The sequence below is a fragment of the Dipodomys spectabilis genome, unplaced genomic scaffold (assembly GCF_019054845.1).
Source record: "Dipodomys spectabilis isolate Male_0828 unplaced genomic scaffold, ASM1905484v1 ptg000054l, whole genome shotgun sequence".
NCBI lineage: Eukaryota > Metazoa > Chordata > Mammalia > Rodentia > Heteromyidae > Dipodomys > Dipodomys spectabilis.
The window spans coordinates 18,479,505-18,623,683 of NW_024870731.1; the positions used below are offsets into that span (position 1 = coordinate 18,479,505).

Below are 144,179 nucleotides of genomic sequence, written 5' to 3' on the forward strand. Positions count from 1 at the left end.
GTCCCTCCCCCACAGTATAACCCCTGCTTTCACTGTATTTGATGTCGGTATAATTTGTGGAGGAGATGGGGAAAAACATGTCATTTAAGGATACAGGTGGACCCGTTGCAACTATGAGAAGTACAAGTTGTCATGTCGAAAACGAACTTTACAACTTTGGTGGGGGGGGGATTGGGTGGAAAGGCGGGGGGTGGGGGAGGGAGGCTGGGAAGGGATGTGAAGGGTAAACAAAGGAGGAGGCTGCAATGCTTGATAAGAAATGTACTCATTATCTTGCCCATGTAATTGTAACCCCTCTGTACAGTATGTTCACAAAAAATAAAAACTAAAATTAAAAAAAAATGAAGAAACATGCAAAATAAGAAATAAAGAAAAATTACACATGCAAAAAAAAAAAAACCAAAACCTCGAAAAGCAACTTGCAGAGCATTGTGCACTATGTATCCTTCTATTTATAAAGACTTAGGACTACAAGTCAATGCATTAATTATTGTACGATACATCTCAAAAGAGATAATAGAATAATTTGTACATTTCTGATTGCAGGTGCCCTGAAGGAAGAGAGTACGAAGGTGAGTTCCATTTCATCAATGCGATTTTCTCACTCAATGAAACGAAGAGTGTTATTTCTGAGAGAGTACACCACTTGTGTCAGATTTTTCTTCAAGTTTTCTCATGCTTTAAGTAGATTTTTTTTAAAGTTAGAATGTTAACAAATAACATCAAACAGTTACCCAGGGAGGAAGGATCAACTGAAGATCCGGAGAACAATTTTTTTTTAATTGTCCAGTGCTATGATGAGTTCATCAGGCCTGCACTGCCGACCTGATCTCCAATAGCACAGTGGTGAATTCACCAAACATTTTAAGCATTACTCATTGCATGAATCCAAAGACAACAAAAAGAACTGAGTATGTTTGCTGCACAGAAAATGGAAAGAAGTTGAAGAAAGCCGCAAGATATGACAAAAGATGACCTGGCAACTCTCCACATTTACTATTTGCTAAATGTAATAATGATTTCCATGAGTTCAAGTAATTTATTGATGGATTCCAAGTTCTTTCGAATTCAAAGACAACCACCACTCCAAAGGCCATTATTCAATATGTCAAATTATCTTGCTTTAAACAACTTGTAATATAAAGCAATCACACATTAGGTTTAACTGAAATACACACACACATAATAATACTGTCTTTGAGGACAGTCAACAAACTCCAACATGTACCATCACTTTTGTAAGTAACTGTAAATAAAATGAATTAATGAGTAAAATAAAAGCATGAAACACATTTAGCCTTTGATCTTGCAATTGTGATTGATGTGGAAATAGACCATTTCTGTACAAATGCTACAGGAAGTGTCAGCATTGGAACTGAGAGATTTGGATGGAGAATACAGGGCCTGGGGGTATGGGGGAGGGGGCTCATCTTAAAGGAGGCACAGGTACTGTGGAGGCTCAGCCAGATGTCTCCATACAAGAATTGAGGTGAGTACTGTCCCTTTGTCCCACTTTTTAAAATGAGCTGAAAATATAGATTGTCATATTGCCTATTAATTTTTTTAGTTTGTTAAAAAAACTAGAAACAACTCAAGATGTGAGCTGCAGTATTACATCGCTATAGAAAGGATGAAGAAGCTCTTAAATATTGTTTTTGAAACAAGGCAGGGTGCAGCTGGCTGAGCCTAGTGGTATATACCTGTAAGCCCAGCACTCAGGAGGCTGAGGCAGGAGGATTGTGTATGAGGCCAGCCTGGACTACACAGTGAGACACTGTCTCAAAGAACAATACAACACAAAGTGGCAAGGTTGAAACCAACCTTGTGGTATAGTAGACTATGCATAGTAATGAAAAGAGATAGAAATGTGAGGGGGGGTGGTTTGCATATACTTTTAAAAAGGAAAATAAAATGGAAACTGGAATGAATAAGTATAGTTACTCATAAGGATAGGGGGTGGCGGAAGGCACCAGGAAAGGGATGGAAAACATGGATGGAAGCAGGACTTTTAAATTATATTATTTTTCCATTTTGTACTAGCATCAGCCATACAAGGGGGTTTCATTTTGACATGTCCATATCTATATTCAATGTACCTATATCAGACCCCTTGTTCACTCTCCACCCCTGCCTGCCAGTAGTGCACTGACCTTGATAGACAGTTTTGACATTGAAGTGTGAATGTTTCATGTAACAAAATCTAGTAAGTCATAAAGAGAAGAAAAGATCCTGAAACAAATGAGCCCCAAGAGATCTGTTGCATGGGCCAGGGCTCTGAGTGCTTTAAGCACGTCCACCTACTCAGTGGCCGGGCACTGAGGCGAAGCTCAGAGTTCTGCAGCCAGCTCTCTGCACAGGAAGGGCCTGCGAAGGAAATGCTCTTCATAATCAGTGCAAGCCCAGGCCAACTATCTTGTATTATCAGCTTGGTCCTTAACCATAAATACAGTAAACATTAAAAAAACAAACAAACCCAGTAACATAGAAGAGACCTAAGGTACACAATGAAATAGGATTCAGGAGAAAACAAGTATGACTGTAACAAAGAGACCTCCAGAAAAGCTTCAATTTGTCATCTCAGCAAACAGTAGATAATAGGACATCAAAGGGGACCATCCAAGTGAGAAACTCACCCACACAACAAACAAAAAGTGTGGGTGTGTATATAAAATTCTATGCATTATGTTAACATATAGTTTACTTCATATATTAATATGTATTTGATTATGCAATTTATACATAAACAGGAAATTAGATGGGAAAGAATGGCTTATGAAAATGTCACGGCATTTGAAAAACTAATCTCCCAAGTAAACAAGGAAATGTAAATTAAATCTAGGTATTTTTCACCCTCCAAGAATAGTAAAAATAGCGCTGCTATTTTGGTGATCTGATGCTGTGTAAACAAATTGTTCCAGAGCATGTGTTAAAACCATTTAAGAGGGAATGCTCATGGAGGAATTTCCAGCCATGATTCTGGCTGAGCAGCTGACCCTCATATCTTCATCTCGGGACACTATGGTATTGGAGGGTTTGGCCAGGGCTGGAGAAAAGCCCTGATTCCTCTCTACAAACCTGCTTGACTGGCATGGAGGCTAGCAGTCAAGACAGCCAAGGCTTTTAATAATCCAGCCTCAAAGGACCTCATGTTCTACTGGACCCAGAATCTAAGGAAGGGACAACTCAATGTCAGGAAAGGGGAGGTAGGCAATTACTGGCTGGCTACCACAATCAAATTTGATTTTGACAAGAATGGGAGGATATGACTATCTTCAAATATCACTGCAGGGTGTGCAGCCACCAAGAGTTAAAAAGGCATGCATTCCATGTGAAATGGGTTAAGGATGTTTATTGAAGTAGCACTTACAACAAGAAAGAAAGAGAGAAAGAAAGAGAAAGAGAGAGAAAGGAGAGAAAGGAGAGAAAGAGAGACAGAGAAAGAAAGAAAGAAAGAAAGAAAGAAAGAAAGGAAGAAAGAAAGAAAGAAAGAAAGAAAGAAAGAAAGAAAGAAAGAAAGAAAGAAAGAAAGGAGAAAGAAAGAAAGAAAAAAGAATGAAAACCCTAACCATCTGTAAATAAGGGTATGAAATACTGTGGAACTGCCTTAAAAATGTCACAGAGGAAATTGTGACAATGAAGTGATATGTGACAATGAAGAGGCTATTAACCCACTGACATAAACACAGAAGAGGTGTGTGTGCATCCTCACATATGAATTTGATAAGCCATCTCAGGAAGGACTTAGGTTAAATGTTGGGCTTGCTTCAGAAAGTGGCATAGAGGGCTGGGAAGGTGGTAGAGTGCTTGCCTTGCATGCATGAGGCCCTGGGTTCGATTCCTCAGCACCACATAAGCAAAAAAGAAAAAAAACGGAAGTGGGGCTGTGGCTCAAGTGGTAGAGCGCTAGCCTTGAGCTGAAAAGTTGAGGGACCACGTCCAGGCCCAGAGTTCAGGCCCCAAGACTGGACCAAAAAAAGAAAAAAAGAAAGTGGCATAGAGCAAGGGAGGTAGAAGCAACATTTTTACAAGATGGGCATGTGTGAAAATGGCCTTAACATTAAAAATGGGTAAACAAGAAGGTCTGAATGACAACTCAAGACATCCGCTTAAGAAGATGTGCTGTAATGGTTAGACTTTGGCATGTGTTTGGATTTTTCAGATGCTCTTTCTGGTATATTTAGCGACTTCTAGATGCTGCTGAAATTTTGTTATTCTCAGAGCAAGTCTTGATAGGCAGGCATTGAAGTAATTCCCACTTAGTCTCTTAGTTCATCATCTATTAAATTGGGTCAGATCACCATGATCAATGGAGACACTGAAAGTCATTGGCACTTACTACACTCTCCATTTGGCCACTAGTTTAGGCCCATTTTGAACTTCTTTATCAGAAAGAAAGAGCTTTTTTTTTTAAAGTTTTATTTCTATATTTGACTCAAGGTAACACTCTACTACGAGAGCCATAGCTCTATTTCCAGCTTTTTGGTGGTTAATTGGAGATCAGAGTCTCAGGGACTTTTCTGCCAGGGCTGACTTTGAATTGTAATCCTCAGATCTCAGCTTCCTGAGTAGATAGGATTATAGGTGTGAGCAACTGAGTACCTGGCAAAGTGCTACTTTGATCTAGAGAACATAACTAAATATATGCTAAGTGGAATAAACCAATCACAGTTCTACTGGGATGACTTTTTACTCTAAACTCATTCTTCAAAAAAATATATTGAGCCAGGCATCAATAACATGCCCGTAATCTTAGCTACTTAGAAGGCTGAGATCTGAGAATTGTGGTTTGAAGCCAGCCTGGGCAGGAAACTATGAGACTCATTATCTCCAATAAATTACTCAAAAAGCTGGAAGTGGTGCTATGGCTCAAGTGGTCGAGCACTTGTCTTGAGTAAAAAGAAACGCAAGGTCAGTGCCCAGGCCCAGAATTCAAGCCCCAGAACTGGCAAAAAAATAAAAATAAATTAAAAATTTAAGGAATGATAAGCTAGATACTGGGGGCCCTCATACATGTAACCCTAATTACTCAGGAGACTGAAATCTGAGGATTGTTGTTTGAGGCCAGCTTGGGCAGGAAAGTCTGAAAAACTTTTAGTTCTAACTTGCCAGGAAACCACAACCACCAGAGTAGAGCTGTGACTGAAGTGTCATGGCACCGATCTTAAGCCAAAAAGGTAAGGGACAGTGCTCAGGCCCTGAGTTCAAGACTCAGAACCAACACATACACACCCCCCACTCCCCACCCCCCCCCAAAAAAAGGATTTTAAGGAGTAAGTCTGGATTGTGGCATGATGACAAACTTCTATAAACTCAGCACCTCAGGAAGATAGGAGGCTGGCAGTCTGGGACAAGCCTGGGCAAAAGTATAAGACCCTTTATAAAAAACAATGCACAAAGGGTTGGGTGTACATGTCTTGTCAGATCAAGGCCTTGACTTCCAACCCTACTACTATCCAAAAGGGAATGTAGCTGGGTATGAGTGGCTCACACCTATAATCCTAGCTAATCTGGAGCTGATACCTGAGTGTCATGATTCAATGACAGCCCAGGCAGGAAAGTCTGTGAGTCTCTTAACTCCAATTAAGCACTGTAAAAGCTGGAAGTGGAGCTATGGTTCAAGTAGTAGCGTGTTAGCCCTGAGAAAACAAGTTCAGGGACAACACTCTGGCCCAGAGTGCAAGCCCCACGATGAGCACCAAAAACAAAACAAAACAAAACAAAAAACAGAATACAAAACCAAAAAACAAGCCTGGCCCCACTGGCTCACACCTGTCTACTACTCCTAGCTACTCAGGAGGCTGAGATCTGAAGATCATCATGGATTGAAGGCAGCCTGGGCAGGAAAGTCCTTGAGACTCTTATCTCCAATAAACTACTTAGAAAAATCCAGAAGTGGTGGTGTGGCTCAAGTGATAGAATGCTAGCCTAGAACCCAAAGAGGCTCGGGGCAGTAGAGTTCAAGCCCCAGGACTGGCAAAAAAAAAAAAAAAAAGGAATGTATGCATGCATGGAGTTATTAGTTTCTAAGAGTTTATTTTCTTGGCTTGGACTATAAAATACAAACACAACACTTACTACATAGTAGAGAAAAAATAGTACTGCCTTTTAAACTTCTATTGCAATATCTATAGATGTGAAATACCCTCTGAAATAGTAACCTCCTGTCTGATTCTATAGCTCTGTCACATAACAAAACAAGAACGTGACTTTTACCCACCTCACGATTCACTGAGTTCTCTGGACAAATCACTTACTTCCCTGGACTTGAGTTTTCCTTATGAAAGAGAAGTCTGGGCCAAATTATCTTTGACAATACTGCCTCATCATCAAAAATGGTGAAACATTCTTTCTTTAATCAGAGGCGCTTTTTTCCCCTGGAATATTGATCAAAGGATCAGATATATTTCTTGTTCACCCTGAGTATGTAACACATGACTTCAAAGCAAAACAAAAAACAAAACAAGGCAACAGGAAGTAGCCTGTCTGTGGAATTCACAACGTTGAGATATGACCTGGAACAAGGGTATAAATACTTCTTAAACAATGAGCATGGGTTATTAAATCAGTAAGATCCAGTTCCAGAACTGGTTATTATTATTATTATTTTGCAGTACTGGGGTTTGAGTTCAGGGCTTTGTACTTCTTAGGCAAGTACTCTGCCACTTGAGCCATGCCCTCAGTCTTTTTGTTCTTCAGATAGGTTCTTGCATTTTGCCTGAGCTAGCCTTCGACTCTAATCCTACTCATGTCTTTCTGAATGATTGGGTTTATAGGCACACCACCATGTCTAGCTGTTTTCTGAGATGGGGCCTGCCTAATTTTTAGTCCTGTGTGCCTTCAAATTGTGATCTTATTGACTTCCAACTCTTGAATTTCTGGGACTATAGGTAAGACTACACAAGAACCAGCCCAAGCTTTTTAGCAACCATTGTTTAGTTATTTTTAAGAAGACCCTGAATGATTATTATATGAAGTGTTTCCCACTGTTTAGTATATCCTATCCAGCCCTATTCTTCCTAAATCTTCAATTGTCTTAGCAGTTCATTTAGCTTCATAAACACTTTGTTAAGAGTTATCGCCTATATCTGTACTATTTCTGAACTATTTTGTATAGTCATATACCCACTGACAGGAATTGGATACTCTTAAGGTTAAAACTCTCAAGGAATACAATTAAGTAAGAGGGATGACGGTAGAGCGCAGTGGGAAATCACTTCCTTAGAATGTAGTAAGCCCTGGGTTAGCACCAAATGTGTCCAATCATCTTTGCTCCTTGCCAGAGCAACTCAAAGAAGATAGAACATTTGAAATTCAATCTTTCATTTACAGCCATAGTAAAAATTAGAGTGTATTTTTGAGATTAAATATATTTAGTTGAGTTCCAACAATCCTATTTCCATCTTTATGTAAAAGTGTTTGTATAACTAGGTTATCTAAAAGGGTTGACAGTTAGTCCACATGATTATAAAAATACTAGTGGTGCCAAAAAAAAAAAATACTACAAGACAGCTAAGTGTCAAGTTTCTTCAATTTTATTTATTACAAATCCCTATAATTAGGTCCCATGGTTTCCCTTATTTACAATAACTAGTGTACGTCTGAGACAAGCAGAAAAGGTCAGATAAGATGATATTAAGTGAAATGAATCCCAAGATAAGGACACGTGTTTTTTTCTTTCTTGCTATTGTTTCGAACGTATTTATAAGGTACTATGTGATTTTTTTGTTGCTTTGTATGCCCCTCCCCCATGGTATAACCCCTGTTTTCACTGTATTTGATGTTGGTATAATTTGGGTAGCGGAAGGGAAAAAACAAATTGTTCAAATAGTGATACAGGTGGATCCATTGCTACAATGAGATGTATAAGATGCTATGTCAAAAAACAAACTTTACAATTTAGAGGGTGGGGGAGTATAGTCATGGAGATGGGAGGGCAGGGATGGTAGGGGAAAAACAAAGAAGGCGGCAACAATGCTTGATAAGAAATGTACTCATTACCTTGCTTATGTAACTGTAACCCCTCTGTACAGTATTTTCACAATAAAAAAACTTATTTAAAAAAAACCCTCGGGGCTGGGAAGGTGACTCAGTGGTAGAGTGCTTGCCTTGCATTCATGAGGCCCTAGGTTCGATTTCTCAGCACCACATAAGCAGAAAAAGCCACAAGTGGTGCTGTGGCTCAAGTGGTAGAGTGCTAGCCTTGAGCTGAAGAGCTGAGGGACAGCACCCAAGCCCAGAGTTCAGGCCCCATGACTGGCCAAAAACAAAAACCAAAAACCCAACAACAAAAACCAAAAACCTATAATTGTCTGAGAGTTCCAGAAAACCTTCTATTCAAGACATTTATTTATTTTTGTCAGTTGTAGGGCCTGGGCACTGTCCCTCAGCTCTTTAGCTCAAGGCTAGTGCTCTACCACTTGAGCCACAGCACCACTTCTGGCTTTTTCTGCTTATATGGTGCTGAGGAATCGAACCCAGGGACTCATGCATGCAAGGCAAGCACTCTACCACTGAGCCACTTCCCAGCCCTATTCAAGGTATTTTTAATAACTTCAGATGCACAATACTTTTGGATTTTTTGGCTAGGTGTGGCGGCCTGTAATCCTCACTAGGGATATTAAGGCAGGAGGGCTTTGAGTTCAAGGCCAATTTGGGCAACATATTAATCTTGTCTCAAAAACAAAAGAAGAAAACAAAAAGGAAAAAGGGAAGGAAATGTAAGTCAATAGTTTGGCAGGAATTATTACTATTGTGCCAGTCCTGGGGTTTGAACGCAGAGCGTGGGTGCTGCCCCTGAGCATTTTTACTCTGCTACTTGAACCAGAGCTCCACGTCCAGCTTTTTGCTGGTTATTTGGAGTTAAGAGTCTCATGGACTTTTCTGCCCTGGCTGGCTTTGAATTGTGAACCTCGGATCTAGGCCTCTTGATTATAGGGATTACATTGATGAGGCTCTTGATTACAGGATTACAGGGGTGAGCCACTGGTGCCCAGTGGCAGCTGCAACTATTAAAAAGTAAGTAATATGGCTATTGTTTCAGGATCTTACTACATGATTTGCAACACCCACCATGATCTACTGAGTTGCAAAGGGTGAAAATTTCTGAACAGGCGCTTTCCTTATGGAAAAAGGTGTCTTCTTTACCATTGCTTCTCCACAGTTCCATCACACTCTCCACATATATGCCACCTAATAAATGCTCATTAAACTTAGCTGAAGGTAATTTGGAATGCTACCCCCCCCCAAAAACAAACCCAAAACAAAAAACTCTTGGTATTGTTGATAAAATACTGTATAACAGAGTGAACATAGTTTCAAAATCATAAATACTTTATTCAATGAGGTAGTTTACAACTTAAATGTAAACCATTTCAAGTGTTCACAACTATGGAACTTACAACATATCTTTGAATTTATGCTGTCAATATTAAATGTTTTCATAACTTTTGCTTATTCAGTGTTTGTCAATGCTTAGGACATATAACATAGGTTTGTATATAGCCAAAGTAAGCACTAAAAAGGTGTAAGGCAAAATAATTTTTATTTCTTTAATAACTATATATTTACAACCATAAAAATTTTCATGCATTATATAACTTATAAGATACTGCACTAAGCACATTTGTTAAAACTTAAAAATATTAAGAAAATCTAACTCAACTACTTATAAAGACATTAATGTCTGACCAGAAAATGTTAATTTACTATTAGCCCAAGATTTTACCATAATTATGAACAGCATAGTCATGAACACCATCATTTTCTTTAAAACTATTTGAATTAGAATCTCATATGGGGACAAGACACTTTACACTGAGTTGTAAGTGATATATGAAAGGGAGTTTTCAAGTCAAGATTCATTATGGTTCACAGTATAAAGATATATTTTAATGAGGGATACATGATGGATAGCTAGCAAAAGAAGTATGTGGGCACAGGGTGGTAAATTGCCAAATGAGCATGCACTAAATCCAGACAACTCGCATGATAAATCCTTGATTACTGCCTGCTTTTCTAGAATGGTCAGGTTGTCAGAGTTCAGTGAGCTTTATGATTATCTCCAAACCATTCTCTTCATGGTCATTTAAGCTCTGTCTAAACAGCTGCGTATGTTGCCAAGCAGCATCACCATCTCCTTTGCTTAACTCTGCTTCCAAAATAACTTCAGTGGCACCAGAAAAATCCTTATACAACTGAAGATTTTTATCTGTTGAAGAGAAAGAAAAAGTTACACATTGTTTGTGGCAATTTAAAAGCATGAATAGTTTGGGAACACATTTTTCTATAGGCTGATCTGTAAATTAAAATCACTCTTTTAAAAAACAAATGTATATTATTCTTGAAGGAGGGGATGCATCTTTTGAAATAAAGAATAGCCAGGTGCTGGTGGCTTTTCCCTGTAATCCAACTCAGGAGGCTGAGATACGAGAATTGTGGTTTGAAGCCAGCCTGGGCAGGAAAGCCTGTGAGTATTCAATTAACTAACAAAAAGCCAGAGGTGGAGCTGTGGCTCAAGTGGCACAGTGCTGGCCTTGAGCAAAAACAAAACAAAAAACAAAACCAAAACAACAACAACAAAAACACAACAACTCAGCCACAGAGCTCTGCTCTAGGACTGGCACAAAAAAAGTGATTTTTCTTTTTAAATTTGTGCTTCATCACAAAAAATATCAGTCTTTCTGACATAAGGTTAAATAGTTAATTATTTTAAAAATATTTTTGCCACATTTATTGAAGTTTTTATTATTTCATGAATGATAATAAAACAATGAAGCCCGTTAAAACTGTTTTAAGAAGTGGGGTTAAGAGAGAACGATAGGGGGAGTGAGTCTGACAGGAACACAATGCATCCATGTTTGGAAATGTAACAATGAAATTCCTCACATGCAACTCATGTATGCTAATAAAACAGAGACAAACAGACAGGTATTTTTTAACCAAAATAGTACGATTAACTCTCTGGAATGAAAATGTCAAGAGTTACATCTCAAGTAAGTACAAGCAGTCTTCAGAGTGTAAATAAATGCTTTAGGATTCTCTTGTCAAATGCTTACCGCCTGTCAGGTCTATGTGTGTACTATCAGATCTCAACTTCCACCTTACTGTTCCAGTCTCAAAGGTTTGACTACTTGCTCTGATGGAAATGCTATCTACTTTTAGGCCAACTGAGCCACACTCAAACTTCCAGGAAATGTAAGCAGAAGATGATCCTTCCTTTCGAGCCAAGTATACCTATAGAGTAGGGGGAAGAACAGTCAGAACAATTAAGTAGTGTAGAAAACCGAAAAGTCTGTCTACCTCGCGAGGTTACGAAAGAATACGTTTCCTCATTAACAAGATGATTACTAACATTGAACAGTTCTTTGGCAATTTTTCCTGGAGTATCTTTTTGTCTGGAATAAAGTTACTAAAATGCAAGTGCCCCATTAGTGCAGTTCTAACTTTCAGAATTCCATGCTAATCAAATTTTCATAAATTACAATCTTTTAAATTAAGAAATACAACTACTTAAAATGAGTGTTAAGAATCCTGCTGGAAATGAGGATCCTTTTATATCTACTTCTAAGTTTATTTCCAAAGTCTAGATTTTTATATAAACTTTTCTAGAGTGAGACAAGCCATATAGACTAAATGGAAAAGACTCCATGCTCAGCCACTGCTTTGTAAGAGGTTAAAAGGCAACATCTGTGTCCACCTCACCAGTGCAGTCCTGGTTCTTACCAGCCCTTTCCACTTTAAAAATACATGATTAGAAGGCACCTAAGTAAGTATTCTGGCTGTTTCCAGCTTGCCTCCTTCTCCCCCATGTGTTGACATGAAAGCTGACCACCACAGGCAAGTGTCAATCACTCAAACTCTGTCAATTCTATCTACCTCGTTATATATCCTAAAAATCTATGGATGCCTTTCAAGTATCTGGGCAAAGATCCCTTTCCTCATTTATGCTGTACTTACCCCTAGTTATGACTTTAAACATCTTACTGTAACTGCCTAACACTGCTAAATTCTAATTGCTTTGATCAGATTAACATTTTAAAATTCTACATCCTTCAAGATTATCTATCTGCCTGTGTAGGATGTCATTCAAGTACCTGGTACCTGCCTTAAGTCTCAATCACTGTTTTTCAAGGTCCTCTATAATTTCATCTCACCTCAAACTGCCAAAACTTTCTTATCTAAATGTAACTGTCTCATCTGGGTTATCTAACTTAACCCAAATCATAAGCTTTCTGCAGGGGGGGGGGGAGGGGGGGCATAGGTTCTGGATTCATAAAGAGGGCTTCAAGAAATATTATTAAAATTTGCATATGTGCATATTCCACATTCAAACCTTCAAGGAACATCTAACTTCACTCTTAGTTCTAGGGCACAACTTTGAAAGTACCATAAAACACACTTGCAATGAAAATACCAATATATTTTTCTATGTTCCAGTCTTTACTTAGTGAAAAGCTCAATAATTGGTATACTTGTTTTTCTTCCAAGTTAAATCTAAATAAATATTAAGTGTTCCTAACTTCCTATTTAACAGAGGTGGCTTTTTTTTTTTTTTTTTTTTGTCTGTCATGGGGCTTGAACTCGGCTTGGGCGCTGTCCTGGCGCTCTTCAGCTCAAGGCAAGTGCTCTACCACTTGAGCCACAGCACCACTTCCGGTTTTCTAGTGGTTTATTGGAGATAAGAGTCTCACAGACTTTCCTATCAGGGCTGGCTTTGAACTGTGATCCTCAGATCTCAGCCTCCTGAGTAGCTAGGATTATAGGAGGGAGCCACCAGCACCTGGCCCTACTGGCTTAAAAAAAAAATATTTTTATTGTAAAGGTGATGAACAGGGGGGTTCAGTTACACAAGTAAGATGAGAACATTTCTTTTTAAACACTGTTCCCTACTCCCTCATTTTCTTCCACTTACCCCTCCCTATTCCCCTCAAGTTGTATAGTTCATTTCCCACACAATGTCTAGTGAGTATCATTTTGCATTAGTTTATCCTTTGTCCTGCTGTTTCCTTTCCACAGATCAGATAAACTTATATACAAAAGGATACAGAAAACCAAAACAGAAAAAAAAATAGAAACTGCATACAGGACATAATAAGAACTTCTTTTTTCCCATTCTTGGAGTTCACTTTGATACGCATCATTATATATGGTCCTCTACACTTAGCAATTGGGCTATTGTGATCCCGTTAAGAATATCATAGACATATTCTAGTTATTACAAATGAGAAGCTATGCAACCTACTCTTCTTTGGGCCTGGCTTGCTCTGCTTAATATAAATTTTTCCAGGTCTTTCCATTTCCTTACAAATGGGGCAATGCCCTTCTTTCTGATGGAAGCATAGAACTCCACTGTGTATATATACCACATCTTCTTAGTCCATTCATCTACTGAGTGGCATCTGAGTTGGTTCTGTATCTTAGCTATGGTAAATAATGCTGCAATGAACATGCTGTGCTGGTAGCTTTAATATGGCCTTGTTTGTGGTGATTTGAGTAAATGCCCAGGAGTTGGATTGCTGGGTCATCTTTTGAGGAGCCTTCATACTGCTTTCCAGAGTAGCTGACAAGTTTATACTCCCACCAAAAGTGTAGTAGGGTTACCTTTTGGCCATATCCCTGACAGCATCTGTTATTAGATTTACAGATCAATGTCCATTCTAACTGGGATAAGGTGGAATCTCAATGTTGTTTTGATTTGCATTTCTTTTATGGCCACATTTCTTCATGTGTTTATTGGCCACTTATTTCCTCTTCAGAGATGCCTCTCCTTAAGTCTTTAGCCCAACTGTTAATGAGGTGGTTGTTCTCTTTGAGGATTTGATTTTGGGGGACTTTTTGAGCTCTAAGTATATTTTAGATAGGAGGCCCTAGTCTATTTATGGCTGTGAAGATCTTTTCCCAGTCTGTGGGCTTTCTATTTATCTTGTAAGCTATGTCCTTTGCCATGCAGAAGCTCTGTAGTTTAATGCAATTCTATTTATCCAAATTTTTTTGATTTGTTGTTTCTAAGTCTTTATTAAGAAAGTTTTGACCCGTGCCAAGGAGACTTCATATTTCTATTCTTTCCTGCAATATTTTCAGGGTATCTGCTTTTACCTAAAGGTCTTTGATCCATTTGGAGTTGATTCTGGTGCAGGATGATACGTAAGAATTGAACTTGTTTTCTACACATGTATAGCCAATTCTGCCAGCATCATTTGTTGATGTCTACTGGCTTTTAAAATTCATAAATTTAATGTGTGCATTTTTTCTTTTTGTTGTTGAACATGAGGCTTGAACTCTGGGCCTGGTTGCTGTCCATGAGCTTTTTTGCTCAAAGCTAGGGCTCTACAGAACCCTGTGGCTTGAGCTACAAAGATACTTCTGGTTTTCTAGAGATAAGTCTCATAGACTTAACCTGCACAGATTGGGTTTGAACTGTGATCTTCAGATCTCAGCCTCTTGAGTACCTAGGATTATAGGCATGAGCCACCAGCACCCAGTTATTGTGTGCATTTTTATATGCTTAATTTTCCAATCTGTAGGTCTATGTAGTGAGTGTTGCTCTTCTACCTTAGCAAGAAAATTAGTAAAATCAGAAATCATGGAGTAGGAAGGAAAAACTACCACCCCTATAATTGCTAATCTGCATCTTCCTCACCTGCCCGTGAGAATGAGATGAATGTGTTTATAACAAAAGTTCTAAACTATTTATAACATATACAGATAAAACCTGTCCTATGGGTTTTGGCTGCAACTATTCATTTCAACACTGAGAATATCTGCATTTGAGCTTCTTTATTTTACAGAGAATAGAGGTCTTTGAATAGAGTTTTTGATTACTACATGTCGGGTAACTAATTTCCTGGAGGTTTGGTTTTTAGTGCTTGTTTCAAGTGGTTCTTTAAATTTAAAGTGATTCTCTTAAAATTACTCTTCTGCTAAGATTCATTTTAATTAAGTTCACTACACAGAAGGCATCCTGCAGTCACTCATTTCTAGATACCAGGAGTGTGAGGGATTTTAATTCAATACTGGTAAAATGATATAGCTCATGAATATTATTCCTTTTGGTTATTTCATTTTATCACTGAAATTCAATATAAATCCATTTTCACTCCTACTGTATTTAGATTGTTCTATGCTTCAAGTCTGAGTTACTCCATTATTTGTCTTTGGAACTATCTCTCTGGAGTATCTGTTCTACCATGTCCTTCTGCCCCAAAAGGCCTGACAACTGTGTTTCTTTCATCTCCTATTACCCTTGTCTATATCTCCTCTACTGCTTACTCTTCCATTAAGATACTAGATGTTTCTAACTTCAGTGCTTTTGTACAAGCTATTTCTCATGCCTCCATTCCTTCTCCTTCCACAACTTGTCTTCAGCTGAGCTGAGGGAGCTCTCTTTCTCTTAGAAAAGCCATGATACTATTTCTTCTGCAAGGACTTCTGTCTCAGGAGGGCAGTGGCTCTTCCTATTTTCCTCCCTCTTTCTGCATCATATGCATATATCATATTGTTTGAAAGATAACACCACTGTGGGGCTGGGAAGGTGGCTCAGTGGTAGAGTGCTTGCTTTGCATACATGAGGCCCTGGGTTCGATTCCTCAGCACCACATAAGCAGAAAAAGCTGGAAGTGGAGCTATGGCTCAATTGGTAGAGTGCTAGTCTTGAGCTGAAGAGCTGAGGGACAGCGCCCAGGCCCAGAGTTCAGGCCCCATGACCGACAACAACAACAACAACAAAAAATGACTCCACTAATCTAATTTGGTCCACATGTATTTTTCTTATACTAATCATGAGCATTTTGAGGCTTGCCCCTCAATGCCAAGCACAATGTTGGATAATGTGTCTGCTGAATGGCTAAATTACTGACATAATGTCATGCATCAGAAAGTGCAAAAATGGCTCTAAGGGACAAAAGCAGCAATAAAACTGTTTGAAATCAAATGTGTCTAAGAGCATTTAGGGAATACTGTGGACAAAACAACAAGATACCTGTAATATTCTCCAAAGCCCTAGTGTGGCACAGAATTATGTTATATTCAATCATTTTTCACATCTTTACTAAAGATTATATTCTAATCCATAATCAGTTCAATAGTACTGATTATGTATTAGACACTATTAGATAGATAAAAGAGTAGAAAATGACAAAGAATGTTTCTGCTTGAGAAATGTTTTCACTCTAGAAGGGAGGAGAAAATCTATTCTTACATGCCTGTTAATATCTATGACAAAGGGGAGGAGCCTGGGGCAATAAAGAAAATGGACTCAGTTAGATAGGACTGGAGGGAGAACAGCTTAAGTTCAGTCTGAGGATAATGAGTCTAAGAAAAAGGAAATAGAGGAGAAATGCAGCAAACAAGGCAAGGCCAGAGAAGACAAGGTCCCTCTGCAGAGACTTAGAGATGCATTCACAGTAAGAAATGAGGTTTTGAAACCATTTCTCTAGCCACAGAATGGAGAGCCCCAGGCAGGGCAGATGCAAGGAGAAAAAGTCATGAACCACTTTAATTATGGTATTTTCACTAGCCACCCAAAATGCACAGGTCATCTGGACTTTGATTTTAGGTTCAAGTATCAATATATTTGCTGAACAATGTTAATAGTAAAATTTAATGCATCCATGTGACCCTGGGAAAATGACTCTGAAAATAATCTGTTTTAGGAATCCAAAATCAGGCTTGCCAGGAATGCATACCTGTAGTCTTAGCTACTAGAAAGCTGAGACTGAAGGACCGTGGTTCAAAACCAGCTAGGCAGGAAAGTCTGAGATAATCCATTTCCAAACAGCAAAAAGCCAGATTGGAGAGGTATGGCTCATGTGGTAGGGCACCAGCTTTAACTAAGAAAGCTGAGCAAGAGCCTGAGCCTCTGAGTTAAAGCTCTCAGTTCTAGCAGTAAAATTTAAAAAGAGAAATTTTCCGGGTGCCTGGCCTCCTGCCTGTAATCCTAGCTACTCAGTAGGTTGAGATCTGAAGATTATGGTTCAAAGCTAGCCAAAGCAGGAAAATTGGTGAGACTCGCCTCTAATTAACCACCAGAAACCAGAAGTGGAGCTGTGGCTCAAAGTGATAGAGCACTAGCCTTGAGTAAAAAAGCTCAGGAACAGTGCCCAGGCCCAGAGTTCAAGCTCATGATTGACAAAAAAAAAAAAAAAAAAGAAATGTGAGAATAGGTTGTATGTGAACTGTCATGACATAAGGTTGGAAGTCTACTATTCAACAGAGCTAAAGAATTCCTAACTGGGGTTACACTATAAAGAACAACTAGAAGTAGGATTTAAATGGAATAGACAAGCAATTGAAACAAATAATTATTACTTTTGCGTTATTATGTTCTATAAGTGCTAAATATTGTATCTAGAAACAGATACATTCAACTTAAAAAAATAGTATCCCTCATAAATGAGCATCAAGGCACAAGCTTTTTTCCAACAGTGGTGTGCTTTCTATTTAATGGCATTTGCATCTCATTTACATATTTAACTCCCGCTCATAAAACCCACCCTCTCTGGCAACAATGTTCTATTTAGAAATATCAAAATATACCATATACTTCATGTCTTTTTCCTGCTGCTTTCTTGCTTGGCGAACACCTACTCATCCTTCAGTGTCCAGCTCAAATGTTGCCTGCTTTGTGGAGGTTTGCCCAACTCCCACAGCCAAAGCAAATTCCTCCCACTTCAGTGTTTCCATAGCAATGTGGTGATATTGGTATTGCAGCATTGTGCCTGGCCACTAAGATGGCTGCTTATGTGGCTGTTACATGGTGAGGGCAGGAACGGCATCTTCTATCATTTTACCCAAGCAGCTGAGAAGAGTGCCTGCTATAATGGGCACGCAGTTCAGCGCCTGCTATAATAGGCACGCAGTTCAATGTCTGCTTATGGACAAATGACAAAGAAGAAATATACCACAGGGTAGCCCTCTTTCTCCCAATGTTACATAATCTGCAACACATCATTATTTTCTTTGCTACTACCGGTTAGGAAGAAATCTATGTATTTTCTTCAATTCAGCGAGTATAGACTAGTCACTGAGTAACTAGTATGTCTAATTCATTCTGCTTTCTTTTAGAGGAATTTTTAGGTTAAGGATAGTTTTCTAGATGTTCACCCTTGCTCATTAACTGCAGAATACAGAATCAACTACAGATATATGAACACTGAAATTTAAAATTTTATATTTATGCATTTCTGTAGCTAAATAAGAAAATTCTCAAGCTTACAATTTTAATACTCCTATAATAATTTTTGGTTTAACATAAGTTTTAAAAATTATTAGATTTAATTTAGATATTTATGTGCATAAGCAGAAATATCATGTTTAAATTACATCTAATACATGAATTTAATATATGAATTTAAATAAAAACAGACATTTTTATAGATTTTGTACTCTTTAATGCCTGTTGTAGTGGCAGTATACAGAAGATGCTTATAAACACAGCTATTAATTAACCGTGACTCACTTTTCTAATGTGTCGGATAGTCTTAAAAGTGAACAACCTCTCTTACTGCTGAACTTAGGAAGTTAATTAAAAAGCTCTCTATAAGTTAAGTAACTTCTATGAAAAGTGTCTATCATCAATACAGTGTTTAATATATCTAATCTATTATGCTCATGTGAAGAGCTTGAGTTTATTTATAGTATGTTTTTAAGGAGTAGGAAAGTTTAAAAGTAACAAGTCATCACTTGTTCTGATAATGTGAACATAATATGCAACTTGGTATTGGTAAAAGTGAACTACTATGGTATGGTCCTGGCTTCCATTTATTTATTTAGTTTTTTAGGGCAAAGAGGAGTTATTGCTGCTCACTCATGTCCTTATGAAATGAAACCTTTAGATGGCTAGCTTCCTAAACCTGGTGTATTGAGTCTATTATTCTCCCTAACAGACTGCATTTAGTAGGTTATCAATATGTAACTAGGAAGGAATTAAATAACAATCTATTTTATAGATTCATTGCAAAACAATCACATGGACTGGTTATTTGATGTCTGTTGCCATGAAAGAATTGAACTCAGGATCTATGATTACAACAGATGTTTCCTTGATATAAATGCAACATTTTCTGGTGTATTTGTGTGTGTGTGTGTGCGTGTGCGCTGGTATTGGGCCTGGATGCTGTTCCTTAGCTTTTTCACTTAGAGCTCTACAACTTGAGCCACAGTTCCACTTCTGGCTTTTTTGGTTAACTGAAATAGAGTTTCATAGACTTTTCTGCCTGAGCAGGGTTTGAACCTTGATCCTCAGATCTCAACCTCCAGTGTGAGCCACCAGTTCCTAGCTCTAGTGTAGTCTGCTTGTATGTTGGGATAGGATTTTGTTCATCAAGAATTGCTAAAATCAATTTGAATATATGCATTCACATTGTATACAACTAAAAAATGGAGCCAATTTATGTTTGTTTAAACAATGACAGACGTTTTAAACAGTTTCATGTTAAGTTACCATGTTCCAGTCTGTTTCAACTTTTCTGAATATGGATTCCATTTTCCACAGACCGTTCTCCCATCCAGAAATGGTTTGATTGTTATTTGAAACTCGAACATAATGATTTTTCACAATATTGTAGCAAAGGTGGAAATGTTTAGATATCTTCTCATTTTCAGAAGGAATGAACAGGGTTTCCTTTCTCTTAAAAAGAAAGAAGAGTTAGTTTTACAATATTATAAATAATACTAAAACAGAGGAACAGCTAGTTATAGTTGTAAAAGACAACTTCAATTTGAAAGAGAAAATATTGTGCTAATGGAACTCCAGATAATATTTTGTTTAAATGGCTCTAATGCCAATATAATTATGACAGGCATTAGTAGAGAAAAAGTATCAACACTGACTTAATTTTTGTGATTTTGTGATCCACCTTAATTTGTTCATTTTTCTTCATTTCCACTACTACCACATCCATTTACTTGCATTGTAACAGCCTCTCTTTTCAAAGTTGATTCTTAGCTTTCAACTCTTAACCTCTGGTATCCATACTCCACTTCTCCAGAGACATAGAAATCAAAGTCTAAAATCATAAACTAGGATATGTCTCTTTCTTGCTTAACTCACCTGACTTTATTACCAAAGGACACAGTTCCTAAATGACCTGGCCCCTGTCTATTTCCAGCTACATTTTACATCACTCTTCCTTTTTAGTTTTATGATTCTACTATATGACTCTTCCTTTGCTTCTTCAAAAAAAGTTCAGTTGCTTCTTGTCTCAAGGCTTTGGCCTGCTTTCTTGTCTAGAATGGTGTTCTTTCTAATATACATACACTTCATTCATTCTCAGCTCTTTAGGACTCAACCTAAAGCCTTTGCACCAGAGTGTACTTTCCTGAATACTCTGAGTAAGAGAATACCTTACAGCTTAGGCTTAAAACATATTTCTCTGTGTGAAAATTACTATGAAAGCTCTTATTTTATCTTGAAATTCCAGGCAATTTTTCTACTCTAGTCCAAAATAAATTCATGCTAGCTATTTATCATCTCTCTCAACTAAAACACCTCCAAACACTGCCAAAGCATCCCTGAAAGGCAAACTATCCTCTTCCAAGAACCACTCATCTGTGTCAACATCTTACTGTGTAGTATTTACTAACTGATCAGGGTTGAAGGCACTGCTTTTCTGTTAAGCTTTGGGTTATAGGTAACATAAAAACTTCAAATGTACAAGAATCAATGAACAAAGTAATCTGAACACAAGAAAAATTAATTTATATGTATCTTGATTGTCAGCATTTTAAAACAGTAGCACTAAATACATAAGAGAAGGCAACTATTTAGTAGAATGTGTGAATATTCCTGCTAAAAAGGTAAAAATGTTAATTTTAGAGATTCATTTTATAATTTCTGAATTAGTACAACTTACAATAAATGTATTAACACATCTCAATCACTCCCTCTCCTCTAGCTCCCTGCCTGCTTCCCCCTCCCAGATACCCCCACCCTCCGTTTTTTTGTGGTGTTGGATTAAATCCACGGTCTCTAGTCTTCCCATCACTTATTTTTTTAATCAATGATAATTCATAACATATAACACAAAACATAAGGAATTAATATCTAAAGGATTAGCTACCACTTTATAAAGGGTGACTAAGTATAAAGGGAAAAGAAATATAAAGACACTATGTAGGTTCCAGCTAGCCTGGAACTTTCTCTTAATCCTCCTCTGCTTTAGGTTCCCAAGTATGGCTGTAGAAGGGTAGGCAATTCCAGACCTACAAAAAATATTTTTAAACTAAGATGAAGACTAAACTACAATTTTTGCTGCTGGAGATAGTATCACCAAATTTTCCTTCTTTTCCCAAATGAGTGCAAGATTTAATTTCTACCTTTTAAAAAAGATTTACATTTTTCTATTTACTTTAAAAACATCAATTTCTAAAGGGGAAAACAATTTCTAAATTCATGGTACTAAGATGTTACCAGCAATTGAGAAATTTTAAACATTTTCAAAAGGGGAAAACAATCTGGGTATATGACCCAATTCATATTTTTAAAGTGTAATCAACTTACATGCCATGTAAAAAGAAGCACAACCACACATAAAAAGAAAATGAAGACCTAAATAATATCCATGCTTCAAATTGAACACAGCTGTGGACTAAATTAGATCCTTCCAACTGCTTCATTTTGATTTATACTTATAACTTATACTGCGCATCAGCAGTGATTGGAATTATTTGTTGAGTTTAGCTTTTATAATTCTATGGCTGAACCAACACTTCTTCCTGACTGCTAGAGATGATGGAATTAATTGAAAAAATATAAAACTTACTGGGGACAATTCAGTCTTTTTGAACATATTCCTTCAGTAGAGAAATGAGTTGCAACAATGGCAGACTTTAATTTGCTTAGAAATGTTTGATACCAATATAAGACGGGTTATTTCCAAGAATTTTTCATTATACACCTAAGTAGATATCTATAATGCACTCCACACTCCCTAGGGTAAGAGGTAGGATTGTATGACATAGCTCATTAGAGCCTAGCACAGTAGCTTTCACCTGCTCCCTAACTAAAGATGTGACTATAGAAATTACATTTCCAGTATTGTAAATAAATAACAACTTTCATCATTGAATCACTCAAATTCTCTATTATTCCCACACTTGATACATTTTTCATAGGGGGGAAATACAAAGTAAAGCAAAATTCTCTAATATACATTAAAATCTTGTCTGAAAGGCCAGAATGGGCACTTCCCCCAAAAAATGCCATCAGGAAGTTGAAAGAGGTCCTCATATTCATTAATCATTACACAAATGCAAGTTAAAATTGCAACAGCTCTGTGTACCATCAGAACTGCTAAAAATAAAACAAAAAACCAAACAATGCCAAGTATTGGTAGAAATGTGGAAAATCATCTTCTCCATAAACTAGCAGTTTATACTGCTAGTCAGAGTGTAAACTTGACACAACTACTCAGGACAACTGCTTGACACTGTCTACTAAGTCTAAATATACTGGTATTCTATTAAACCTAGAAATTCCAATTCTAGATATTTACTCAGCAGACATATGTAATATAATCAGCAGCAAAATTTTAAACAGCTCAAACCCAGAAATAATACAAATGCCCATCAATGTGAACTGTATAAACAATAATACATTCACACAATGGAATATTGCACAACAATAAGGACAAACATTATAACTATTGCAACATGTATGAGTCTCACTACTATAACATCATGTGAAAAAAGCAATACACAAAATACAAGCTATGTGGTTTCATGTATAAAAAACATAGAAACAGGCAAAACACTAAGATATGACATTAGATGCTTGGGCAATGGTTACTTTAGGGTAGGAGATAATGACTGGAAAGGAATTCATGTTTGTTTCTGGAGTCCTGGAGATGTATCTTATTCTGATTACTGACTCTATGGTTACTAAAAATTTAAAAATTCATTAGAAAACATGCTAACAAATCTGTGAAATTTCCCTTAAATTCTTATATAAAATATTTGCTGTGTGAGAAAGGGCAAATAGAAAATCCCACAAATGGTAGTTAAGGTATGTTCAAAAAGGAATTCTAATATACTGTTGGTTGTGAATGTGATCTTGTTCAAACACTCTGAAAAGCATTATGAAAGTTCTTCTAAAAAGCAAGCATAGAACTACCCTATAGTCAAGCAATCCCACCTACACAAACAAAATTACAGTAAAGCCACCAGCACAACCATGTTCACTGCAGCAAGATTCACCATAACCAAGATATGGAATCAGCTCAGATGCCCCTTGGAATGGATGAATGGATCAAGAAAATGTTGTTTATGGGCTGGGAAGGTGGCTCAGTGGTAGAGTACTTGCCTTGCATGCCTGAGGCCCTGAGTTCGATTCCTCAGCACCACATAAGCAAAAAGGAAAAAGCCAGAAGTGGCGCTGTGGCTCAAGTGGTAGAGCGCTAGCCTTGAGCTGAAGAGCTGGTGGATAGTGCCCAGACCCAGAGTTCAGGCCCCACGACCAGACCCCCCCCCCAAAAAAAAATGTTGTTTATATACAGAATGGAATTTTGCTCATCTTTTAGAATGATATTGCCATTCATAAGGAAATGGAAAGACTTGGAAAAAATGAAATTAAGTGAAGTAAGCCAGACCCAGAGAAACACTAGTTGCATAGTTTCTCTCACTTGTGGTAAATAGAGTGTACCAATAAATCTGTAAGTAAACACAATGGGTAATATGCAAATGGTTACAAATGAGTTACGAATGAAGGGGAGAAAGGGAAAGAATGCAGTCAGGATTCATTGTACGCCCCAAAATTAAAAAAAGGGAAGGGGTAGGTAAAAGAGAGTGAGAATGTTGAAGGGGTAACACTGATCAACATGCATTATATTCATAAATGCTTTTTAAATGGCACCTCCTTTGTAGAACTACTTAAAGATAAGAACATTTTTTTAAAAAAAGAATAAAAGTAAAGAAAATTACCCTACAAATAAAAAAATACTTTGCAAAGTCTTTTACATGACTATAGTATGTCAATCATTTACTGCTATATTCTTCCTGATGTTTGTATTTCTAAACAAGTACTCTGTAAAGTTAACTGAAAGGACATGGCCAATGTATTTTCTGTAAGCAATGAGAATAGCACAGGGAGGAATAAGAAAGTAAGAAAAATTACAATGGTAAAATAAATTAAATACCTCTAGACCCATTTCTCCTCGGGCCACTCTCCAAGCCACTGATCCAGATATTCTTCCACCCAGCTCTCCAGGCTTAGGGGTTTTGGGAGATATAAATTCAACAAGCTCTACAATTATCCTGTGGAGAAGTTCTTTTCTTCTATTTTCTGACAAAGATAGTTGTCTCTGCAGTTAGATAAAGATTAATGTACAAGTATATATGTAAGCAAAATACACTTAAAAGCATTTACATTTTAAGAGGTCTTGAAAGAAGTAAGCAAATTTACTTTTACAGCATTTAGAAAATAAAAAGAATAATTTTATACATTTTATGTTAAGAAATCATTTTACCTATTCTTAATGCTCCAAGCCCTAAATTTAAAATGCAAGTAGCATCTATACATACACACACATATACACTGCATCTTTTCTCCCCTTCAGATACTGGCCAATTAAGTGGTATGAGAAAGAAGGGCTGGAAACCCAACCATAAAATGGTAACTGAAGTATTGAAAAAAAAACAGCTAAATTTTAGCTGGGTACCTGTGGCTCATGACTTTAGTACTAGTTACTCAGAATATTAATGTTTAAAGTCAGTCTTGGCAGAAAAGTCCAAGAGACTCCCCAATAGCCAGCAAAAAGTCATACTGAAGGCTTGGCTTAGGTGGCAGAATAGCAGCTATGAGCAAGAAAGCTAGCAACAGCTCAGGTGCTCAGTTCAAGCCTGGTATTATTGGGGGAAAAATAACTAAATGAATAAGCAAACAAACTCCTATCAGGTTAAAGAGCAGAGGAGAAAATAAGTTGAAGTCTAGACTCTTCTAAGACAAGGGGTGATTCAGTGAGCCAGTGGTATCTCTGAAAGACTTTAAAGGTGTGTCAAGTACTATAAATATTGAATTTTTATTTCACTGAACTTAAGAAATGTGACATTTCATATTTAAAAAAGAAACATTATTTAAATGACAACTAGGAGCCAGGTGCTGGTAATCCTAGCTACTCAGGAGGCTGAGTTCTGAGGATCATGGTTCAAAGACAGCCCAGGCAGGCAAGTCCTATCTCCAATACATACTCAGAAAACCACAAGTGGCGCTGTGGCTCAAGTGGTAGAGTAGTAGCCTTGAGTTAAAGAGCTGAGGGACAGCCCAGAGTTCAAACCCCATGATTGACAAAAAAAAAAAAAAAAAAAAAGACAACTAGGTATTTCACACCTGCTTATTAATCCCATTAATAGTTTCTCGAAGTAAGTCTTCTTTAACTTCAGTTCTCCTAGAGATTACCTCTTCATGTTTACAAGAATACCGCCAAGTGACATCAACTACCTGAAACAGGTTACAGAATACAAAATTTAGTAAGACTATAACTATCAACCTTATATGATAAATATCTACAATATATGCAGTTCTTAAATGCAATTTTTAAAAGACTAGGCTTTTCTGGTTGTTGTTTTGTGTGTTTTCTTTTTTGTGTGCCAAGACTGGATATTGAACTCAGGGCCTCAGGCTCTTAGGTTTTTCTTATAGTTGGTACTTTACCACTTGAGGCATGCTTCTAGTTGGCATTTTTGCTGGTTATCTGAAGATGAAGTTTAGTGGACTTTCCTACACACTTGCTGGCTTTGAACTATGACCCTCAAAATTAGCCTCTTAAGTAGCCAGGATTGCAGGCAGGAGCCATTGTCCCCAGTAATAAAATTCTTTAAAATTTAATAACTAAGATAGACAATATAATTCAGTGATATAAGGCTTGTCTAGCATGTGGCTTCCATTTGTGGAACCACACAAACGTACACAAAATGAAACAAATCAGGTGTTGGTAGTGTATACCTATAATCCTACTATTTGGGAGCCTAAGATAGGAAGATGTAGAGTTTGAGTCTATTGCAGGCTATATAGTGAGACTCTCTCAAAAAAATTAGAAAAAAAGAGTCTTCTGAAAGAAATGAGTTTTTTCTCTCTCTCTCTTTTTTTTTTTTTTGGCCAGTCATGGGGCTTGAACTCTGGGCTTGGGCGCTGTCTCTCAGCTCTTCAGCTCAAGGCGAGTGCTCTACCACTTGAGCTACAGCGCCACTTCCGAAATGAGTTTTTTCTCATTTCTGAATAGACTTCCAAGAAGTACTCTAAAGATAAAAATGTGAGAATATTAGCAATCTGCTCTATCTAGAAATCTGATTCCATAAAATTAAATTCCATAGAAAAAGGACTTTTTCAATAAATAATGCTACAATAATTCATATTCATATGCTGAAATTGAATTTTCTACAAAATTAACTCAAAATGGACCACAGAATAAACATAAAACCAAAACCACAAAATTTCTGAAAGAAAACTGTTGTGATTGGGGCTAAGGAAAAATTCCTTAGGTCCAATATCAAAAGGCACAATCTATAAAGTAACAAATTGGATTTTAATGGGTTTTTAAAATACTCTTCAAGTCATTAACAACATGAAAAGTTGACAGGCTTACTCCTATAATCCTAGCTATTCAGTAGGCTGAGATCTGAGGATCATGGTTCAAAGTCAGACCAGGCAGACAAAATCTAAGATAGTCTCATTTCTAATTATCCAGCAAACCCCTCTCTCCCCCACAAAAAAAACAAACCAGAAACAGAGATGTGGCTAAAGTGGTAAAGTGCCAGTCTTGAGTGAAAAGCTAAGCAAGAGCTTGAAGCCCCAAGTTCAAGCCCCAGTATGGCACATGTGCACATGTACATTCATGTCCGTGCACACACTCACATACATACAAAGAATGTGAAAGGCTACAGATGGAAAAAAAAAATCTTTGCAAAGCATGTATCTGCTAATTGGCTTATGCAGGAATAGATAAAGAAATCTCAAAGCAATAGTAAAAAAATAATACACACCATGGGAAAAACCAAAGTCAAAGGAGATTATATGGATAACAAATAAGTACCAAAGAAATGATTGATATGATTTGTCACTAGGGAAATACGAGTGAAAAAAACATAATGATATCACTTTACATCTATTTAAAGGTCTAAATTAAAGTTAAACCATGCTAAATGTTAGCCAGGATGTGGAGAAGCTCACACTCTCAATTACTGCTGGTGACAATGTAAAATAGCACAGTCACTGGGAAAACAATTTAACAATTTCTTAAACATTTTGTTATATGTACACTTACCATATAATCCAGCCATTCCATTCCTAGGCATTAAGCAAAGAAAAGCAAGTATATGCCATATAAAGTCTTTGCACCAATGTCCGTAACAGTTTAAAATATTAAAAACTGAAAATCACTCAAATGTCTTTCAATAGGTAAAATGGGTAAGCATAGTGGAATACTGATGGTAGTCATGAGCTCATAGGTACATACCTATGGCAAGCCTACTAACCTCTGAACTGAAATTATGTGCCGCTTATTATATGGCAGTTATAACCTTATGACATTGCCAAGACAAGTTTCTATTTTATTTTCAGAAAATAATTTCTCTTACGCCCTACCTCGTCTTTAGAAAATGCTATGACATAAGAAAGCTTCTTGCCCCATCCTATTTCATAAAGGAGTGGTTTGTCACAGACATCTTCACATGCATCACAGTGCAGCCACCGCTGCTGAGAAGGAGAATAGACTTCTGTCCAAACATGGTCTACTCAAGTAAGATGAGAAGGAAAAAAAGGGAATAAAAGTTACATCTATAATACCAGAATGACTTCCAGTGACTATATACAAATCCCTAAGAATCACATAAAGTAATTTGTATCATTTAAATTTTAGTTAACAGAGTAAGCATTTTGTGGCATATACAACTCTAAAATACTTGTATTCATTTTTGTCTCTTTGTAATCCTTGAAAATGTAGGTAGATTGAGTCTTAGTTAAAAACAACGTGTAAACAGCAGCATAAAATATCAGGCTCAGTTTTCCAATGTGAAGGAATTAATGCTATTTCTGAAGCTGTAACATCTCTGTGGACCCTAAGCCCCAGAAACAGCAGGTCTAACAGGAATGTTCTATTAACTGAAGGTTTTATATGATTCTAACAAGACAAAGAAGTCACAAATAAAACCCTAACAAGGAAGATGACTTTTTAACATGTAGACATATATTATTTCTTTTTTCTTTCCTTTTTTTCCCCTTTTTTGGGGGGGGGGGAAGAGGGGAGAGTCCCTCACTATGTAGCTCAGGATGGCCTTGAACTCTTGAACCTCCTGTCTTAGCCTTACAAGCATTACAATTATAAGTCACCATGCCCTGGTATAAGTCATTCCTAAACAAAGACAATACAGATAGGGCTTTTTTTTTAAACTTTTGTATACTCTAACTTGTTCACTAAATTATAGTAATACCTCTAAAAATAAAGATATATATAGCACATTATTATATGTTCTTAACTATACAGAAACAACATTATTGCAAGTTCTAGGATAAATTATTAGTAAAATTACTAAGAGAATAGGGTAAAAAGAACTAGATACCGTGCTTGAATATATAATAAAAATCTTGCAGTTCCTTTAAAAAAGAACCTGTGAAGTTGGTATTACTGATATTTTATAGAAAGCAAATGGGAGACTGACAAGGTCAGAATGTAAGGGAAAATGATGGGCTTACAGACTGTAAACCCAAACAAAGTTTACAAAGCCGCCTTCTTCTCTGCTCATACTGCATTATATACCTGTATAATCCCAAACGTAGCGAGCCTCAAAACCTAAAGCTCGGCAGCACAGTGTAAAGCAATTGGCCCACTCGCCACATCGTCCACATCTTGTTTCCAAAAGTTTCTCAGGGTTGTTATATCTGTTTTAAAAAACAAAGATAATACTGACTCATTATCAAAATCAAGGTTTTTTTTTTTTTTTAAAGAACTTATATTACCTTTATGCTAAACTTCAATCATAATTCATGGCTATTTGTTGTGATGTACCCTTTTTGCCATCAATTTTACTAACTTAGATCATTTCCCTCCCTCCTCCTCTTGGTGAGATGGTCAAAGGATTATCAGTATTTTCTCAAAAACCAAGTTTTGATGTATTGATTCTTTGCATAGTTTTATTTTAGTTTCAATTTTATTAACTGCGGCCCTAATCTTAATTCTTTCTGTTTGCTAATTTTGAGTGTCTTGTTCTTGTTTCACTAGGAGCTAGTGGTGCATCATTAGGTTGATATCTTCCTTTTCTATGTTAGGCACTCATAGCTATAATTTTTTTTACTTAGTACTACCTTTGAAATATATGTTCTGAAGGTTCTAGTTGTAGGTTGTGCTTTCATTTTTACTAGATTCTAGGAACTTTTTGATTGTACCCTTATTTCTTCAATGACACACCAATCATTTAAAAGTCTTCATTTTCCACAGGTTTTATTGTTGTTGAGTTCTAGCTTTATCCTACTATGGCCTGATAGGATACAGAAAGTTATTTCAATTTGTTTATATTTACTAAGACTTGCTTGCTTTATGTTTTAAAATATGATCTCTTTTGAAGAAAGTTCTATGGGCTTTGAATGAGAAGAACGTCTATTATGGATCTGCTGGATGAAATGCTCTAGGTATCTATGAAGTCATTTGATTCATAGTATCATTTAGTTTTGAAGTTTCTTTGTGGATTTTTGGTTTGAACAATGAACTGTTGTAGGATCTATTAAAACTTGTCTATAATACTTAAATCATATTTCTTAATTCCTTATTTTTAAATATTCTGATGATAGAACCTAGACTATAACTAGACATCCTACTAGATAGAATCGTTGATAAAAGTAACTAAACAGTGGTACTGCCTTCAAGGTGTTTACAGTCCTTCAAAAAAGAATTAACACAAATAATTTTGCCAAATGGCAGAAAGTGATACAGGCTAGATGACAGGTTAGATTTAGTGATATGAGAGTAACTGAAAAAGGTGTATTTAAACTAGTCTTTGAAAAATAAAGATTGGAGAGGCAGATTCTCTAGGAAAGGTACTTAAGGCATTGATACTACTTTAAACACTGGTAAAATTAGTGCAATGTGTTTAAAACTACCCTATAAAGATGCTACCTTAGTTCATTTTAATTCAATATCCATTTGCAATGACCATTTTGATTATAATTTATTCTGAAATCAAATTTATTTAACTTGCCAGACAAGTTTAAATAAATTTTGAATTTCAAAAGAGAACTAAAGAAAGGCATAAATTTACAAAATTAATGCATAATAGCTGGGCACAGGTGGATGATGCTTGTAATCTTGGATACTCAAGAGATCGAGATCTGAGAATCAAAGTTCAAAGCCAGCCCAGGCACAAGAGTCCATGTGACTCTTATTTCTATTTAACTAGCAAAAAGTTGAAAGTATGGGGTTGAATTGTAGCTCAGGTGGCAGAGTAAACGGGAAAAAAAAGAGCAAGGGAGAATATGAGTTCAAGCCGTAGTACCTCTACTCAAAAAGCATAAATGACAGCATCCTATGCTTCTACTTTTTATAAATACTATAGGTGTCAATTAAATTGAAATCTATTAGACTAGAGGTTGTGTTTAGCATGCTCAACATTCTAGGCTGAACTTCTAGTACCAAACAAACCATTTAAAAAAATGAACCATATTAGCCTCTAATAAATAGTATCTAGGGTTGGAGGTATAGCTCATTAGCTACCATGCATAAAGCCAGGGGTTTTATGTCCAGCACCACAATAACAAACACAAAACCCCCAGGTATCTATATAGAGAGAACAGGTAACAGTAAAACAAGAAAAAGATAACATTTTATGTTAAGTATCTATGTTAGCCTGTGCCACTTCATTTTGCATTATCAGTTTAAATCCTGTTGCCTAGAAAAACTTTGAGAAGGACTTAATTACATGTATATCTTACCCATTTCAAGGTTAAAGAAACAGCTTTAACTAATTTTAGATAATTGGTGTATATTATATTCTGCTTGTCCTATATTCTGTATAACATAGGGATGGTTGTAAATCAAGGACAGAACTGAGTTCGTAAACCCAACAAACAACAAATTAGGGTTTTTAGAAACACTGTATTTCTTTGCTTCATAATATAACCAAATTTTCCTAAGTATTGCCAATTAAGCAAATCCACAGAGGCCTATAAAAAGTAAATTGAAATTGCCTTAGTTTAAAATACAGAGATATGCTAGGTGGTGAGAAAGTCTTAATTAAAACAAACTTTTTTAAATTAATAAAACTATCATAGCCACATTGCACTGTATTTTTATCTTCCATATTACTTGAGGATTACTTTAAATACAGGACTGTATTTACTATCAAAGTGACCAGCATTATTGCCATTATATACCAGTATTCATTACCATAAAATTAAAATCATATAGTTTAAAACATTTACAGAATTTAAAAATTCTATGATTTCACTTAAAATGTATATTCTAGAATAAGAGTTATTAAATGTCCTATAAAAGGATAGACAGTAAATATTTTAGGCTTTACAGATAATATGATCTGTCACCAAAATTTAACTCCATTGCTATAGACTGAAAACAGTCACAGATCCTCCTAAGTAAACAAATTAACATGGATGTGTTAGAATAAAACATTTACAAAACTAGAATGAAGCTGGTTTAAGCCTACCCAGTATAGGTTACATACTTCTGTTCTACAGAAACTGATTTCTAAGAATGAAAATGAAGAATCAGAATTACATTTAATAAAAATTAACTTCCAACCATTCCATTTAGAGATTGCTTTGATTCCTTTCCAGGAACCCACCTTGGAAAACGATTGCTGAACTGGCATGCATCACAGTAATGATCTTCTACATTGTTTGCACCCCACTTCAGCTCATCATCATTGGGCAATAATTTCTCTCTAGACCTAGTTTCTCCACCACATTTGCTGCATAAGACGTTATTTACCCAGTGAAAAAATTCCTCTTTAAACCAGTGTAGAAGCTCCAGCAAAAGGAAATCCTCATCACTGATATTAGAACCTGAGGAAGAGGGAACCAAGTGAGACTTAAAGCCAACCAAATCTAAAATTATCTACACATATTGTTTTCTCAAAGTAGGAGACTTAAAGCTAAACAAATCTAAAATTATCTACACATACTTTGTTCTCAAAGTAGGAACTGACATATTAAAACATGAGACACAAAAGGTTTCCCAAATAAGGGTCAAGAAAGAACCATTAGTAGATTGTGAATTAGTTGAAAAAATAACCCATGTATCAACTTGGGGGGGACCTACTTCCTGTAAGTGGAATATCTGTATAATTTATTTAAAATCACTTAAGAGCTTTATTTCCAGTCTACTATCTTGAAAAAATTCAAATTCTAAAATTCAAATTCTAAATTTGTACTACAAATTAAAAATGAAGTTCTTAAGAATCACAACTTAACCAAACAGAAAACAATTTTAAAACTTTTAAATGTATACAGAGAAAAAGCTGGCTGAAACACACACACACACACACACACACACACACACACACACACACACACACACACACGCACACATTATTACCAAAAAAGATGCCTTTAAGTAAAATAAAAATTCCCATGCTGCTGATATAATGCAGATAGCTCTGGTTATCTGGTCCATGAGTGAAAAAAAAATTAAGCACTCTAGTTCTTCAGCTCCAATCTTTTCTTGATTACTTGTTGCTGGAGTTTCACACTCATTTCTTCCTGTGGAGGATGACTAGAAGATTGGAAAGATGGTAAACTAACATTTAGTTAGGCTCAACTGGCTTAGCCACAATTGGCTTGGTCATCTTGTGGTTTAGCATTTGTTGGGTACTGGGTAGATAACTAAAGTTGCAGCAAAACAATTGCTGAGATAATCTGCTAAGTCTCATCTCTTTGACTTCCTTCATCATCTTTAGTGTCACCTTCTCCAGGCTGTCTTTGGCAAGGAGAGCCACAAAGATTGTGAACTATAGCCTTATACACACACCGTCTTACTGGTCCATCCTGTTCTGTACCCTTGCTGTCAGCACCTCCTTCACTTCTCCATGCACAAGAGGATTGAATTTGTCTGCAGTAGGACAAGAAGCTGTTGGACCTGGCTTTAATGATACAGCATATTCTAGAGTTGATGTTAGGCAGTTATAATTTAACTATATCTTTATATTTATGTATGCTTACATTTCTCAACTGAATGAAGTCAGGTATGCCGAAGTTTTGAAATTTTTTAAGTTTAAAAAATGTATTCCTGTATATTTATGCAGTATGATAAAATAATTATCTCATAAATATATGTATTTCATGTATCCATGAAATACCTTTGCTTGCTTACTTATTTTGTATCAGTCCTGGGACTTGAACTCAGAGCCTGGCACTATTTCTGAGTTTGTGTGCAAGGCTAGTGCTCCACTACTTGAGCCACAGCTCCACTTCTAGCTTTTTGGTGGTTAATTGGAGATAAGAGTTTCACGGACTTTCCTTCCCATAATGGCTTTGAATCATGATCCTCAGATCTCAGCCTCCTGAGTAGCTAGGATTATAGGTGTGAGCCACTGATGCCTAGCTTTGCTTATTTGATATTTCTAAGCCACAGGGTTAATCTGTACGAGATTTTTAAAATTGTCACATATCTCTCTAAAAACTTGCTTGTAAGTGGACATATCTAGTTCAAATTCATGTTACTCAAGAGTCAGTTGTACTTTATTCTTATATTTTCATTAGATATGTTTCAAATTCTAAACCTATAGTCAAGCACTGGTAGCTTGTGCATATAAATCCTTGCTACTCAGGAGGCTGGGACCTGAGGATCACGGTTTCATGGTAGCCTGGGCAAGAAAGTCTTTGAGAGTGTTATACTAATTAACCACCAGAAAACTGGAAGTGGCACTGTGACTCAAAGTGGTAGAGCATTAGGGACAGCAAGCTAGGACAGCACCCAGATCCTGAGTTCAAGCCCCATGACCTTTAAAAAAAAAAAAGTTAAGTATAACAACAAAGAATCAGGGAGACTGTAAAGGTCAGAAATATATTATGCTCCTAGATGTGGAAATAAGTATTTCAAAAACTGCTGTCTCAAAAAATTAATCTGGTTTCCAAAGTGGCTGAACAAGTTTACACTCCCACCAACAATGCACACATCCCCTCCAGCATCTGTTGTTACTAGATTTCTTGATTAAAGCCATTCTGACTGGGGTGACGTAGAATCTCAATGTTGTGTTGATTTGAAGACTCCACATAGAGCTCCCCCACAATGACCCAGCTATCCCACTTTTGGGCATTTACCCAAACAATCACAAACAAGGTCATACCAAAGCTACCAGCACAACCATGTTTATTGCAGCATTATTTACCATAGCGAAGATATGGAACCAACCCTGATGCCCCTCAGTAGATGAATGGCTCAAGAAAATGTGGTATATATATATACAATGGAATTCTATGCCTCCATCAGAAAGAATGACATTGCCCCATTTATTAGGAAATGGAAAGACTTGGAAAAAATTATATTAAGTGAAGTAAACAGGCCCAAAACAAAGGTTCCATGGTTTCCCTTGTTTGCAATAACTAGAACATGTCTGTGACAAGCAGAGAAGGTCAAAGGCTTGTACATATGACCGTATGAAATGATGTTAACTGAAATGTGCCCCAAGACAGGGACACAAGGATTTTTTTTCTTTCTTGCTATTGTTTTTAATGTACTTATAATGTGCTATGTGATTCTTTTGTTTTTTTTGTAAGTTTGTCCCCCACAGTACAAGCCTGTTTTCACTGTATTTGATTCTGGTGTTCTGTGTCTTGTATATAAATTTTTGTAATTTGGGGAGGGAAAGGGGTATAGTGGAATGCTTAAATGGGGATGCAGGTTGACTTATTGTGACGATGAGATATACAGGATACAATGTTGAAAATGAACTTTATAATGTCGGGGGTGGGGGGGTAGAGAAGAGTTGGGGAGGTTGGGAGGGAAGTGATGGTGGCAGTAACAATTCTTAATAGGAAAGGTACTCATCACCCTATTTATGTAACTGTAAACCATCTGTACAGTATCTTTACAATGAAAATACATATTAAAAAATTAATCTGAGGTGCTGGGAAGGTGACTCAGTGGTAGAGTGCTTGTCTTGCATGCATGAGGCCCTGGGTTCAATTCCTCAGCACCACATAGGCAGAAAAAACCAGAAGTGTCCCTGTGGCTCAAATGGTAGAGCGCTAGCCTTGAGCTGGAGAGCTCAGGGACAGCACCCAGGCCCAGAGTTCAGGCCCCACAACCAACAAAAAACAAAACAAAAACAAAACAAAAACAAAGATTTAATATAATTTTAATTAAAATTATAAGATCATTTTAAAGAAATCTTTTTTTTGAGTCTGAATTTTACCTAAAGATCACTCTTTCTTTTGGTAATGGCATGAGTGTCTTAATAAAAAGCCTGGTTTTTCTTAATACAATTTTAAATGGTTTTAAAGGGAAATCTGCTTTATGCATATTGAAAAACATGATCAAATTCATTAAAATATTTTGGTATAGAAGAATATACAGATCAATGAAACAAAAAGACAATCCTGAAAGATTTCTAAATGAGTATACAGTACTTAATAAAATGAACAAACAGCCGGGCGCTGGTGGCTCACGCCTGTAATCCTAGCTACTCAGGAGGCTGAGATCTGAGGATCACGGTTCAAAGCCAGCCCAGGCAGGAGAGACCGTGAGACTCCTATCTCCAATAAACCACCAGAAAACCGGAAGTGGCGCTGTAGCTCAAGTGGTAGAGCGCTCGCCTTGAGCTGAAGAGCTGAGGGACAGCGCCCAGGCCCAGAGTTCAAGTCCCACGACCGACAAAAAAAAAAAAAATAAAAAAAATAAAATGAACAAACAAAACTTGAAACAAAGGTAGCCATTTCAAAGTTGTTCTACAGGGGTGAACTAAACTACCTAATAAGACACAAGTACTACCTAGGTCTGATATATCTACTGTACTTTATTTTAAAAAGTCTGTAGAGTGGCTGGGAAGGTGGCTCAGTGGTAGAGCGCTTGCCTTGCATGCTCGAGGCCCTGGGTTCGATTCCTTAGCAGCACATAAGCAAAAAGAAAAAAGCAGGAAGTGGCGCTGTGGCTCAAGTGGTAGAGCGCTAGCTTTGAGCTGAAGAGCTGAGGGACAGCGCCCAGGCCCAGAGTTCAGGCCCCACTACAGGACCCCCCAAAAAAAAAAAAGTCTGTAGAATCCTACAAAAGTAGAAAAAATGTTTATGACTTTCTTAAAAACAAGACAAAACAATAAAGTTAATAAAAATTCTTAGCAAATAAAAGGTACCTAGAATACATGGAACTTCTAGAAATCGGAATATTAACCAAGTCGAAAAATCAATAAAGCCCATCAACAACTTTAATAATTTCACTAAGTAGAAACACTTCTTTTATGAATGGACCTATAGGATAATGTCAAGTCCTACTACGATATAAAAGTGTCACATCACCTTGACACTGTATATCTGTCCCAAAGTAGTCCTTATCTGTTGAGTACCTTCACTATAATGGCATTTACATCAGAAGAATGATACAAAATCTGTATGCACCCACACAGAACTATACAAATAATATGCATATACCATCTCAATTGAGACCTAAAAATATTTCCAAGATATATTGTAAATGAAAACTAAATACATATGAAATTATAGATTATATGTAAAATGGTACAGGCACCAATGGAAAAAGGATAGCAATTCCTCAAAAAAATTAGAAATAGAATTAGCATAAGATTTAGCAATTCCACTTCTGATATATAAATCTCAAATAATTAAAACCAGGATCTCAAAGGCATACCCATAGGCTAAGGTGTGACTGTAAGAGCTCTACTACTTAGAGCCATATCCTAGCCCCTTTTGTTTTTAATTATTTTTCTGATATGGTCTTGTGCTTTTGCCCTGAGGCCTGTGTGGGACTATAATCCTCCTATCTCTGTTTCCTTCACATAGATATGGACAAACATATCCAGTTTATTTTACTGAGACATGGTCTCACTAACTTTTTACCCAGGTTAGCTCTGAATTTCAGTCCTTCCAACCTTCGCCTCAGGAGTATTGCAGGAGTGTATTCCTATGCCTACCTATTGCATGATTCTCAATAGCTAAAACATGAAAGCAACCTAAGTGCCCATCAATAGATAATTACATAAGAAAAATATGGTTTAAATATATAACAATTGTTATTCTGCAATCTAGTATAATGTAAAGAAACCTAAGGAAATCACATTAAAAGTAAAACTTCATTTATATTTGCAGTAAGCAAAGTCAAACACAGAAAGAATGGTGAGTGCCAGGAGTTAGTAGAGGATGGTATAGAGAGTGGTTGTTGAGTGTACAGAGTTTCAGTTTTAGAAGACAAGGAACTGTAGAAATGGATAGCTTAAGAGCTAAGGAATGCAAAAAACTGTACATTTAAAATGAGTAGGATGGTAATTTTTCTGTTAGTTATATTTTATTACAACATACCATTTTTGTAAAAAGCCAAGCATCTGATATATTATACGTCATAAAAATCTATATATAAATGATTTACAGTATACACAGTAAAAGGCACTATTTTCGTATTTATTTACTAATGGTGCAGAGTTAGCAATAAATTATGGAAAGCCACTACCTTTATCTAACTTTCTGGCTCTGGATAGCTTTTCTTGCGATTTTCTTTTTAGTTCTTTGACTGGAATGCAAGTCAATGCTTTCTCCTGGAGAGCAGGATTTTCATAGAGAAGCACATGCTGAATGTTGGATTGTAGAACTTTCAGAATGGCTGAATCAGCAATAACCTAATAGAAAAAGGAACACCTGAAATTAGTTTTTTATTTTATGCTACAAAAATAACATGCAGTTAAAACCAAAAAGAAAACAGGGTTCCTAGATAAAGGGGAATATATGGATTTGATGAAATATAATTATCCCCCAAAGTTTCACGATATTAGTATTAGGAGAGAGCCACACCAGTGCCAAAGACAGATCTATTTTTCCCTCTGTATATATTATTGAAAATATATTTAAGCAGAGAATTATTGACCATAAACTTTGATCAATGCATCTTACTGCCTTTTCTACTTCAAATGTTGGTAACAGAGAATTTCACAGGAGATATAGTTTTAAGAAACAGGAATTTCAACAGCTCCTAAGAAAGGAATGATAGATACGAATTTAGTAAGGGAAAAAAATGAGACCAATGTGCTTTCCACAGAGGGAGATGAAAAAAATGTAAAAAGGTTTCTGAAATCATCCCAAAGGCAAATGGGCAACAGAATCCACACAGCAGAAAGGGACAGTGAAGTAAGTACTAGGGTCTCTGGAGGAGTAACTGCTAATCATCTTGCCTCCCTCCTTCCAGCAACAAAAAAGCCTGCTTTTGAACAATGATCCTGTGTGGTAAGAATCCCCAAAGAAACTATCAGCACCCAAGTCCAGAATTGGGGCCTTTCAAATATTCCACCAAGTAGCCTGTCTTGCCCTTCTTCAAGGTTGCTGGAAGCAAATGTAGTATTTCCCAAAAAGCTGACAGAGGGATCTATAAAAACACATTGCTGAGGAGATTCATTAGAATGAAAAATCAGAAAGAAGAATCTATGGCAGGAAAAGCAGTAAGATTAAAAGAATGTATCTTCAGAGATTCATAGTACAGAATGGGATTATGTCCTCAGAAACCTATTAGACGAAATACTTTTAATATATCTAACCTACTGACCATCACAGCTAGCAACACAGTTCTCTGTGGACTATCAGTTGTTTCCTCATGATGGCAAGGCTAACTGGGAGCTGTGCCTGGTGTCAATGTCCAGTGCCACCAGAGGGTCTTATACTGCCTAGCCTATGACAAGATCAAAATTAAAATTCTAAATACAACTTCTACCAGATGTATATTGAATTTCCTTTATATCAGCATAAAACTGAGACATATTTAAGTCAAATTATCATTAAGTTCTCTATTTTATGTTGGGGAACATCTGTATTGACTCAATTACAAATTGTGGAAACAAAAATTTCAATACTGAAGTAGAGAAGAAAGTATAAATAAAGTAAAATTCTTGAAATTCAGAAGGATAATGATGAGTAACATACAAATCAAACAGCCAAACTAAATGTAGAAGGGCAAAATACATTTTGATATAAAATTACACAGAAAGTAATCACTCCCAAATACTATCTAAAAGAATTATTAGGAAATTTTTTCCCAAATACACTTGTTTTCACCTTTAGTACCACACACATACACACCTTTAAAATAGTATAGTCTTTAGATAAAAAGGATAACCAGGGGCTGGGAAGGTGGCCCAGTGGTAGAATGCTTGTCTTGCATGGATGAGGCCCTGGGTTCAATTCCTCAGCACCACATAAGCAGAAAAAAAAGCCAGAAGTGGCACTGTGGCTCAAATGGTAGAGCACTAGCCTTGAGCTGAAGAGCTGAGGGACAACACCCAGGCCCAGAGTTTAGGCCCCATGACCGGCAAAACAAAAAACAAAAACCAGGAGTAGGACTGTAATTTAAGAGAGAAAATAACAGGTAAAACTTAAGTTTTACATTTTCTTTCTTCAGGTAATTAAATTTAAAAAATTGTGTACTAATACGGGAGCTTGATTTCAAGGCACTGCATTCTCACTCAGCTTTCTTAATAGCTTGCATTCTTCACTTGAGCTGTGCCTTCAGTTCAGATTTTTGCTGCTTAATTGGAGACAGGTGTCTTTTCTACTTGGGCTGGCTTTGAACCACAATCCTCCAGGTCTCAACATCTCAAGGAGCTAGAATTATGTGAGCCACTAGCATGAGACTAGGTGCTGTCCCTGAGCTCTTTGTTTAAGGGTAATGCTATATAACTTAAGCCACAGCTCCACTTCTAGCTTTTTCTTTTGGTTAGTTAATTGGAGATAAGTGTCTTATGGATTTTCCTGACTGGGCTAGCTTCAAATTGAGATCCTTAGATCTCAGCCTCCTGAGATTACAGCTAGGATTACAGATGTGAACCATCAGCACCTGGCAGGCTAGCCCTTTTTAAAACAGGGTATCACCATATAACTCATATTGGCCTAGTAGAAGGTCAGCCTGGCTTTGAAACTTGCAAACCTCCTGCATCTAACTTCCTGAGTGCTGGGATTAAGGCCTGTATTCACATGCCCTCCACAAAACTTAAGTCTTAGCTGGTAAGAAATAAACATAATTGGAAAACAAAAATATTTTTTCATATGTAATGTGACAAGGAAGAAATCAGAAGAGGTTACTGTCTTGTAAAATGTTGTTACAAAAATATAAGACTTTCAGGCCAATCATTAGAAAAACAAAGTATAATTTCCTAGTTAGCAGAGCAATTAAAAAAAAAAACCTGATCAACTAAAATAAAAGGAGAAGAAAAAACAAGCAAGAGAATCAGCAATACAAAATAAGGCTCAGAAACAAATTCAGACTTATTAGCAATTACAGTAAATGTGACTCTAGATGTACCTATTAAAGAGAGTAACAGTTTGGTTTTTACCAAATACGGTATGTCAGACACTGTTATTAAGCAATTGGAAAGATTATAATAAACAATCACTTTATGGTCCATAAGAAAAAACATTAGATGATAGAACCACCACAGTGATTCATCAAACATTTGTTTGTGTCAATGTATTAAGATATTGGAAAAATATTGGAGACCAAAACACACAAGGACATTACCCATACAAGGCAAACTAGTCTATGGGTATGTATAGACAGAACAAGGTTCATTAACTTAAATATTTACTGATTATTTATTTTCCAGATACTATAATGGTAATCTAAACAATTTATTCATAGGTATGCTAAGAATTGCAAAGCAAATATGAAGGACAAAATGAATCTTAACAGTTGGGGATCAGAATCATGAAAAAAATGATATTTGTGTTAAAAAGTGAAGAAAATGAAGCTAGCAATGAGGAAAGGGAAAAGGCACTCCTGTCTGAAGGAACGACAGGAAGGATGTTGGTAAATACAGGGAAAATGCTTAGTATATTTTGAAGGATCAGAAAAATCAGGGTATTCATCACATAGAGAACTCGAAGAAATGGAAAGGTAGAAGCTGAGGGTAAAACTGGTTTGATAAACAGCTAGATCTGGTAGAAAAAATGAGTGGATATAGAAAAGTCTTAGGAAGTGCAATCCATAACTCTGGATGATGAGTGACTGGCCTATGGAGTTGAAAACAATTAGGAATGATCCACAGTTTTTGTAATGAGCAACTAAGGTTACCACTTGAACCACTTACTGTGGAAAATGGTCCAGAAAATAAATCAACTGAACAGAATACTAATAAACAAACCAGAAAAAGTCCATTACAACAGAGACTGCAGACTGTAGTAAGAACAGCCATATGAAAGTGTTAATAAGGAAAATAAGTTGCTAGAGACTAACTGAACTTGTCTGAAAGTGAGTAAGGCAAGCCAGGAGAACTGTGCAAAACAGGATGGGGCAAAGCAATTAAGTTGTAATAATAGTTATAATTTATGATTATCAGTGGCTCCCTCACAGACTGAAGAAACAACACCGAGAAACAATACCATGAAGTAGAGGGGTTAATAATGGCATGTTCACTCCTGCCATTTACAGTAGTCATGTTACAAAGTTTAATAGTTTAGATGTGACTGATTAAGTGGATTTATACATTATGATGTAGTTTATAAACTAGATGAATCCTCCACAAAGAACTATGTGCACTGAGGCCAATAATGGTAATGTAAGCAATAAACAAGGAGAAAAATGGCAGAACTGGCACACTTTTTAGTATTGTAAAATAAAACCCCCAAAATGCTGAGATCTGAAAGTCTCCAACTTCAAAATTACCAAGATATACATTGATATCTACAATTTCCGTATAACAATAAATGACAGCATCTCAATACACTTTCTTTTTTTAAAATAAGTTTTTTATTGTGAAAATACTGTACAGAGGGGTCACAATCACATAAGCAAGGTAATGAGTGCCATTTCTTATCAAGCATTGTTGCCTCCTCCTTTGATTTTCCCCTACCATCCCTTCCCTTCCACCTCCACAATCAATACATTTTCGATAGTAAGTATTATTTCCTGTTCAATTTCTCCTTACATTATCTTATAATGTACACAATATATTACCACAACTAAACATTGTCTCATGAAAATATATTTAGAGTATATGCTCAACAATTTTTATTAATTATAAGTGTAGAGACCAATTAGAAAAACATGTAAGAAATAATGACACAATGATATGTATCGAGAAGAGGGATGTTTCTAAAACAGGAGAGTTTATAGGAATAGCTCTTAAAGATTAATCTGCTGGTTCTCAAGTTCAACCCTTTTCCATCCGATTTGGCCAGTCTGGGATCATGTTCAAAATTCAGTCAGTAGCACAAGTGAAACAACCATAAATAAAGACCAGCCTAAGTTATACACGTCACTGAGATGACCTCCCAGTAAGAAAGGAGATAAGAGACAGGGTGCTGTGCTTGTGTGATTCCACGGTGTACAAAGAAGCAGGCAGATAAGAACAGAAAGAGATCAAGCCTTTTTTAAGTGCATATTTCTCAGTTAGCACAGGAGATAAATGAATTCCACAGTTGAAAGAAGAAATCTGATGTAGTTTTGAAGAAATGTAGGGAGTTTAAAATGGAGAGTATATTCCTTTAGAAGAACTGATATGTAAACAAAAAAATTTGAAAAATTCTTATAAAAGTGAGAAGCTTAAGATGGTTACCATTCTCTTAAACAGATTTGTATTTACTGAATTAGTAAGAACTTATCTAGAATACTTTTATTTTCAGTTTAATCTTTTACAATCCAGAAATTATCTCATTCATTACCGTTTTAATGGCATTCAAATGATCTTGAACAATGAAGTTTGTTTTCTTGCCTTATTTCTTCACATATTCGCTGGCACAACTCTGAAAAAAACTAAGTCAAAAAATAGAAGGCTGCTGATTGCAAGGCAATTACAGCAGCTGGGTGACCATGTACTAAAGCTACACAAGGCAGCAGTTAATTGCTTGACAGAGGAAAAGTTATTTGGGGGTACAAATTGGAAGTTTAAAATGTGAAATCTGTTTTAGATCAAAAAGGCTTTTTCTTCACTAATCATACTTCCAATTATTTCTGTTGTGTGATATTTAAGACTCTTTAAGGAAAAAAAAAAATCACTCAAATCATGATATAATTGGTGGAAGCTGGATTAGCAATAGTAAAGGCTCCCAAAGCTACTAAACCTCTATTAATACTTCTCTGGCTTGTGGATATACAGCACACTTTTAAGCATGAAGATGCTATTTAGTACTAAATTTAAAATAGTAACTTAATTAACTTGTCATTTAATAAATTTACTTCCTCAAAAAACTATAAACTATTTGTTGCAAAAAAATTATGAGACACCACTGATATAAACAATATAAAATCACCCATAATCTCACCAACAGAAAGTATGATTAAAATGTTTTGCGTAGTTTTTTCAAAAGCTAAACTGTTTTTTAAAATTTTTATTAGTAATTTTTTTAATTGTGAAAATACAGTACAGAGGGGTTACAATTACATGAGCAAGGAAATGAGTACATTTCTTATCAAGCATTGTTGCTTCCTCCTTTGTTTCCCCTTACAATCCCATTCCTCCCCACCCACCCAAAGCTAAAATGTTTTGTGTATAACTTTAAAAAGTTTTGAAAAACACAAGAGGTACTGAGATTCAGGATTTATGCTTATTAGGCAGGTGCTCTACCAGATCGCTCATTTTTTGCATTAGTTATTTTTCAGATAGGGTCTCTTGTTTTTGCTTGGGGCCAACCTCAGGACCTTGATCCTTCTACCAATGCTTCCCAAATAGATGTGATTACAGGTGTGGTACCATGCCAAGATTATTGGTTGACATGGGGTCTTGTTAAACTTTCTGCCTAGCCTGTGCTTCAATGCTATTCTGATCTCCCAAGTAGCTGGGATTTTAGGAATATACAACTCTGCCTAAAACATTGAAATGTTACACATAGTAGACACAATTTATGCTGCTTAATTTAGCAATTCTCATTTTACCACTTTTATATACTCATTTTCCCTATTTATATGTTCTTAATGTCAAAACAGACCACATCTTTTTCTTTTTCTTTTCTTTATTTTTGCAAATCCTGGAGCTTGAATTCTGGGCCTGCACCCTGTCCCTGAGCTTCATTTTGCTCAATACCAGTTGAACCCAGTGCCACTTCTGGCTTTTTCAGAGTAGCTGATTGGAAATGAGTGTCTCATGACTTTTCTGCCAGAGGCTTTGAACTGTGATCCTCAGATCTCAGCTTCCACAGTAGCTAGGATTACAGGGGTGAACTATGAGTGCCTGGCTTAGACCATATTTTTTGTTTTTATGTTTTGAGGCAGGATCTTGCTATGTGGTCTATGCTGATCTGGAATTTTCTAAGTTGTTCAGGTTGGCCTTGAAATTTCAATCTTAGTGCCTCAGACTCCCAAGAGCTAGGATTATAGGAGTAGACCACCATACCTGGCTTTGCATCTATTCTGATATGAGGGTAAAGTATTAAGATATTATTGTAAGGGTAGTAGATTCATAAGAAATTGAACATTTAAATCTGATAATCAAATATTTTTTTTAATCTTATAAAGATTATACATAGATCCAAACTAAGAAGATGCTTCATTTTTTGACTTACAAGATAAAAATTAGCTTAAAAGCTAACTAACTCAGGGGATTATGGGTCAGAGGTTGAGTGTTTGCCTAGTAATTGAGGTCCTGATTTCAATTCCTAGAACCTTAAAAAAAAAAAAGGAAAAACTACCTCATTTTATTTTTTATGAACTCAATCATTTGAATGCAACAATCATAAATTGTAATTTCTTGAGACATACTATTAATATATACAATAGGCAATATCTAGAATGACTGAGTTCATGAAATCTTCTTTAAAAATTCTATATATAATAGTATATGAAATAAAGTCATACATTTAAATAGCTGTGCAAGAACAGCCAGTACCTATTTTAAGCAAATCATACCTTGGAATCATGTTTTCAACCTAGAAAAAATTACACAAAACTGGAAACACAGTGTTAGTATTCTGAGGAAACATATCACTGACAATTGTCCTTGCAATTTCAAATCTGTTTTTGAAAGGTAAAGGGTACAAGAATATGAGGAGTTATCAGGAAATAATGTTTACTAGAAATATTGAACAGGGGCTGGGAAGGTGGCTCAGTGGGAGAGCGCTTGCCTTGCATGCATGAGGCCCTGGGTTCGATTCCTCAGCACTACATATGCAAAAAGAAAAAAGCCAGAAGTGCTGCTGTGGCTCAAGTGGTAGAGTGCTAGCCTTGAGCTGAAAAGCTGAGGGACAGCGCCCAGGCCAGAGTTCAGGTCCCACAATCAGAACCCCCAAAAAAGAAAAAAGAAATATTGAACAGCATGTAAGGCCAACAAATTTAAAATTTTGAAGTGTGTTTTAGAAAATGCAAATTAAAAATCAAGATAGAATACCACTTAGCCACTAAAATGAAAATTATAAAAAAACAGCTGGTGAATATATTGAACAAGTAGAACATTCATATATTGCTAATTAAGTGTTAATCATACTAGGACATGATAAATTATGCAGAACTCTAAGCATTCATGCACAGTGATACCAAAGGAAGATACTCATAGAGGAGGAACACAAAGGGACAATCTTTGTGCCTCTAATCATATAGAATGAACTTCAGAAAATAGAAACAATAGGGTTTTTGTTGTTGTTGTTTCTGTTTTTTCTGGCGGTCGTGGGTGAGGCTAGAACTTGGCTTGGGCGCTGTCCCTCAGCTCTTCAGCTCAAGGTTAGAACTCTACCACTTGAGCCACAGCACCATCAATTCTGGTTTTTTAATGGTTCATTGGCAATAAGAGTCTCACAGACTTTCCTGCGTGGGCTAGCTTTGAACCGTGATCCTCAGAGCTCAGACTCCTGAGTAGCTAGGATTATGGGGGTGAGTCACTGATGCCCAGCTTGTTTTGTTTTTTTAAAGAGTGTAAAGTGGTGCAGCAAATTTGAAAAACATCTTAACAATTTGTTAGACTATTGAGCATAAACCTAACCACACTTTCAGTGATTCCAGTTCTCGAAATCTGCCCAAAAGAAACAAAGATGTCTTCACAAAGATATGTTTGTGAAGTCAGGCCCAGTGGCTCATATATGTAATCTGTGGATATCTAAAGTTCAAGGACAGCCCAGGCAAAACATTATCAAGACCCCCATATCTCAAGTAATAAGTTAGGTGTAGTTGTCTATGTCTGTCATTCCAGCTACTCAGGAGGTGCAAATAGAACAGTGTTGCAAGCAGACCCAGCCAAAAATGTAAAACCCTACAGGAAAAATAACTCAAGTAAAAGATAACCAAAGTCTCTCTAGTAGAGAGTGATAGAGGGGGTGGAGTTGATAGAGTATAAACACGCAGGGGCTGGGAAGGTGGCTCAGTGGTAGAGCGCTTGCTTTGCATGCATGAGGCCCTAGGTTCGATTCCTCAGCACCACATAAGCATAAAAAAGCCGGAAGTGGGACTGTGGCTCAAGTGGAAGGGTGCTAGCCTTGAGCTGAAGACCTGAGGGACGGTGCCCAGGCCCAGAGTTCATCCCCCACGACTGACAAAAAAAAAAAAAAAACATGCACAGAGGCTGTAACAATGAAATCATCCCCTGCATAACTAATATAAAAACACACATAAAAAAAAACTTAAAGGCACTGGGGAAATGGTTTTTAAAGTGGTACAGTATCAGTCTACCAAGAATGAGGCCCTGAATTCAAACTCCAGTATCACTAAAACCAAACAAAAACCAGAGATGTATGTTTTTTTATCTTTATTCGGTGTTGGTCATTGGGCTTGAACTCAGGGGCTGGGTGCTGTCCCTGAGCTCTTTTTGCTCAAGCCTAGCACTCTACCACTTTGAGCTACAGCTACAGTGGGTAAGTGGAGATGAGTCTCATGGATTTTGCTGCCTAGGCTGGTTCTGGACCGTGATCCTGAGGTATCAGCCTCCTGAGTAGCTAAGATTACAGGTACCTGGCTAGACATATATGTGAATATTCACAGCATCATTATTCATAGCTACCAGGGCAAAACCCTCCAATTGTCCACCAACTGATGGTCAGATAAGATGTGGTATATCCTTACCACGAACACTACATAGCAGTAAAAACAAAAACAAAAAACATATATCCCAAGATACAAATGAACATTACACAAGAAAAAGCAACCAGAAGCTAAAGACTACATATTACATTATTCCATGTATATAAACTGTCTGAAAAAGCAGCAAGAAAACCCTTACCAACAACCAAAACCTCCATTCTAGTACTTTTTTTTTCTTGTGGTTTTTTTTTAAAATTTTTTATTGTGAACATACTGTACAGAGGGGTTACAATTACATGGGCAAGATAATGAGTACATTTCTTATCAAGCATTGCAGCCTCCTCCTTTGTTTACCCTTCACATCCCTTCCCAGCCTCCCCCCCCCCCCCCCCCCCCCCCCCCCGCACCCAATCCTCCCCCGCCTCCCCACCAAAGTTGTAAAGTTCGTTTTCCATGACAACTTGTACTTCTCATTGCCGTTTTCCATGACAACTTGTACTTCTCATTGTTGCGACAGGTCCACCTGTATCCTTATTTAAACGACTGGTTTTCTAGTACTTTCTATCTTAAAGGAAAAGCTTAGTGGCAAACTTCACTGTCACTATTACAGTGACATAATTCAAAATTTAGGTGCTTTGGTTGCAACCAAAGAACTGAAATAGTTACAATGTTTGCCAAATTTTGTCTATTTATACTATTTTTAATCTCTCTTTTGCTCTCTGACTTTGGTCTATTATTAATTCTCAATTAGTTTGCCAATTCAAAATGGGCAAGGCAGGAGAAAAATAACTGTCAAGTTATAGAAGATAGGAATTATTGGTGATTAGAAACTTACATAACAAAAAGTACTTTTAAAAAATAGTGTGGTGGCTCAAGCTTATAATCCTAGTTACTTGAGAGCTGGAAATTGGGTTTGGGGGTATAAAGAGAAAGTGAGATTTGAGGCCAGTTGGAGCATAAAAGTTCGTGAGACTAAATCTCAACCAATGGCTAGGCTTGATGAATACCATCATCCCAGCTACAGAGAAAAAAAAAAATGGTTGGGTGTAGTGATACATGCTGGTCATTGTCAGTGACATAGGGAAACACAAATAGGATGATCAAAGCCCAGGGTGGCTCAGGAACAAAGCAAGATCTGGACTTAGAAATAATCAGTGCACAAAGGGGTTCTCCAGGTGGTAGAGAACTCCCCTAGTAGTAACACCAAAAAATCTTAATAAATATGTGTGCTCCAATAATGCACTGATAATAATAAAGGACTTATTCATTCATTTTTTCCCAACAGCTTTAAGGAACATAGTAAAAGATCCACATTTTATTTTTTGGTGAGGTGCTGAGGATTGAACCTAGGACTAAACAAGGACTCTATCATTGAACTACATTCTCAGTCTAGGAAAATGATACTAAACACTAGCCTTTTAATAGCATGCATATTTGAGAAAGTTTATTTTCTTCCAAAATGTAGAATTTTTTTTTTTGTCAATAAAATGATGTGTTTCATAGAGTGCAGACTGGTAAGAATGACTAGGCCTTAAAGACCCCGTGCTACAATTAAATGCAAATCTAAAAAGAAAGGAGCTTAAAGAAGATTGAAATAATGTGAATTCTATGACTTCACAGTCAAAGCAACAACACAATTCTATTCAGTTCAGGAAAGAGATATTTTACAAAATAAAGTATTTTCAAAGTGTTTTTGTACCTAAACTGTGATAGCACTGTGTAGTACTAAATATAAGTTAAAGAAAGAATTCAACTAAAGGCATCATGTGTGCTCAATTTGCTTGCTAGGCTGGGCTCTACCACTTCAGTCATGTTTTCAGGCCTGCCTTTTGCTTGTTATTTGTTGTATATGGCAACCAGTGAGCTTTATTTACTGCCTGAAATGGGATCAAATCACTATTCTTGGAGTTCAGCTTTCTGAGTAGCTAGAATTGCAGGTGTGAGTCACTGGTACTCAGAATTTTTTTTAAGTATCACACCATAATTATGTAAAAAGATAGTAACACTCTTCATCTTTTCTCCTGCTGGCAGAGACTACTTTCATCCTTTATTTTTAAAGGGGACGTCTGGGTGTTCCTGGCCTCTACAAAGGAATGTCTTCCACCATTTGATTATTAAGGAGAAGAGAGGAAAAGCTGTGGAGCTACCTAACTTGAGAAGATTAAGAGTGGATTCTAATATTCTGCTGTATGGAGGACAGTGACAAGGAGTTCTACCAAAATCAAAAGAGAACATGAGCCTAAACTGATACTGAGAAAGTAATTATAGAAGTATAACAAAAAAACTTTTCTACAGGGAAAATTTGGATAAAGACTTCTATCAGAAGGAATTTTTCTAAACAGTCTATTTCCTATTAAATGGAATAATTTAGGCTTACAAATAATGCTTATAAGACATTGAAAATCAAATTCCTTAAGAAGTATGTATAAGTGTATGCTAATATTTGCTTATTTGCTAGCATCCACTATCAGTATATTCATGGCTTTTTCTTTCCTTAAACTTAAAGAAGCTGATTTTAAGTGGATCTAAGATGCTGATAATGATTAGACTGCTGAAGTTAAAAATCCCATGGTAAGAAGTAGCAGGTAGAATTTACAAGTGTCAATGAAGTAGAGAAATCTACTAATTTGATTATTAATTTGTTTGGTTTAGGTCTATTTAAGTTAACGAGATATGCTAATTTATGTAACTGATTTAAGAACCAAACACCAGGTACATTTAAAAATATAAATAAAATAGCTATGTAAGGTGAATTGCCTATAACCTCAGCACTCAGGAGGCTGAGCTGGAAAAACACTTGAATACAGGAATTTGAGACCAGCTTAGGTAACACAGTAAAACCCTATTGCAAAAATAAAATATAAACAAACAAACAAGTAAATGACAACCATTATCCCAAAATTTGCTATAAAAAGTGCTAATGAAATTTGGAGAACAAACAATACCATTTAGGGACAATCCATAATGTACTCTAAAGCTCTTGCTTTTTTAACACCTGGACAGAATGAATGGTTTAATTCATACATTACCTTTGGAGCCGAGAGTGAATGTGATGATTGCCCTTGATGGTTCCCTGGATACTGGGATTCATTAAGATTTGAAGACTGTGTTGTAAGAACCTGGGTCCCAGAGGCATGTTGCTGAGATGATCCTACTTTAAAGCTCTTATCTGACCCATCCAATCTACTACTTCTCTCTATGGCAATCAGGTCACGGATTTTCTGCAGTTGCTCCACTGAAGCTTTTTTAGGAAAGATAAGATGTGTTTCTCCCTAAAATTTATTAAATCGAGAAGTTTTAAGATTTGCTTTAGACAATCATTCATACATATAAACATGAAATCAATACTATATGACATTTTAACAATTTTTCATGATTTTTTCAACAATTAAGAACACTTGTCTTGTTAGGATGAGATAACACTTAGCTTATTTAATATAAACTTAAAGGACCTTCAGAAAAATATTTGATCTTCTTGGAATAGAACATCTGAGTGGTAAAACACACATTCCTATCTTCTCTGCAATAGTATACTATTGTTCTCTGTGACATTCCTTATGAATGATAGTGGAGACATAGTGATAGAAAAGGACCAGGATCATATAAAGCCAGTAAGAAGTTATATAATGCACAGCAGAATAACTTTGGTTGACAAGTGAATATTCAAAAACTTGGTAGAGGACTTGCAATATTTTCAGCATAACTGAGGTGATAGTTATGCCAATTATCTTGATCTGATCATTGCATATTGTATGTTTGTACTGAAACTTTACACTATATCCTAACTACTATGTGTTAAACTAAACTATACATATTTAAAGTTATAGAACAATCTTTAAACTCAAGTCCTTAAAGACCTTGAGCACAAAAGCTTAGAGCCAGCACCCAGGCCCTAATTTCTTTTTTTTTTTTTTTTTTGGGTCCGGTCATGGGGCCTGAACTCTGGGCCTGGGCGCTGTCCCTGAGCTCTTCAGCTCAAGGCTAGCGCTCTACCACTTGAGCCACAGCGGCACTTCCGGCTTTTTTCTTTTTGCTTATGTGGTGCTGGGGAATCGAACCCAGGGCCTCAGGCATGCAAGGCAAGCGCTCTACCACTGAGCCACCTAATTTCAAGTCCCAAGACAAGCAGAAAAAAAAAAAAGCTGATGTGTACATCTGTAATCCCAGCTACTGGGGGATGTGGAGGCAGATGGAATCTAAGTTCAAGGCCTGAGAACAGTGAGACCCTATCTCAAGAACAAATTAAAGCAAAGGGTTAGAAACAGAGATCAAGGTGTAGAGGTTTTGCTTAGCAAGTATGAGATCCTGGATTGAATTTTTAATATTATATATTTTAAAAAGGATCATTTTAGTGTGCATGTATTTGTGTATGCTTGTGTGTGTTTTGTAAGTTCTAAGTTCTATGCATTTTGCAGTCAGTATTTCTCAAGTAATTTCCACAACCAACTTGAAAGGAAGGTGTATTAGATTTAGCCTTTTTTTTTAAACATGAAAACATAAAGGCTCAGAAAAGTTAAATAACCTATCTGATACTACAGAATGATAGCCAGAACTGGGATTCAAACCACATGAACTCAGGTGTGATGGCTACTTGGGAAGCAGAGACCAGTGGAATTGCATTTGAGGCCAATGAAGGCAAAAACTTAGGAAGACCCCATTCTCAACAAAAAGATAAGCATGGTCATACATATCTGCCATCCCAGCTACATGAGTAGTTTAAGTAGGAAGACGACCATCGACTACCACCCATGCAGAAAAGGTGAGACTCCCAACATCCTCACAAAAAATCCCCTCCCCCCCCCCCCAAAAAAAAAACTAAAGCAAGCTGGGCGCCAGTGGTTCATGCCTGTAATCTTAGCTACTCAGGAGGCTGAGATCTGGGACAGGGGTTCAAAGCCAGCCTGGGCAATAAAGTCTGTGAGACTCTTATCTCCAATTAACCACCCCAAAACTGGAAGGGGCACTGTGACTCAAGTGGTAGAGTGCTCTTCTTGAGCTAAGAGTCCAGGGACAGCGCCCAGACCTAGGGTTCAAGCCCTATGACCGACAAAAACAAAAAACCACAAAAAATTAAAGCAAAAAATATCAGGGGCATGGTTCAAGTGGCAGAGTACCTACCTAGCAAGGGCAATGCTAAGTTCAAACCCCAGTACCACCAAGACAAAAAAAAAAAAATTGTATGATCTCAATTATTTTGCTGTATTTGATGCCATCTTAGACCACAGACCAAAAACCACAAGGTTGTATAACAGTTTTAAGAAATGAACAAGTGAATTTACCATAGCTAAGATATGGAACCAACCCAGATGCCCCTCAGTAGATGAATGGATCAAGAAAATGTGGTGGAATATATATATATATATATATATATATATATGTATGTATGTCAGAAAAATCTTAACTCAAAGAAGCAAATAAATTTCTTTTGGGTAGTAGAATTCAGTTTCAACTCCATTAGTTTACTCAATTAGTAGAAATTGGAAGGATCATGGTTCAAGGCCAGCCCAAGCAGAAAGCTAATAAATCTGCATCTCAACAAATAAGCTGGGCATAGTGGCTCATGTAATCCCAGGGATATGTAGGATAATCAAGATCTAAGGCTCACCCTGCCAAACATTGACACCTACCCATAAAAATATAAAGTACTGTGTGCTGGTGGCTCACACCTGTAACCCTAGCCACTCAGTAGGCTAAAAGTAGGATTAAGGTTCACAGGTAGTCCTGGCCAAGAAAGTTCTTGAGACTTGTATCTCTAATTAAGCACCAAAAAGTCACAAATGGAGCTGTGGCTCAATTGTTAAGAGTGCTAGCCTTGAGGTAAAAACCTGAGGAGTAGCATTGGGTCACTAAAACATAAAATCTAATCTAAACCAAAAACAGTTGAGGCATGGGTTAAGTGTAGAATGCAAGAATAATGCCCCAAGTTTAATCCTCAAACAGAAAATTAAAAAGTTCAGATTTTCTGAAACTGTGAAAATTTGCAAATCCAATACTGCTCTAAGTCTGAGTGGTCTGTTAGGTGGTGCTAGTTTGATTTACCATCAACTTTGCCTGAGACTCAGGGGTTTTCTATAACATGAGAAATCAGAACAGTGGTAAATTCTGGAGTGATTCTGGGATAAACTTCCTACCTGGAAGTATTTGTGAAAAGAAAGACAAATATTAATTCCACTGAATCTGACATTTCAATGAGAAACTGACATTGTCTCCACTTGTCAGTTATTCATTTCCCTAACTGGAGTTTCAAAAATCTGCATTTCCTTGAACAAAATCAGCAATACTGTCATTTTTCTCCCTGCAGGTTTCAAATTCTCTCTGTTCAGATGCCTTGTATCATATATGATCTGATGACACCGTATCTTATATCCCCCAGCCTGATCTCTCCTTTTGAGTTGTGGACTCATTTAACCAATAATATCTCTACTTGAATAGTATTTAACAGGAAAGTAGTTGTAATTGCCCAAAACATAGGTAGTGGTTTCTTCCTTGAAACATATTACTGTCCAATATTTCTCCATCTAACTTGAAGGTACTCCTATCTACTTAGCTTCTCAATCTAAAACTTAATAAGATCCTGATTACTTCTTTCCCTTTATATTCCACCATTCAACTCATTAGTAAGAGCTGATGATTCCACTCATATATAGATATATTCCACTAATTAGTGGAATTATATAGACCTGGACCTATATAGTTCTCTCCTTCACTGCTACCATACTTTAGTTCCATGTTTCCTACTGCCTAACATCTGTGATGCATTAGCAGTCTTCTAAAAGTTAGCACTACCATCAAGAAACTTACAGAACCACTATCATCTCTTACTTAGACTACTACAATAAGGCATCTAATGGTATCTTGGTACCATTCCTTCCCCCAACTCCCAAATATCTAGAACATTTTCTTTACAATGCCAGAATAATCTTTGAAAATATTCTTAAAACTTTCTAATGCCTTTCTCTCTCACTTAGAATAGAGTCTAAGTCTTTACCATAGCCCTCAAAACCATGCAAGTCCTGGATTTTGTCTCTGGGTCAGAATCATTCCTAACAGAACTTCATTATCCACATCAATCTTCTGCATGAAAGGAGTGTCAGGTACTGGACTGTTTCTTGTCCCGAAGGTCACAGCTTAATCTTCACAGAGGCTTTCCTTGAGCTTTCACAGTTAGGCAGCTGCTTTTCACTGGACCTTTACTTTAGAATGTGAGCTCTAGCTGAGATGGGATTATAATTACCTAGTTCACTATCACATCTTCAGTTTTTTTAAATAGAATCTGGGTTGGGAAGCAGACAGTAAAGGGAAATCTATAGTAGCTAAACACAACTTTTCAAACAATGTCTACCACTGTTAATTTAGTACTTAAGGCTGCCACTGACAACTGTGCCTCCATAATCTTGTTCAATTTCTTCCAGTGCTCCATAAAACAGAACCAAGATTTTGCTCTGCTGCCCAGGCTGAAGTGTATTTCATAATCCTCCTGACCTCAGCTTCCCAAGTAGCTGAGACTGCAGGCATGTACCACCATGCCTAGCTAATTCATGACTTTAGTAACTACTTCCATTGTGTTATAAAAGTAAACACTGTCAAAAGATTCTAGAAGATGGAACCACCAACTTCTTGTGAAGTAAACACATTGCGACTCCTCTCCTGTCACAGAAGCAAACCATTTTTTGTGCCAACTCTACTTAGCTTTTCTGGGTTTACTTCAGATTCCTTCCATCTCTTACTGAACACACAGTCTATTATCAGTATTCATATATATCCGTAAATCAAGTTTTTGCTAAAAGACTGAAGAGACAAAGAATTAACCATTTATAAAGTGATCAATTAATAAAAATACAATCTTATTCAGAAAATTACCAACATTATAACTGCTTCATTTGTAAAGAGGGGACAAGAAACACGTATGCATACTTACCTCTTCAAAACCCATTTCAAATAAACATTCAACAGCTCCTCTGACAGGCAAGAGTCTAGTAGAAAAAGCTGTGTTTCCAATTCGGATTGATCTGTATTTTTCATCATTAGGGTTTCTGATAAAAAACAGAAGTTATATGTATCAATTTGTAGTTTTCAGAGGCATATCTCTTCATATTTTATATTGGCTATGTTTGTACATGTGAGTAGAGAAAAAGTGGAAACGGCCTGAAAAAAGTCCACTTTTGTGATTCTTACTTCAGTATACATTTGGTACAACCTAATTATCCACTTTCAAGCTAGTATTAATGCTTCCATAAGAAAAACAAATGTGACATACTAATTCTGTACTATTACAATTGGTACCTTTGAGTCTTTCAGGCTTCTAAAAGAAAAAAGTATCAATATAGCCTCCAAATAGGGCAGAAGATTTTGTGTGTTTTGTTCTGATAGCACTCTACCATCTACAATTGTGCCTGGCATGAATTTGGTTAATAAATATTCATGAAATGAATGACTTGCACATTTAGCTTCTCAAATAGAAGCTAAAAGCTTTACTTCAACAAACATGAACCTAGGTAAACCTTCAGTCACTTCACTTTCTTCTCCAGAGCAATTTGCTTTTACCCTAAGTTTTACTTCAGTTCAAAATATATCTTTGTTATGGAAAGTATGACAATGAAAGAAAAATACGAAATAATTAAGATTTTTAGCTGGGTACCAGTGGCTCATGCCTGTAATCCTAGCTATTCAGGAGGCTGAGATCTGAGGATAATGGTTCAAAGCCAGCCCAGGCAGTGAAGTTCATCTCTGCGTGCACTTGCGCGCACACACGCACACGGTCAGAAAAAATTTAGTAGGGCCATAAAACTCAAACCCATCAGTTTCTTGTTTTTTGCCCTTGGGAAGGTGCTGTACAAATATCTTAAGCTTTTGACTCATCTTAGACAACTAGTACCCTTGAATTCATCACTATTTTTCTTAATCCTGCAGTTAAGGACCTCACTTCAAGATTCATCTTGCTTTTTGCTTTTCTTCTTCAATTAACTTAATTTTTTTTACAGACTTTTGTCAAGTTTTTGTTGTAAAGCTTTGATTTTCCCCCTATCTGTTACCATTAACTATTCCTGTTAACTTGGAATAGTTTTACTTGTTAGCAATTACTTTGCATCTTTGAGACTTTTTAGGGGGATGTCTTTTAGATGTTATTGAAATGAGTGGGGTTTTAATCTACAGTTATTCTGAAGACTGTAATGGTTCTTCTCACCAGTTTGATGGGATTAAGAAATGCTTAGGAGCACACTTTGGGGAGTGGTGATGAAACTTTCAGTATGCTTCTTTTAGGCTCTTTTCCCCTTCCTTTTGTCATGTCAACTATATGTTTTCTCTTATTGTATCAACTGGTCCTATGTTATCAAACCTCTATTGTCTAAAGTGTTAAATGTCAGATCTCCCAGATAGCTCTTCATGTAAGTATGTAAGTACTTAAACATCATCTTCAAATTATTCTTAAGTTTTTATGATATAGCTGAGTTCCATACCTATCTTGCACCCAAACATATGTTTTTTAATGAAACTATTTTCTAGTCACACCTAGTGCACACCCAGTGCAGTTCATAATCAATAGCTATGTGCAGTTAGCAAAGAAAATTAGTGAAAGATCAAATCTATATTTAAGTGAATAAAAACCCATCCTTAAAAAAGTGAGTAATTCCAGTGAAACTACTACAGATGTTTGAGAAAGTATGTATTACTGAGGACAGCCTCATCTTTACCTCGAAGTAAGTGGCATCTCCGCATGCAAACGACTCCTTATTTCATTCTGTAATTTAACTAGACTGTGACTGTTAGATGAGGGATAGAATAAATATCATCCAAAGCAGAAATTTTAAACGTAATCAACTTTTTTCCCTTGAGATTAAGCATTTATCACTTTTTTTAAAAAACAGTCTGCTAATGAAATTCTCATTTTGGCACTACAAAATACTATGTCAGACTCTGAGGTAGGATCAAGACATATCAAGAAAATGTGCTTTAAAAAGTGCTTTACTTCTGATGTTTGATTTCTCAAAAGCAAAAGGACAGAATAACCTTGATTTTCTCTGTTCTGAAATAAGTTGAGGGCTGGGGGCGTGGCTCTAGCCATTTAGAATTTTTGAAGACCCCCTCCCTCAATAAAAACTCTGGTAAAATAAGTTACATCTGTAATATTGTGTATCTGGGAACAAACCAGGAAGGGACTTGGAGCTTTTTCTGTTATGAGGTTGGGAAGTCACTGGAGTTGGACATGGAAGAAAGGATAGTACTCCATACCCAATCCTGAAAGAGACGCCATTATTTGAAACAAACTAAAAAGGGTAGTTTTTCACATCAACCTGTTATGTGTTCCAAACTCCTAATTTCCTTTTTCGATTAAAAACAAACAAGTGTTTCAGATCACAAACATGGGCCATAAAGTCTGGAGCACAAATGGCGCGCATACCGAGATTCTTTCAAGCTTGGTAAACATTCATAAGGATGGTTATGACCAAAGGCCATTATTTGTATGTAAAGCTGTCCTTCGTTACAGCACTCTGGTCTCAGTTCTTTTGGTTTCACTGGACGGAGAGCAAAAATTAACCTTTTAAAAAGGCAGGCTTTCTTCTCCATTCTCCACAGCGGCTTTCCAGGTGGGAAGGCCCAGCCTTGAATTCCTCCAGAGTCCATCAGCATTATGAAGAGTTTCTAAGATCTCTCCGGGTCGAAAAGCAAGTTGAGGTGTCACAGAGGAGGAAGGTGATCTCCACACAGATCACAATTATGTAGCGCCAAACAGGCCACATGTTGGCATGCCTCAGAACACCTGGCCACCATCGCTGTCCTCGATTTAAAAACTGCCCTTCTAACTGTTTCTAAACTCCCAGGTACTTGAAATCGATAGCCTTGAAGCTTCGAATTTCTTTCCTGCCAATCTACCCACCCATTAGAAGAGCCAAGGAAGCCAGGGGCCTCACTGGGGGGGGAAAAGAGAGAGAGGGGGGTGGGGAGGGAGAGAGAGAGAGCGAGTCTAAGACCTTGAGGAGCAACTGGATGAGTTCCTTCCGCTTCCATTCCCTTTCCCTCTCCCACACAACCACGACCCTGGGACAGCCAGCTCATCACGGATCTAAAGTTGAAGTGGGAAATGAACCGTCACCCTCGCCTCCTGACTCCGTACTCGGTGCTCCGGGGAAGCGTTTCCTTTACTCACGGGAGAATCATTCGAACGACTTTACCTCTCCCCAAGGGTTGCCTACGGATAGCACCCGGCGGAAATCGCCGCTCTAAAGAACCAAAGGCCAGGCCGCGATCGTGGGCCAGGGGAGTTTCGAACACCCACCACCCACGGCTGTGCTAAGCTTTCGTATCAGGTTGTCCACCTAGGGGAGGCGAACGTGACAACCGGCGAAGACCGTCCGCTAAGCACGTCCAAGCGGAAGGGACGCGGTGAGGGGCGGGGGACGCGGTGAGGGGCGGGGGACGCGGTGAGGGGCGGGGGGCGCGGTGAGGGGCGGGGGACGCGGTGAGGGCGGGGGACGCGGTGAGGGGCGGGAGGGGTGAGGGGCGGGAGGAGTGAGGGGCGGGGGGCGCGGTGAGGGGCAGGGGGCGCGGTGAGGGGCGGGGGACGCGGTGAGGGGCGGGGGGCGCGGTGAGGGGCGGGGGGCGCGGTGAGGGGCGGGGGGCGCGGTGAGGGGCGGGGGACGCGGTGAGGGGCGGGGCCCGCCCCGCCACCCCCCACCCCCGGTGGCCGGGCACCGCCCTCCGGGGCCCGGTCAGAGCGGTGAACTTTCTCCACCCACGCGGGGTGGGCCCCACGATCCCCGGCGCCGCCCCGCCGGCCCGGCCGGGCCCCCCCCCCACCTCCCCGGACCACGGCCGTCCCGGAGCCGCGCCCGCCTGCCCGTCCGCACCTCAGGATGTTGTCGGCGTAGGTGAGCAGCAGCTTGGAGGCCTCCAGAAAGGTCTCCGGAGTGTTCTGGCAGAGCTCGGCCACGGCCGGGGACGCCGAACCCGACGCGCTACCCAGCGCGGCCGCCGCCATGCCTGAGCGCCCGCGGCCGTCACCGCCCCTCGCACGCCGTGGGCCGCACTGAGCAGGCGCCTCAGCGCGCCCGGGCCCCTGCAGCGACGCTCGGGCGGAGGGGCTGTGGGAACGCGAGGGTGGGAGGGGGGACGTGGCGGGACGGAGGGCGTGGCCAGACCGCGAGGGGCGTGGCCAGGCCGCGTGGGCCAGGGCTCCTCCTAGAGAGGCGGGACTGGGGTCTGGGCTGTGGATCCCGGTGGGCGGGCGACGTGGCAAGCCGGTGTTGGTGCTGGTGCTGGTTGCTGGTGCACGCGTGGTGGCATCACGGGTTCCCCGCCACTTTCCTTCCCCACAAATAAGCAGTGTTACAGCTTTTCCTTCATCACGTGGTCAAAAACAATAGCGTGGCCAAAGCCCTGCTCGGTTATTTTACCAGTCCCAGGAGCTGCGCTGGAGCGCCCTTTCAAGGTCCGATTACACTGTGGGCTGGTTAATGGTAGATCAAGTCTCTGGAATTTGTCTGCCTAGGCTGGTTTCAAACTTTAACCCTCAGATCTCCACCTCCTAAGTAGCTAGGGTTATAGAAACAAGCCGCACCAGCACCCAGCACTCTTACATCTTCTCCCTACCTCGTTATCTGTTTGCTTCCAACATCTCTGAACAAGTTCACCCAGTTACTAGCCATTTGCCAAATCTAAGTTTGTAGTATTTTGGACCAATTTGAAGAATATTGCGGAAATTGGAGTCATGGCTCAAGTGGAAGAGCCTCAGCTATGAGCAAAGTAGCCAAATGGGAATGAAGAGCAAAAGAACCTGAGTTCAAGCCTCAGTATGGGCACCAGAAAGAGAGAGGGAGAGGGAGGAGTAAGGGAGAGGGAGGGAGAAGGGAGAGAGAAAAAGGAAGGAAGCAAGGAATGAAAGAAGGGAAGGAGAAAGAAAAGAAGAATGTCATGTTCGTTTGGTAATGTGTTAATAGCTACTGAAACCAATCATTTTCAATAATTAAATGCCTAGTAGCATTTTTCTGACTTACATAACATTTTAATTCAGGGACCTTAGTCAGTGGCTACAGAAGTCAACTGTAGAAGATTAGATGTTTTAGATTCTATAAGAAAAAAAGTTTTGAGCACGATCTTTTTGGATACCAGTATTTAGAAGAGTATTAAGGAAACTTATGTAATGAGGGACTTTGTTTCACTGTTTTCTTACCCTCCCTTCTTCACTTGAGTCATGTTGAAGCTTTTGATTCTTCAGTTTCCTTTAGAAAACTTAGGAATATTAAGTTATTCTCGACCTCTCTATACTCATTGGTTCAACTATAGTATGATTTGCTCCTAAATCAGCAGTAGATTTTCTATTATTTCACTTGATTTTTTTTCCTTGTTCCAACATAATGGTATTTTCCCAGAATTCCCACTTCATTAAGTACATCTTTAATATTGAAACATGATGGCCCTATTCTTATAAAATAAGTTGCGCACTACATTTTTACCAGGATCTCTTAAGTCATTTAAAAAGAAAAAAGAAAATGTTAACCTCAATAATGACTAGAGCAAATAGAAAAAAAATATGGAAGCCATTTAGGGATTGGTGTGGTAATTCACTATTGTTTGATTAAATGATTAACAATATTGTGTCTGCTTTATGTAAAGTGGTCTGAAAGGACATGAGAGACTCTGAATCTGTAGGGAAAACAAAAATAATGATATTAACATATCCAGATAGTTCTTCCACTGGTAAATAGGTGTTGGTTTAAAAACAATCACTTGCTAAGAAACAGTCAAAACAGTGACTGTATACTAGCTGATGTAATGGCATAAAGGCATGCATGTGTTCATCCGTTCCATAATTCATTCTTTCATCAAATATTTATGAAGTGATTATGTCTAGGCACTATGAGTAGTGAAGGAGATAAGCATGCTCCTCCCTTTTGTGCAAGTCATGAATTTTTTAGAACAGCTATATCAGCCTCAACAGGAAACTTGTCAGCAAAGATTCTTAAGCTCCATCTTGAGAGGTGAGGCTCAGCAGTTTGTGTAGTAGGAAGCCCATTCAGGTGATTTCAATACACAGTCAAGTTTAAGAACTCCAGAAGGAGGAGTTTATGGAAGTGGGAGAATTTGACCAGAATCCTTCAACTGAGAGATTAAGAAGGTTAAGGAAAAGAGACACTTCTGTGAAAGAACCCAAAAACATTTAATCACAAACGATCCTAGCAAGGTTTCCTTCTCAACCTTTCCTGCCTCCTGCCTCCTGCCTCCTGGTCAGTGCCTTAGTTCAGGTCCTAATCATATTTTTCTCAGCCTTACTCTTCCCTGTGTCCATTCCCACACCTTTCCTATTTACCCTGTATACTACCAAAGTTGGGATCGTATCTAGAGCACTCATCTATCTGAGCATGTGTTTTCTATGGCTCCCTCACCCATCTATCTGAGCATGTGTTTTCTATGGCTCCCACGTCCACATTCTAAAGTCAAATGGTGTTAGGATCCAAGAAGGTAACTTAATTCTATGAAGTAGCTTGTTCAAGACAGAAGTAGGAAAGACTGATGAAAGCAATTAATTTATCAGGTCCTTTCCAGGGGAGTTTAGAGTCAGTAAAAGATTTTATTCTCCAAATTAGACCAGAACTGCTAGCATATATTATTTAGACTACAGGATCAAATCTAAAGGCCTTGGTATAACAGCCAAATCTTTCATGATCTTCCCCCAACCCCTACTCTTATGCTTTTACTTTTTTGTCCCATATCAAACTTGACATTGGCCATGTTGAAACTTTATGTTTCCAGGTCTCTTTTCTCTTCCTAATCCTGGATGTCCTTCCCCAGTTAGTTTACTAAATCAGGAGGTACAAGTTTCTAAAATGCAATTCAAGAGTCACTTCCTTGAAACCTTTCCTGACTTAAGAGTAAGGCCACACTGATTCCTTATCACCTTGGTGCTACAATGATATACTAATTTTTACTGTTTTTTCTTCAATAACATTTGTTTCAGTAGGCTATATATATATTAGTTTCCATGGCTATCTCCCTCTGTTACACTATGAACTTTTTTGGTACTCTACTTTTCAGCATGAAGTGGGAGAAACATGAATATTTGTTGAAAATACATGACAAATATAGAGATACGAAAAATTATAGTCCGTCAAGATACAGTGAGCCTGGTGTGCAGCTCGGTGTTAGAGTACTTGTCTCTTGTGTTTGAGAAGTGGTTTGGGTTTGATTCCAGCATCACATTAAAAAAAAAAAAGTGAGGTCAGTTTGCTGTGTAGAAAGTGTGTTTGATAGAAAATGGTAGCTATATTTGAATAGATAGTTTTGAATTCAATTACCAAAGATTTAAGGTAAACTTAAGTTTTAACAGGAGCTTATAATAAAATGGAACCAATTTAGTGATTTGGGTTCAAGAAAACCCCATGGCACTGTAGCAAGCACTAAGGTATTAACTAATGTAAATTATTAGAATATCATAAAATCTATGATACTTTCAAACTGGATGTAAGATCAGAGGTAGAAATAAAAATGATGTTTTTTTTAACCTTTTCTACCAGATGTTATCATTTTTTGTAATATTGGAAAAAATACATTTGTAATATTAGAAAAAAACACATGAAAACTTTCATGAGTTCAGTTTCAAAGAAAATTTTAGAAGCCTTTATAACATATTGTACAGCAATAAAAAAAAAAAAGAGGAGATCTTAGGTACTTTTCAGCCATCACAATTTATTATATAACTATATGTCTTTAATTCTTAATGGAACTCTATTTTCCCTGAATAAGGTTCATGGATCAATGATGACTCAAGGTCAAACTGGGCTTTCCCAAACTGTTTTAGACAAACTAAATTTCCAAACTCATTTAAATCCTGGATCAACTAGAAAAAAGCTAAAGGAAAATATTTGTACTTAGAAATAATGGTTTTAAAAGGTATTACCTAGAAAGAAAAATGAAGGGTATAGGAACCTTCTAGTCATATTCATGTTTCATTATATGATCAGTCCTTTAACTAAAGACTGAAACTCACACTGAAGATAGCTGAACAGCGAATAGTCTACAAATACCACCTTGCTTATTACTTTCTGCCTTTAAAATTTATATTTTCCCCTGACATATCCACAGCCAGCTCTGAGCAACTATCATGAATAAATTCATGTCTTTGGAAACAGTTGTCTCCATTTTCTTGTTTCCATTCCTGTCAAACAGTGGGTATGGTCTTTTGAGCACGACCCTACCTGAGGTAAACAAATGAGTAAAACACTTTATTACAAAGTGATTATAGTATTAAAATGTTAAGAAAAGATAAGGGAGAAGAATCACAATCGCATATCTTTGCAGATTTTTAAAATAATTCGTATGTGTTACCTTGTAACTTTTATCTCCTCACTAGCACTCCACGTACTTGCGTACTAATTTTCACCTACAAAAAATATTTTTTAAAGTCTTAAAAAAATAATTGAAATGATTGCATGGTATTTGGAAAACACCAAAACATTACACAACCAACTTCCTGAGGATTGGTACTTGGGTTAGTTCTGCTTTTCTCCCTACCATAAATAAACTTTGCGGCTACAAGTCATTTCCCTTCGGGGTTTCAGAATACTATGGAGCCCTTCTTTGACAAAGTAAGAACAGGTGGGCATTGTCCTGCCCAAAGAAGAAAACCAATGCTCTTTGGGGTGGGCCAAGACTGTGTCACCGCCTTGCGTGCAGGTGCTAGTGTTTGCGAGCTACTGCGGGGGGGGGGGGGGTCTTGCTAAGGGTCCCTGCGTCATCGGTCCATCTGACCTTGAACAAGGTCAAGCCGCGCTGAAGACAACAGGCTGAAGGGCGCTCGGACGCGAGGTGTGCGTTCCTGACGTGTGCGTGCGTGCGGGGGCGGGGGCGTGCTTGTGCGCATGTGCACGCTGCGTCTGCCTGGAGGGCTCTGGTCGCGCAGAGGCGCTGTCTCGGTTACAGGTACCAGCCGGGCCGAGCTCCCCTGCTTCCATCGCTCCAGCCCCAGATCGGGTTGTCTGAGGCCCAGAATCAATCCTTGTGGTCTGCCCTTGTTTCTTGTTAGTTTCATCTGCCCTAGTTCCTTGGTGTGTGAGTGTGAGGCGGCGTGGGGAAAGGCCGCATTCCCCGCCCCTGTCGGCCTGCTGTGCGGTGGTTTCCCCGCCTGCTCCTTTTCCGGATTACCCCTTAGGAGAGGTGGAGTAGCTCCTTTTCTCCCCTGAAAGCTTCAGTTTCAGATTCACAGGTCTCCAGACCCTAGGTTTCTTAGTCCTGGATGACCTTTCTAAAAGGTTGTTGATCTTTGGTATGAAATAGAAAGTCCACCCGCTCCACCTCTGTAACGTGTTTGCTGTGTCATCCACACTAGAAATACCATTTAGAGTAAATCCCCTGAAACCCTGGGGGGGGGGGGGGGAGGAGGGAATATTCCCTGCTGGCTATATCAGGTTTTGGGGTACCTGGCTAGTTTTAATTACACAATTCTTGTTTAAAGAAATAGTTATCAGCTCACCTTGACTTTGAATGTCTGAGGGCAGTTACAATCTTGAAAATGGATTGATTATTAAGGCCCAATGGTTTGATAAGATATAATTTAAGATTATCTCATATATTTATATGTTTGTGTCTCTGTCTCTCTCTCCTTTGCATTTTTGTTCCTTTGTTTGTCCTGGGGATTGAACTCTGCACTCTTCATTCAGCTCAAGGCAAGCGCTCTACCGCTTGAACCAATGTGCCAATTCTGGTTTTCTGGTGGTTAATTGGATATAAGAATCTCATGGACTTTCCTGCCTCAGGCTGGCTTCAAACCGCAGCCCCTCAGATCTCAGCCTCCTGAGTAGCTAGGATTACAGGCATAAACCACTGGTTCCTGGCATATTATTTTCTCTGAGCTCATTAACAGCTCACATTAGTCATCTCCCCAAAGGAACCACCTCGTTTGGTCTTATACCCTTATGCTATTTAAACAATATTTCCTGTCTGTTGTCTGTTACAGGAATATGTTTCTGGCTATCTGAATCTCAACCATGTTGTCAAACTGCTTACAGAATCTCCTAAATATTACAAGCACGCATCTATTTTCAAGATCATGCCAAGGAATAATAAGACATAAAAGGTTTCTTGGAACGGTGCAAACATCCAAAATCCGGAGGCGAGTTGTCATTACAGGCATTGGCTTAGTGACTCCCCTTGGTGTGGGAACTCAGTTAGTGTGGGATGCTCTTCTCCGTGGAGAAAGTGGAATTGGTTCACTGCTTGGTGAAGAGTATAAGAGTATCCCTTGTAGTGTTGCTGCTTGTGTGCCAAGAGGTCTTGATGAAGGTCAGTTCAATGAACAAAATTTTGTGTCCAAATCAGATATCAAGTCCATGTCTTCTCCCACCATCATGGCCATTGGGGCAGCAGAGTTAGCCCTGAAAGACTCCGGCTGGCATCCTCAATCAGAAGTGGATCAAGTGGCTACTGGTGTTGCAATTGGCATGGGCATGGTTCCTCTTGAAATTGTTTCCGAAATTGCTTTTATGTTTGAGACAAAAGGTTATAATAAAGTCAGTCCATTCTTTGTCCCTAAGATTCTGATCAATATGGCAGCAGGTCAGGTCAGCATTCGATATAAACTCAAGGGCCCCAATCATGCAGTATCCACAGCCTGTACTACAGGCGCTCATGCTGTGGGAGATTCTTACAGATTTATAGCCTATGGGGATGCTGATGTGATGGTGGCAGGAGGTACAGATTCTTGCATTAGTCCTCTGTCTCTTGCGGGGTTTTCCAGGGCCCGGGCTCTGAGCACAAACTCAGACCCTAAGTTGGCTTGTCGACCATTTCATCCGAAGAGAGATGGTTTTGTAATGGGAGAAGGTGCTGCTGTGTTGGTGCTGGAAGAACATGAACATGCTGTTCAAAGGAAGGCTCGGATCTATGCAGAAGTTCTGGGCTATGGACTTTCAGGTGATGCTGGTCATATAACTGCCCCTGATCCTGAAGGAGACGGTGCCTTAAGGTAAAGAATATTTGTTTCTTTCAAAATGGTTTTTCCTACATGATATTAGAGTCTCAGATTATTAAAGAAAACTGTAATAATTGGTTTAGGGATATAATACATGGTTTTTTTGTTTTAGACTACACAAAATTTTATTTTTAAACTTTTTGCTTGAAATGTTTGAGAACAATTGACTTATGATACTAGAGTTTGAACTCAGGGCCTTGAGGCTTGCTAAGCAAAGCAGACACTCTGCCACTTGAGCTACTCTCCCAGCTAAGACTCTATATTTCTAACAAGTTGGTAGGTGATGGTGATGGTGCTTGGCTAAAGACTACATCTTGAATAGCACATTAATTATTGTTTTAGAAAAAATAACTAATGAGCTAAATTTTTTTAAAAAACTCCTTGATAATTTAGTATGCTAGTTAATAGCTTAGCTTTCTTAGATCAAATTATGTTTTACCCAGATTGATCAGCCAGGAATTAACAAATTTTTCTGTAAAGTGACAAATAGTATTGTTTTGGGCTTTGTGCTTATAGGATTACTCAACCATGCCATTGTAGTGTGAAGGCGGCCATGGACAACAGTAGGAAATGAGTGAGTGCAGATGTGTTCCAGGAAAAGTACTATATTCATAAAAGCAGGCATTTGAACAGAACCATAATACTTTCTGAATTAGTGAGCACTTGCTGGGCTAGTCATGTCAATCATAGTAACAAGTTATATGCAGAAATAGATACGTTTAGGGGATACCTTTTTAAGAAAATACTCTTTTATTATCTTTAAATAATTGTACAAAGGAGTTGTCAATCAACAAAGCGGTTTATGAATACAGTACATCTGGATCAATGTAGGGGTGGCCTCTTAACACACTTCATAATCTGAGCTATCTATCCAAAGAAAAGGAACTAAAGAAAAGATGTTGACATCTACATTTCTCAAGGTTCTTCCAAAGACTTTTTAAAAATTAGATTGGTTTCGTATTTGGCTTTATAATTCTGTACTTAAAATGCTTGTAGCTTTAGAGAGGACTTTGAAAGGCTATTTAAAGCATTGATGCTACTTGGTTGTTGGAAAATGTACCAGGTAGTCCAGAGGGCTGGAGCATGGCTTGGTGGCAGAGTGCCTGTTGAACAGCTCAAGACCCTGAATTCAAACCCCAGTATTGAGAAAAGATTTGAATTTAAACATAAAAGAAAACAAAATTAAACCTTTCTCTATATTTCCATTCCTGCCCAAAAGAAATTCTTACAAGGAAAATTAGTCACATATTTTTCCCCCCAAGGAAAAATATCATTTCAGATGAATGGAATTACATTTGATTTGGAATTATATTCTCAATAGGTTAGTGTATTTAACCTGTGGTGATGAATCAACCAAGGTCCTGGGTAAGACATTTTCATGCAAATAGCGTTCTGCCTCCCATAAGATCCAAGATGGCATTCAACTAGTGTACCTGACTACTTTTGTTTCTTTTACATAAGCCATTCAGATAAGGGATCTCTTATAAAAAGTACAGGTAGTTCTGATAAATTTCTTTTCTTTCTAGATGCATGTCTGCTGCTATAAAAGATGCAGGTGTACAACCTGAAGAGATTTCCTATATCAACGCACATGCTACTTCCACCCCATTGGGAGATGCTGCTGAAAACCAAGCGATTAAGCGTCTCTTTAAAGACCATGCATATGCCCTTGCTGTTTCCTCAACGAAGGCAGCCACGGGACACCTGCTGGGAGCTGCAGGGGCAGTGGAGGCAGCTTTTACCACACTGGCTTGTTACCACCGAAGACTGCCACCTACTTTAAACCTGGACTGTACAGAACCAGAATTTGATCTCAATTATGTTCCACTAAAGGCTCAGGAATGGAAAACACAGAAAAGATGTATTGGGCTAACCAATTCCTTTGGTTTTGGTGGTACCAATGCCACACTTTGTATTGCTGGCATATAAAACAAGTCATTTTTAATTAAACATTGGCTTTTGAAATTCTATAAATGTAGAAGTGATATATACATGAATGCAGTTACATAACAATACCCAGATACCCTTTATTAGTGTTAGGATTTCTCAGTCTTGGCATAATTGGTATTTGGTGTAGCATAATTTTTGTTGGGGGAAATAATTTTTTTTTATTTTATTTTTTATGCTGGTTGTGGGGCTTGAATGCAGGGCCTGGGCACTGTCCCTTAGCTTTTCTTTCCTCAGGGCTAGCACTCTACTGTTTGGGCCACCAAAATGGAAAGCAAAAAGAACTGTCAGGTTGCGATTCTGTTTTGTATTCTAGCTTGTAATTGAAAGTAAATATTGGCCTTCCTTTCTCCCTGCTATGTGTACTTCATACTGGAGCATCAGATGATAGAGGATGGACCTAACAGCACTCTGGAAGCTGTTTAAGTAGGTCTCAATATTGTGATGTCTAGTCCCTCAAGCAGGTATCCATCTATATCTCTTTATCTGTATCTATCTTTGATCTCTCTAGTCAAATCCACATTTGAAGAAGAATGAGGGTTACTGGGAATGACTGTCACTTTTTTTTTTTTTTTTTTTGTCGGTTGGGGGGCTTGAATTCAGGGCCTGGGAGCTGTCCCTAAGCTCCTGCTCAAGGCTAGTGCTCTACCACTTGAGCTACAGCGCCACTTCCAGTTTTCTAGTGGTTTATTGGAGATAAAAGTCTCACAGACTTTCCTGCCCAGGCTGGTTTTGAACCACAATCCTCAGATCTCATCCTCCTGAGTAGCTAGGATTATAGGCGAGAGCCACCACCTTTTTTTTTTTAAATACCACTGACTGCATAGCAGGGAACACACCATAGGGACACTTGATTCCTTGAAGGAAATACAGGCAAAGGAAACAGCAAAAACTATAAGAAAAGATGGTCACATAGTTGCCTGGATGAAACAGGATGTTCTAACCTAAATTTCTTACAAAGTTGAAAATTGAGTGCTTTGTTTTGTTTTAATGTATCTTTTTGACAGTAGTAGGATTTGAACTCACAGCCTTCTTCTGTTACTTAGCAAATAAAAAAGTTCCTGTTTAAAAAAATGTTATGGGGACTGGGAAGGTGGCTCAGTGGTAGAGCTCTTGCCTTGCATGCCTGAGGCCCTGAGTTCGATTCCTTAGCACCACATAAGCAAAAAGAAAAAAGCCAGAAGTGGTGCTGTGGCTCAAGTGGTAGAGCACTAGCCTTGAGCTGAAGAGCTGAGGGACAGCACCCAGGCCCAGAGTTCAGGCCCCACGACCGGACCCCAAAAAAAACAAAACAAACAAACAAAAAAAACGTCATGGCTATAGCAGAAGCATACAACAAGGCTTTCCATTCAATTTTTAATTCTTCTTAAAACCATTCTTGGTTGATTGTTAACCTAATTACTACCAACACATTGCCTTATTTAATACAATAACATGAACTTTTTTTTAGAGGTACTGGGAATTGAACCAGGGCTTTGCACACAACAGGCAAGTACCATACTATTTCAGCCATGTCCTCCAGGCCAAAATGCACTCACACTAAGTGTATAGTCCAGTAACCTTTGATAAATATATAGACTTACGTATAACCATCACTTTGATCAAAGTAGAAACTTTTCATTTCTTAAAATTCCTTTGTGTACCTTTGCAGTCAATTCCCCAGCTCTAGACCATCATTGAAGAACTTCCTGATTGTGCAGATAGGATTTATTCTTTTCTAGAGTTTTATATAAGCGTAGGTAGATTTTGTGTATATACAGATTTTGTATAAATGTAGGTATATAGACTATATTCCTGTGTCTAGCTCCTTTCACAAGCTTAGCTGCTAAATCCAACAAATCATATGTGTTTTTGATTTTAACTTTATATATATTTTATCAACTTATATGGCTGTCATTGGGACTTACTAAAAGGAGAAAAGCTTTGTCAAGGTAAAAGAAAATAAGACTTTAACTTTTTTCTCTAAAATAAGCAGTTTGAAGCTTTGAACATCCACAGGGATGCTTGTAAGATTCCTTCTGTAGAGAGGAGAGGTTGAAAGGCTGCATTTCTCAGCTGGTTCAGGTCTCCTCTTTCTAGGTACATTGGCTAACCTCTTCGAGTTCCTTCCAACTGACATCTTGTTTTTTGATGTCTGTTTAAATATTATGCTAATACTCTCCATGTGAAATCCTTTGTCCACAGGATAGTTGAAAGCTCTGGCTCATGACCGGAATCTTTGCTTGCCAGGCTTAAATTGTCTACTTGAGATTAACAGCATAAATCCTCGTGTTTTATATAAGCTATTGTATCTTTTGTTTTTCTCCTTAAGAGTTTTAAGAATTATATTTTGGTTTAAAGCAAGAGGGAGATATTTGACTTTAAAAATGCATTCAGATAAAGAGGGAATTAGAATATTTTAATAACTAAACACAGGCATCATATTGCAGTTTAGAAAGATGAATGAATAATAATGTAGAATGCAAAGATCCAGGAGGTAATTCCCCAGACAAGGTATTACTGGAGGAGCATATTAAGTAGAAAAGAGCCACTGGTAAAAGAGAATGGAGAGAGAATCCTTCAAATCCACAAGCACTTTTCATCTATCAGATAACCTGCCTAGTAATTTTAGAATAGGCTCTGAAGCTGACTGTGTAGGTTGAGATATTTCACCTTTTCTAAGTTCTGAGATCTTTTAATTTATTATATAAACGCATATAAAACATACAGTACATCCTATATATAATACACACACACATATATTTACTTGAAGTGCTAGAGTTTGAACTCAGGGCTTTGTACTTGTTAAACAAGTGCTCTGCCACTTGAGCCTTGGCTTCCAGCCTTTTTGTTCTTTAGTTATTATTTTAAGATAAGGTCTGTGTCCAGCCTCATACTGACATCTTTCTAGGTTCTATCCCCAGCATGGCAAAAACAAAACAGACATAATCAGAACAACAAAACACAAAAACAGGATCAAAATGAGACTCACACATTAGAAAGTGTAGACCTGAGATTATCTAACAGACTGAAAATGCCCCTCTCACATAAATTGTCTGTTAAGAAAATAAGTCACTTTCCTGAAGAGTTTTTGGTATTTGCACTTTGCTGGTGCCAAGTATATGGTGTCATTGAACATGATCCTCCATCTTTGTGTTTCCTATATATTGGTAGAATTGGAGACTTGACTTAGTCAAATTTCACAAGAACACTTTCAAGGGTAGCATGTACTCCTGTCAGGCAGTACATAATGACTATCTTTATGTGAAAGATTTTTAAAAAATTAATTTTGACTCAGAATCACCAGTGAAGTTTTGCTCCTTGGAACAGTTGAAAGGCCTACCCACAATATTGTGAAATTATTCAAATATGTCTTTGATTACGTGACAGTTGCTAACAGATTGGCAGGACTTTAGAGAGGAGGAGTACAAAACTGACATATCCATTCTAACCACCTTAGATTATATCTGGAATCCATCCCCTTCATAAACTTCCAGACAACCATGTGACTATTCCCTTCCTTCCTTCAAGTTCTAGCTTGAATTGCTGTCTTGTCAACAACCCTGATCACTTTACTTAAATAGTCTATTTACCATCCCCTCCTCCATATTGCTGACTACTCTCACCACAATCCACTTTTTAGTTGTCCCCTCCTAACATACTTAAGTGTTTACTTATCTTTATTTTCTATTTGGCCTACTAGAAGATCTCTCTCTCTCCCTTTCTCTCTCTCTCTCTTTCTCTCTCTCTTCTCTCTTCTCCCTTCCCCCTCTCTCTTCCTTCCCTTCCCTTTTCCCTTTCCCCCTTCCTTTTTCCCTCCCCCCTCCCTCCCCTCCCCTGTTCTCCCCTTCCTTTCCCTTTCCTTTCCTTTTGCCAGTCCTGGAGTTTGAACTCAAGGCCTGAGCACTGACCCTGAGCTTTGTCGCTCAGGCTAGCACTATATTACTTAGCCACAGCTCCATATATATATATATAATAACATATATATATATATATGTTATTACCTTTAGGATGTCGTACAAAGGGGTTTCCATTCAACTTGTCAGTTTATAAGTACAATGCATTTTGATCACCATCTCCCATTTCATTATTCTCCATTTCTCCTAACCTAATCCTTCAATATTCCTAAGTCAGTTTCTTGATAAGCGGATTATTTGCTCACTAACCCACGTGCCTAAGTTTATGTGGCACAGATAAAGTTCAGTAACTGATAAATTGTTACATTTAGCCTAACAAAGAGAACACACACTTTCTATGAATGAAAGGTTCTCTGATATCTTTAGAGGAAGCAGGGAGGGCTATAGAGAAAGTCTGATTATAGAGAAAGATCTGATTCATGGTCCTCCATCTTACCTTGCATTGAACAGCTGCACCCAGCTGAACTGAGCTTGCTTCAGGTCACTCTAGTTTAGGTCAGGAGTATCTAAAGAACAAGGATTTTGTTGGTTTGCTTACTTTCTTGCCTATGAGACAGAGACAAGGCTTTCGATTTTTAAGGTTTCTTTACATTCTGACTCAGGGATGGGAGTGTGTCCTAAATGGTAGAGGGCTTACTGAGCAAGTATAAGGCTCATTTCAAACCACAATAGCACAAAAATAATAAATAATAAAAGCCTGGTTGCAGTGACTAATATTTGTAATCTTAGCTACTTGGGAAGCAGAGATTGAGAGGAACATGGTTTGATGCTATCTGGGGCAGAGTGAGACCAAATTTCCCAAATAAACTGGACATGGTGGTGGCTAGAAATATGTGATACTGGTAAAAAGCCTAATAGTAAAGCTCTACGTTTTGCTCTGATATTTTGTGAGCACTAAGATGCAGTATAAAAATAGAGATGCACAGTCAGGATCACAGCTTGAGACTGACCAGGAGGAAGAAATGTGAGATCCTATCTGAAAAATAACTATAGCAGAAAAAATAAGTTCGGGGGCGGGGGGTGTAAATAGCTCAAGTGGAAATGTATCTGCCTACCAAGCACAAGGCCTGAGTTCAAACCTCAGTACTTCCCCCCTCCCAATTCTGGCTCTTTTATTTCATCTCCAAGTTATTTAAGTTATCTGAATTGTATTTTTCTGATCTGTAAGGCATTAATTACATTTACATATGCACAAAGAACCATCCATACAAGGGTTGGGAATAAAAGTTTGTAAGTGCTTGGTATATCATAGTTGTTCAAGAAGTAGCAGTGTGCAGAAATCAGCAATAATTAGTACAAGTATCATGTCAGCTTTCCAACCATGATTTAGGAGGGCACAGTCTCATATCCCTATGACAGTTTTCTGTTGGGGGAAGAAAACTGGAAATGCCATATTTTTCTTAGTGCATTTCCTACTTCTGTTGTCCCTGGTCAGACATATTCAGAAGGAAATTGAGCCAGTTCCACTGAATATCGTTCCACTTCATAGAGTTAGTACAGATTTGTTACCATTTTGATCTGGTAAGGAATCAGTCAGTAGAAAATTAGAAACTTAATGAAGATTCTTATTAGCTGTTCTCCACAAATAATAAAGCTATAATGGATCTTAAGATGCCTGGCAAAGCAATTGTCATTTGAATTCTTATAAATATTATGTTGTGTTTATGTATTGTTTTGTATTTCCTAAATGTTTTCAATTTTTTCTTTTCTTTGCAGGGAGAGTCAAAGAGACCCAAATCAAAAAAACAAAATCTTAGAACTTGTTAAACTATCAATATTCATTTCACAGATAGAAAAATGTGAAATTGTATATCCTGTTATGCTAATAAAAATAACTCAGTTTTCACCTGATTGGCCACTATCAATACCTGCAACAAAAGCCTATTTACACACACACGCACACACACACACACATGCATGCATGCACGCGTACGCACACACACACACACACACACACATACACAGAGGTAGAAAAGATGCTATTGGATCAAAGCTTGTAAAGCTCAATGAGGACAAAAGAGTCTGTCTGACTTCATTCCAGAAGATTCATGTGTTGAATTAACTCTAATTAGATACTAATTTCATCTCTTCTCTGCTGGATTTCTGGCTTCAGAATCCCCATTATCTTCCATGCTTTAACCTACTCCTTTAATTCAGTTTATCAATCAACTTTTAATATGTAATATGAGTTCAGTTACATACAACTAGAGTCATTTGTTTCTGGCTTATTTTCCTTTGGAGTGGCTAGGCTGGTTCTGCTCCAAGCTGAAGAAGTGTCTTCTGTTTTTAATCATGGCAATGGCCTAGGGTCAAAGTTTCTAAATGAGGTTTGGAATCTTGAATTCATAGTGGTATAAAAGCTCATAGTTGTGTTATTTTTTTCCTCAACAACCTAAATGCAAGTGCAGAAAAGGTGATTCATAATTATGTTTTCTTTGGGAAGGTATTTCAGATACTTCATAAACATACTTAGGTACATCCAACTCACATATAATGTTGGAATTATCCATGGCTGGCCATGGTAGTGCATATTTATAATCCCAGCTATAGAGAAGGTGGATTTAGGGAGGACTAGGTGGATTTGGTTTGAGACTAGTCAGGGCAAAGAGTCAGGGAGAACCCCATGTAAGAAACAAACCATACATGGTGGAGCAACTGTGGTCCCAGCTACTTGAGAGACATAGGTAGAAGGATTGTGGTTGGCTGTGGGTAAAAAGCACAATACTCTATCTAAAAATGTAACAAAAGCGAAGAAGGATAGGGGCATGGTTCAAGAAAGAATCCCTGCCTAGCTGGTGTGAGGCCCTGAGTTCACAGGATTACAAAAGTAAATGAACGAATGAATGAATGAACAAATAAATAAACACGCCCAGGACAGAGTCTTTGAAGTTTTGTATTAGGAAACTCACTCTCATTTCTAGATGAAAGAGGTATTCATTTCATAGAATTGAATCTATTTCATAGACTTTTTGTTGGGAGTTTTGAACAAAAATTAAAGAACAGAAAGGTCTCTAGAACTACATTTTCTAATATGATAGACAAGTGTCTATTGGTCACAAGTGCTTGGTATGTGTCTAGTCTGAACAAAAAATAAGCTATAAATATAAAATGCACAAGAGATTTGTTTTTAGTAATAGTAAAAGAGAGTACAGTATTTCATACATCACTTAAAAGTAGTGGTTGTGGGGGCTGAGAAGGTGGCTCAGTGGTAGAGTGCATGCCTTGCATGCATGAGGCCCTGGGTTCAATTCCTTAGCACCACATAAGCAAAAAGAAAAAAGCCGGAAGTGGCACTGTGGCTCAAGTGGTAGAGTACTAGCCTTGAGCTGAAGAGCTGAGGGACAGCGCCTAGGCCCAGAGTTCAGGCCCCATGACCAGACACCCCCCCCCCCCCCAAAAAAAATAGTGGTTGTGTGTTGAAATGATAAGATTTAGGATATATTAATCTAAATAAGATACATTGTTAAGATATTTTTGTATTTTATTTTACATTCCAGAATATGGCTACTAGAGAATTCAAAATCACATCTGAGGATCACATAGTATTTAGATTGTGATACTCTAGATTTCTTTCTTTTTTGGATTGATCATTCTCAATTACTGTCTATTATATAAGTCCTTTTTTTTCTAGTGGTGTAGCTAATGCAACTCTTCCTTCTATAGGAATTCACATTGCAGCTGACTCATCATCCTTTTTTTTCCTTGCTACTGTTTGGATTAGCAATTGAGTCAAATTGTTGAATTAACCAGTGAGTATCTGTGAAAAATCATCTGAATTGGGAAGTTATCTTTGCATGAAAAAGCTTGACTCAAACAATGAAACTTTTTCCCCCCCTTCTAGGTATTAAGCTCTTTCCTTCTCATTGGAGATAAACTTCTCAGATTTACATAGTAAGCCAACTGAAGGATTCTGATTTGCCATACTTGGGTAACATGCACACTAGTGTATCAATCACTGGGTCCAGGAAGACAGGAATTTGATTGACTTAATTTAGGTTACATGCACACTCATAACTTGAGGAGTTTGTTAACAGAAATGGGAAAGAAAAGCCTATGTACTGAGTAGACTACAGGCTCTAGCCAGCAGGAAATCTTCAAGCCCAAGCCTCTGTATAAAGGAGCTGATTAAGTGGTGCTTCTGTTTGTTTGGTTTGCCCATCTGAAAAGCAAGTTCATGGATATAAATATGTAGAACAGAGAAGGTCAGATCATACTTAGGTTTTTCCTGAATCATTTTCTCTACTTAGCTAACACATTTGCATAGTGTCATTTGGCAAAGCCATAGAAGGTACTTAGCTGTAAAATGCTGAATAATTATATGCTCCCGTAAGGGACTGGGTCATTATCCATCGTAAGTTAGTGTGCAACTTGTAGAAAAAGAGTCTTTGTATTTATCCTGTAATTAGTCCATATTTGTTATACTCTAGAAAAATGTTGCTCTGCTTCCAACCTATTTTAAGGGGAATTAGATCCTTATTACTTAAAATCAGGCTATGCTATTGCTTGGATATACTAAATATATTTGAAGATACTAAATTGAGGAGTTTTGGTCAAGTTCTGCAAAAAATGTGAGACTATCTTTAAGTCCAACTTGTATTTAAATTAACTCCATAGAGGAAGGTCAGGATAGAAAAGCTGGAGAATCAGACATAATAATGTTTTTCTTAGATTGCATAGATAGTAAGTTGCTGAGCTAAGACTCTAGTCTAGGCCTTCTTTATCACATAAAACACTTAGCTATCTGTGACAGGAAAACTGGCTAAATAGTGCGTTAACAACCAATCATCACACATAAACAGAAGGCTTGAGACATATGGTGTGAGGTGAGTTCAACAAGAGAGACTAGGATGGGACATACTGCCTTGTACCTTTAGTCCTTGCTACCAGTAGGCAGAGACTGGGAAGATTGGAATTTGAGGCCACCCTTGGCAAGGTTAGATGGCAGTCTCATCAAAAAAAGCAAGATATGGTGGTACATGTAATCAGCTACTTGGAAAGCTCAAGTAGGAAGATCGAGGTACTAGGTTAGGTTCAAACTGAAATTCAAGACCCTATCGAAAAAGTAACAAAACAATAGAGGGGAGCAGAGATATGGCTCAAGTTGTAGAGTATCTGCCTCACAAATAGGAGCCCTGAGTTCAAACACTAGTAACACACACACACACACACACACACACACACACACAAACACACTACTTGGGCCAGATGTGCTGGTACATACTTAAAATCCCAGAACTCAGGAAGCAGGAGGGCAAGAGTACAGAGATAGCCTGGAATACGTAGTTAGACCCTATCTAAAAAAATATGTGAAACTAGTTTCTCCTTGATTCTTTTAACCATCCCCTAAGGTCACAAGATGGATTTAATGACTACACACTTCTTATCTTCTCATTCCAGAATACAAAGAAAGAAGTCTCTCCTCTCTTTCTGTACTGGCTTCCCTCATTCTTTATTGTCCAGAATTATTCCATTTTACTCTTAGTTTTAAGAAAAAAGAGGGAATAAATACCTGATACTGAGTTTCCATTATTGAAGGAAGTTTTGCTAAATATCTCTCAAGTGATAAATGGATAAATATGATGTGGCATCTAATGAAATATTATTCAGTCTTAAATAAGAATGAAGTACTGATACATTCTACAACCCAGGTACATTTTAAAAACATTATACTGACATGACAGTTACATAACTGTTGGGTTTGCTTTAAAATCAGGAACAGGTAAATCTTTAGGATCAGAAAACAGGTGTGGCTTCCGGGGATTTCCAGTGTTTTTCAGGTTTCCATTGGTTTTCCTTTGCAAAGAGGGGCTTTGGGAAGAGGGTAATGGAAAATGACTACTTAAGGGCTCCCTTTTCTCTATGTCTTTTAAAAAATATTTTTATTATCTTTAAGTAGTTGTACAAAGGAGTTGCTATTTAACAAAGCAGTTAATGAATACAATATATCTTGATCAATGTCACCCCTTTCAACATTCTAATCCATCCCTCCCCTACCCATCCCTTCCCTCACGCTTCTTAATTTTGTAGGATATACATTGGATTCTTGTCTCTTCTTCCCCTCATTTGTATACCCTTTTTCCCTTGACCCTACTCCACCCCACCCTTTTTGTCCACTGGGGAGCATTTGGGCTAATTCCATACCTTGTGATGGTGAGTAGTGGTGTAATAAACATGGTTGTGCTAGTGGCTTTAGTGGTATCTTGGTTTATAGTCCTTGGAGTAAATGCCCAGAACCTCCACACTGTTTTCCAGAGTGGTTGAACAAGTTTACATTCCTACCAAGAGTGTATTAGGGTACCCTTTTGGCCACATCCTCACTAGCATCTGTTATTGTTTGTTTTCTTGGTAATAGAATTGAGTTTTCAGAACTCTGTTTTCTGGTTATTAAACCTTTGTCAGATATACAGCTGGACAATATTTTCTCCCATCCTGTAGGATGTCTCTTCATTGTAGTGAATTGTTTCCTTCGCTGTGCAGAAACTTTTCCACTTGCCAACCTTGCTCTGAACTATTGAGGTTCTATTCAGGAAGTTACTGACTATGCCAAGATGTTCTAGTGTTTTCCGTAGTAGTTTTAAAGTTTTAGGCCTTTTGATTTACTTTGAATTGATATTACTATTGGGTGAAAGATAGGGATCTACTTTCATTCTTTTTCAAATGGATATCCAGTACCATTTATATTGAAGAGACTATCTTTCCTTCAATCTATGTTAAAGGATCTTTTGTCAAGAATCAGATGGAGTGGGAAAGGTGAAAGAGCAAAAGAAGGGCTAAAAATACCAAAGATGCATTGTATTCATAATCTGATTTATGAAATTGTAACCCTTCTTTAAAAGTAGCAATAGCTGGGTGCCAGTGGCTCACACCTGTAATCCTAGCTACTCAGGAGGCTTGTGGAGCACATGGGCAGCAAAGATGGCGCTGAGAGGGAATTGAGTGGGCAGAGCCGATTTGCTTTGTTCCGTGCTTAACCAGCCCTTGGAAGCTTAAGTGCATGATAGGGTGTGACCTTTACAGTGATTGGTTCCTCTTCTTCCCCTCCCATGCCACCTGCTCTTTTTTGCTTTAAAAAGGGCTTGCTCTGTGTAAATAAACGAGTTTTCCTGGAGGAAGAAGAAAAAGAAATCTAAAAAGGAATAAAAGAAGAAAAACCAGATGGGATTGGCATTGTAATGGGGGTTGTATTGAATCTGTAGATTGTTTACAGACGTGTAGCTATTTTTTAAAAATCTGGCAACTTCTTCAATTTCTTTCTTAATTATTATTTTTTAATTGGCTTTTTGTTATTTTAAAAGTGTTGCACAGAGGAATTATGGTTACATAAGTCAGGTAATGAGTACATTTCCTTTTGAACAGTGTCACCTCTTCCCTCATTTAATCAGTCTTTTTTTTACCTCCTGACCCCCCCCCCCCTTGTTTTTAATTATTTTATGGTTGACATTTCAGAGATTTCTCACCAACTTATTTAAGTTTTTAAAAATTTTTTTGGAGGTACTGGGGTTTGTGCTCAAAGTCTTGTGCTTGCTAGGCACATGTTCTACCACTTGATCCTTAAGTTTATTCCTAGGTATCTTCATTTTTTGAGGCTGTTGTGAATAGAGTTGTTTTCTAATGTCTTTCTTTAAAGACTGTTCATTGTTGACATATAAAAAATCTGCTGAGTTTTGCATCTTAATTTCATATTGTGCTACATTTTAAAAAGCATATTTCTTTTGTTATGCAAACACTTATTGAAATTGAAGTGGCATTAAATACATTGGCCAAATTGGATATTAGTTAATGTTTAAAAATAGAAATACAAATTAGAAAGCAATATTGAGATAAAAGGTCAAATGTTTCAGACGAAGATATGTAAGTCATAGGATTCAAATTCCCACAGATGAAGATATGTAAGTCATAGGATTCAAATTCCCACAGTTAGCTTAGGAAAATGACTTACAGGAACCTTACTGGTATCAATGGCTTTTCTAAGCAGAAGTAAAACCCAGAAACCAAATATCCTCATAAACCATGAAACCCAAAGTCCAGGTTTGACTTCATAACAGTGAAAAAATATTCTGTGCAAGAAAAGGAAAAAGGAGGAAAAAAATGACAAAGATAGCTAGAAAACTGGAAAGATCAATTTGAGCACTGTAACAAAGGTCAGCCTCTACAGTGTGTCAAAAGTACTTTGTCAGTGTTGACCCTCTACCACAGGAGAGGTAGAAATGAAATATACTACAGAAAATATACTATATACAAGTCTATGTAAGAGCAATATTCAGCACTGATGGGATGAGAGGAAGATGTCAATGTAAAAAGTAGCATCTGTGAAAAGTTTGTGTTGGTAAACTTTTCTTGGAGGTCGAACTAATAATACAGCATTGAAGGAAAGACATAAAGGTGGATGTAGCTCAGTAGATTGGATTTATTGAGCCAGATTCAGTGGAGGCAAGAACACAAGGCCTATACCGATCTTTGACAAAATGGCAGGGGCAAGTCAATAGAGAAAGCAAATCTCCAAGGGGAGAGGGTTAGACAATGAAATGTGGGGTGGGCATGGGGGCAGGGGAGGGGAGGAGAATTCAGTCAAGAATGCATTGCAAATATTACAGAATTGAGAAACCACTTAATGGAAGGGATGGGTCAAAGGCGAATGCAATTGGGTAGTTTGAAGAAGAGATTTATGGGAAATCCAAGGTCACCACCTCTGGCAGGGCGCCATGCTGTTTTACCTCCTGGTGGGATAGCAGAAGAGAAACTGGGCATGCGCAAGGTGAACACACCTGTTAATATGTGAGGGGAGGTCCCAAGCTTCCTTTCTAACAAGTAGTTTTGCAGCAGCTAACTTATTCTTGTAGGAACTCCATTCACTCCTTCATGAAGGCTCCACTTTCTGACTTCATTACCTCTCACTGGGCCTTTTCTTCCAACACTGTTGACAATAAAATTTCAACCTGGCTGGTATGTAGTCCAATAGTAAAATATATGCTGAGTTTGTATCAGGTCCTGGATTTAACCCCTAACAACCCCTTCCCCAAGTTTTTCAACATGAGTTTCAGAGGGAACAGATTATATTCAAATTATAACAGGTGTACAATAACCTTTTAAGAAAGAAATGAAGACAGGGCATTTTGAGGACAAAACAATTAGTACATTCAGACTTGGTGAAGCTAATTAAGTAATATGAGTCTGGATACGTATAATTTTCTCAACTGTGCATTTATTGTCTTTACATCAATTGTGGCAGAGCAGTTATCCAAGATTTTCATTTAATTCCCTGTGTTATTCTGTACTTTCTATAGAGCCTCTGGCAGCTGATGTGGTTTACTCTAAAGAAAGGCTTCTGGTCAATGTGAGTGCCAGGAACACAACAGCTCCTCCTTCTGCCATGAGACATGATTTGAATAGAAAGATTTTGCTCACAAAACAACGTAGTATAGCATAGTCGTGTAATCAAAGGGATAAAGCTATCAGAGATGCAATTTCATCACATGGAAAGCATTTGATGCATTATCTCACGGACTTGCCAAATGCAATCTTCCAATGAAAATCACCCCACCACAGCCCACCAGATGGAATTTTATGCAAGCACACAGAGATGTGTGCCAGGATAGTAAGAGGAGAAATTTCAAAGCACAGCTGCCAACTCTGCCTAAGACAGGGTTGAAAGAATCAGACAACAGACTTCTCGGTTTAGCCAATTAGGGAAATGGACTTGAAGAATGATTTGTACGAGGCACAATTTTGCATGAAAGCCCTGCTTTTGTAAATCCTAGCCCTGGGTCTAGACTGATTTGTAATTAAAATTTTTTTTCCTTTCCAGTTTTAATTTTATCTTATTTTCCTAACTCATGGAGAAACTATTTAAGCAATCTTAAGAACACAGAGCAAGGTCTTCATGAACTTAGTAAGACTTATGAAGATAAAATCGGCAGAAGCAATGGAACTTCAATTCACATGCTGTGGTAAGGTTTGTTCAGTCAATAACAATTCTCAAGAATTGATCCAATAAGCATTTTTATTAGTGTAAATTAATTGCCCAGAGAAGTTTATTTGCATAGTCACATGAAAGCATGCAATACACTTAGATCAAATCTATCTCCTCTATATACCCTCTACGTCTTTAGGATAGTATTGAACTTGGGGTCTTAACACTTGCTAAGCAGGTGCTTTATCACTTGACCCACATCTGTATTATTCCCCCTTGGCTTCCTTTTTTCCTATCTCTCTTTTTAAAGAGTTTTTAGTGGGTTTCATGGTGATATTTTCATGTAGATGTAGAGTTTAAAATGGCCACCCTTTGGTAATGGATGGACATGGAAATGGTGAAAAAAGCCAGGTTCAGAAGGTAAAGTTGCATGCGCTCTCTCATATGTGTAAACATACCAGAGAATGATGTACACATATACACATTTACGTTTGTGTAACAGAGGTGTGATTGTGGGAATGTCTGAGGAGATTAAAAGGGGAAGGAAAAGAGAATGCTAGAGGGTGAGCAATAATGAACTCTATCGTATCTGTGAATGAAGACAGTGAAACCCAACTGACTGAGAACTGTTTAACAATGAGATGCGGGGGTAGGAGGAAATGAAAGCAGGCTATTAAAACGTGGTAATGCATGTGTGAAATGCCATGCTGAAGTCCCTTTGGACAACTAACACTCACTTTAACAAAAATGAATATTAAGAAGGTGAAACTTTGGAATGGGAGGGAGGGAGGGCAAATGGGGAGGGTGAGGAGGAGAGAATATGGTCAAACTACTTCAAGAACCTATGTGAAAAGAAAACAATGAAGCTTGAGATTGGTTTGGGAAAGGAGGAGGAAGCATGAAGTAGAGTCATGGAGGGATGAGTCTCATCTACATACTGTGTGTGCATGCATGGACGTATCAAAATAAAACATCTGCATGCAACTAATGGATGCTACAATTTTTTAACCTCCAGTTTACCCTCTCATTCCCTTTGTACCCTCCTTTTTGGTTTTTCCCTCAAACAGGGCCCCTTTTTACAATTACAGTAAGCTTTAAAGCAAAGAGATACCATGAGTCACATTTTGTTTTCTGAATCCATGGAGCCAAATCAAATCCTCGATCATGATGATCATGAAACATTCCATTGGAATTGTGAACAACTGCCCTATTTCCAAAAGTGACCACGGGGCCTCTGTGTATCGAAATACAATATTGTTTATGACAGAAATGGAAACTAGATTCTAGATAAGGGGAGGAACTAAGGAGAAAACAACTTTGCTCAGAAATGAAGGCTGAAGGAGAGCAGGGGGCGGTGTGAGCTTCAGAGCTGGCAATTTTGGTGTATTGGAAATAATGTGAAAAACACATTCTCATGCATGTATTTCTAGATGTCTGCAGTCATGCTTAATGTATTTCTAGAGGTAGGACTCCTGGAATTCTACTGGATAAAATTGTCTGCATTCAAAGTTTTGCCCAATATTATCCAATTGTCTTTCAAGAATAGTTTCCTAGAGCACTTTTCTACCAACACTGTCTGATAATACTTTTCCTTTCCCTTCATATCTCTAGGAAAATTGAATGAAATCTGTCTTTTAAATTCCTTTCTCCATCTATCAGACTTATCTAAAAATAGAAGCCTTTTTGAATATTTCACCACCCTTTAACATGATTGTCTTTAAAAAAATTCATAAGGGCATTTATATATTATGTATATTGACCTTTTCCTGCTGACATTGCAAATAGTTCTTTCCACTTTCCCAGTTACCGTGTAAACTATTTTTTCTTTTGATGTACAGATATTTTCCATTTTTCTGTAGTCACACCTGTGGGTTTTTAAAAATGTTTCATGGTTTGTGTAAATGTTTTACTACTGGGTTTCATTAGTTATTTAGAAAAGCCTTTGACGACTGCCAGGTGCTTAGAAGTTAAATTCTCAATCATGTAGCTGCCATATGGAGCCTGTGGCTCCTGGTTTTGTTTCCAGTGTCTTCTGTTTCAGGTAAGCAGGTCTTGGCTGTGACTCTCTGGATACACCTGTCTCCAGATTTCAGGGTAGTTAGTTGCCTGTCTGCTCTGGTTCCTGATGAGTCCAAAGAAAGCCACTGATTTTCAATTTGTTCAGATCTTACTTTTTGTAAGATGGGAGTGATGACTTCCAACCTTTATATGTATCAAGCAGAAACCAGGAGACCTTTATTAGAAATTATTTTAGCTAGAGTGCTGAGCGGATTTATGTACATACAATGTGATGAGCAGGAATTCTGGCTGAGAAGCAGGTGTATGGGTTGCGCATCAAGTCAGTTTGTGCATGTAGTTTGAAAGGGTTTTTATAATACCACGGGATGATAGCAAATAAGTGAACAATATGCAGGTATGAATCAGATAAGAAATGGGAGCTGGAGATAAAAAGCGATTTTTTTCCTTTAAAAATATTTCTATGATGCTTAAAAAAGCTTAAGATTAGATGGCCTCACAGGTGAATTCTACCGAACTTTTCAACAAAAATCAATGCCAAATATTTTATGGTATTAAAAATAAGCCCAGAGAAAAGGAGAATACTTCCGACATAATTTTATGAGGCTAACATCTTCCTGAGATCTATCCCAATGAAGAGGTAGAGTCTAGTTTACCCTAGGAAGAGTAAAATTTAGGTCAATATCTCTGATGGATCTAGATACAAATATCCCAACAGAACACTCATAAACTCAATTCAACAGCACATTAAATAGGTAAACTGAGCAATGTGATATACCGTATTGATTAAATAAAGGATAGAACCCACATCACTGTTTCAGCAGGTGCACAAAAATATAAAATAGTAGTGGAAGTCTTAATCAGAGCAATTTAACAAGGAAAAGAAATAAAACACCTACAAATCAGAAAGGAATAAGTTAAATTGTCTGTTTGAAGATGACATATTTTAATAGATAGAAATCCCTAAAAACCCAGTCAACATATCACTGCAGCTGATAAAGTTCATAAAGTGACAAGAGACTAAAATTGTTTTTCTAAATACTAACCATGAGCTTTCCAAAAAAAATTAAGAGAAATAATCTTAGCTGGGTATGTTGGCTCATGTTTGTAATCATAGAAACTTGGGAGATGGAGATTATGAAGATGGCAATTGGAATTCAACATGGGTAAACATTCACAAGACTCTGTTTTGAGCAATAGAAGTTGGATGTTTGTAGCACTTTCCTGTTACCCTGGCTATAAATAGAATGAATATGGTCCATGTCATCTTGTACATGCATGTGAGATCCTATTTGAAAAAAATAAAAGTAAAAGGGGCTGTGGGCATGGCTCAAGTGATAGAGCACCTGCCTGTAGAATGCAAGGCCCTTAGTTACAAACTCAGGACCATCTAAAGGAAAAAAGGAAATAATGATAAACACCCTAGCATAGAAACACGATAGGACTAAGTTCAGCCAAAAGAGTGAAAGATTTGTACATTGAAAACTACAAAACACTGATGAAAAAAAGTGACAAAGACACAAAGAAAAGATTCCTTTGTTCATGGGCTGGAAAAATTAATGTTATTAAGATATCCACACTACTCAAAAAATAAACAAACAGATAATCTACATGTTCAGTATAATCTGCACTACAATTCCAAAGGCATGCTTCACAGAAGTAGAAAAAAAAATCTTAAAATTTGTATGGACTCCCATACAGCCTGAACAGCTAAGGAAACATTGAGCTAAGAGCAACAAAGTTGGAGGCAGCTCATTTTCTATTTCAAATTATATTACAAAGCTATAGTCATCAAAACAGAATACAGACCAATGATAGATGATAGAGAGTTCAGAAGTGTATGGACAATTAATCCTCACTAAATGCACAATGGAAGAAGGATAATCTCTTCAATAATGGTAGAAAAACTGAATTTCTACACACACACACACACACACACACACGCACACAAACGCACACACACGCACACAAACGCGCACGCACACACACACACACACACACACACACACACACGAATGAAATCGGAGCTTTATCTTGTACTGTACAACGAAACCAATTTAAAATGGATTTTAAACATAAGCCATAAAACTCTAAAACTTCTGGGAAAAATATTGGTCTTGAGAATGAGGTAAGAAAACTCAGGGATGACATCTAAAAGCTTCTATGACTAGTCATTGGTAACTTATGTCTAGATTCCTTGTTACTCAAGGGGCTTAACTCAGGATCATGGTTCGAAACCAGTCTAGGAAAAAGTTTGAGAAACTTTTATTTCCAATTAACTAGCAAAAAGCCAATAGTGGAGGTGTGCTCAAGTGGAATAGAACCAGCCTTGAGCAAAAATGCTAAGAGAGAATATCTAGTCTTAGTAAACACATACACACACAAATAAGACTAAATATGAAAAGCTTCTATGCAACGAAAACACCAAACTTCTCCCCATCCCCCCAACCCCCATAAAAACCCCAAATAGCTATCAAAGTAAAAAGACAACTTAGCAAGTAAGGAAAAGGTTTGCAAGCCATATGTCCTGTAGAGAGTTTAATCAAACAAATGTAAGAAATCTATACAAATAAATAGAAAATATAAATAAATAGCTTAATTTAAAAACTTGACAAAGGGAGCTGGGAAGGTGGTTCAGTGGTAGAGTGCTTGCCTTGCATGCATGAGGCCCTGGGTTCGATTTCTCAGCACCACATAAGCAGAAAAAGCCAGAAGTGGCTCAAGTGGTAGAGTTCTAGCCTTGAGCTGAAGAGCTGAGGGACAGTGCCCAGGCCCAGAGTTCAGGCCCCTGACTGGCAAAAAAAAAAAAAAAAAAAATTGACAAAGACCTGAATAGACATTTCCCAAACAAGATACATAAATGCCAAATAGATATAAGTAAAAGTTCTTAAGATTATCAATCAGCAGGGAAATGCCAATAAAAAATAGCTTCACATTTGTGAGAATGGTTATCTTAATTTATTTAAAAAACAGTTAATTTTGAGACAGCCTTGCTGTGTAGCTCAGGCTGTCCTTAAAAATCCCTGTCCTCCTGGCTCAGCTGCCAAGTGCTGGGATTACAGGTGTATGTCACCATATTTGTCTGGTAGGATGGTTATTATATAAAAAATAATCACAAGGGTTGGCAAGGAAACCTTTATACAACACTGGAAAGAATGTAAATTGGTATGTGCGTGATGAAAAAGCATGACAGGCACTTCAGAAAATTAAAAACAGAGTTTTTGCTAGGGGTTTTTCGAGGAAAATTAAATTACCATTTCAGGAGGAATTTCACTTTCCTTCTGGCAGCATTATCCACAAAAAATGAGAAATAAGCACACACCAAATGTTCACTGATTGATATGGAGTAGGGAAAGTATGTGATTCTTTCCCACAAACACAGTGAATAACAGAAGTAAGTTCTGACATTTGTGACCTGGTTAAACCTGTAGGATGTTATGACCAGGGAAATAAAGCACGCAGATAAAGACAAACACTACACAATTGAAAAAATGTTGAACTAGAAGAGAAGAGAGAGGAGTATGAAAATGTCTAGATGTTGGAACATTAGTAAATGTTTCACTTCCACAATGACTGAGTTCTGGAGCATCACCATTCAGCATGGTGACTTTAACTAATGTTAATGTTTTACAGATTTGAAGTTTGCTTACAGTAAATCTCAAGTGTTGTGTTCTTGTCACATCTACACAATGATTATATTAATTACCTAATTAATACATATTAATTACATTGACTGTAGTAATCATTTCACAATATATACATACATCAAACATCGTATCCTGTACCTTGAACACATAAAATTTTTGTCTATCATGCCTATATAAACTTGGTTAAAAAAAAAAAAAGGTAAAATAAATTTGATGACCACAAGATGGCGCTAAAACATTGATAGTCAGCCCAACTTTTCAATAACAGTTACAGACTTCCTCTTCCACACAACTATTCCTACCTTGATTTAGCTATTTTATTTTAAAAAACAAAGCCATTATACATAAATGATCTTTTTTATGTCTCCAACACAAAGGCTTGTTTTTAAGCATGTTTTTAAAGTCAAAAGGTAGGCCTGACTTTGTCCTCCTTATTTCAGATGTGTAAAATTGGAATTTCCCATATTCAGTGTGGCACACTCATAGTGTTGGGGAGGTCAGAGTTCTACTATTTACTTAGAAGAAGACCAGAAAAATCTCTACAAAGTAGCATCCCTATTCCTTTGGGATCAAAGCAATTTTCTATGGTGCTGTTGAACGATGAACCAAGTTTCGGTAAGAGATGTTTATGATAGCAGCAAATCCAGCTACATATATTTTATATACATACATACATGTGTATAAATGCATATATACATATATATTTCCATAAATTTTTATGCAAAGTCAAGGCTAGCTTTGGCTATATAGTACAACCCTGTATCAAAAACCCAAGGGCTGGGGATTTAGTGCAGTGGCAGAGCATCGTCCTAGCATGTTAACATGTGCAGGGACCTGAGTTCATTGTGCAGAACCAAAAAAACAACAAAAAAGAGAGAAAAGAAACAAACACATAAACTAACAAAACCCCTCAAAACTATGGCACCTATTTAGTAACAGAATATAATGCAGGGATCCATTTTGTGAAAAACTAGAATGTACAGTCACATCCACATGATACCAGTTCTGCATGAAAAATGCTTGAAGAATATACAGAAAAATGTTAATATTATTTCCTGAGGTGAGGGTATTTCATGTGACTTTTTCTTCTGTTATTGCCATTATGATCTGGACAAATAATGGACAAATTTGAAAGGTACCTAAGTCTCTTAGGGATCACATAGAATCATGGGAAAGATCAAAGGGGAAGATAAGTAATGATAAAAACTTGGTACATTGTGAAGCCATTTACAATACTGCCTTCAAAGTATCAGACCAGTCTGGTCATGGGAGGGATGCTTGTGTTCAGACTGAACAACTCAGAGATAAACAGATTTGGTTTCTTTTCTCTTTCTCATCATCTGAACTAGAAATTGGCAAACTATGGACTATGCCAAATCTTATTCATCACTTTTTTTGGCTCATAAATTAGGAATGCTTTTTACATTCTTAAGTGGTTCAAAGAAAAAAATCAAAAGCTATTACAATTATATGGAATTCTACTTTGAGTGTCTATCTGTAAAGTTTTACTGGGACATGCTAACACTTGGGTATTTACACTTTGTCCCTGGCTACTTTTGCTATAGCAGCAGATGGGAATAGTTGTAGAAACCATGTGGCTATCTGTCTCTTTGTCAAAAGAATTTGCTGGTTCTTGATCTAGGCCAACTTCAGTTCTCCAAAGATGATTCTATAGCCTTAGAAGAATTTTACTCCAGAAGTTTTTTTCAGTTGTTCTTAAGTGGTTAGAAATGCTACCTTTCTCTAATATTTTGGCTTTAATAAAGTAATTTCAAAACATTAGAAATGGGAATCCTTGCGTTGTTACAACACTGATCAGGGTTTGTTTCATTTATTTATTCAGTGGTACTAGGGTTTGAACTCAGAGCCTTCTGCTTGCTAGGTAAGCACTCTACTTCCTCAAACCGTGCCTGTACCCCAGCCAGGTTTCATTGTAATATTTGGTCATCTGGCCATGTATGTGCTAATGCTCATTGGGAGGGGTAGGAACTATTTTGGCATCAGGAGATGTTATTGTTGGCCCAACTGGGCCTTCTTTCTCTCTTCTATAATATCAGAAAGGACTTGATTGCTGAGTCTTCTTTCTACATGTGAGCAAGGACTTTTGTCATTTTAACACTTGGTGGTTCTTTATAGCCATTAGGAACTTCTCTCTTTTCCTTCTTTAATGATTTTCCTGTCTCTGAGGCAAGTAACAAGTTCAGGTCAGGAATCAAAACTTACAAATGTCCAGATGGGTAAAATAAATGAGAGAAACTATGTGCTATAGTCTGGATATGGTTTGAAATTTGGTCCCCAATGGGGAACCTTTAATGGGAGGTGGAGCCTAATGGAAGGTGCTTATGCTATTGCAGTACCACACTGACTCCATGGCTAGTTTCTGAGGGAGTAACTGGCCCCAGTCCCACTGGCTTCCTATCACGTGTTGACTTCTGCGCATGCTCCTACCCTTTTGATGCCATGCACCATAAGGCCTTTGTCAGAGGCCACGGAGCGACCTGTTCTTGAACATTTAGCTTTCCAAACTGGGTGGGATTACACTTTTTCTTTTTATAAAAAACATTTGGGCACGAGGGACATTCCAGATGTACGCTGTAGCATATCTTTTCTTTATGAAGTCTCCAGTCTCAAGTTGTGCATGTGTGTGTGTGTATTTGTGTGTCTGCAGCAAAGAACAGACTAACCCTCTGAGATAATGAACAGAGAGTGGCACGCAGGGCATTGTGTGCCAAGTCAGTGTCCCGCCCACAGGAGCACAGCTGTCATTCAGCCCCAGCTGGCTAGTAGATGTTACTAGATTAAAAAGAATATTTTCATGTATGTTAGAAAGCACGCTTTTTAAAAATGTGAAATCTTCTCATCTTTAAATGTAGGCAACTAGTTCAAAATTTAAAAAAAGGACAGTGTAGTCTTCCTTTGCTTCCAAATCTTGAATACAGAATAGGCCTGGGGATTTCTTGACCTGCCCTTCTCTCTCTCTCTCTTTCTTTTTTTTTTTTTCAGTACTTGGGCTTCAATTCAGGGTCTTGTGTTCTCTCTTGGGTTGCTTGCTTGACTGGTGCTCTACCATGTGGGCCATGTCTTCAGTCTGGCTTTTTTTGGCTAATTAATGGAAATTGAGTCTTAAAGATGTTTTCTTCGTGATGTGTTTGCAGCATCTGGATGCTTGTGAGTGGTTTCATTTGTTTTTTTTTTTTTTGTTTGTTTGTTTCCTTTGTGGTGCTGGGGATGAAATTCCAGGGCCTTGTGCATGTTAGACAAGTGAGCTGCGCCAGCTTGGTGAGTTATTTTATTGAGCTTGGAACAATGCCTATTTTTTTCTTTAAAATTCTGGTGCCCAGCCTGTGGATGGTGTGTAATGCTCCTTTAATAGATACATAAATCAATAAGTGGATAGAAAACCTAGCTAGGAAGAGGGAAATTGATAGGAAGATAAGTTAATCAAATGTTAAGACCATCAGTGATTTGCAATTTTGTGGATGCTTCTCTCTGCTGCAGAATCTGGATTTGCCTGGTCCCCAGACTTATTTTCCTCTTCTTTGTTTTATATATCAGTCTAACAGATTGACCACAAATAATGCCCCTCCCCAATAAAGAGTGGTTTAAGAAACCTTATGCCTAGGACTCTATGCCATAGCAAATTGATGAATATTCAACTTCTGAATTTTCTCTACCTTGGAGAGTAGTTAGTAATTTGAAGCTTACTGATGGTAAAGGAATAATTAGAAATGAGGCATTTATCTCTCAGCTCCTCTGAAATATTTAAATAATACACAGTATGTTTACACTGCTCCACGTTCCATGTATCTGGATTCCCTTCTTTCTGAATATAAGATATAGAAGGAAAAAATGTCAAAAATGACTTCTTGGAGAAATTATTATTATTATTTTTGTCAGTTGTGGGTATTGAACTCTGTCCCTGAATTCTTCAGCTCAAGGTGAGCACTTTACCACCTGAGCCACAGTGCTACTTCTGGTTTTCTGGTGGTTAATTGGAGATATGAGTCTCATGGACTTTCTTGTCCAGGCTGGCTTTGAACTGTCATCCCCAGATCTCAGACTCCTGAGTAGCTAGGATTATAGAGATGAGCCACCAGTGCCTGTCTCTTTTTACTTTTATGTGATAATACCTTGAAAGAAAGAAAAATCATGGACTTGGTTATGAAATGAAAAGGAATGGAGTGAAGAGATTTGAGCCAAGTGTTGGTCTAGGACTTCTTTTTCTCTCTTTCTTTCTCTCTCTCTTTCTTTTTTTCTCTCTCTCTCTCTTTCTCTCTTTTCTCTCTCTTTCTCTCCTTCCTTCCTTCTTCTTTCCTTCCTTTCTTTCTTTTTGTCCCAATGTGACTCCAACTAGGTACCTGATGCTTTTGCTCATTGGCTGGTATTCTACCAACTGAGCCACGCCTCCTACCCCAGGACTTTATTTCTTATTACTGGCTACTTTTGTGGATTTGATCAGGGAGACTGAGGTTAAAATGATAATAAACACTCTTGTTCATTCAATCAATAAATTAATAAATAATTATATCAGACAGCATGAGTACCAAGTGGAGAATTTAATCAGCTGGGGCTTATGTTCTGCTGCAAGTCTTGTTTCTCCCATGGTAAGTGGACAGAGTTAGGTAATCCAGGGCATCGTTGTTTCTGCATGAGTTCTCCTTCCTGCTCTCTCTTCTGGCATCACTCAAAAGGTTGTTTTAATGGTTCTGAAATGACTGCTTCTGTTCTAGTACTGTTCCTTCATTATAGAACTTCTGCCAACTACAGGGTCTCGCTCATGTGGGGCACTCAAATACTTAGTAAGTAGTGATTTCATGAAAAACAAAATCTAAAGTATTGGCCCACCATCATTAGATGATCTGAGCAACTTCATTTTGCATGACAGCAGGTTGTGTTCTCTGATGGTAGTCACTGAGTAGTAGACAATAATACGTTAGTTTTTAAACTCTATTTTTATATAGATTATCATCTGTAAAAAGATAAGGATTGAATATAATATTAACCAGGGTGGGGGAACATTGGCAAGGCCCAACTGAGCCTCAGTCAGTAGCTTTGGAACAACCATTGCCTGTTAGAGTTGTCTTATGTAAAGATGACACATCTGGAAGATGACACATCTGGGTGGCAGAACCCCCCCCCCCCCCCCCCCCCCCCCGCTCCATGGCTCCTCCAGGCTGCCTGGTGACTGTCTTCCCTGCACTTGGGCAAATCCTTGGTTAAATGTGATCTGGTTGGCTTGTCTCCATGTCTGTGGCAGCAGACATTTTACTTGCCACCATGTATAAACAAAAGGGCAAGATCCAAGAAATAGGCAGGAAGAAGACAGATGGAGAAGTAGAAGGATAATGGAAAGTTCAGCTCAAGGGAAGGAAATGACTTAGCTTGGGCTGCAAGAACAGAATGCTATTGGCTGGATGGCTTACGTCAGACACTTATTTCTCCCAATTCTGGAGATGGAGATGTTCAAACGCAAGGTGCCAGTACATTTGGTTCGGGCTGAGGGTTGTCTTGCTGGCTGGCAGACGGCCGTCTTCTTCCTGCATTGTGCAAGGTGGAGAGAAGCGTCTTCTTTTTCATGAGGAACAGTAAGTATTCACAGTCTTTCTTTGTTGAGATCCATCTCTTGCTGTGCTTCCTTTAGTCCTAGCTGGTGGTGTTTCTGGGTTCTTTTCCCACCCGTACACCTGGCTTCTGTGGAGATGACTGAGTAGGCCAGCGGTTCACACCTGCATCTGTCTTTTTATAAAATGGTTGCTCAGTCACACTCTTGTATTCATCTTCTGAACACTCTTCTTTTTTTTTTTTTGTGATAGAGTCAGGTTGAGAATTTTCCAACTTTTTAGGCATTGATAGAATTTTTTTTAAAAAAATTCTGTCTCAAAGTCATTTTTCTTTTCACATTTTACTATAAATAGTCAGGAGGAAATAAACCAGACTCTCAACACTTGGTTAAGAAAGATCCTGAGATAAATATCCAATTTCGTCACTTGTAAGTTCTATTTTCCATAAAGTGCTAGAACATGATCACAGTTCAACCCTACTCTTTGCCATTCTCTACCAAGGATCAACTTCTCACTCTTAAGAGTACATTCCAGGGCTGGGAAGTTGGCTCAGTGGTAGAGCGCTTGCCTTGCATGCCTGAGGCCCTGGGTTCGATTCCTCAGCACCAGATAAGCAAAAAGAAAAAAGCCAGAAGTGGTGCTGTGGCTCAAGAGGTAGAGTGCTAGCCTTGAGCTGAAGAGCTGAGAGACAGCACCCAGGCCCAGAGTTCAGGCCCCATGACTGGATCCCCCCCCCCCCCCCCCCCGCAAAAAAATAGAGTACATTCCACCGTTCCATCTGATCTTTTCCATGGTCTTTACAGCCTATGTTTCTACCATTGTTCTCTCTTTACTCTCATTTCTTTCTGAGCACTCATCAGCAGTAACTTACCAGTGATTTTGGTTTCTTTTCTAGGATTAACCTAAAAATGCTTCCAGCCACTACCCATGAACATGTTCCAAGGCTGCTACCCCATTTCTCTGTGCCAATTTTCACCTTTGTCACCTTGGGTTGCTATAACAAGATACCATAGACAAGGTGCACACACAACAGACATACATTTTTCACCCTCTGGAGACCAAGAAGTTCAAGGTCAAGATGGTGGCTGCTTCCACCCATTCTTAGTGTGGGCTCTCCCCGCTTGCTCACAGGTAGCCACCTGTCCCCCAATTCAGATGCTTCTCCCTGTACCCCACACACAGGTGGAGGAAGCTCTGGGGTTTCCTGCTCTACTTTAAATGTCATGCATTCCATGATAGTGTTTTGATCTTGTGACCTCATCTAAACCTAATCCCCTCCCACCACCCAACTCTTCATGCCATCATAATTGTGGTTTTGAACTTCAACATATATACCAACAATTCATTCAGTAAGAGACAATAGCAGCTGTCAAGGATGAAATTGAGTACTGACTTGGCCCATAGAAACATCACATCCATGATAAGGTCTGAACCAGATACAAAGCAGTACCTTGGCTAAGTAGCTGTTTAGTAGCAAGTACTATTTAAAACTGACTTGAGCAAGACGTTGGTGGCTCCTCGCTATGTAGGAGGCTGAAATCTGAGAATTGCAGTTCAAAACTAGCATGGACGGAAAAGTCTGTGACACTTTTCTTTTTGTTGGTCATGGCTTGAACTTGTTGCCTGGGCACTGTCCCTTAGCTTTTCTCCTCAAGGCGAGTGCTGTACCACTTAAGCCACAGCGCCGCTTCCGGTTTTCTGGTGGTTTATTGGAGATGAGTCTCACAGACTTTCCTGCCTTTCCTGGCTTTGAACAGCGATCCTAAGATCTCAGCCTCCTGAGTTGTTAGGATTATAGACGTGAACCACCTGCACCCTGCTCTGTGAGAGTCTTGTCTCCAGTTAACCAGCAAAAAAGTAGCAGTAGAGCTGTGGCTCATGTGCTAGAGGGCCAGTCTTGATAGCAAAAGCTCAAGGACAGTACTCAGGCCCCAAGTTCAAGCGTCAGTACCAGCATCCAACAACAACAACAACAACAGCAACAAAAATCCTCAAAAAACCCCCAAAACAACCACACCAAGAAAACACAAAACTCAACTAACTGGAGAAGCAGGGCGTGTAAGCGGGAGTTCTACAGTTAGCTGTTCACTCTGTGTAAGAGTAGTATGGCATTGGTGCACAGAGATCCCAAAAGAGCCGCCCCGTGTGGTGGTTAGAGGAAGGGGCACTTCTACTCTTCTAGTCTTCACCCATGTGTCATTGCTGTTCTGTTGCCTGCTCCTTAATCAAGCACAGATCTGAATCTGGCTGGAGGAGTGTTTGCTTTCAATAATGAGTTCTTAAATAACAACTCTTGAGAACTTCAGGGTACGATGCAAATGGGGAGTATTTTGGCTACTTTGGCATGAAGTAAGGAGAAATGTTTGGGAAGGTGACAGGAGTGGGAAGAGAGGGACCGTTCTTAAGTCTACGTCCATTCTTTTTTCTCTTGCATTTATGGAAAAACATATTTGTCTTTGCTAACCATGAGTCTGTAGTTCATTTGGCCTTGTTTCATTTGAACCCTTGAAGCAGTGCATTTCCTCTCACCAATCACAATCCTTCTTAGGGGACGACTACGTAAGTGCTCTCAGGGGTGTCTGTCCATGCTCAGGAAAGCAACACAGAGAGTCGCTTGTCATTGGCATCTCAACTCAATTAAAATTGCTAAACAAAGTAAGTTCTTTTGATGAGTGCCTAGACATTTCCCACAGCAATCCTCTGTTTTTAATGCAGTGTCTTTGTTTTGAATTTGTGCTTTTATCCTTCTATTGTATGCTTTATGCTGTTGTGATTATATTATTGCTTTTGAAGCTTTCCAAATACTGTCTCAATTATTTCATTAGGAACTCATCATCAAAAGCTAATTGTTCTTATTAGAAATGTCTTGGGTTTTGCTTTGGGAAGGAATATTTGAAAAGGCTCTGCTAATATGTGAAGATAATTCTTTACTTCCAGTCAAGAACGTGCTAGAAATACCACCTCTGACAAGATTAAACCTGCACATAGACTGGATAGGTAGAAATAATGTCTTTCTCCTAGACAAGCTTGTAGTTCAATGTTTTCTGATTATGAAAACATGCAACTTAATATAACATGTAACCCTGTATGTTATGTGTGCATGTTTGTAATTTGTGCATATCAAATTGTACAGATAAGTATAAATTCATACTCTATCATAGCAAACTTCCTTATGGCTACAAAGAATTTTTTTTTTTTTGCCTGTTCTGTGGCTTGAACTCAGGGCCTGGGCACTGTCTGAGCTCCTTTTGCTCAAGGCTAGCACTCTACCTCTTGAGCCACAGCACCACTTCTGTCCTTTTCTTTTTATGTGGTACTGAGGAATCAAACCCAGGGCTTCATGCATGATCGGCAAGCACTCTACCACTAAACCCCTTTCCCAGCCCCAAGTTACAAAAAATTTTAATACATGGATAGCTCAACTGAGATTATTCTGTTTTAAAGTAAAACTTATTGTTTATAGTTTCTGAAGTTTAACTTCATCCTAGAATATATCTTGAGAAGTACAAGCATTGGACTCAAGGGTAGACAAATGTTTGAACTTTTTTATTTTTGCCAGTCCCGGGACTTGAACTCAGGGCTTGGGCACTTGAGATCTACTACTTTGAGCACAGAGCCACTTCCAGTTTTTGACTGGTTAATCGCTATATGGTGGTTCACTTATTATGGCTTCACTGAATCGCAGGTTTTTAAAAAAGATAATCTGATTCTGCATGGTGGAGTTTTTGCTATATTGTGGGACTTTGTGGTATATAGGTATTTATATGACTTTAATTATTTTTGTTTAAGAGCATATGAAGTGCTTATAAGAGTGTGGGAAAGGTTAATAAGAGAGATGGGAAAGATTTATAGGAGAGTGGGAAGGGTTTATAAAGCCTTTATACACACACACATACACACATATACACACATATAATAAATATAACACTGCTATTTTGTGGATTTTCACCTCTTTCAGAGATCTCTGGAGTATAATATATAGGTGAAGCATCACTTTTAAGAGTCTCACAAGGACTTTCTTGTCCTGGTTGGCTTCGAATCACAATTTTCAGATCTCAGCCTCTTGAGTATCTAGGATTATAGGCATGAACCACTGGTGCCTGGCTTGAACTTTTTCATAACTATTAACTAATTACCCTGGGATATAGGTGGGCACTACCATTTCCTGCTTTCAAGTATACTTCTTTCATAACTTTTTGCCTGCCTGTCATTCTTTCTTTTCTTTCTTTCTTTCTTTCTTTCTTTCTTTCTTTCTTTCTTTCTTTCTTTCTTTCTTTCTTTCTTTCTTTCTTTCTTTCTTTCTTTCTTTCTTTCTTTCTTTCTTTCTTTCTTTCCCCTTCCTTCTTTCCTTCCTATCTTCCTTCCTTCCTTCCTTCTTTCCTTCCTTCCTTTCTGTTTCTTTCTTTCTTTGCATTAAAGTTTATTGGAGGAGAGCAAACTGTCAGAACTAATGGCAGAGAGATTACATAGGGAAAGGTGGGAAGGAGGTGTGACCACAGTGGATAAAGAAGTGATTTCAGAGCCTGGGGAACCTCTCACTGTCCAAAGAAGTTCTCCTTCTTTCTATTGACATCATTACCCTTTTCCTTTTTTCCCCCCTTTTTTAGTTTTTTTTTAATTTTAATTTTATTTTTTTGCCTGTCATGGGACTCAAACTCAGGGCCTGAGCACTGTCTCTGAGTTTCTTTGGCTCAAGGCTAGTGCTCTACCACTTGAGCCACAGCGCCACTTCAGGCTTTTTTCTGTTTATGTGGTACTGAGGAATTGAACCTGGGGCCTCATGCATGCTAGGCAAGCACTCTACCACTGAGCCACACTCCCAGACCTTTTTTTCATTGTGATAAACTTCATTTTATATGACCATATGCAAATAGCTATGGAGCCTTTGTGATCCTCTCCTAAGAATGGCTATCCTTTTCTTATTGTATGAGGTCTTTAGCTATTAAGAAAAGTTGTCAAACGCACAGTCTAAAACAATGTGTACCAGGAAGCTTATACTTGAGATGTATTGGAGGGTGATCCAGCAAAAAGGGGTAGAAAAATAAAGAGAAGAAGGGGAAGAGGATGCAGTCATAGTATTGAATGCATAGCCTTTGAAAGTAGGAACATTGAGGGAAGGAGGAGTAGGGTTGGGAGGGATGGGGAGACTGATGAAAGGGATGACATGGATCAAGATGCATTGCACTAACGGGCTGGGAAGGTGGCTCAGTGGTAGAGCACTTGCCTTGCATGCCTGAGGCTCTGGGTTCAATTCCTCAGTACCATATAAGCAAAAAGAAAAAAGCCGGAAGTGGTGCTGTGGCTCAAGTGGTAGAACGCTAGCCTTGAGCTGAAGAGCTGAGGGACAGCGCCCAGGCCCAGAGTTCAGGCCCCACGACTGGACCACCCCCCCAAAAAAAAAAGATGCATTGCACTCATAAACTGACATGTTGACCAGCAATCCCTTTGTGCAACTACTAAAAAGAAAATAAAATTAAAAAGAATAGTAATTGTCATATATATTATCTACATGACTTATAGTTTACCTGTTTTGCTGTTATTTGCCTGTATGTAGGTTTTTTTTTTTTTTTTGGTCAGTCCTGGCTCTTGAACTCTGGGCCTGGACGCTATCCCTCAGCTCTGCAGTTCAAGGTGAGCGCTCTACCACTTGAGCCACAGCACCAGTTCGGTTTTCTGGTGGTTAATTGGAGATAAGGTTCTCACAGACTTTCCTGCCTGCTGGCTCTGAACTGTGATCCTCAGATTGCAGCCTCCTGAATAGCTAGGATGACAGGCGTGAGCCACTGGTGCCCAGTTTGTAGCTGTTTGTTTTACTTCAAGATGGTGTAGCAATTTATAGTTGTTTTTTTCTTTTCTTTTTCTTTTAGTAGGTCTGAATATTTTTATTTTATTTAAGACTAACATTTTCTCGGTGACAACTTTAGGCAGTAGTCAGGAAATATTTTTGTTTTACTTCCCAGCTCAGGGCCGTGTTAGTACTGAGCAGGTGCCGGCTGCCCTGCTGTTTTCCTCCTAGCCCTGGGGCAGTATTTTTGGTGTGTGAAGTGAAGTGGGAAGACAATCTTTTTGTTTACCTATAGGTTTCATACTCAGCTCTAAATAGGTGGTGGTTTCATCTTCAGACTTTGCTATGTTAGAAGAAATTCAGCCCCTCCTAGTTGCTCATTAAAACATACTAATATTCTCTTACATTTTACCAAGAATATGGAGTACAGACAGCACAGACAGTACTTTTTAGTACAGACAGTACTTTGCAACCTTGCAGGGAAGGACTCTGCTTCTAGAATACCTCCTACGGCATTCTTCTTTGGGCAAACACACTTTTAGTCCTAGTTTTCATCCTTTAAAGCCAGTATTTGAGTCCAATACCACAGTACCAGGTGCAGTTAACTTTTCTCATCACATCTGGATCTGGTATAGTTTGTATTGGGTGGGTGGCTCTTGTACACAATGTCTCTGATAAGTTTTCTTCAGTGGATCTTCGTTCTCTTTCTCTTTCTCTTTCTCTCTCTCTTCTTCTCTTCCTCTTGTCTATCCTTCCTTCCTCCATTCCTCCCTTTCTTTTTCTCTTCTCTCTCTCTCTCTCCCTTCCTTCCTTTCTTTTTTCCTTTATTTCAGCTTTTTAACTGTTTTTATTGTAAAGGTACAGAGGGATTGCAGCTATGTAAGTAAGATAATGAGTACATTTCTATGAGTCTTGTTGCTTGAACTCCAGGTCTGGGCCCTGTCTCTGAGCTGTTTTGCTTAAGGATAGCTTTCTACCACTTGGGCGATAGCTCCACTTCCTGCTTTTGTGGGGTGGTTAATTGTAGATAAGAGTCTCACAGACTACTTTTCTGCCCAGGCTGGCTTTAAACTGTCATCCTCAGATCTTAGTCTCCTGAATAGCTAAGATTGCAGGTGTGAGCCACTGGCACCAGCTTTTTTTCCCCTTGTTTTGCAAATGTCTGAAGTTTTCTTTTCTATTTAGTTGGTTATCAACATCAGATACTCTTCTAGCTTTGCTTGCTTTTTATTTGTGGAGTAACATAAAAATCTAGCAAACTGGCTCTCAGTTACAGACAAATTTGACTTTGTAATTAATATTTATTCATTATGCAGAATAAGGGGTTTCATCATTATATTTTTATGCTTATGTATACACATATACATCTATACTTTGATTGTACTACTTCCCTCTGGAGCGCAATGGTAGAGTACTTGTCTGGCATGTGGTTGACCCTTGGTTTAATCTTCAGGACCACAAAACAACAACAACAATAACAACAGCAGCAGCAGCAGCAACAACAACAACACACATCCACACACAGCTTTCCAAAATGTTGGGTTGAAATTTTGATTTCTTTATGCTTTCACCAGATTAAAAGAGGAAGACCTAACATTATATTTCTTTATTTCAACTTATAATTTAGGACTTACATCTATTTGCTAGGGATTTCTCTTCTGATCTTTATTATTTCTTCCCCTCCTCCTTATCTATGCTGACATTTATATTACTCTGACAAAAATGTATTCCTCAGGGGATCACTGCTAATTTGTGCATTGTGTTTCTAATCTCTGAGGTGATCTAATGCACTCTCTGATTTTGACTCCCACATCTTGGTGTTTCATGTCATGTGCTGCCTGAAAATGCTTTTATGCATTCATCATGGTAAGGCCATAGACTAATTCTTTTATGTACCTCTCAGTGCTTCTCTAGGATTGGCATGCTGAGAAATGAAATGCCATGTGTTGTTTAATTTCAGTGGTCCATCCAGAACCAGGCAAATGAGACACTGCTGACAAAAGATTAGAGTCCTCTTCCTGGAGTTAAGGGTCTCTCAGTTAAGAGATTAAGTTCTCATAAAGTGTTTGAGTAGGCAATGTTTTATAGTCATAATGTAGGCCACATTTTCATCTTTGTGTCACATGTGAAATATGAAGCAAAATTGGTCGTGACCAATGCGCCGTGGCAAAGGCTGTGTTGAGGCTATGTGCCCCAACTGACACCCTAAAGATCCTTTTATGGCTAGTGCTGTACTTGAGGCTTATACTCACTCTCCCTACAGAGGGGCCTAAGCTCACTAACAAAGAAATTCCCTCCAGATACACTGGCTGGTAGAATTATAGTTTTAAAAGCAAGGAGTAAACATTGTCAAAACATCCTGGGGGGGTAGGGTGTAACCTGGGGGCAAGCTCATTTTGATCTCCAACTCCCTGACATGTACCTTCTAAAATAACCCTTGTCCTGTCGCTACCCACTCTGTTCAGTGCAGGGTGCTGTTGCTATTGCCTGCATCACCTCTCAGATGCCATTTGGGGTTAGAGAGGAAAAGTGAGGCTATTTGAGGAAAATATAGTTCTTCTGAAAGTTAAATCAGATAAAATGCTGTATATAAAAGATGAACTGTGCTCTAGAAAAGCCACTTTAATCCAAACAAGATGCATATGGAGTGTTTGAGTCTAAAGCTCAATGTCCTAAAAATAGTGTTAAACATTAGTGTCAGGTAAGAAGCAATCTTGAGTTGGTCTCTCAGTTTCCTTTTCTGTAAAATAAAGATAATAATGCCTCATATTGTCACTACACGGGTTAAGTTAGATAATGTATATAAAGCATAGAAGATGCTCTGGAAATGTCTACTTTTCCCTCCTTCCATAGTTCAAGTGCACATGGGAACCAATTGGGTATTTAGATTTCCAGGAACTTGTTTATGATGCCAGGCAAATAAAAATTAAATAGATTATATTTTCGAATGTGTTTAAATATCAATGAAGCAGACCCATAATGCACTTGCTGTAACTCCATAATCCTTGGTAAACTGAGAATCATTTAATGTTCTGCATTATGTCTCTGTATTAACTGAGAACTGAGCAATTGGACGTTTGGAAATAAATGAGAGCTGGTGCCTGCAGTATTTCAGGAGGAAATGTAAGCCACATTGCAAGCAGCACAGGCCCTGGTGCTAATTGTTTGAGAAAGGTCTCATTTATCTCTCTGGAAAATTTCCCCCTGCTAATGCCAGTTATCACCAGACCATGGATTTGCTAAGGGGTTCACAACTGCTGCTAATCTTTCAAGATTCCCTGTTCATCCTGGCTTTTTCATAGTGTTCTAAGATTTCACTTGCTTCAGGCTATAGCCAAATTTCAGTTATTTGCAGTAATTAGTATTATTAAGACACTGCAATTCCAAATTTCCAAGTAATCCCAAATCTCATTTTAACTTCTTTTTTTTTTTCTTTTTGGTGTTGGTCCTGAGGCTTGGTTGCTGTCCCAAGATTCTATGCTTAAGGCTACTGCTCTACCACTTGAGCCACAGCTGTACTTCTGGCTTTAGTTGGTGGTTAATTGGAGATGAGAGTCTCACAGATTTTCCTGCCTAAGCTGGCCTTTAACAGTGATCTTCATATCTCAGCCTCCTGAGTTGCTGAGATCCACTGGCACCTAACTTTCCTTTTAACTTTTATATTTATCCACCAGCAAACTTTCCATTAGAGCATCAAAGGAGGTCACTCAGGGGGAACTAAGTGAATTTCTGAATTTACTAAAGGTGGTAATTATGCATCACAGACTCAGTATAGCTACTAATAAAGCAAGGTAATTTTCACAACCACTTCTGTCACCTCAGGTACTGGATTACCCATTGCTACATAACAAATCACCTTGAAATATATGACTCAAGACCATTCATTATTATGTCTCAAATGTCTCTGAGTTAACTGGGCTCAGTCTGGGGTCTCTCATGCAGTTGGAGTAAAATAGACGCTAGAGTTTCCTTCTTTGGAAGGTTCAGTTGGGTTGGATGTTACTTAGCTGGTAGTGGCAGCTGCACTCCAGTGACCTAAGTAGCCCTTGCTTGTCTTTGTGGACATTTGTCCTAGTACAGAGACCATCCTCAGAGGAAATACCCTGGGAGCAACTCTTAGAAGAGGCCCAGGTAGACGCTGCAAAGCTTTTTACAATCTGGCTTAGAAATTGCAGTGTCACTTTCTGTCACATTCTGTGGGTCAAATAAGTCACTAAAGCTAAGACCAGAGTCGGGCAATAAGATTCCACTATTTTATTTTTTCTTGGAGGTACCGGGGTTTGAACTCAGGGCCTCATGCTTACGAGGTAGGCACGGTACTGCTTGAGACATTCTGCCAGCCATTTTTGCTCTGATTATTCTGAGATAGGGTCTTGTTTTATGTTAAGGCAGCATGAAATGAGAATGAGATCCTCCTATTTGTGTTTCCCCATGTAGCAGGGACCCCTAGCATTGTGTCTTTCTGTAGCTAGGATGACAGGCACCCACCACCACACCTAGCCATTGTGCTTCTTCTGTAGGTAGGATGATAGTTGCCCAGTTATTGTTTGAGATGGAGTCTTGTGAGCTTTTTGCCTTGGCTGACCTCAAATCACAGTCCTATAGGTCTCCACCTCCCAGACAGTTTTCTTCTTCTTCTTCTTGTCTTAATGGTACTGTGTGTTGACCCCAGATACTTGCACATAACAGGTAAGCATTCTGCAATCACCAGGCCATTCTTCCCTCTAGAGCCTTGCGATTCCTGTATTTGAATAACTTAGGAGGTATATTTGCTCGTTTCCATCATTTAGTGTGCTTCTGCAAGGATCCAACAAAATCTCCTGCTACTCATTTAACATACTGAAGGACATACCGAAATACTTTTAGTAAGGGAAACAGGGGAGGCTCCAAGGGTTTGAATAAGTGTTTTAATGGACTGAAAATTACTGATACAAATAGAGCATAATTGGACAAATTGTCAGGATCTGTAAATTATAGTGACTCCTCATGGATCTCGAACCTTGGGTTGGGATGACAGTTAAAATACATGGTAATTGGAGGCTAGATTCTGCCCTATTCCCCCAGGAGTTTTCCCTTGGGTGATTTCTTGTTAAAATTTTTTATACTTGTCAGCTAGAGTCACTATTTTATATAACTCATTATGTACAATATAGACTATCTTTTCCTATTTGGGGAAGTTGGAAAATTCCAGCTTATGAGGTAACAGTTTTATCGACTTTATTTCAGCTCCTATATTCAGTGTGAAAGTTTTTTTATTGATTACATATGATGTCTTAGGCCAGACCAGGCATTGGTGACTATGTAGTTGAGGGACATCATTCAAATAAAGAATCCATGCCCTCAATCATTTTTCAGTTCAAAGAAAAGACAATACATTCATGCAAATAGCCAGATTCAAACACAGCAAGATGTTTGTTTGTTATTGCAAGAGAATGTTTTTTATGTACCACTTGAAATGTCTCTTGAGAAACAGGCTGTAGTTTTCAAGGATATACTTAGGAGTGAAAAGAGCATTCTAAGTGGAAAGAACAGCTTGAATAAAGGCACAGGGCAGGTCCCCATGATTCTTTTTGGGGAATGTTGACTAGGTGAGTTTTGACAGGACAGAAGTATAGTTAGGAAATAATAGGCTATCAGACAGATTTAAGCCATTTGGGGCAGACTTTGAATGCTTTAAGTGGGAGTCTCTATATATTATTCTGTAGGCAGTAATGGCTGCTGAAATCTTTTGTGTCAGACAAACCCTATTGTGTAATAAACTCAAATGGGGGAACTTAAAAATGCATTGTTCACAGTGCACTTATAGTAGGTAGTCCAGAACTTGGTAGTTCTGGTTAAAGACAAATGATATTGTCAGAGTCTATTACTAGAATCTTGAGTGTTAGAATATATGTGTTTTTGTCTTTTTCAGTGCTTCTGAGCTTGAACTTAGAAGCAAAGGGCAGGAAGTGGGAAAAGTGTAAGCTCAGGTCTATGAACTGTATAGAAAGAGTTGGTCCTGAGAGAAAGAGTATGCAGTCCAGCATTCAGTAACCTTAGGAAGGAAGCTAATGCATAATATCATAATAAGCATAATATCATGGTCCTAGAAGTCTGCTCCTAAAAAACTTGAGGAAGCAGAAAAACTAGGCCAGGTGGGAAATAATACCTTCTTTGATCACAGTTTGCAATAGTACCCTTACAAGAGGTTGATGATTGTCAGATCAGTCTCCAATGAAATATGTGAGGAATATTTGTTTAACAGGTTCTCATTGGAAGGATGTGAATCTGGGGGCCTATGTTATGGTGGCCGTATCTCTATGTAACAACTAACCTATAGGGACACAGTGTGAAATGTATTAGAAAATCATATCATTCATGGAAATAAGATGAAATTTGGAAGCTCCTGAACAAAGGATTTTCTAGGGGCTCTAAATGTGGGTTGGAATGACTCAGAGTAGGTAGGGCAAGTTATGAAGAGCCCTTGTTAGTGCCTGGATAGGACACAGCAGGCCCAGATCTTTGTGATATACAGCACAGCTGGTCTGTGCACAATGTGTTAGGCTCCACAGATAGTGGGCAGATTTTAATACACAATATGATTTTGATTGGAGAAATATTAAATAAAACCTTGCAGTTACTTAGGGGCACTTGTCACTTTTTAAACACGATTTCCTCATTCTGTTGAGGAATTTCATAGGCAAATAGTATCTCTTTTTGTGCCTCACCTCAGCATGTTCTAGCTTGATGCTCAAAGATTCATTCTTTCATGTTTGCCTAGAGCACCCTCTTATGGTTTGTTATACAATGTTGAGATTTATTCTAAAATGACACTTGTTCAGAAATTTGAACAATTTTTATTGCTATTTGACACTTGTCCAGAAATTTGAACAATTTTTATTGCTACTATTTGTGTTTTTTTAGCTTTTTGATAAAAATATGACAAGTGTTTTTTGTTAGAAAATAGTATATATATATATATATAATATATATATATTATATATATATATATATATATATGTGCACACACACAACATAAAGGTTTGCATCAACAACATAAGTTTTTCCCTTTAAAGTTGGATCTGGTAGGGGTTGAGACAGAGTCTCACTATGTAGCAAAGTCTGGCTTTGAACCTTAGATCTTCCTGGCTCTGCTTTTGGGAGTGTTAGAATTACAGCTGTGCACCTCAGTGTACACTAAATAAGAATCTCATGCTAAGAAATATCTTTCCACGTTTGCTGCATTTTTTTCCTTTTAAGAATTACAACATGACATGACCTCTTCATTCTTATCACTTTTCTTCCTTCCCCAAAGGTATATACTGTGCTGAAGTTGATTGTCAGCTTTTATGAAACTTTCATTACAGATATCCTATCTACACAAAATACTACCATTTTGTTGTTTCCAGACATATAGAAAGGTTAAACTGTCCTGGCGCTTGTGGCTTGAACCTGAAACTCTAGCTCGCAGGAGGCTGAAATCTGAGTGGAAGGGATTCTTATCTTTAATTAACCAGAAAAATAGCTGGACTATAGTTGTGGCTCAGGTGATAGAGAATTTTGAGCGAAAAAGCTGAGCTAGATTTAGAGGCCCTGAGTTCAAGCTCCAGTACTGACCATACACACACACACACACACACACACACACACACACACACACACACACACACACACACACACACATACCACACACACACCACCAAACTGAATGTGTAATTCTGCAATTAGAAATTTTCTCCCAAAGTATTTTCAGATTCATTCATTATGATGCCTTTGACTTTGCCTATTCATTGAAACTTCTATGTACTATTCAATACTATCATTAAATAATGACTTATTTGTCCCTTTTCCAATAATAGATATTGAGGTGGTTTTTCTTTTTCTGGTCCTCGTTCTTCGTCCTCATCCTTTTCCTCCTCCTCCTCCTCCTTGTCATCGTCGTCGTCGTCGTCTTCTTCTTCTTCTCCTCCTCCTCCTCCTTCTTCTTCTCTTTCTTCTCCTTCTTCTCTTCTCCTTCTTCTTCTCCTCCTCCTCCCCCTCCTCCTCCTCCTTCTCCTTCTCCTCCTCCTTATTCATTACAGGATATGTTGCTATGGATATCTATGCATATATGTTTGGTTTGGGACAGCAGAACTTCAGGGATCAGATGCATGCAGGTAAACACACATATGCACTTCTAGCTACCTTTTTTCTTGTGTATTTGTATGCAGAAGATTTTCATTGCATATACCCAGGGAATTACTTTACAAAGAAATCTCATCTTCTGTTTTACCAGATGCTGTCAAATTACTTTCAAGTTACTGCATCAATTCCTTCTGATCATCAGTGAGCAGGAGAGCGTTGTTTCCCTCTTTTTCTCCAACACCTGATATTTTCTGACTTAGTTTCTGCCAGTTTAATGGGTGTGAAATAGTCTCTTGTTGATGTTGCCTACATTATGTGTGATCCTGAGCATCCTTTCAAATTTGTGTTTCTTTGTAAATTATCTATTCATATCTTTTGCTACTGGGTAGCTTGTTTATTTAAAAAATTTAGTTTTGGGAACTACCTTTGGTATTCTGAATCTTTTTTTTTTCGGTCAGTATTGAATTTGAACTCCATTCTTGCTAGGCTAGCACAATACTGCTAGGCCATATGTATTTTTTTAAATCAAATATTTTATTTTTTAGTTGTTGTACACAGAGATCACAATTTCATAAATCAGGTTGTGAGTACAGTGCTTCTTGGTCAATGTCACCTCTTCCTTTTTTCTTCCTGATTTTCCCTACTCCCAACCCTACCCTCATATAACATAATTCATTTAGCCACATCTATTTTTTGGTAAATATTGGAGTTTGAACTCAAGGCCTCATGCTTGCTAGGCTAGCATAATACTGATAAGCCTAATTTTTCACTGGTTATTTTAAAATAGGGTCTTTCTTCCTGCCCAAGCACACTATCTATCTATCTATCTATCTATCTTTTATCTATCTAGATATACTTTTAGCTTCCCGCAGTTGTTTGGATTATAGGTGCTCACTACTATGTCCAGATTTATTCTGCATCAGATATGGGTGGAACTTCTTTTTGCCTAGGCTGGTCTTGAGCTGTGATGCTCCCATCTTACAATCCCACGTAGCTACGATTACTGGTGTGACTGCCAGCATTATTCTTAATCTTGGTCATATATTAGTCACATGCTATCTTCTAGTCTATGGCTAATTAATTTTTTTTGTAGTGTTGCTGGCACCTGAACCCTGAGCGCTCTGGCTCAGTTTCTGAACTTATGGCAGACACTGTGCACTTACGCCATACTTCCACTGCCAACTTTTTTGCTGGCTAATTGGAGATAAGACACAGTCTTATCTGGCTGGGCTAACTTTGAATCTTGATTCTCAGATCCCAGCCTCCTGAGTAGTCAGGACTATAGGTGTGAGCCACAGTGCCCAGCTTCTTGTTTTGTTTGTTTGTTTTTTTACCTGTTGTTGTTTTGTGACTGGGCTCATCTGGGCTATGATCCTCCTACCTATGCCCTCTCCTCCACAGCATGGATTACAGGTATATACAACAATGGCTGGTTTATTTGTGGAGACCGAGTCTTGCCAACTTTTTCTAGGCTGATATTGAACCATAATCCTTCTGATCTCTGCCTCCCAAGTAACCGGGATTAGAAGTCTGAATCACCACACTAGACATATGTACATCCTTTATTCATTCCATTGATAGTATCTAGGGTGATTCTTTAACTTTGCTATTATGAATAGTAATGAAATATGCAAAAATGTTGAAGTATCTATAATGTCTGGTTAACTCACATTTGTTTTAAATATCCTTTTTTCCCAATCTCTCTTTGTTTATCTTTTTATGATGGTTATGAGGTTGACTAGTATTATAGATACTTACTCATCTTTATCTTTGTATTTGAACTGTACTTGCCCACATAATGCAATGTTGTTGAGGGGTTCACACATATAATTTATGTACAAAAATGGTTAAAACATTATAGTTTTGTTCTCAAGGAAATTGTCTTTAGGTTTATCAAGGGAAAAAAAACTTATGAAGAAGTCTTGTTGTATAGATTTAAGATAGTACTTACTCACTATTAGAATTATTACTGTTTGTATTATATTTTGGCTTTAGATTGTATAATGGGAAATTTGGACATTCCAGCCATATTAATAAGGACTGAGTGAGGAAAGTTATGGTAAAACACTTGGTAAATCTTAAAGCCCCTATCCAAATTGAAGTTATTCTGTTTTATGCAAATTATTCGATTTCAGTTTATACATAAATGCTGTTGTAATAGATTTTGTTCTGTTCAATAAAAGTTCTGCTTCCAACTCATAGAAAAGTATCTGAGTTACCCTGGTTTGCATTTTAATACTATCATTAAAGCTTAATTGACAATTGCTAATGTCCTATTAAATACCGGGGAAGGCATAAACTCATGACTGTGGGTCCTCTTAGCTTCGCAATTAATAGTTTTTATATTGGAAGAGCTGGATATTTCAACATTTTTATAGTAATAAAGTTGAAATATGCTAGAACATTGTAGGTTGAGTATTCATCAACTAAATCAGTTCTGCTTTGATCAGACCAATCAACTAGTGCTAAATCACCAAAAATTACAATGTAGAACTAGACCCTAAGAAACTATAATCTTGTTCTTAATATTCCAGTTATTTACATCCAGCATAATCCTGATGTTCTTGAAGTCAATACAGTAATACCACCTTGAGTATGATTCTGTCTTGTAATGACCTTTTTAAATGATATTTCCTATGACCCTTTTTGATGAGGGGTCTGTGACAGACCACCTTATAGCCTTTTCTCTGTAAGCTTTCCTCATAGCAAAATTGTGGTATGTGATTAAATTGTTTTCCTTCTATGGAAAAGATACTTGAAGATAGACATGATTTTTGATGTATTTATGAACTATCGTATGATCCTGGCTAGAAATTATACATTTGCATGTAATACAGTAACCCTCAAATTTCTTTAAGTCCTTTTGGGGTCAAATGTCCGGGCTTTGGTGAATGGTTGAAAAATCGTTCATATACTTATGAAACTCTGCATGTAACTTTCACTAGTGAAAGGCTTGTTCCTTAATTCCTCTGTTTTTACCCATTGTAATCCATGAAAATGCTAGTAGAAATTAGGGCATAAGCCTTGGCTGGGGATAGGACATTCCAATGGATTAGACTCAACCACCTATCACATAAAGACAATTGGAGAGAGAGGTGAAGGTGAGGAGGCTTTATTCTCAGTGTGGCTTCCATAGGAAGAATAGACAGGCCTAGTAATGTAAGATCCATCTCAGAAGAGCTGATGAGAACCTTGAGAATCTTTTATGGAAAAAAGAAACAAAGTCAGGCTAGAAAAAAGAAGCGACCAAAGCCATGTTCTGGTAATTATTCTATCAGGCTGTTATTGGTATCTTCTCTGGAGAGCTTTGTTGGTGCCAACAAGGTTATTGTTACTGGAGGGGGAAGTGGCAGTCTTTTGTCTTAAGGTGGTTCTCAGTTGAGCTTAGTGTTTCTGGAATGCAAGGTAGGAAAATGAGTCAGGAGAACTCGAAAGGCAAGATGGGGTCAGAGGGAACCAGAAACAAAATGAGTGTTTGTCAGGTCAGGAATTGGGCACTCCAGTAGTATTTTGGGACTATTTTTCTTCTTAGCCAAAGATCATGTAAAACAACACCATTTTTGTAAATTGTGATGTCAGAACTATTGTAATACAATGATGGAAACAGAGACACTTGAGGCAAGCAAATGGGACACCGCAGAAGATAGTAAGTTCAAGGTTGAAGTCTGTCAAACTATCTGGATGTCTGAATTTGATCAGATATCATATGTTTATTTCTTTTTTAAAAAAATTTTATTTTATTGTAAAGACATTGTACAGAGGGGTTACAGTAACATGAGTAAGGTAACGAGTACATTTCTTCTCGACATGTTACCCCCTCTTTTGATGTGTTTATTTCTATTTCAGGAATTTCTTTCTCTTTTTCTTTTATATTCTGTCCTGGGGCTTAAACCTGGGGCCTGGGCACTGTCCCTGAGCTTTTGTGCTCAAGGCTAATGCTCTACTACTTGAACCGCAGCTTCATTTCTGGCTTTTTAGTAGTTAATTGGAGACAAGAATTTCACAGACTTTCCTACCTAAGATAGTGTCAAACAAAGATGCTCAAATCTCAGCTTCCTGACTAGCTAGGTACAGGAAAGATCCTCAGATCTCAGCCTCCTGATTAGCGAGGTACAGGCGTGAGCCATGAGTGTTTTCTCCCTTCCCTCTCTATTGTTTTTTGAGACCGGCTTTCATTAGATTGCCTAGGTTGCTTTCAAGCTTGTGGGCTCAAGTGCTTCTCTTTTTAGCCTTTTTGGTAACTGGGATTTCATGTCTGGCTTCTATGTCATTAAAAAACTCTTAAATTATATTTAAAGAAATAAAACGGTATATAGTTGCTTCTGTTAGTGAATTGTAGATCTAAAGGGTAGGGTGCAGGTTAAGATTAGAAAGAAACTGTGATTGCCAATTAATTGCACATGGCTACCAAATGAAATCAGTGCTACTTGATGAATTAAAGCCAAGGACATCAACAGAACTTGTGAATTTATTGTTATTCACTCAACTCTGACATTGTGTTTGTCTGTATTTCTGAAGTTTCTTCAATCATGATAATATTAATTGAAGTGTTGATATGAAGGCATTGTATTGATGTGATTCACATCTACAATTTGTTGCCCTTAAGTAGAAGAGATTTTTTTTTAATAATGTGATTAGGCCTCATCAATCAGTTGAAAGATTTAACAGCAAAACCAATTTCCTGAAGAAGAAATTGTGTCTTGTAAGATTACAACTTCAAGTTTAAAACTGACTTGAGTTTCCAGAATGCTAGTTAACCCTATAGATTTTGCACTTTTTCAGGACCCACATTTAGCTGAACAAATTCTTTTTTTTTTTTTTTTTTTTTTTTTAAATTTTATTTTATTTTATTTGAGAACATACTGTACAGAGGGGTTACAATTACATGGGCAGGATAATGCATACATTTCTTACCAAGCATTGCATCCTCCTCCTTTGTTTACCCTTCACCTCCCTTCCCAGCCTCCCCCCTCCCTCCCACCCAATCATACCCCCCCCCCCCCACCGACATTGTAAAGCTGGTTTTGACATGACATTTTGTACTTCTCATTGTTGCAACAGGTCCACCTGAATCCTTAAACGACTTGTTTGTCCCCGTCTCCTCCACATGTTATACTGACATCAAATATAGTGAAAGCAGGGGTTACACTGTGGGGGAGGGACACACAAAGCAACAAAGAAATAATCTTATAAATGCATTAGAAACACATGCATGAAAGAAACAAAAACATTAAAATACATATTTGAGGTTTTGTTTTCCTAACTTCACATTAACTGATTTTTTCCGCTTGACTCATACCTATACTAGATATTGCAAATAAGGGAAACCATGGGACCTATGTTTCTTTGGGCCTGGCTTACTTCACTTAATATAATTTTTTCCAAGCCTTTCCATTTCCTAACAAATGGGGCAATGTCATTCTTTCTGATGGAGGCATAGAATTCCATTGTGTATATATACCACATCTTCTTGATCCATTCATCTACTGAGGGGCATCTGGGTTGGTTCCATGTCTTAGCTATGGTAAATAATGCTGCAATAAACATAGTTGTGCTGGTAGCTTTAGTGTGGCCTTGTTTGTGATCATTTGGGTAAATGCCCAAAAGTGGGATTGCTGGGTCGTTGGGGAGCTCTATGTGGAGTCTTTTGAGGAACCTCCATACTGCTTTCCAAAGTGGTTGAACAAGTTTACATTCCCACCAACAGTGAAGTAAGGTTCCTTTCTGTCCACATCCCCTCCAGCATCTGTTGTTGTTAGAGTTCTTGATTTTTGCTGTTCTAACTGGAGTGAGGTGATATCTCAATGTTGTTTTGATTTGCATTTCTTTTATGGCTAGGGATGTTGAACATTTCTTCATGTGTCTATTGGCCATCCTTCTTTCTTCTTCAGAGAAGCTTCTCTTTAAGTCTTTCGCCCACTTACTTATTGGGCAGTTGTTTCTTTGAGGATTTGTTGTTGGGTGGTTTAATTTTTTGAGTTCCAAGTATATTTTAGATATGAGACCCTTGTTCGTTGTATGGCTAGTAAAGATCTTCTCCCAGTCCGTGGGCTTTCTATTGATCTTCCTAGCTATGTCATTTGCCCTGCAGAAGCTCTGCAACCTTATACAATCCCATTTGTCCAGCCTTTCTTTGATTTGTTGTGTTTCCGGGTCTCTATTCAGAAAATTTCGGCCTGAGCCAAGGAGACCCAGGGTTTCTCCTATTCCATCCTGTAATGTTTTCAGAGTGTCTGCTTTGAGTTCAAGGTCTTTGATCCATTTGGAGTTGATTCTGGTGCAGGGTGATATATAAGGATCTAGCTTTAGTTTTCTACATGTAGTTAACCAGTTTTGCCAGCACCATTTACTGAAGAGGCTGTCTGTCTTCCATTCTATTGTTTTAGCTCCCTTATCGAAGATTAGATGGCTATAGGTCTGTAGGTTCATTTCTGGGTTTTCAATTCTATTCCATTGGTCCTGAGGTCTGTTCTTATGCCAATACCAAGCTGTTTTGATTACTATGGCTTTATAGTAGAGTTTGAAATTTGGTATTGATATTCCTCCAGCAGTGTTCTTTCCGTTGAGGAGCGTTTTTGCTATTCGGGGTCTTTTATTGTTCCATATGAATTTTTGGATTGCCTCTTCTATTTCCTTGAAGAATGAGGGTGGAATTTTGATAGGTATTGCGTTGAATTTGTAGATAGCCTTGGGCAGTATTGCCATTTTCACGATGTTAATCTTTCCAATCCAGGAGCATGGGAGGTTTTGCCATTTTTTAAGTTCTGTGTTGATTTCCTTTTTCAAGATTTTAAAGTTTTCATCATAGAGGTCCTTCACTTCTTTAGTTAAGTTAATTCCTAGGTATTTTATTTTTTGTGGGGCTATTACAAATGGAGTTGCTTTCCTAATTTCAGCCACACTTTTCTCATTGTTGGCATACAGAAAAGCCATTGATTTTTGGGGGTTAATTTTATAACCTGCTACTTTGCCAAAGTTTTGAATCAGCTTGAGTAATTTGGGAGTGGAGTCTATGGGATTCTTTAAATACAAGATCATGTCATCTGCAAAGAGGGAGAGTTTTATTTCTTCTTTCCCTATTTGGATCCCCTTTATGTCTGCATCTTGTCTTATTGCTGTAGCTAGGCATTCTAATACTAGATTGAAGAGAAGTGGAGAGAGTGGACATCCTTGTCTTGTTCCTGAGTTAAGAGGAAATGGCTTTAGTTTTTCACCATTGAGTATAATGCTGGCTGTAGGTTTGTCATATACAGCCTTTATTGTATTGAGGAATGTTCCATGGATTCCTAATTTTTCCAAAACCTTCATCATAAAGGGGTGTTGGATCTTGTCAAATGCTTTTTCTGCGTCTATTGAGATAACCATGTGGTTCTTATTCTTGCTCCTGTTGATGTGATGAATAATATTAATTGATTTGCGTATATTGAACCAGCTTTGCATCCCTGAAATGAATCCTGTTTGATCGTGGTGTATGATTTTTTGGATGAATTGTTGAAGTCGATTGGCCAAAATTTTGTTGAGAAGTTTCGCATCAATGTTCATCAAAGAAATGGGTCTATAGTTCTCTTTCTTTGATGAGTCCCTACCTGGTTTTGGGATGAGGGTTATGATGGCTTCATAGAATGTGTTCGGTAGTGAGCTTTCTCTTTCAATTTCATTGAAGAGTTGGAGGAGAATTGGTGTGAGCTCTGCTTTGAAGGCCTTGTAAAATTCCGCTGTAAAACCATCTGGTCCTGGACTTTTCTTAGCTGGGAGGTCTCTTATTGCTGTTTCTATTTCAATGCTTGATATGGGCCTGTTAAGATAGTTTACCTCATCTTGGTTTAGTTTTGGCATGTCAATATTTGCTAGGAAGAGGTCCATTTCTGTCAAGTTCTCAAACTTATTAGCATAAAGTTTTGAGAAGTATTCCCTTATAATGTTCTGAATCTTGCTTGTTTCCGTGGTGATGTTTCCATTCTCATCTCTGAGTTTATTAATTTGGGTGTGTTCTCTTCTTTTTCTGATAAGATTTGCTAAGGGTCTGTCAATTTTGTTAAGTTTTTCGAAGAACCAACTCTTTGTTTTGTTGATTCTTTCTATAGTTTTTTTGGATTCTAATTCATTTAATTCTGATTTAATTTTGATTATTTCTTTCCGTCTACTGGATTGGGGTTTATCTTGCTGCTCTTTTTCAAGGAGGTTTAGATGTGTCATTAAATTGTTAGTTTCAGATCTCTCCAATTTGTTGATGTAGGAGCTCAGAGCTATAAACTTGCCTCTGAGTACTGCCTTTGCTGTGTCCCAGAGGAGCTGGTATTTTGTGTGTTCATTTTTGTTGAATAGCATGAACATTTGAATTTCCTTTCTAATCTCTTCCATGACCCACTCATGATTCAGCAGTGTGTTGTTCAGCCTCCATGTGATACCGGACTTTCTTTGGTGGCTTTTGGTGTTGAGTTCTAACTTTATTCCCTTGTGGTCAGAGAGAATGCAAGGTATAACTTCAATGTTTCTGAATTTAGACAAGTTTGCTTTGTGGCCTAAAATGTGGTCTATTTTAGAAAACGTTCCATGTGCTGCTGAGAAAAACGTGTATTCTGATGCTGCTGGGTGAAATGTTCGGTAAATGTCTGTTAAGTCTAGTTGATCTATGCAGCTGTTTAGATCTGCGGTTTCTCTGTTGAGTTTTTGCCGAGTTGATCTATCTAGTGGGGAGAGTGGTGTGTTAAAATCCCCAACGATTAATGTCTTTGGATCTATATGGGATTTGAGGGAAAGTAGTGTTTCTTTGATAAATTTGGGTGCTCCATTGTTTGGCGAATAGATATTTAGAATTGTAATATCCTCCTGAAGGAGAGATCCTTTAATTAGTATGTAGCGACCTTCTTTATCTCTTTTCATGAATTTTAATTTGAAGTCTATTTTATCTGATATTAGGATTGCAACTCCCGCCTGTTTATGCGGTCCGTTTGCTTGGTAGATTTTGTTCCAGCCTTTAACATTGAAAATGTGTTTGTTTTTATGGGCAAGATGTGACTCCTGCAGGCAGCAGATAGAAAGGTCTTGTTTTTTAATCCAGCTAGACAGTCTATGTCGCTTAATTGGAGAGTTCAGTCCGTTAACATTAAGAGATAGGACTGAGAGGTATTTGGGAGTTCCTGCCATGTTATCTACCTTCTTGGGGGCTGCGAAAACTGGGTTCTTCCTATGGTTCTTGGATTCTCAGTTTGGGTGCAGTTTCTTGGCCTTTATTGCGGTCTTGTTGGTTTTCTATGTGTAGGACATCTTTAAGAATCTTTTGTAGGGCTGGTTTGGTGGAGATGTATTGTTTCAATTTTTCTTTGCTATGGAAGGTTTTTATTTGGCCTTCAGTTATGAAGGAGAGTTTAGCTGGGTACAGTATTCTTGGTTGATAGTTGTTTGTTTTTAGGGCATGGCATACATCATTCCAGGCTCTTCTTGCTTTGATTGTCTCTGCTGAGAAATCTGAGGTGATTCTAATTGGTTTCCCTTTATAAGTGATTACCCTTTTCTCCCTGACAGCTTTAAGGATCTTTTCCTTGTTCTGAGTTGATCCTGTGTGGATTATAATGTGACGGTGGGATGTCCTATTCTGGTCTGGTCTATTTGGGGTTCTAAAGGCTTCTTGTATCTGGACAGGCCTATCTTTTTGCATGTTTGGGAAGTTCTCTGCTAGGATCCTGTTAAACAGATTTCCTAGACCATTAACTTCTGTTTCTAGGTGTTCCTCTACACCCATTATCCTTAGATTAGGCCTTCTGATGGTGTCTTCCAGGTGTTGGATAGATCTATCATATTTCTTGGACTTGTCTTGGATGGTTGTATGTTCTTTCTCTATAATATCTAGGCTGTCTTCAATCCCTGAGATTCGATCTTCTGCATGGTCTAACCTGCTGTCAAGACTCTCTACTTTGTTTTTTATCTCTTTTCCTTCTAGTTGGTCAGCTTTGATGGCTTCAAGTTCTTTGTTGAAGCTCTGTTTTAGGTCTTGTATGAATTTCTTTACTTCCTTAATTTGGTGTTCAGTGTTTGTCCTCAAATCACTTAGTTGATTGGTTATGGTTTCTTTGGGCTCCCATTCCTTCTGTTGGGTTCCATTCAGCATTCCCTTTGTGGTCTCCCTGACTTCCTTCAGCTCTTTGTTAATGGATTCCATGAATGCCTTTAGTGATCTTTGTGTGTTCTCTACCTGGTCTCTCAATTCCTGAATTACTCTTTGATTAGCTTCCTCCCGTTCGTGGGATTCCTGCAGATCTCTTTGAGTGTTCTCAGCCTGCTCACGCCATTCCTCCCTTTCTCTTTGAGTATTCTCAAGTTGTTCACGCAAATCCTGTATCAGTTTTTGAGTAGCTTCCTCACGCTTATGATATTCCTGTATAAACTTCTGGGATGCCTCCTCTCTCTCCCTATCACGCTCATACAGAGTCCTTTGTACGTTGTCAAACTTTTCATTTATCATGTTTGCCACCAGTGTTTGTAGAGCTGTTTGGGAACTCTCCTCTGGATTATTCATTATCTGTTCTAACCCCTGATTATCAGGATTGGGAATTGAGATACCCGAATTTGCCATTTTTCTTGTGTTTTTCCGGCTTACTCTGCCCATTTGAGATGAAGATAGCACCAGTTTTGTGCTAGAACACTATCTTAAGGCAACCATCAACCAAAGTTTGCATTTGTACAGTCAATAGTCTACAGATACAATCTAGTTCAACAGATACATCTGTTCGACATCAAACAACTATATGTTAAAGAACTTCGAACCGCAGAGAAGAATTTGGAAAGCCAGAAATTATTAGGGTTAGGAAGAGATGTGGGTAAAAAATAGGAATAGATTGGTGTGGGGAGGCACAGGGAGAGTTAACTATGTCCTAATCACAATGCAGGAAATAGGTTGGGTAGGATGTAAGTAGAGAGAGAGAGAAAAAGAAGAAAGGGAAAGGGGAATGAAAAGAGACCAGAAAAAAAATAGAAACGTAAAAATTAATGTTATTTTAGAGATTAAAAGACCATCTATTTATAGAGGAATATGAATATGTTGAGAGAAAGGGAGGGACATAGAGGAGATGAGAAAAACTTTAAAAAAATGCTTAAAATATTGTATAGGTATAAAGTACTGCTATTAGTGAATTTAAGTCTCAGAGGTTTTGAATTGAGTAATAAGTTTGTGGATTAAGTGTGTACACAATGGGGGATAGGGTCTACTGGTTAACTACGGGTTTATCTGAGGATGTGCAGGACAAGAGTTAAGTCACATAAAGATGAACAAAGAGGAAAAGATGGAAAGGATAGGAAAGTGAGAAGAAAAGATCAGAAGTTCAGTAGAGCTAGAAAAAAAAACAAAAAGATAATTAAGAATGAAAGAAAAAGCGAAAGAAGACAAGAAAAGAAAAGAAAACACACATTCACGTATTCCTAAAATAAAAATTATAAGAGGAGAGAAAAAAAAAAGTTAATGGAAAACAATTATTTTTTCAGAAGAGGCAAAAATTAAAGATTAATAAAAGTTTTAGAAAAGCAAAAAAAAATTTTTTATATATATATAAGGTAACAAAAAACGAAAAAAAACAAAACAAGAAAAAGAAAAAAAGAAAAGAAGAAGAAGAAAAAAAAAGTTCTTTGATTTTTTTTTTTTTTTTTTTGGGAGGGGTGGGAAGTGTCCTGTATCTCCCTTTTGTCTGTAACCAGAGTCTGGTTGGAGTCTCTGGTCAGCTTGAGGTCCTGTGGCTTGATTGGTTTCTTAAGTCAGTTTGTTGGAACAGGCAGGAAAATGCTCTGCTTTACCCAAGATTTTGAGATCCCCCTCCCAGGTTAGTTTACTGGGAGGGTGATCTGCTTTGAGAATCACAAAAGAGGGGGATGCAGTGATGAGGCTAGGTTCTGGGTAGAGTTGAGGCCTTTCAACGAACAGTAGCTTTTCCCTGGGGCTATTTTGTGAAAAAAAAACTCACAGCACCCAGCCTGGAGCCATTCTCAGGGTTTCTGTTTTTCAATTGATTGTGGTGGCTGCTAGAGGGAGGGGCAGCCTCTGGCTCTGGCCACCCAGCGAGGAGAGCCACTCCAGTGGCTGGTGCCTGAGCTGGGCGACCCCTCCCTGGATGGAACTGAGTCTGTGAGGTCACCTCGCCGCCAAGTTCCTGTGACCTGCCAAATGACTAGCTCTATTCCAAGGCCTGAGCTGGAGCTAGCCGCTCCTCCGAGCTTTGTCGGTATCCAAGATGGAGATCACCGGTGCTGGGGGGGGAGGGGTGGCCTTCCCTCCTCTGCTCCCAGAGGAGTGAGGAAGTGGGGCTTCTACTCACGCGGAGTCTTGGATCTCGGGTCGTCTCTGGTCTGCAAAGTGCAGGATGAAGTTGTCCGCTCCTTGTCGGTTCTTGCTGGTGTTGAGTAGAATCCGCTCGTCCGCTGCGTCTGGCTCCTTCGTCCCGGACTGCGTCTCAGGTATGCCTCCGCGGCGGTGGTCGCCACTGCGACCCTGCCGCCGCAGCGGCAGCTGCTCAGATGTGTCTGCTTGGCTTCCCCTCTCTTGACTAACTCTCTGTCCTGTGATGGCACACTTGGTGTGATTCTCTGGCTTGGGACTGTTCACTGGAACTCTGAAACTGTTTTCTATGCAAGAGCTTGTTCAGATTCCAGCTTCTCCTCCGCCATCTTCCCGGAACTCCCGCTGAACAAATTCTTTAAACATTTGATCCCTGTCCTTCATTTGCCTTCATTCTTCTGCATCTTCGATTGATTAAGTCTAGAAAGCCTAAATCAGCTGCTAAAATGGTCTTGAAGGACAAGTCTGAAAAGAAATTTTGAGGAAGTTTTGCTTATGCTTATGAGGTCAGGGTATTAACAGTTAGATCTGAATATTTTTCAGATATGATGGAGCTCATGTTTTAAATTTCAAGAAGAATTAGACTCAGAGTCTGTAATGTTCTGCTGTAAGAACTCTCAGCTTTCTTCTCAAAAGCCTCTAGCCCTTACCTGGCCTAGACAATAAGACTTGAAAGCAGCCTTTAATGTCATGACTTTGTTACGTCATTATTAGAGAGACCACTTTTCTAGATTTTCCCAGGCAAATGGCACAGTTATTCATTACAGGAGCTTCTCCGAAAATCTCATAAATTTCTCAGTGGAAAGAATTAATACATTGTTTATACCCTAAGGTTCTTTGAATCCCTAACTTAAAATACCCCTTATCTATGTTTCCATCTACCCTGGATTGTTGTATTGCAATTCTTACTCTGTTCTAATCAAGTGCCCATCTTAAACAAAGCTCCCGATTTTCAATAAACCCTGACATAGTTGGCCTCTGACCAGCTTCATAACGAGTGCTGTCAAAACCCTGTAAAAGTGGTTTCTCTTTTTGCCATGGTAAGCAATAAATTTGGGTTTGTCTTATTCACTGGTGTGCTAATTTTATGGAGGGAGGTAATATTCCAGAAGTGGAATGAAATGTGCCAGTTCCCCCACCCACACATAAATGACATAATACATTACATTTACTTTCTGATTTATCCTGTGGTCTTATATCATATAAATCAGAGATTACCATGCTTTCGTAAATGGCTTTGGCTCCAATCTCTATTCCTGTCATTACTGCCTTCCCAAAAGTTCCTGGGCATGCATAGCTCAGTCTACTTAAGGGATGCATATGTAATCTCCATTCTCCTTACTGCTTTGTGGGCGCATAGCCTTGGCAGGGGTTTCTTCTCCCCAGTACTGATAGGTAAATTCATTCAACTCGCAGGGTCGTAATAGGGAGCTTGCTTTCATCCTCAGGTCCAAGCAGTGCTTTCTAATCCAGCTTTGCTAGCAATAAAGCTGACATTTGGACTCCAGCCTGACTCCTGTGTCTTTCCCTTAATTGTTTTGGAATCCATAGAGGAAAGAGATATGATTTGTTCTTGTAGCAATAGATCTAGTCTCCCGGTAATCCTCACTCCCTCTGATTTAGCCCACTGCATGGTACAGAAAAGCTGTGTCAATAGAGATGCTGATGTTATTTATTTCCAGCTGAAATGGTTAAGGAAATCTTCATGGAAGAGGTGATCCAGGAGACCTGAAGGAATAGTTTGCTTACATTGGCAGAAAAATAAGAAGTGTTCAGTGGCAGTTGGGACTCCCTTGATGCCAGTGATGATGCTTGTGCAGAAGGCCAAGGAATAGTCAAGGAACAGTCAAAAAAATAGATGTAGCCACTGTTAGCATTTTAGTAATGTAAGATAAGATTTAAAAGGATAGCGAATTATTGACGAATCAAATTTGAAATGACCGCTCAAGCCTGCATCTAGGAAAGAACTATCAAACGATTATTTCTAGAATCTTGAGTTTGTTTGTTTGTTTTTGGTTGTTCACAGAAGGAGGCATACACATTCAGACACACACAGACATGTGACACATGTACACACATTCAGATATATCCATGAACATACACACATGCATATAGTGTGTGTAAATACATTTGCAATGCAAACATTTTCTCTCTCTCTCTCTCTCTCTCTCTCTCTCTCTCTCTCTGTTTCTCTGTTTCTTTCTCATTCCTTTGTAGACTTTCTCGGAAGCACTCAAAGCTTTCCATCTAACACTTACTCAATGAGATTCACACCCTGTAAAACTGACTTGCTGCTGTCTCCACAGGTACTTGGAAGAGGTGAAAACTAACACAGTAATTATGCTGTGAAACCAAACACCCTTGCTGTCAAATTCAGCATCTCATTGAGTTTCTGAGTCATGGTCACACCAATAAAATGAATCAAGAGGATAAAGCTATAAAATACTACTAAGGGCAGTATTTCAATGTTTCACAAATTAAATACAAAGTCTCTGTTTTTTTTAAGCATGCTAGCCACATTTTCTCTCTATAAACTTTGCACATAGAGGTATCTAGTTTTGAATCTTTGGAAGTAAAGTATTGGCATGTTAATTATACATGACAGGAGCTTCCCCAAAGTTTACAAGTTACTAGGGCAGAGATGGACAAGTTCCTTTAGATTAAAAGTACTTCCTGATAGAGAAATGATTGAAACTCATGGTCAAAGATAATTTTCAGAAAAAGATAAAATCTTGACTTCTACAGATATAAAAATGATCTCATGTTCATATGACAAACCTTGAATTCTATTCCTAGTACCACAAGAAAAAAAGAGAAACTGTCATAAATGACAATGCCCTTGGAGATCTTATATATAATTCAAAGGAAAAATCAAATCAGAAAGCACACATTTATACAGAGTAAAGGAATTAAATTAAAAATAAAGAAGGAAACACTGGTGTTCCTACAGGAAAGAAGCCAATTAAAACTCTACTGAAAGAGACAGCACTTACATGTTCACTTTTTATCACAGAGATAAAAAGGGCTTTAAAACAATGAAAGACTGATTATTTGAGCATAAATGCTGTAGGTAGAATGTAATTATTTTTGGTAACTGAAATTCAACTTAGTTTCTATGCTTACAACTCTACCATGAGAGTCAGCATTTTGAACTGACTATTTAAAAAATATTTTTTTGGTAGTACTGGGGATGAACTCAGGGCCTTTACCCATTGACTAAAACCCTAACCTCAAAGATTAGCATTTGGAGAGGATGTACATATTTCTGACAGAGGAGTGGAGATAGGGAAATCCCAGGCATAAAGTATGGAGGTAGAAAGAAACAGTGCCAGTGGGAAAAAGCTGATGACTATCTAGGGTGATGGTTCTTGCTGACTTTTGGGGACAGGCTTGTGTCTTGTGAAGTAATTGTAATAGTTCTGGATCATTCCATCTGACCCTGTAGAGGTAGGTGACACTTTTCTCCACTCTAGATGGCATTTATGCGATTCCTTGCCTCCTTCTTTCCTATCAGTTAGCCAATGGGACACACTACCAGGATACCAAAGGTAGCCCCTAGTTGGGTCCACCAGCTCTCTTCCGGTGGGCTGGTTACAGATAGGTTGTGTCCTTGAAGGAAGGGACACTAAGCACCCTTTCATTGAGTCTTGCTTCTGTATTTCTGGGTCCTCCTTTCCTCAGACCCTCACATTCAGTGGGGGTATCCACTGTTATTAACTCCAGAGTATTGTGCTAACCTTTGGATTTTTTTTTCTGCATTTTGCCTGGATGCTTAACAATGACTTACTTGTTTTAAAACATCTGTTGAGACTTTTACAAGTAGATTTTAGTAAATGTAATGCTGTGCCACTAGAAGCACAGACTGGTGGCAAGGGATAGTACATAAAGTCCCAGGACTGATGGCAGCAATAAAGGGTAAGTGGGAAGGTGTGGGAAAGAGCTACCTTCCCTTTCATCTAGAAGAATCCACTGAGGCCTGGCAAGGATCCCAGCAAATGATAGCAGAAGGGGCCAGCACACAAAATGGAGGCTTTCTCTGGTCTACCCAAGTGTCATGTGCAATAGTGTTTTGTAGGCTGGCAAATCTGTAGCTGTTTCTCAAGCAACTTGATTCTAATGTCAAGTGCTGTACCTTCTAGTCTCACAATGATACATCTGAGATATGGAAAAAAAGGAGGTGTCACTTGAATTGACATTTCAGTCAGTAGTAATAATCAAGAGTGTTTTTGAGATGGATAGGTGTGTTGCCCGAGAGAAGGGGCCAAATTGTGTACAGTAGGTGAGATGAGGGCTTGAGCTATATTATTGGTATTACATTGTCCTTCCCTCCCTTCCTCTCTTCCTTCTTCCTTCCCTTCCTTCCTTTTCCTTCCCTGCTTCCCTTTTTCCTCTCTTCATCCCTTCCTTCCTTCCTTCCTTCCTTCCTTCTTCTCTTCTTCCATCCCTTCCTTTTTATTCTTCCTACCTTTCCCCACCTCTCATTCATTTTTACCATACCATTTGAGTTCAGTGAATATTTTACCATCTTAGTCCGTCTGTAGGACTAAATGGCACCAAAAATAAACTGTAACATTTCAGGCATGTCCTATTTGGATATACAAGCAGGTGGGCTTTAAAAAATTAAAGTTCCCCTTTGACTGTAAAAGTTTCTGAAGGTCTATATGGAAGTTTCTTTCGTCTCTAAAGTAATGGAATATTCAGAGAAAGATATAAATGAGAGTTAATTTCCAGCAAACAATACCCCTGCACTTAGAGCCAATTAACTATAGCCTAGAGCTAAGCATCTGATTTGGGGATGAAACTAATTTTTTCTTTTGCAAAAAACTATACCAAAAGCAATTACAGTATTTTTTTAAAATTATACCCAGTGAAGTGGTAGAGGGAATAGAACTGTTACTTAGTAATCATAACTATCTATTCAACTTCCTCCATGATGTAATAGGCATATGATTCATCTAAACCTCAAATTATCCATTCATTTAGCAAATTTGTAATCTAGAAAAATCATCTTACATTCTGCTAGGTATACCAGTAAATTAAAATAGTAAAGTCAATATATACCATATCTAGAGAGAGTTTTGTTTCACCAGTGTTTCTACAGTATAATGCATTTTTGAAATGTAAAAGAATAATGTTCAAAGTTCAAAACCACTGACCTTACTTGTATCATGAGTAAATGCAAGGTCTGCTTGGACTATAGACATTTGTATTCGAAAGGAAGTCATTCTGGCCTAATAGCTAAAGCTTCTTGAGAAGTACAGGTGGTATAATTTTTACACACTATGTGTTAACAGCCACATGTATAAACTTATTTCTTCCAAGATTTCAAGACCAAAAGCTTATCTCTTTAACATTTGATCAATTGATCCAGATATTTTTTCATATAAATGGAATAGATTTTATTGTGTTTTCACAAAGAAACACTTCCCAGAAGAGCAAATCCTCAACTTCTATTTATGACTCACATCTATAATCCTATCTCCTTCGGAAGTAGAGATTCACTGGATTGAGGTTACTGGCTAAACCACGCAAAACAGTTAGTGAGACCATTCCGTTGTCTACAAAGCTAGCTAGGCATAGTGGTGCACATCTGTAATCTCATCTATGGTAGGCATAGTTAGGAGGATCATAATCTGAAGCGATTCCCAGGCAAAAATTTCAGATGCCAACTGAAAAAATAACCAAACAAAAAACTGTAGGGCATGGCAGAAGTGGCAGAGCACCTGTCTAGTAAGCACAAGACCCTGAATTCAAACCTAGTACTACCAAAATAAATGCATAGTGAATCTGCTTACCCTTCTTTCTCTCTCTTCTATTGAAATAAATAAAAGTGAATGAATGATCACAATGGAAACTGGGTGATCCTAAGGTGGAGGGAGAGAGTGGTATGAGTTGAAGGGAGTTGGGTCAACCATGGGGTCCCTTAGCTCCCATCAACTCACAAAGCATTCATCCAAGCTTCTCATAGCTAGCTAATCTTGGCAATTTGGCCAAATATATTTTGAATTTCCTTTCTGACACTAACCCTATACTCTTCCAAGCAGCTTCACCTATCTTCACAGTTTCCTGAAGGTGACCAACATGATTGCTGAAAAATGGCATCTAAGTTCCCCAAGATCAGAAAAGTAGGCAAGAAACAAATAGATATTCTAAACTGATATGTTTCCCCTTAAGAACTATTTCTGGTGGTTTCACCTGACATTTCTGAAAGCTTCTCCTTTGTGAGACTTCAGCTGGCTGGACTTAATTAATTATAAGGAATGACAGGAAATACAATCTTTCTTCAATCTCTGCTAGAAAAATAGTGGATCTATTATTAAGGAAGAAAGAGCGGAAGAGACAGAATGGATATTGAACAAATTATTTTTGCCACATACATTTTTCTTCTGTCCTTACATTTCAACATTTCCTCTTCTGTATACTACTCACCACTAAGATTTTACCTCCCTGAGAAAAAGAGAAGTAGAAAGAGAATATTTGCATACTTCCACCAGTATATAACCAACTCATTTTCTTTTTATTTTATTTTTTTGTGGACATACTGTACAGAGGGGTTACAATTACATGGGCAAGATAATGAGTACATTTCTTATCAAGCATTGCAGCCTCCTCCTTTCTTTACCCTGCACATCCCTTCCCAGCCTCCCCCGGCCCCCACACTCAATCCTCCCCTCCCCCACCAAAGTTGTAAAGTTCATTTTCGACATGACAACTTGTACTTCTCATTGTTGCAACGGGTCCACCTGTATCCTTAAACGACATGTTTTTCCCCTTCTCCTCCACAAATTATACCGACATCAAATATAGTGAAAGCAGGGATTATACTGTGGGGGAGGGGCATACAAAGCAACAAAGAAATAATCTTATAAATGCGTTAGAAACAAATGCATGAAAGAAAAAAAAACATTTAAATACATATCTAAGGGTTCATTTTCCTAACATCACATTATCTGACCTTTTCCGCTTGACTCATACATATACTAGATATTGCAAATAAGGGAAACAATGAGACCTATGTTTCTTTGGGCTTGGCTTACTTCACTTAATATAATTTTTTCCAACCCTTTCCATTTCCTAACAAATAGGGCAATGTCATTCTTTCTGATGGAGGCATAGAATTCCATTGTGTATATATACCACATTTTCTTGATCCATTCATCTACTGAGGGGCATCTGGGTTGGTTCCATATCTTAGCTATGGTAAATAATGCTGCAATAAACATAGTTGTGCTGGTAGCTTTAGTGTGGTCTTGTTTGTAAACATTTGGGTAAATGCCCAAAAGTGGGATTGCTGGGTCATAGGAGAGCTCTATGTGAAGTCTTTTGAGGAACCTCCATACTGCTTTCCAAAGTGGTTGAACAAGTTTACACTCCCACCAACAATGAAGTAAGGTTCCTTTCTGTCCACATCCCCTTCAGCATCTGTTGTTGTTAGAGTTCTTGATTTTTGCCATTCTAACTGGGGTGAGGTGATATCTCAATGTGGTTTTGATTTGCATTTCTTTTATGGCTAGGGAGGTTGAGCATTTCTTCATGTGTCTATTGGCCATCCTTCTTTCTTCTTCAAAGAAGTTTCTCTTTAAGTCTTTAGCCCACTTATTTATCGGGCAGTTGTTTCCTTGAGGATTTGTTGTTGGGGGATTTAATTTTTTGAGTTCCAAGTATATTTTAGATATGAGACCCTTGTCCGTTGTATGGCTAGTGAAGATCTTCTCCCAATCCGTGGGCTTTCTATTGATCTTGCTAGCTATGTCCTTTGCCATGCAGAAGCTCTGCAGCTTCATGCAATCCCATTTGTCCAACCTTTCTTTGATTTATTGTGTTTCTGGGTCTCTATTAAGAAAATTTCGGCCTGTGCCAAGGAGACCTAGGGTTTCTCTTATTCCATCCTGTAATGTTTTCAAAGTGTCTGCTTTGACTCCGAAGCCTTTGATCCATTTGGAGTTGATTCTCGTGCAGGGTGATATATAAGGATCTAGCTTTAGTTTTCTACATGTAGTTAACCAATTTTGCCAGCACCATTTACTGAAGAGGCTGTCTTTCTTCCATTCTATTTTTTTAGCTCCCTTATGGAAGATTAGATGGCTATAGGTCTATAAGTTCATTTCTGGGTTTTTAATTCTATTCCATTGGTCCTGAGGTCTGTTCTTATGTCAGTACCAATCTGTTTTGATTACTATGGCTTTATAGTAGAAACCAACTCATTTTCTTTAACTCCATACCCTCCTTTAGCTATCATTCCACTTTTCTGTTCACCCTCGAAGTCTACTTCTCAAAAACATTGCTATTGTCTTTTCTACTCCTTTGCCTCTCACTTGTTTTTGGATCTTTTCCAGTCAGGATGAAACTACATCGTTATGGCTACCAATAACTTCTGTGTGGTTGATGCAAATGTCTTGGTCATCGTATTGGACAAAGTCTTTATCTTGCTTGGTTCTTTTCTTACTGGACATCATTCATGGTGTCCTTATCCTTGATGCTCTTCCGTCTCTTGCCTCTCACCACACCCCAGCCTCTTGGTTCTTGTCCTCAGCCTCTTGTCCATCCCTGGCTACTCTGCTTCCCCCCCACCCAACCCCCATTTCCATTCTCTTACTATAGGAACTCTTACCTCCTACATGTGTATGTCTATTAGGCATCTTAAATTTCATGTGTCCCACACTAATACCTTTATCTTTATCTCAATGTCCTCATCTTTCGGTCTTCCTCCAGCCCAGTTTCTGTTATTACTGTTGCTCTGGTCAAATACTTTGATGTCATCATAGTCTATTCTCTTTGTTTCCTCATCCCATATCTATCAGTAAAATCCTTTTGGTTCCTCCTTCAGAAGTGGAGCTTTTGTATCCCAAACTGTATCCATAAGTGACTACTTTTTACTGCCTCTGCTGTGAAGAACCTATGCCATCTTTTTTTCACTGGGGCCAGCATCATTGTACTCTCCATGTTTCTGTCTTTGTCCTACAGTTTTCTTCTCGACACAGTGGTTAGAGTGACCCTTCAGGAATACAAGTCAGAAACCTTTATTCCTTGGCTAAAATGTCTCTAATGAATTCCAGATTTTCTTAGCATAAACCCAAACGTCTTAGCCCTTGAAGATGCCCTACAGATCCTACATGACATGGCCCCTGCTGCCCTTCCCATGCCACCTCCCATTCCTGTTCCTGGCCACAGTGTGCTCCAGTCACACAGACCTACTTGCTGTTTAAAGCATGGCAAGTGCATTTTCACTCCAAGGCTTATGCTCAGTCTGTGTTCTGGACCAGTCTTCCTTCAGCTATTCAGGCTCTGATGTTGTCTAAGAGCACAGGGTTGGTGACATCACATAAAATAGCATCTTCTAGTCACTTTTAACTGCTTTGCTTTTTGCTTGGCATCACTTGAAAGATTTGTTGATTAAATTTTTTTTCTGACTTGCCAGACATTGGTGGCTCATGCCTATAATCCTAGCTAACCAGGAGGCTGAGATCTGAGGATCACAGTTCAAAGCCATCCCGGATAGAAAAGTCCTTGTGAGACCCTTATCTCCAATTAACCACTCAAAAACCAGAAATAAAGCTGTGGCTCAAAATGGTAGAACACTAGCCTTGAGCAAAAGAACTCAGGGAAAGCTCTCAGGTACTGAGTTCAAGCCCCATGAATGACATTTTTTTTTTTTGGCTTTCTCTATTAGGTGTAAAAATCCAATAGAGGAGTGATATTATCTCTTTTTCTTATTTCTAATGGGCAGAATAGTCCCTTTTGCATACATTCTATTGAATAAGTGATTTATCTTAGAGAGTTATCTAGAACAATGCTGCGCATTACATAGGTTTCTTGTGAGATGAACTGCCAACCAGTGTGCTTGGTCATAAATGAACTATCTCCCAAATGTAGGCCATGCACTCTGCGGCCTCAAGATTGCCAAGATCAGGAGGGGGACAAGGGAGAAATATGGAAAAGATGCTGGTTTGTAGCCCCCACTTGGAACTTTTTTTTTCTTCAGAAAAGTGGACACATATAAAGCAGAAGAAATTGTTTAGGAAGACTTGATACTTTTGGATTCAATTTTGGGTATATTTACTCTCCTTTCCTTTGGCTACAACTGTCCAGATATCCTTCTTACTTTCTTAGAAATCACTAGGGAATGAGTCATGCTGAATGTTATCTCATGCCATAGAAGCCATAAAGATCTGGTATTTTTCCTCCCTGGGGTGAAGGCTAGACAGAGGGCATGTGATTCAGGTTTGGACCATTTAGTATTTCTCTGTGACTTTCAGCCTCTGCTGAATGTCACAAAGGTGATGGCACTAATGTCTAGAGATGGTAACAATGATAACAGTGTGTGCTATTGGGGTGGTAGTAACATCTAGAGGTGGTGTACCTGTGGTAACCGTGTAGTTCTTGGCTATATAACTTCCTTGACCATGTTGGGTCTTTTCTTTTTCACTAGTTTAGTCTCCTAAATTTTTGTCGATTGTATAATCTCTTCATATCTTCCAATAGTTTATCCTTTGACTCAAGCAACCAAAGTCAGTTTCTGTCATTTGTACTCAAGAACTCCAGGTGGCTAAAAATATCCCCAGATCAAAACAAACTAACATTGTCTGGCAATAATATAATTTTTTTTTTGGTGCTGGTCCTGGTGCTTGAATTCAGTTACTTCACTTCTGGCTTTTTTGGTGTTAATTGGAGATAAGAATCCTATGGACTTTCCTGCCTGGCTTTGAATCACAATTCTCAGACATCAGCTTCCTGAAGAGCTAGGTTAGTAGAAGTGAGCCACCAACACCTGATACAGCATAACTTTTATATTAGTTTTCTAGGATATGAAAATTAATGTATAAAGAACAAGTGAGAGCAGTTGGTATGTTTATTTTTTGTGTATTAATAATAATGGTCAATTTTATTTAATTTGGTTTGGCCAGACTACCCAGATATTTCTTCTGATACGCATGTTTCAGCGAAGGTTTTTTTTTTTTTTGGTAGATGATACTAATATTTTGAGAAGTACAGCGAGTAATGTGAAATGCCATATGGAGAAGACTGACATCCCAGTGGTGAGGATATTCTGCCAGCAGACAGCCTCACAACTACAGCGGAGCTCTTCCCTACGTCTGTCAGATATTGGTTTATCTCCTGATTTTGGACTTGCCAGTATCTACAACCACATGAATCAGTTCCTAAAATAAAAGTCTTTCCCCCCCTCCTTCTCTCCTTCTGTCTATCTACATATACACATGTATTGTTGGTCCTGTCTCTCTGGGGAACCCTGATATAATAGAGAAAGAGCCCATGCCATGAAGACACAGATCTCAGCTCTTCATGCTAGATAGTTCTGGAAATACTCTTTGGTGCAATTGTGTACCTCCCTCCCCTGCCCCGATTCCTATTGGATTTAGGCAAAAATTATTTCGTGAGAAGAAGTTTCTAGTACTACTCATTACCACTGCCCAGAGGATCTGAAGATGGTTTAATTGTGGTCAGGTCAAGGAATGCCAATTTATATGTAGCTATTTGTAGGATATCTCTTAGTTCAGCCTTTTCAGTGGTGCAAGGTAGGTGTTATACTCCTAAACCAAAGATGTGGGACTTCTGCTGCCTGACGTGGTGGTCTATTTAAAAGAGATTTAGCCAGTCCATAAAATTCCAATAGGGTTGCTGGATCTTCCTAGATAATACTGGACATAGTATAAAAAAAAGAAATAAAACTTGAAGCAAGAAATAAGGCCACTTCCCATCTTGATGCCTGCCTGATACAGGATTTGAAAGCTTAGAGAAAGAGATTAAAGGGAAGGAGAGGTGATGCTCACAGGGAAGATGGTACCTGGAAGAAGAGGTGAAAGGAGGGCCTGGAGTCTGAGACTCCTCTTAGGTAGCATGCACATGAGGATCAGGTGGTACACTGAGGCTTAGCCCCATGCAGATCACAGCAGCAATTGGACTTGTTTCTGTTAAAGGTTATTTCTGTTATGTGGATTTGCTGTGTGAGTCAAACAATGAGATGATGTAGGTGATGGTGCTGAGTGAACCACTGAAGTGAGATTCAGTCAAGGGTGTGGGTGTGCAGGAGGAAAGATGGTGGAAGGCACAGTGAATACAACACCATTCCATTTCACCAGCTTGCTCCATCTCTGCCTGCCCTGACTTCACATATTAAAGCATAAGGCCAAGGAGAAGGAAAGGAGTAGCAACCCCATCAGCTATCACCAAGGCTACTGCAAGAGTCCCTTCTTTCTAGTAGTTCCTGGGGTCATCCTAAAGCCAGTGTGCTCAGGTCGCATACCACCTGTGGGAGACATGAGCTCTCTTTCAAGAGGGCGGCCTTACCCCTGACAGCAGGGAGGGTGTACAGCAAGCAGCCCAGCCCTTTCTTTCCAGTGTGCCTCAGCCATTGTCACCCTCAGCATCCCTACTTCCCTCCCATCTCACACAGGTCTCAGCCTGTGGGGGTGAGATTTCAGGACAACTGTGAGGGGCCTTTCTCCTTCGTGAGTTTTCTACTGGGTTGGTGAAGCTTCATTGGGTCTGCATCCTGGCGTAACAGTTCCTTCTTATTTAAGTGCTTCCTCTTCTCTCTTTCCTTCTCTCATAAACATCCTGCACACCAAACTGTGTGTCAGTAACTGCTCCAGGAAAAGCCAGCTTGCAATATTGTTTGTAAGCCTTCAAATGGCTGCTCATTGCTCTCACAAAGCTCAACAGGAGAACTCTCTTTACCTGAAACATGGTAGGGCCTCCATAAATACTTGGTGATATGTAAAGCCTAAAGATGAATAGGAGAAAACCTTTAGGTCTCCAGCTCTTCTCTCTTATCAATTTCAAGTGTTCATTCCTCAATGGAAATAAGAAAATTGGAAAATATAAAAACAAACATGGATATCTCATAGACAAGAGAATAAATTAACATGAATTTTAAAGTTAAAGCATATCCATTTCAAACAATTTTGTCCTCACCAGGAAGTTGCTTTAATCTTTAGCTTCAAACCTTGGGGGAAAATGCTGATTCTTTTTGTGTTAAGAGAAGGACATTCATGAATAATCTGATAAATTCTGATAGTCTGACCTACATAGTATAGCATAAAACTTTGGGCATTGTCTGTGGCTACCGTCCTTGCAGACTGATTTTCTCTCTGCTCTCTGCACCTGTGTGCTTCACCTTGGCCATGTGGATCTATCACAGGTGTCTGAGCATCTTTGGAGTGACCATATGCTTTTGGGAATTAAACTGAGAGACTCATACTATATAGATGCTCTACCACTCATGTCCCCAGGCCACTAACCCCATTTTTTGAGACCGAGTCTTTGTATCTTTCTGCCACAGCCTCTCCAGTGCTGGGATTATAGATACTCACAACCACATACAGACAGTCACTAGTTTTTGCATGTATTTTTTTGAATATTTTTGTTGAAGGGTGCCTTCTCCTCCTTCCCTCTTTTCCCTCCTCCTTCTCCTCCTTTTCCTTCTCCTCCCCTTTTTCCTTCTTCCCCTCTCTTTCTTCTTCTTTTTTGTTTTATGCTAAAAATTTAATTTTATCGTGGAGAGCATAAAAAAATCAAGCTCAGAAAGGATTTTGCTTTACTGCAAACAGGTCGTTAAGACTACTTTACAACTGATGAGACAAAGCTTGTGTTAGTGGAGGAAGCGGAGGGTGAGGAGAAAAGCACAGGCGTGAGTCCATAGGTTGAAGATGGTTTCCCAAACGGATCATCACAAGTAGAGCGATCGTGACCTTGTAGTATATTATTTTCCGTGACTCACAGATGATTTCAACAAAGCACCAGAAATATGAGAATTTCTGAGTGAAATTTTACATACTTCATTTTACTCTTACTATAGAAATGATATGAAAAATAATCTATTTCTCTGCCTGAAAAAATTTTGTTTTATTGTGAAAATACCATACAGAGGGGTTATAATTACATGGGCAAGGTAATGAGTACATTTCTTATCAAGCATTGTTGCCTCCTCCTTTGTTTCCCCTTCCCAGCCCTTCCCATCTCCCCCCTTCCGTCTCCCCCCCTGCCAAAGTTGTAAAGTTCGTTTTTCAACATAACAACTTGTACATCTCATTGTTGCAATGTTGTTCCCCTTCTCTTTCTTCCTCCTTTTCCTCCTCTTCCTCCTCCTCCTCCTCCTCCTCTTCTTCTTCTTCTTCTTCTTCTTCTTCTCCTCCTCCTCCTCCTTCTCCTTTTCCTCCTCTTTCTCCTCCTTCTCCTTCTCCTTCTCCTCCTCCTCCTCCTCCTCCTCTTCCTCCTCCTCCTCCTCCTCCTCCTCCTCCTCCTCCACCTCCTCCTCCTCCTCCTCCTCTTCTTCTCCTTCTCCTTCTGCTTCTGCTTCTGCTTCTGCTTCTGCTTCTGCTTCTTCTTCTTCTTCTTCTTCTTCTTCTTCTTCTTCTTCTTCTTCTTCTTCTTCTTCTTCTTCTTCTTCTTCTTCTTCTTCTTCTTCTTCTTCTTTTCTTCTTCTTCTTCTCCTCCTCCTCCTTCTCCTTTTCCTCCTCTTTCTCCTCCTTCTCCTTTTCCTCCTCCTCCTCCTCCTCCTGTTCCTCCTCCTCCTCTTCCCTCCCCCTTTCCCCATACATATGTGTCTATCTGTATATATGTCTATGTGTACAGTACTGTGGATAAAACCCAGAGCTTTATATGCTAGGCACAAATCCAATCAGAATCATACTCCCAACCCCTTTCCATGTGGTTTGAGTGAAAATGATTTTCTACTTTGACTCCAGAAATGCACTTGTTCAGTCATCATACCCTCTCACCATACTAATGAGATTGTGCATTCAATTGAAATTTAGCCAAATTTCATAATTTTCTCATAGAACTATGAGAAAAGAAGAACTGGAGTTCTCGGGAGGCCAATGTGCATCTCTAGCACTGCTCTCAATCTGGTCTCCACAATGGTGAAGGCTGCCTCATATTGCATCTTCAGAGTGGAAGGTAGAGTCATCAAGTGGAGAGAGGCTAGTTTACTTCTATAAGGGCCTAGATGTGAGTACACCTGAAGGCTGCAAGCCCCTGGATATCTTACTTATATGAGATGATACATTTCTTTTGTCACAGATATATATATATGTCACAATTATAGTTGTGTGATGGTTGTACAAAGTATACTTTCCAGCTAGAATACATGACTTTCATGTAATGTGTTGTGATTCCATACAGAGAACAGTATGTGTTCCTGCTATGACACTTTCCAGAGGAAACAAAGCATCTTTGTTTTTGCAGCTATTAAAAATCATATTTGTTTTTCTTTCACTGTGAAAAATGATGGCTTCTCAGTCCCAGGATTGGAAGCTTCCTTATCCCAGAAGGATTTAGGGTAGACCAGACGATCAAGATCTGGCATCTTCAAGTGATTTGTGAAATGTTTGTATGCATGTTGTATGAGAAAAATAACAGTTTGCTATTAACTGAGTTTCAAATAAAGACTAGTTAGCCTTTTGAACATTTTAATGAATTATTTTCTTGATTGCTTTGGTAAACTGTTTCTCATCAGTGAAGTAAGGATATTACAGGCATGTGTGAATGTGTCAGACTTGGTGTGTTTATTTTCTGCAGAACTTTGTTATTAATAATTTCTTAATAAACAGCCTGTAAACCTTCTAGTTTTATAGACTGAATCTTTCTGATATCAAAGGGTGAACAGAGATACCAGTAAACTCTGTAAATACTGAGAGGAAGTTGTAGGAGGCTCTCTAGCCTTGATGTGGTTTGCAAAATACATCAAAGGGAGCAAAAGGATATAATCATTAAAAGCCAGGAATTGAAATTTGTGGCATGGGTACATTTCTCTCTCTCTCTCTCTCTCTCTCTCTCTCTCTCTCTCTCACACACACACACTCTCTCTCTCTCTCTTTCTGTGTATGTGTTTCTCTCTCTGTCTCTGGGTAGATCCTGGGGCTTGACTCCAGGGTCTGGGTGATGTTCCTAAGCTTCTTTTGCTCAAGGCTAGCATTCTAGCCACAGCTCCACTTCTGGCTTATTTTTTTTTGGAGGTAAGGGTCTCATGGACTTCAGTCTTGGCTGGCTTTGGATCATGACGCTCAGATCCCAGCCTCCTGAGTAGCTAGAATTATAGGTGTGAGCCATCAGCGCCTGGCACATTTCTCTTTTGATGAGAATTTTCTGCTGAGACACCATTTGATAAAAAAAATAGTTGGGCATAATAAGAGACATTTTATTGTTAAGAAGAACTGGGAATACTTGTAGTATGCTGGCAAACCTTTTGACTGTGCGTTAATTCCTTTTTTGAGAAATAGCCTTATGATTTTACTGATGTTTGCAATAAATTCATATTCTCTAGGCTAATTTATCTGAGCACAGGTGCTCATTTGCCAATAGGCAAAGTAAAGCAATTTCTGATTGTGCTGTATTTGGGCAAAGTATAAATTTGCTGAGTAAGACTTGCTACAGATAGGAAAAGGGATAGAAATAAATCTCATCTAAAATCTTTCTAAATACACAGTGACATTTCAGAAGAAAGCATCTTTGCTACTTATTTTTTTTGAAAGAGCAAAGATCAAAGAATGAAACAGCGATACTATTAATGCTCCCAGTAGATTTTCCCATATTCTTTTTTTGTTTTTGTGTGCCAGTCTTGGGACTTGAACTCAGAGCCTGGGAGCTATCCCTGAGCTTTTGAGCTCAAGGCTAATTCTCTACCACTTGGGTCACCGGTCTACTTCCAGCTTTTAGGCGATTAATTGGAGATAAGCCTATGATGGACTTTCCTGCCTTGGCTGGTTTTGAACCATGATCCTCAGATCTCAGTCTCCTTGTTTGTTATGAATACAGGTGTGAGCCACCAGTGATGGCTGGTTATTCTATTTTCTTAAAATCTCAATCTCCTTGCAAATACACATGTTTGTAATTGCATAAAGGCAGAGAAAACAGCAATTTATTATGATGATGGGATTAAATGCCCTGGCATGAAACAGAGAAAAGCAAGCTTCTCTGCAGATGGAAATGTGGTCCCAGAATGTTCCCAGCAACAGATTTCTGTGGAGGATTTTTGGCATGAAGGATAAACATGCTGTTGCTGGAATTGTTATATGAGTTTACTGGGGGCTATTTTAAGATAAACTGAAACTCATTAATTATCTTTTGGACCCGGTATTTCTAATTTATATGTTGGAAGGTAAGAAATATCAGTTGTTGATGGCCTTTTTATTTTTCCCTTCTTGAAGCATTATTAGACCAGCTGTTTGTGGGGCTGGCATACTTTGAAAAGAAAAGAATTTTGTTGGGCATTTCCAAGTCAGAAGATGTAGGATCTCTTGGTGATTCAGATGAAGATGTTCTGATGAGGGCAATTTCAGGTGGCAGGAAGAGACTGGGACTCTAAATCAGACGGTACACTTGTACTCCTTCTGGCTTCTCAGATCCTCAGAACTTTATGAGGAACCTGTCATCATAATAATCCCTGTCCCAGTATACCTGCTGTGAAAATAAATGAAATGCCGATGAAGAACTCTTTGTCAGTTACAAGGTACTAAACAGCCTCTGTCATTCTCACTATGTCAAAGTCATTGGTGTTCCTTGTAAGCAGCTGTTTCTGATATGCTGAGCTAGATCCTGTTACACACCTGACTTTATTGAACCTGAGATGCATAACCCCGTGGCTGTCTCCAGCATCCCTCATCACATGTAGGGTGGGGTATCTTTCTCCTTTGATGCCTGAAAGGGCTGTTTTGTAAAGCCACAAATGTCTGATTAGCCATTTACAGACATAGCCTGGAAGTTCTGCGAAGGCAATGTCCTATATGCCTCAGGGAATGCTGAGAGTCAGTGTGAGGGTCTCATGCTTTGAGTCTCAGTGTGATCCACACAGGTCCCCAGAGCCTCCTTAGCAAGGTATGTAAAGTAGATGCTAGATCAACGGTGTGGGCTATTATGGCCCAGAACCCTGTGTGTTGGTCCCACTGTGTTTCCTTACGCAGCATCTGGAACATTCTAGCTGTTCAGCAGTAACCAGCACATCAGCATGCCACCTTATTGTCCTTTCTTGCTCTCTCCCTTCTGCTCTCGGATCACCTCCCACAGACCCATATGTGTGTGTAGCTTTTGTCTCAAACTTTGTGTTACTTATAGTTATTTACTCCCGCCTCTTCTTCTAGATGTATTATCACAGCGCAAAAGCAGAGAGCAAAGAAAGGCATCAAGCTACAGTAAAAGGAGGTATTTCAGTAAGCACCCCATGGAGAAAATTCCTGGCAGCAAGTTTTACTACCATACTTAAGGGATTAAGAGAACCACTGTAATGATAGTCAATGTTCTCAGGATTTGGAAGCCCCAGAGCTGTTGTTTTCTGTGATTTTCCATCCTTTGCTTGGTGGGGGAGCAGGAGCTCAGACTGGCTCTGTTTGACTCATTGACTAGTACTGGGTAAAACTTTCCTTCTACAGCACTATGAGTGGGATCAGGGAAGGAAGAAAACACTGAAGAATTGAGAGAAGGAAAGGGAGCAATCATACGGACATGGAAAGCTCAGACTTGTTTTGGCATGTTTTAAGCTTCCTCTCAGCCCAGTATCTATCCTGTGGGTACAAGACCCACAGTGGCTGAAGCCCTGTGTGCTGGTCCTGCTGTGTTTCCTTACACAGCACTTGAAACATACTAGTTGCTCCATTGGGCAGTTTGGGATGAATAAATGATGTGAGGGAGGGCCTCACACAAGGCTTCTAGTGGCAGCGTGGACTCAAGTCTGGGATCTGACATTGTCTTGCGCATTATGCTGACACTTCAACCCACACTGCTGGTGCTGGGCATCCAGCACCCAAGCAAGGCCTTCAGCAGGTTCTAGAATTCTAGGGAGTCTTATGACACAACTGGACTTCGAGGTAGGGCAGAAATGGATGGGAACCCAGAATACACTGTAAGGCCTTGGGTAAATGAGCTTTCTATGCAAATGGAAACTAGTGAATTTGGCAAAGGGATAGATCAATAGCTTTCTCTCTGAGTTGTAAAGATGCAAAAATTTTGGTTGTGTATAAGGTTTCTGAGGTATGATGAATAATGATTTTTACTGTCCCCTACTATCCTCTATCCTCTTCCATTCTTTCTTTCTTTATATCCATTTCCTTGACAAAGTACTAAAGAAAATAAAGGAAAAAGAAGAAGACTGGATAATTGCAGCATGGGAATGAGCTCTTTAAAAATGAGAGCTATTTACTTTTGTTGTTACTAAGGAAATTGGCATGTTCACTAATCATTCATTTTAAGAAATGATTGTTGTTGTGAGTGGGGAGAAAGGCAATGGATTAGATGATGGTGATGATAACATAGAAATAGTAATGGGACTTGAATGTATGGGGGAACTGTCCAGAAAGGGTCTGGTGGGAAGGGGAAGGAGAGGATATTGATTGGTGAAGAGGATTGAAGGATGTTACATATATGTATGTATGTACGCATGTATGCATGCATGCATGTATGTATGTGTGGTTACATATCACACACATACAGCACAATGGAACCCACCCACCCACCAAATGTTGTTTGAGAAGAGGAGAGCCATGGAGAATAGGAATGGGAGTATGGTAGAGGGATCCATTTATTCAAATACACAGAGTGAAACCCTCTTGCATTATTACAGATGTCAAGATAAGGACACAAGTGTGTTTTTCTTTCTTGCTATCGTTTCTAGCGTATTTATAAGGTACCATGTGATTTTTTTTTTGTTGCTTTGTATGTCCCTCCCCCATGGTATAACCCCTGTTTTCACTGTATTTGATGTTGGTATAATTTGGGGAGTGGAAGGGAAAAAACAAATTCTTTAGATAGGGATACAGGTGGACCCATTGCAACAATGAGATGTACAAGACACTATGTCAAAAAATGAACTTTACAATTTAGGGGGTGGGGAGGAGGGAATGGAGTTGTGGAGGTGGGAGGGAAGGGATGGTAGGGGAAAAACAAAGGAGGAGGCAACAATGCTTGCTAAGAAATGTACTCGTGACCTTGCTCATGTGATTGTAACCCCTCTGTACAGTATTTTCACAATAAAAAACTTATTTAAAAAGAAGAAAGATTAGTATTTTTGAACTTGTGAAAACTCAAGGCGTTTTATTTTGGGCTTTCCAGATTTCTGTTGTGTCACCGAGCTTTCATTTTCTCTGTGTTTGCTTTCACAGGTAGTCTGCTGCCTTCTGCCAGGGCCTCTTTTTGCCATGGGGGCTGTGTTGGGAGCAGGCCGTGGCGGGGACACCTGGTGTGGATGCTCTCACTGACATTTCTTGCCAGTCCTCTGTCCCCAGCCCACTCCATTAGAAGGAGCCAAGCATTCATTTGTCCATCAAGCGTTTTATTTTTGTAGCTGCTGAGTCTTCCAGTTCAGTGGATGCATTCCAGACCAGAGGCAGCCTAAATTACTTTTTTCAACAAATGATGCCCTCCAAACTCTCCTTCCTGGATGTGAGCTGAGCTGAAGACTGTCTGAGGAGGGTGAGGAGACTGGACTGGCAGCCCAATGCAGAAGGGAAAGCAGGTGCCTTTTGTGATACGGAAGGCTGGCTTTACCACGAGTGTGCTTAGATTTGAGAAGACTAGAAAAAATTCACCTCATTCCAAATTAAACTCCCTACAAAGAAATAACATTTTTTTGTTTTGGGCTTGGAAAGAGGCCTTATTTCTACAGTATATTGTAAAAAATATCCTTTATATTCCTTCTCTTTACATCAGGAAGCTTTGTAGCCAAATCTGTTTCTCCAAACCTTGAACAAGGCTGGACTTGAACCAGGGCTGGGCAAACCTCATGCAGCCCTGGGAGGAGGTGTGAGTTTCAGTGGCCCTGTGAAAGTTGCCTGAGGCCCTGTGTGCTTCAGCCCTGTCTAGAAACTCAGCCTGTGGTGATGTGAACAGGCCTGACTGAGTGGCCTGTGAGGCGGACATGCTGAGGAGGATCACAGTGTAGCCATCGATGTGTCCTAGGCCAGGCCTCAATATGACAAGAGCTTAGCTAGGTCAGCAGAACCCTTTGGATGACCTGTAGACTTGAGAGTCCTAATAAAGAATTGTTTTAAACCACTTGATTTTAATATGGCTTGTTACCCAGAAAAAGCCAACAAGTGTGTGTGTGTGTGTGTGTGTGTGTGTGTGTGTGTGTGTGTGTGTGTGTGTGTGTGTGTATGTGTGTGTGTGTTGGTCCTAGGGCTTGAATTCAGGTCCTGAATGCTGTCTCTGAGTTTTTTTTTCCTCTCAAGGTTAATGCTCTTCCACTTGAGCTACAGCTCCACTTCCAGCTTTCTGGTGGCTAAGTGGAGATAAGATTTTCACAAGCTTCCTGCTTAGCTTCCTGTGCTGGCTATGAATCACAATCCTCAGATTTCAGACTCCTGATTAGCTAGTAGTACAGGCATGAGCCACCAGTGCCTGGCTAACAATGTGGGTTTTTATGCTCACCAAAACACAGTACATTAGAGAGGTTGCTTAGATAGTAGACAACACATTGCAGAGCAGACATGAGCAGTTAAGTGAAACTCCAGTATTACAAGGATGGTGTTGCCAATGTTGTTTTTGTTTGTTCTCATCAACAAGTAACTTGTTAACTGGTTTGTGGATTTATTTATTTATTTTTAGTGTGTGTTTGTGTGTGTGTGTGTGTGTGTGCATGCTGGTACTGAGGCCTGAACTTTGAGCATCACACTTTTCATTGAAGGCTTGTGCTCTTCCATGAGAGCTTCACCTCTACTAAGTGATTCTAGGAATTTGTGATTTTTTAAAAGTCTTTTTCATAGTATAAAGCTTTCCTAATGTCATCATAAGGTCATCTACTGATGTTGAAACTCAGGAGGTTTCAACTCTAGGGTTCTGCACTTCATTTCTAGGATATCTGTGCCCCATGGTGCTGTGTAAGTGAGCGACAGGGAGACCCAATGAGCTCTAGAGCAGTCTGGGATGAGCAGAGTGGATAAGGATTAATGGAAATGTCCACAGTGGGTTTTTCCATTACATTCAATGGTAGGCCTTTAGGAAACAATTTTTCCAAAGGTCACCTTTTGTTTCCAAACAACAAAGAGGTGTAAGTCAAAGATGAAAATGTATAATTTAGCTCCCATTAACAATTTTCAGTCTGGTTCATTGGAACATTAATGACAGCAAATGTTCCTGAATGCTGAGTCTGAAAAGAATTCAAACACATTTAGTGTAGTAATTTCTTACCTGAGACTTATTTTTGTGCTCAGCAAGTTGATTTTTCTCCAGGCAACAAACATTCAGATTTTCTTGACAATCTTAAAGAAGACATTCATCATCCTGAGCCAAACTCAAAGAGAGAATTTGACAAACACCAGACATGATTTTTAGGTATTTGAAGATAATTCTGCGCTGATACATTTCCTTTGCATGTAATTTTAGGACTAAATGAACAAAATTATTATTATTATTTTTGTTCAATAGTGTCCCTAGTTTAAAATAAGATTGTGAAATGGTTCTTCCTTTAAAAAGATATTGGGGGTGGGGTGGGGAATTAACTCGGTAGAAGAACACTTGCCTACCAAGTAAATGCAAGGTCCTGAGTTCATTCCTCAGCTCTGAAAAAATAAAGAATACAAAGATAGTGGAGAGTTAACAAGGCTAAAAGCTGTTGGAAGAAGATATGTGTGTCTCACTGGCCTTTGGCAAGTCAGTGTTCACATTGCCCTGTTTTGCATGGGCTCACGGATGGCTTTGCTGAGGTGGGTCTGGACCTCTGCCTATCAGTTTCCTTCCCTTCACTGAGCAGAACCTTGCTTGTATGGACACTGCAGTAAAATTCACCTTGTTCCCTTAAAATCAATATAGAAGTATACATCCTGGGCCTGGAGAGCCAGAGAGAAAAGTAGCCATGATAGAGATTGGTCACACTAGAGTTGTTACTTAGAAGCCCATGTGAAAGATTCTTTCCAGATACAGACACATAGAGACATCACCCAATGGTTGGTATTTATCGAGAGTCTGGGCCAGGCTAGATGACCCATGCCTGGAATCCCACCTACACTGAAGGCGTAGGTAGGAAGCTGTGGTTGCAGGCTGGGCCCAGATAAAAATGCAAGACCTTCTATATATAATGCAAAAAGTGAGTAAAAGGGCTAGGAGTTAGCTTAAAGTAGTAGAGTAATAAGTGTAAAGGCCTGAGTTCAAATCTAGTACCACTGAAAAAGAAAGCAAAAAATAATCTGAGGCCTAGATTGGGTAAAACCCAGAGAGAGCCTCCTTACTCCTCTGCCTCCTTTGATGAATGCCATTTTAAGCCGGTCCATCACTATCCAGCTGTGCTATTTTATACTAACACTGCAGTGAAGATACTCAGGTAATTTAGGATTTAGCCCTTAGCCCCATGAGAAAATCTGCTGCTTTTCAAACCTGAGTGCAATCAGAACCTATGGTGATGTTCATTTAAAATGGCCATAGTACTGATTTTACAGAGAACTGCTGCTGTGGTTGCACCTGTGTTGGAGACTTAGTCCCCAGCATTGTGTTCCTGGGAAGAGGTGGAGAATTTAGGAGTGCATGATTGTTACCCAGGAGACCATTGCCAAAATCATTCTAAAAACAGTGGTCCTCGCCCAAGGACAAAGAAGGGTAGAAATAAAGACAGGAGTCTGTAACCTCTGGTGTTGTGTGGAAAATGTCATGCTTTGACTTTTTAGCGCTCTAGTTAGTAGTCCTTAGTTGTTGCGAAGACAATGAACACAAATTCCTTCATAATGTATAACTAAAAATGTGTTATTCTTGCTGTTGTGGTTGGGTACTGTTTGGGTTCAGGCTTTCTCATATCCTAGGCAAGTATAAATGGCTGAGCCATACCTCTGCTCCCTTTTGCATTGGATATGCACGCACAACACACCCAGACAGAGACACACAGACACAGACACACACACATATATTATCAGTACTGTTATTTGGGGTTTGAACTCAAGGGGCCGTTGCTTGCTTGGTTTGTTTGCTCAGCTTGCTTACTTGGTTGATACTTTACCCCTTGAACAATCCAGTTCTGTTATTTTGAGATGGTTATTTTGAGATGGATTCTATCTGACTTTACTTCCTTAGATGATTTTGAATAGTAACCCTCTGCATCTCATCCTCTTGTGTAGCTAGAACTAGAGGAATGAGTCACTAGTGCCTGGCACACACTGATTAATTTTTATATTGTCTTGCTTAAACCTGGGCTGGCCAAAGCTGTGATCTTCCTACTTGTGCTTCTCCATGTTGCTGGGATTGAACAGTGTAAACTGCTTCGAGACATTGTGCTTCCCTGTAGCTAAGATACTCCAATACTGACAGAAAAGGGTTAAAAAAGAATTTAGATAATCATATCATGACATTGGGGCTATTTTATTTTCACCATTCTTACAATGTATCCAGCTAATTTTAATTTTCTTTTTGAGACAAAGCCTTGCCATGTCATCTCAAACTTAAGATGTTCTTGCTTTCTGAGTGCCGGGATTGTAGGCATGTACACTACATTTCATTATACACTGGCTTTAGGATTCCAGAACCTCCCTTTACCACTCAGAACAAAATGTCATGGTGTTACTAATGTATCATAACTTTTGGCAATGTAGAGTATGTACAGATATTTACAAGTGTTTATGAACAAAAGCTTACAGGTATTTATCAAATGGATTATGCTTATGAAGAAACAAAGACCTCTTTAAGTATTGCTTCTATCAGATGTCCGCTCTTGAGAGTTTTCTAATTAGTGTACATTAACCTATTTTTTGTGTGTGACTCTTTCAGGGCTTGAACTCAGGACATTTCTCTCTCATTTGGCTTACTTGCTTATGGTTTGTACTCTATCACTTGAGTTACAGCTAGCCCAGCTTTTTCCTGTTTAATTGAAAATGAAGCCCTGTAAACTTTTTTTGACAGGGCTAATTTTGAACCTCGAACTTCCTGATCTCAGCTTCCTAAGTAGCTAGGATTACAGGGGTGAGTTTCTGACTTTTGGCATGCATATTAAATCTTAGCTTATCTCCTCAACTAATGTTTAACTTAACCCTGCC

General features: G+C 38.5%; 2 protein-coding genes across 7 annotated transcripts; one reads left to right on the forward strand and one right to left on the reverse strand.

The window, feature by feature from the left end:
• Positions 1-9,309: 9,309 nt before the first annotated feature.
• Ngly1 (N-glycanase 1) lies at positions 9,310-59,101 on the reverse strand. Of its 3 annotated transcripts, none has more exons than XM_042679659.1 (12): positions 58,919-59,100; positions 54,991-55,105; positions 50,102-50,344; positions 37,608-37,773; positions 31,777-31,996; positions 28,743-28,864; positions 27,572-27,717; positions 25,319-25,429; positions 24,129-24,293; positions 19,439-19,624; positions 11,055-11,232; positions 9,310-10,207 (listed from the first exon to the last, which is right to left on the reverse strand). In XM_042679659.1, exons 1-12 carry the CDS (start codon positions 59,047-59,049, stop codon positions 10,032-10,034), a joined length of 1,959 nt encoding a protein of 652 aa, XP_042535593.1. In that variant the 5' UTR covers positions 59,050-59,100; the 3' UTR covers positions 9,310-10,031. The 3 variants fall into 3 exon arrangements, with proteins under 3 accessions (XP_042535593.1, XP_042535594.1, XP_042535595.1); XM_042679660.1 differs by lacking the exon at positions 58,919-59,100 and adding an exon at positions 56,765-56,858; XM_042679661.1 differs by lacking the exon at positions 11,055-11,232 and having other exon boundaries at positions 10,045-10,207; positions 58,919-59,101.
• Positions 58,879-68,002, forward strand: Oxsm (3-oxoacyl-ACP synthase, mitochondrial). 4 transcript variants are annotated; one of them, XM_042679663.1, is made up of 3 exons: positions 58,879-58,939; positions 65,020-66,027; positions 67,560-68,002. In XM_042679663.1, the coding sequence occupies exons 2-3, from the start codon at positions 65,051-65,053 to the stop codon at positions 67,960-67,962; spliced, it is 1,380 nt and encodes a 459-aa protein (XP_042535597.1). In that variant the 5' UTR covers positions 58,879-58,939; positions 65,020-65,050; the 3' UTR covers positions 67,963-68,002. The 4 variants fall into 4 exon arrangements, with proteins under 4 accessions (XP_042535597.1, XP_042535596.1, XP_042535598.1 ...); XM_042679662.1 differs by lacking the exon at positions 58,879-58,939 and adding an exon at positions 63,906-63,986; XM_042679664.1 differs by lacking the exon at positions 58,879-58,939 and adding an exon at positions 63,980-64,067.
• Positions 68,003-144,179: the final 76,177 nt, after the last annotated feature.

Bases quoted from the DNA above. Each gene is read 5' to 3' on its own strand.
- Ngly1 (XM_042679659.1), bottom strand. From the start codon at position 59,049: ATGGCGGCGGCCGCGCTGGGTAGCGCGTCGGGTTCGGCGTCCCCGGCC. The intron at 37,774-50,101 runs GTAATGTATGAA...TTTTTCTATTAG, and splicing joins ATTCACTCTCGGCTCCAAAG to GTTATTGCTGATTCAGCCAT. The intron at 25,430-27,571 runs GTAGGGCGTAAG...AACCTGTTTCAG, and splicing joins TAGCATTTTCTAAAGACGAG to GTAGTTGATGTCACTTGGCG.
- Oxsm (XM_042679663.1), top strand. From the start codon at position 65,051: ATGTTGTCAAACTGCTTACAGAATCTCCTAAATATTACAAGCACGCAT. The intron at 66,028-67,559 runs GTAAAGAATATT...TTTTCTTTCTAG, and splicing joins GAAGGAGACGGTGCCTTAAG to ATGCATGTCTGCTGCTATAA.